The following is a 140875-nucleotide window of genomic DNA, read 5'->3' as shown; positions in this document are numbered from 1 at the left end:
CCATAGAGGTCTATGATGAAAAAGGAAATATCTTCCGTTCAAAACTGGAAAGAAGCTTTCTGAGAAACTGCTCTGTGTTCTCTGAATTCATCTCACAGAGTTACATCTTTCCCTTCAAGAAGCCTTTCGGTAAGGCTGTTCTTCTGGAATTGGCAAAGGGATATTTGGAAGCCCATGGAGGGCTATGGTAAAAAAGGAAATATCTTCCGTTCAAAACTGGAAAGAAGCTTTCTGAGAAAGTGCTCTGTGTTCTCTGAATTCATCTCACAGAGTTACATCTTTCCCTTCAAGAAGCCTTTCGCTAAGGCTGTTATTGTGGAATTGGCAAAGGAACATTTGGAAGACCGTAGAGGGCTATGGTGAAAAAGGAAATATATTCCGTTCAAAACTGGAAAGAAGCATTCTGAGAAACTGCTCTGTGTTCTGTTAATTCATCTCACAGAGTTACATCTTTTCCTTCAAGAAGCCTTTCCTAAGGCTGTTCTTGTGGAAATATCAAAGGGATATTTGGAAGCCCATAGAGGGCTATGGTGAAAAAGGAAATATCTTCCGTTCAAACTGGAAAGAAGCTTTCTGAGAAACTGCTCTGTGTTCTGTTAATTCATCTCACAGAGCTACATCTTTCCCTTCAAGAAGCCTTTCATTAAGGCTGTTCTTGTGAAATTGGCAAAGTGATATTTGGAAGCACATAGAGGGCTATGGTGAAAAAGGAAATATCTTCCGTTCAAAACCGGAAAGAAGCTTTCTGAGAAACTGTTCTGTGTTCTGTTAGTTCATCTCACAGAGTTACATCTTTCCCTTCAAGAAGCCTTTCGGTAAGGCTGTTCTTGTGGAATTAGCAAAGGGATATTTGAAAGCCCTTAGAGGGCTATGGTGAAAAAGGAAATAACTTCCGTTCAAAACCGGAAAGAAGCTTTCTGAGAAAGTGTTCTGTGTTCTGTTAGTTCATCTCACAGAGTTACATCTTTCACTTCAAGAAGCCTTTCGGTAAGTCTCTTCTTGTGGAATTAGCAAAGGGATATTTGGAAGCCCTTAGAGGGCTATGGTGAAAAAGGAAATATCTTCCGTTCAAAACTGGAAAGAAGCTTTCTGAGAAACTGCTCTGTGTTCTCTGAATTCATCTCAAAGAGTTACATCTTTCCCTTCAAGAAGCCTTTCGCTAAGGCTGTTCTTCTGGAACTGGCAAAGGGATATTTGGAAGCCCATAGAGGGCTATGGTGAAAAAGGAAATATCTTCCCTTCAAAACTGGAAAGAAGCTTTCTGAGAAACTGCTCTGTGTTCTGTTAATTCATCTCACAGAGTTACATCTTTCAAGAAGCCTTTCGCTAAGGCTGTTCTCGTGGAATTCGCAAAGGTATATTTGGAAGCCCATAGAGGGCTATGGTGAAAAAGGAAATATCTTCCGTTCAAAACTGGAAAGAAGCTTTCTGAGAAACTGCTCTGTGTTCTCTGAATTCATCTCACAGAGTTACATCTTTCCCTCCAAGAAGCCTTTCGCTAAGGCTGTTCTTGTGGAAATGGCAAAGGGATATTTCGAAGCTCATAGAGGACTATGGTGAAAAAGGAATTATCATCCGTTCAAAACTGAAAGAAGCTTTCTGAGAAACTGCTCTGCGTTCTCTGAATTCATCTCACAGAGTTACATCTTTCCCTTCAAGAAGCCTTTCGGTAAGGCTGTTCTTCTGGAATTGGCAAAGGGATATTTGGAAGCCCATGGAGGGCTATGGTAAAAAAGGAAATATCTTCCGTTCAAAACTGGAAAGAAGCTTTCTGAGAAAGTGCTCTGTGTTCTCTGAATTCATCTCACAGAGTTACATCTTTCCCTTCAAGAAGCCTTTCGCTAAGGCTGTTATTGTGGAATTGGCAAAGGAACATTTGGAAGACCGTAGAGGGCTATGGTGAAAAAGGAAATATATTCCGTTCAAAACTGGAAAGAAGCATTCTGAGAAACTGCTCTGTGTTCTGTTAATTCATCTCACAGAGTTACATCTTTTCCTTCAAGAAGCCTTTCCTAAGGCTGTTCTTGTGGAAATATCAAAGGGATATTTGGAAGCCCATAGAGGGCTATGGTGAAAAAGGAAATATCTTCCGTTCAAACTGGAAAGAAGCTTTCTGAGAAACTGCTCTGTGTTCTGTTAATTCATCTCACAGAGCTACATCTTTCCCTTCAAGAAGCCTTTCATTAAGGCTGTTCTTGTGAAATTGGCAAAGTGATATTTGGAAGCACATAGAGGGCTATGGTGAAAAAGGAAATATCTTCCGTTCAAAACCGGAAAGAAGCTTTCTGAGAAACTGTTCTGTGTTCTGTTAGTTCATCTCACAGAGTTACATCTTTCCCTTCAAGAAGCCTTTCGGTAAGGCTGTTCTTGTGGAATTAGCAAAGGGATATTTGAAAGCCCTTAGAGGGCTATGGTGAAAAAGGAAATAACTTCCGTTCAAAACCGGAAAGAAGCTTTCTGAGAAAGTGTTCTGTGTTCTGTTAGTTCATCTCACAGAGTTACATCTTTCACTTCAAGAAGCCTTTCGGTAAGTCTCTTCTTGTGGAATTAGCAAAGGGATATTTGGAAGCCCTTAGAGGGCTATGGTGAAAAAGGAAATATCTTCCGTTCAAAACTGGAAAGAAGCTTTCTGAGAAACTGCTCTGTGTTCTCTGAATTCATGTCAAAGAGTTACATCTTTCCCTTCAAGAAGCCTTTCGCTAAGGCTGTTCTTCTGGAACTGGCAAAGGGATATTTGGAAGCCCATAGAGGGCTATGGTGAAAAAGGAAATATCTTCCGTTCAAAACTGGAAAGAAGCTTTCTGAGAAACTGCTCTGTGTTCTGTTAATTCATCTCACAGAGTTACATCTTTCAAGAAGCCTTTCGCTAAGGCTGTTCTCGTGGAATTCGCAAAGGTATATTTGGAAGCCCATAGAGGGCTATGGTGAAAAAGGAAATATCTTCCGTTCAAAACTGGAAAGAAGCTTTCTGAGAAACTGCTCTGTGTTCTCTGAATTCATCTCACAGAGTTACATCTTTCCCTCCAAGAAGCCTTTCGCTAAGGCTGTTCTTGTGGAAATGGCAAAGGGATATTTCGAAGCTCATAGAGGACTATGGTGAAAAAGGAAATATCATCCGTTCAAAACTGAAAGAAGCTTTCTGAGAAACTGCTCTGCGTTCTCTGAATTCATCTCACAGAGTTACATCTTTCTGTTCAAGAAGCCCTTCGCTAAGGCTGTTCTTGTGGAATTGGCAAAGGGATATTTGGAAGCCCATAGATGGCTATGGTGAAAAAGGAAATATCTTCCGTTCAAAACTTGAAAGAAGCTTTCTGAGAAACTGCTCTGTGTTCTCTTAATTCATATCACAGAACTACATCTTTCCCTTCAAGAAGCCTTTCGCTAAGGCTGTTCTTGTGGAAATGGCAAAGTGATATTTGGAAGCCCAGAGAGGGCTATGGTGAAAACGGAAATATCTCCCGTTCAAAACTGGAAAGAATCTTTCTGAGAAACTGCTCTGTGCTCTCTGAATTCATCTCACCGAATTACATCTTTCCCTTCAAGAAGCCTTTCGCTAACGCTGTTCTTGTGATATTGGCAAAGGGATATTTGGAAGCCCATAGAGGGCTATCGTGAAAAAGGAAATATCTTCCGTTCAAACTGGAAAGAAGCTTTCTGAGAAACTGCTCTGTGTTCTGTTAATTCATCTTACAGAGCTACATCTTTCCCTTCAAGAAGCCTTTCGCTAAGGCTTTTCTTGTGAAATTGGCAAAGTGATATTTGGAAGCACATAGAGGGCTATGGTGAAAAAGTAAATATCTTCCGTTCAAAACCGGAAAGAAGCTTTCTGAGAAACTGTTCTGTGTTCTGTTAGTTCATCTCACAGAGTTACATCTTTCCCTTCAAGAAGCCTTTCGGTAAGGTTTTTCTTGTGGTATTAGCAAAGGGATATTTGGAAGCCCTTAGAGGGCTATGGTGAAAAAGGAAATACCTTCCGTTCAAAACCGGAAAGAAGCTTTCTGAGAAACTGTTCTGTGTTCTGTTAGTTCATCTCACAGAGTTACATCTTTCCCTTCAAGAAGCCTTTCGGTAAGGCTGTTCTTGTGGAATTAGCAAAGGGATATTTGGAAGCCCTTAGAGGGCTATGGTGAAAAAGGAAATATCTTCCGTTCAAAACCGGAAAGAAGCTTTCTGAGAAACTGCTCTGTGTTCTGTTAATACATCTCACAGAGTTACTTCTTTCAAGAAGCCTTTCGCTAAGGCTGTTATCGTGGAATTCGCAAAGGTATATTTGGAAGCCCATAGAGGGCTATGGTGAAAAAGGAAATATCTTCCGTTCAATACTAGAAAGAAGCTTTCTGAGAAACTGCTCTGTGTTCTCTGAATTCATCTCACAGAGTTACATCTTTCCCTTCAAGAAGCCTTTCGCTAAGGCTGTTCTTCTGGAATTGGCAAAGGGATATTTGGAAGCCCATGGAGGGCTATGGTAAAAAAGGAAATATCTTCCGTTCAAAACTGGAAAGAAGGTTTCTGAGAAACTGCTCTGTGTTCTCTGAATTCATCTCACAGATTTACATCTTTCCCTCCAAGAAGCCTTTCGCTAAGGCTGTCCTTGTGGAATTGGCAAAGGGATATTTGGAAGCCCTTAGAGGGCTATGGTGAAAACGGAAATATCTTCCGTTCAAAACAGGAAAGAAGCTTTCTGAGAAACTGCTCTGTGTTCTGTTAATACATCTCACAGAGTTACTTCTTTCAAGAAGCCTTTCGCTAAGGCTGTTATCGTGGAATTCGCAAAGGTATATTTGGAAGCCCATAGAGGGCTATGGTGAAAAAGGAAATATCTTCCGTTCAATACTAGAAAGAAGCTTTCTGAGAAACTGCTCTGTGTTCTCTGAATTCATCTCACAGAGTTACATCTTTCCCTTCAAGAAGCCTTTCGCTAAGGCTGTTCTTCTGGAATTGGCAAAGGGATATTTGGAAGCCCATGGAGGGCTATGGTAAAAAAGGTAATATCTTCCGTTCAAAACTGGAAAGAAGCTTTCTGAGAAACTGCTCTGTGTTCTGTTAATTCATCTCACAGAGTTACATCTTTCCTTTCAAGAAGCCTTTCGCTAAGGCCGTTATTGTGGAATTGGCAAAGGAATATTTGGAAGACCATAGAGGGCTATGGTGAAAAAGGAAATATATTCCGTTCAAAACTGGAAAGAAGCATTCTGAGAAACTGCTCTGTGTTCTGTTAATTCATCTCTCAGAGTTACATCTTTTGCTTCAAGAAGCCTTTCCTAAGGCTGTTCTTGTGGAAATGGCAAAGGGATATTTCAAAGCCCATAGTAGGCTATGGTGAAAAAGGAAATATCTTCCGTTCAAACTGGAAAGAAGCTTTCTGAGAAACTGCTCTGTGTTCTGTTAATTCATATCACAGAGCTACATCTTTCCCTTCAAGAAGCCTTTCGCTAAGGCTGTTCTTGTGGAATTAGCAAAGGGATATTTGTAAGCCCTTAGAGGGCTATGGTGAAAAAGGAAATACCTTCCGTTCAAAACCGGAAAGAAGCTTTCTGAGAAAGTGTTCTGTGTTCTGTTAGTTCATCTCACAGAGTTACATCTTTCACTTCAAGAAGCCTTTCGGTAAGGCTTTTCTTGTGGAATTAGCAAAGGGATATTTGGATGCCCTTAGAGGGCTATGGTGAAAAAGGAAATATCTTCCGTTCAAAACTGGAATGAAGCTTTCTGAGAAACTGCTCTGTGTTCTGTTAGTTCATCTCACGGAGTTACATCTTGCCCTTCAAGAAGCCTTTCGCCAAGGCTGTTCTTGTGGAATTGGCAAAGGGATATTTGGAAGCCCATAGAGGGCTATGGTGAAAAAGGAAATATCTTCCGTTCAAAACTGGAAAGAAGCTTTCTGAGAAACTGCTCTGTGTTCTGTTAATTCATCTCACAGAGCTACATCTTTCCCTTCAAGAAGCCTTTCGCTACTGCTGTTCTTGTGGAATTGGCAAAGTGATATTTTGAAGCCCATAGAGGGCTATGGTGAAAAAGGAAATATCTTCCGTTCAAAACTGGAAAGAAGCTTTCTGAGAAAATGTTCTGTGTTCTGTTAATTCATCTCACAGAGTTACATCTTTCCCTTCAAGAAGCCTTTCGCTAAGGCTGTTCTTGTGGAATTGGCAAAGGGATATTTGGAAGCCCATAGAGGGCTACGGTGAAAAAGGAAATATCTTCCGTTCAAAACTGGAAAGAAGCTTTCTGAGCAACTGCTCTGTGTTCTGTTAATTCATCTCACAGAGTTACATCTTTCCCTTCAAGAAGCCTTTCGCTAAGGCTGTTCTTGTGGAATTGGCAAAGGGACATTTGGAAGCCCATAGAGGGCTATGGTGAAAAAGGAAATATCTTCCGTTCAAAACTGGAAAGAAGCTTTCTGAGAAACTGCTCTGTGTTCCCTGAATTCATCTCACAGAGTTACATCTTTCCCTTCAAGAAGCCTTTCGCTAAGGCTGTTCTTGTGGAATTGGCAAAGGGATATTTAGAAGCCCATAGAGGGCTATGCTGAAAAAGGAAATATCTTCCGTTCAAAACTGGAAAGAAGCTTTCTGAGAAACTGCTCTGTGTTCTGTTAGTTCATCTCACAGAGTTACATCTTTCCCATCAAGAAGCCTTTCGCTAAGGCTGTTCTTGTGGAATTGGCAAAGGGATATTTGGAAGCCCATAGAGGGCTATGGTGAAAAAGGATATATCTTCCGTTCAAAACTGGAAAGAAGCTTTCTGAGAAACTGCTCTGTGTTCTCTGAATTCATCTCACAGAGTTACATCTTTCCCTTCAAGAAGCCTTTCGCTAAGGCTGTTCTTGTGGAATTGGCAAAGGGATATTTGGAAGCCCATAGAGCGCAATGGAGAAAAAGGAAATATCTTCCGTCCAAAACTGGAAAGAAGCTTTCTGAGAATCTTCTCAGTGTTCTCTGAATGCATCTCACAGAGTTTCATCTTTCCCTTCAAGAAGCCTTTCGCTAAGGCTGTTCTTGTGATATTGGCAAAGGGATATTTTGAAGCCCATGGAGGGCTATGGTGAAAAAGGAAATATCTTCCGTTCAAACTGGAAAGAAGCATTCTGAGAAACTGCTCTGTGTTCTGTTAATTCATCTCACAGAGCTACATCTTTCCCTTCAACAAGCCTTTCGCTAAGGCTTTTCTTGTGAAATTGGCAAAGTGATATTTGGAAGCACATAGAGGGTTATGGTGAAAAAGGAAATATCTTCCGTTCAAAACCGAAAAGAAGCTTTCTGTGAAACTCTTCTGTGTTCTGTTAGTTCATCTCACAGAGTTACATCTTTCCCTTCAAGAAGCCTTTCGGTAAGGCTGTTCTTGTGGAATTGGCAAAGGGATATTTGGAAGCCCTTAGAGGGCTATGGTGAAAAAGGAAATATCTTCCGTTCAAAACAGGAAAGAAGCTTTCTGAGAAATTGCTCTGTGTTCTGTTAATTCATCTCACAGAGTTACATATTTCAAGAAGCCTTTCGCTAAGGCTGTTCTGGTGGAATTCGCAAAGGTATATTTGGAAGCCCATAGAGGGCTATGGTGAAAAAGGAAATATCTTCCGTTCAAAACTACACAGAAGCTTTCTGAGAAACTGCTCTGTGTTCTCTGAATTCATCTCACAGAGTTACATCTTTCCCTTCAAGAAGCCTTTCGCTAAGGCTGTTCTTGTCGAATTGGCAAAGGGATATTTGGAAGCCCCTAGAGGGCTATGGTGAAAAAGGAAATATCTTCCGTTCAAAATTGGAAAGAAGCTTTCTGAGAAACTGCTCTGTTTTCTCTGAATTCATCTCACAGAGTTACATCTTTAACTTCAAGAAGCCTTTCGATAACGCTGTTCTTGTGGAATTGGAAGTGTGATATTTGGAAGCCCATAGAGGGCTATGGTGAAAAAGGAAATATCTTCCGTTCAAAACTGGAAAGTAGCTTTCTGAGAAACTGCTCTGTGTTCTCTGAATTCATCTCACAGAGTTACATCTTTCCATTCAAGAAGCCTTTCGCTAAGGCTGTTCTTGTTGAACTGGCAAAGGGATATTTGGAAGCCCATAGAGGGCTAGGGTGAAAAAGGAAATATCTTCCGTTCAAAATTGGAAAGAAGCTTTCTGAGAAACTGCTCTGTTTTCTCTGAATTCATCTCACAGAGTTACATCTTTCCCTTCAAGAAGCCTTTCGCTAAGGCTGTTCTTGTGGAATTGGCAAAGGGATATTTGGAATCCCTTAGAGGGCTATGGTGAAAAAGGAAATATCTTCCGTTCAAAACTGGAAAGAAGCTTTCTGAGAAACTGCTCTGTGTTCTCTGAATTCATCTCACAGAGTTACATCTTTCCCTTCAAGAAGCCTTTCGCTAAAGATGTTCTTCTGGAACTGGCAAAGGGATATTTGGAAGCCCATAGAGGGCTATGGTGAAAAAGGAAATATCTTCCGTTCAAAACTGGAAAGAAGCTTTCTGAGAAACTGCTCTGTGTTCTGTTAGTTCATCTCACGCAGTTACATCTTGCCCTTCAAGAAGCCTTTCGCCAAGGCTGTTCTTCTGGAAATGGCAAAGGGATATTTGGAAGCCCATAGAGTGCTGTGGTGAAAAAGGAAATATCTTCCGTTCAAAAATGGAAAGAAGCTTTCTGAGAAACTGCTTTGTGTTCTGTTAGTTCATCTCACAGAGATACATCTTTCCGTTCAAGAAGCCTTTCGCTAAGGCTGTTCTTCTGGAATTGGCAAAGGGATATTTGGAAGCCCATAGAGGGCTATGGTGAAAAAGGAAATATCTTCCCTTCAAAACTGGAAAGAAGCTTTCTGAGAAACTGCTCTGTGTTCTGTTAATTCATATCACAAGGTTACATCTTTCCCTTCAAGAAGTCTTTCGCTAAGGCGGTTCTTGTGGAACTGGCAAAGGGATATTTGGAAGCCCATAGAGGGCTATGGTGAAAAAGGAAATATCTTCCGTTCAAAACTGGAAGGAAGCTTTCTGAGAAACTGCTCTGTGTTCTCTGAATTCATCTCACAGAGTTACATCTTTCCCTCCAAGAAGCCTTTCGCTAAGGCTGTTCTTGTGGAAATGGCAAAGGGATATTTCGAAGCTCATAGAGGGCTATGGTGAAAAAGGAAATATCATCCGTTCAAAACTGAAAGAAGCTTTCTGAGAAACTGCTCTGCGTTCTCTGAATTCATCTCACAGAGTTACATCTTTCTGTTCAAGAAGCCCTTCGCTAAGGCTGTTCTTGTGGAATTGGCAAAGGGATATTTGGAAGCCCATAGAGGGCTATGGTGAAAGAGGAAATATCTTCCGTTCAAAACTTGAAAGAAGCTTTCTGAGAAACTGCTCTGTGTTCTGTTAATTCATATCACAGAACTACATCTTTCCCTTCAAGAAGCCTTTCGCTAAGGCTGTTCTTGTGGAAATGGCAAAGTGATATTTGGAAGCCCAGAGAGGGCTATGGTGAAAAAGGAAATATCTCCCGTTCAAAACTGTAAAGAATCTTTCTGAGAAACTGCTCTGTGCTCTCTGAATTCATCTCACGGAGTTACATCTTTCCCTTCAAGAAGCCTTTCGCTAACGCTGTTCTTGTGATATTGGCAAAGGGATATTTGGAAGCCCATAGAGGGCTATGGTGAAAAAGGAAATATCTTCCGTTCAAACTGGAAAGAAGCTTTCTGAGAAACTGCTCTGTGTTCTGTTAATTCATCTTACAGAGCTACATCTTTCCCTTCAAGAAGCCTTTCGCTAAGGCTTTTCTTGTGAAATTGGCAAAGTGATATTTGGAAGCACATAGAGGGCTATGGTGAAAAAGTAAATATCTTCCGTTCAAAACCGGAAAGAAGCTTTCTGAGAAACTGTTCTGTGTTCTGTTAGTTCATCTCACAGAGTTACATCTTTCCCTTCAAGAAGCCTTTCGGTAAGGTTGTTCTTGTGGAATTAGCAAAGGGATATTTGGAAGCCCTTAGAGGGCTATGGTGAAAAAGGAAATACCTTCCGTTCAAAACCGGAAAGAAGCTTTCTGAGAAACTGTTCTGTGTTCTGTTAGTTCATCTCACAGAGTTACATCTTTCCCTTCAAGAAGCCTTTCGGTAAGGCTGTTCTTGTGGAATTAGCAAAGGGATATTTGGAAGCCCTTAGTGGGCTATGGTGAAAAAGGAAATATCTTCCGTTCAAAACTGGAAAGAAGCTTTCTGAGAAACTGCTCTGTGTTCTCTGAATTCATCTCACAGAGTTACATCTTTCCCTTCAAGAAGCCTTTCGCTAAGGCTGTTCTTGTGGAATTGGCAAAGGGATATTTGGAAGCCCTTAGAGGGCTATGGTGAAAAAGGAAATATCTTCCGTTCAAAACAGGAAAGAAGCTTTCTGAGAAACTGCTCTGTGTTCTGTTAATTCATCTCACAGAGTTACATCTTTCAAGAAGCCTTTCGCTGAGGCTGTTCTCGTGGAATTCGCAAAGGTATATTTTTAAGCCCATAGAGGGCTATGGTGAAAAAGGAAATATCTTCCGTTCAAAACTGGAAAGAAGCTTTCTAAGAAACTGCTCTGTGTTCTCTGAATTCATCTCACAGAGTTACATCTTTCCCTTCAAGAAGCCTTTCGCTAAGGCTGTTCTTGTGGAATTAGCAAAGGGATATTTGTAAGCCCTTAGAGGGCTATGGTGAAAAAGGAAATACCTTCCGTTCAAAACCGGAAAGAAGCTTTCTGAGAAAGTGTTCTGTGTTCTGTTAGTTCATCTCACAGAGTTACATCTTTCACTTCAAGAAGCCTTTCGGTAAGGCTTTTCTTGTGGAATTAGCAAAGGGATATTTGGATGCCCTTAGAGTGCTATGGTGAAAAAGGAAATATCTTCCGTTCAAAACTGGAAAGAAGCTTTCTGAGAAACTGCTCTGTGTTCTGTTAGTTCATCTCACGGAGTTACATCTTGCCCTTCAAGAAGCCTTTCGCCAAGGCTGTTCTTGTGGAATTGGCAAAGGGATATTTGGAAGCCCATAGAGGGCTATGGTGAAAAAGGAAATATCTTCCGTTCAAAACTGGAAAGAAGCTTTCTGAGAAACTGCTCTGTGTTCTGTTAATTAATCTCACAGAGCTACATCTTTCCCTTCAAGAAGCCTTTCGCTACTGCTGTTCTTGTGGAATTGGCAAAGTGATATTTTGAAGCCCATAGAGGGCTATGGTGAAAAAGGAAATATCTTCGGTTCAAAACTGGAAAGAAGCTTTCTGAGAAAATGTTATGTGTTCTGTTAATTCATCTCACACAGTTACATCTTTCCCTTCAAGAAGCCTTTCGCTAAGGCTGTTCTTGTGGAATTGGCAAAGGGATATTTGGAAGCCCATAGAGGGCTACGGTGAAAAAGGAAATATCTTCCGTTCAAAACTGGAAAGAAGCTTTCTGCGCAACTGCTCTGTGTTCTGTTAATTCATCTCACAGAGTTACATCTTTCCCTTCAAGAAGCCTTTCGCTAAGGCTGTTCTTGTGGAATTGGCAAAGGGACATTTGGAAGCCCATAGAGGGCTATGGTGAAAAAGGAAATATCTTCCGTTCAAAACTGGAAAGAAGCTTTCTGAGAAACTGCTCTGTGTTCCCTGAATTCATCTCACAGAGTTACATCCTTCCCTTCAAGAAGCCTTTCGCTAAGGCTGTTCTTGTGGAATTGGCAAAGGGATATTTAGAAGCCCATAGAGGGCTATGCTGAAAAAGGAAATATCTTCCGTTCAAAACCGAAAAGAAGCTTTCTGTGAAACTCTTCTGTGTTCTGTTAGTTCATCTCACAGAGTTACATCTTTCCCTTCAAGAAGCTTTTCGGTAAGGCTGTTCTTGTGGAATTGGCAAAGGGATATTTGGAAGCCCTTAGAGGGCTATGGTGAAAAAGGAAATATCTTCCGTTCAAAACAGGAAAGAAGCTTTCTGAGAAATTGCTCTGTGTTCTGTTAATTCATCTCACAGAGTTACATATTTCAAGAAGCCTTTCGCTAAGGCTGTTCTGGTGGAATTCGCAAAGGTATATTTGGAAGCCCATAGAGGGCTATGGTGAAAAAGGAAATATCTTCCGTTCAAAACTACACAGAAGCTTTCTGAGAAACTGCTCTGTGTTCTCTGAATTCATCTCACAGAGTTACATCTTTCCCTTCAAGAAGCCTTTCGCTAAGGCTGTTCTTGTCGAATTGGCAAAGGGATATTTGGAAGCCCCTAGAGGGCTATGGTGAAAAAGGAAATATCTTCCGTTCAAAATTGGAAAGAAGCTTTCTGAGAAACTGCTCTGTTTTCTCTGAATTCATCTCACAGAGTTACATCTTTAACTTCAAGAAGCCTTTCGATAACGCTGTTCTTGTGGAATTGGAAGTGTGATATTTGGAAGCCCATAGAGGGCTATGGTGAAAAAGGAAATATCTTCCGTTCAAAACTGGAAAGTAGCTTTCTGAGAAACTGCTCTGTGTTCTCTGAATTCATCTCACAGAGTTACATCTTTCCATTAAAGAAGCCTTTCGCTAAGGCTGTTCTTGTTGAACTGGCAAAGGGATATTTGGAAGCCCATAGAGGGCTAGGGTGAAAAAGGAAATATCTTCCGTTCAAAATTGGAAAGAAGCTTTCTGAGAAACTGCTCTGTTTTCTCTGAATTCATCTCACAGAGTTACATCTTTCCCTTCAAGAAGCCTTTCGCTAAGGCTGTTCTTCTGGAAATGGCAAAGGGATATTTGGAAGCCCATAGAGTGCTGTGGTGAAAAAGGAAATATCTTCCGTTCAAAAATGGAAAGAAGCTTTCTGAGAAACTGCTTTGTGTTCTGTTAGTTCATCTCACAGAGATACATCTTTCCGTTCAAGAAGCCTTTCGCTAAGGCTGTTCTTCTGGAATTGGCAAAGGGATATTTGGAAGCCCATAGAGGGCTATGGTGAAAAAGGAAATATCTTCCCTTCAAAACTGGAAAGAAGCTTTCTGAGAAACTGCTCTGTGTTCTGTTAATTCATATCACAAGGTTACATCTTTCCCTTCAAGAAGCCTTTCGCTAAGGCGGTTCTTGTGGAACTGGCAAAGGGATATTTGGAAGCCCATAGAGGGCTATGGTGAAAAAGGAAATATCTTCCGTTCAAAACTGGAAGGAAGCTTTCTGAGAAACTGCTCTGTGTTCTCTGAATTCATCTCACAGAGTTACATCTTTCCCTCCAAGAAGCCTTTCGCTAAGGCTGTTCTTGTGGAAATGGCAAAGGGATATTTCGAAGCTCATAGAGGGCTATGGTGAAAAAGGAAATATCATCCGTTCAAAACTGAAAGAAGCTTTCTGAGAAACTGCTCTGCGTTCTCTGAATTCATCTCACAGAGTTACATCTTTCTGTTCAAGAAGCCCTTCGCTAAGGCTGTTCTTGTGGAATTGGCAAAGGGATATTTGGAAGCCCATAGAGGGCTATGGTGAAAGAGGAAATATCTTCCGTTCAAAACTTGAAAGAAGCTTTCTGAGAAACTGCTCTGTGTTCTGTTAATTCATATCACAGAACTACATCTTTCCCTTCAAGAAGCCTTTCGCTAAGGCTGTTCTTGTGGAAATGGCAAAGTGATATTTGGAAGCCCAGAGAGGGCTATGGTGAAAAAGGAAATATCTCCCGTTCAAAACTGTAAAGAATCTTTCTGAGAAACTGCTCTGTGCTCTCTGAATTCATCTCACGGAGTTACATCTTTCCCTTCAAGAAGCCTTTCGCTAACGCTGTTCTTGTGATATTGGCAAAGGGATATTTGGAAGCCCATAGAGGGCTATGGTGAAAAAGGAAATATCTTCCGTTCAAACTGGAAAGAAGCTTTCTGAGAAACTGCTCTGTGTTCTGTTAATTCATCTTACAGAGCTACATCTTTCCCTTCAAGAAGCCTTTCGCTAAGGCTTTTCTTGTGAAATTGGCAAAGTGATATTTGGAAGCACATAGAGGGCTATGGTGAAAAAGTAAATATCTTCCGTTCAAAACCGGAAAGAAGCTTTCTGAGAAACTGTTCTGTGTTCTGTTAGTTCATCTCACAGAGTTACATCTTTCCCTTCAAGAAGCCTTTCGGTAAGGTTGTTCTTGTGGAATTAGCAAAGGGATATTTGGAAGCCCTTAGAGGGCTATGGTGAAAAAGGAAATACCTTCCGTTCAAAACCGGAAAGAAGCTTTCTGAGAAACTGTTCTGTGTTCTGTTAGTTCATCTCACAGAGTTACATCTTTCCCTTCAAGAAGCCTTTCGGTAAGGCTGTTCTTGTGGAATTAGCAAAGGGATATTTGGAAGCCCTTAGTGGGCTATGGTGAAAAAGGAAATATCTTCCGTTCAAAACTGGAAAGAAGCTTTCTGAGAAACTGCTCTGTGTTCTCTGAATTCATCTCACAGAGTTACATCTTTCCCTTCAAGAAGCCTTTCGCTAAGGCTGTTCTTGTGGAATTGGCAAAGGGATATTTGGAAGCCCTTAGAGGGCTATGGTGAAAAAGGAAATATCTTCCGTTCAAAACAGGAAAGAAGCTTTCTGAGAAACTGCTCTGTGTTCTGTTAATTCATCTCACAGAGTTACATCTTTCAAGAAGCCTTTCGCTGAGGCTGTTCTCGTGGAATTCGCAAAGGTATATTTTTAAGCCCATAGAGGGCTATGGTGAAAAAGGAAATATCTTCCGTTCAAAACTGGAAAGAAGCTTTCTAAGAAACTGCTCTGTGTTCTCTGAATTCATCTCACAGAGTTACATCTTTCCCTTCAAGAAGCCTTTCGCTAAGGCTGTTCTTGTGGAATTAGCAAAGGGATATTTGTAAGCCCTTAGAGGGCTATGGTGAAAAAGGAAATACCTTCCGTTCAAAACCGGAAAGAAGCTTTCTGAGAAAGTGTTCTGTGTTCTGTTAGTTCATCTCACAGAGTTACATCTTTCACTTCAAGAAGCCTTTCGGTAAGGCTTTTCTTGTGGAATTAGCAAAGGGATATTTGGATGCCCTTAGAGTGCTATGGTGAAAAAGGAAATATCTTCCGTTCAAAACTGGAAAGAAGCTTTCTGAGAAACTGCTCTGTGTTCTGTTAGTTCATCTCACGGAGTTACATCTTGCCCTTCAAGAAGCCTTTCGCCAAGGCTGTTCTTGTGGAATTGGCAAAGGGATATTTGGAAGCCCATAGAGGGCTATGGTGAAAAAGGAAATATCTTCCGTTCAAAACTGGAAAGAAGCTTTCTGAGAAACTGCTCTGTGTTCTGTTAATTAATCTCACAGAGCTACATCTTTCCCTTCAAGAAGCCTTTCGCTACTGCTGTTCTTGTGGAATTGGCAAAGTGATATTTTGAAGCCCATAGAGGGCTATGGTGAAAAAGGAAATATCTTCGGTTCAAAACTGGAAAGAAGCTTTCTGAGAAAATGTTATGTGTTCTGTTAATTCATCTCACACAGTTACATCTTTCCCTTCAAGAAGCCTTTCGCTAAGGCTGTTCTTGTGGAATTGGCAAAGGGATATTTGGAAGCCCATAGAGGGCTACGGTGAAAAAGGAAATATCTTCCGTTCAAAACTGGAAAGAAGCTTTCTGCGCAACTGCTCTGTGTTCTGTTAATTCATCTCACAGAGTTACATCTTTCCCTTCAAGAAGCCTTTCGCTAAGGCTGTTCTTGTGGAATTGGCAAAGGGACATTTGGAAGCCCATAGAGGGCTATGGTGAAAAAGGAAATATCTTCCGTTCAAAACTGGAAAGAAGCTTTCTGAGAAACTGCTCTGTGTTCCCTGAATTCATCTCACAGAGTTACATCTTTCCCTTCAAGAAGCCTTTCGCTAAGGCTGTTCTTGTGGAATTGGCAAAGGGATATTTAGAAGCCCATAGAGGGCTATGCTGAAAAAGGAAATATCTTCCTTTCAAAACCGAAAAGAAGCTTTCTGTGAAACTCTTCTGTGTTCTGTTAGTTCATCTCACAGAGTTACATCTTTCCCTTCAAGAAGCCTTTCGGTAAGGCTGTTCTTGTGGAATTGGCAAAGGGATATTTGGAAGCCCTTAGAGGGCTATGGTGAAAAAGGAAATATCTTCCGTTCAAAACAGGAAAGAAGCTTTCTGAGAAATTGCTCTGTGTTCTGTTAATTCATCTCACAGAGTTACATATTTCAAGAAGCCTTTCGCTAAGGCTGTTCTGGTGGAATTCGCAAAGGTATATTTGGAAGCCCATAGAGGGCTATGGTGAAAAAGGAAATATCTTCCGTTCAAAACTACACAGAAGCTCTCTGAGAAACTGCTCTGTGTTCTCTGAATTCATCTCACAGAGTTACATCTTTCCCTTCAAGAAGCCTTTCGCTAAGGCTGTTCTTGTCGAATTGGCAAAGGGATATTTGGAAGCCCCTAGAGGGCTATGGTGAAAAAGGAAATATCTTCCGTTCAAAATTGGAAAGAAGCTTTCTGAGAAACTGCTCTGTTTTCTCTGAATTCATCTCACAGAGTTACATCTTTAACTTCAAGAAGCCTTTCGATAACGCTGTTCTTGTGGAATTGGAAGTGTGATATTTGGAAGCCCATAGAGGGCTATGGTGAAAAAGGAAATATCTTCCGTTCAAAACTGGAAAGTAGCTTTCTGAGAAACTGCTCTGTGTTCTCTGAATTCATCTCACAGAGTTACATCTTTCCATTCAAGAAGCCTTTCGCTAAGGCTGTTCTTGTTGAACTGGCAAAGGGATATTTGGAAGCCCATAGAGGGCTAGGGTGAAAAAGGAAATATCTTCCGTTCAAAATTGGAAAGAAGCTTTCTGAGAAACTGCTCTGTTTTCTCTGAATTCATCTCACAGAGTTACATCTTTCCCTTCAAGAAGCCTTTCGCTAAGGCTGTTCTTGTGGAATTGGCAAAGGGATATTTGGAATCCCTTAGAGGGCTATGGTGAAAAAGGAAATATCTTCCGTTCAAAACTGGAAAGAAGCTTTCTGAGAAACTGCTCTGTGTTCTCTGAATTCATCTCACAGAGTTACATCTTTCCCTTCAAGAAGCCTTTCGCTAAAGATGTTCTTCTGGAACTGGCAAAGGGATATTTGGAAGCCCATAGAGGGCTATGGTGAAAAAGGAAATATCTTCCGTTCAAAACTGGAAAGAAGCTTTCTGAGAAACTGCTCTGTGTTCTGTTAGTTCATCTCACGCAGTTACATCTTGCCCTTCAAGAAGCCTTTCGCCAAGGCTGTTCTTCTGGAAATGGCAAAGGGATATTTGGAAGCCCATAGAGTGCTGTGGTGAAAAAGGAAATATCTTCCGTTCAAAAATGGAAAGAAGCTTTCTGAGAAACTGCTTTGTGTTCTGTTAGTTCATCTCACAGAGATACATCTTTCCGTTCAAGAAGCCTTTCGCTAAGGCTGTTCTTCTGGAATTGGCAAAGGGATATTTGGAAGCCCATAGAGGGCTATGGTGAAAAAGGAAATATCTTCCCTTCAAAACTGGAAAGAAGCTTTCTGAGAAACTGCTCTGTGTTCTGTTAATTCATATCACAAGGTTACATCTTTCCCTTCAAGAAGCCTTTCGCTAAGGCGGTTCTTCTGGAACTGGCAAAGGGATATTTGGAAGCCCATAGAGGGCTATGGTGAAAAAGGAAATATCTTCCGTTCAAAACTGGAAGGAAGCTTTCTGAGAAACTGCTCTGTGTTCTCTGAATTCATCTCACAGAGTTACATCTTTCCCTCCAAGAAGCCTTTCGCTAAGGCTGTTCTTGTGGAAATGGCAAAGGGATATTTCGAAGCTCATAGAGGGCTATGGTGAAAAAGGAAATATCATCCGTTCAAAACTGAAAGAAGCTTTCTGAGAAACTGCTCTGCGTTCTCTGAATTCATCTCACAGAGTTACATCTTTCTGTTCAAGAAGCCCTTCGCTAAGGCTGTTCTTGTGGAATTGGCAAAGGGATATTTGGAAGCCCATAGAGGGCTATGGTGAAAAAGGAAATATCTTCCGTTCAAAACTTGAAAGAAGCTTTCTGAGAAACTGCTCTGTGTTCTGTTAATTCATATCACAGAACTACATCTTTCCCTTCAAGAAGCCTTTCGCTAAGGCTGTTCTTGTGGAAATGGCAAAGTGATATTTGGAAGCCCAGAGAGGGCTATGGTGAAAAAGGAAATATCTCCCGTTCAAAACTGTAAAGAATCTTTCTGAGAAACTGCTCTGTGCTCTCTGAATTCATCTCACGGAGTTACATCTTTCCCTTCAAGAAGCCTTTCGCTAACGCTGTTCTTGTGATATTGGCAAAGGGATATTTGGAAGCCCATAGAGGGCTATGGTGAAAAAGGAAATATCTTCCGTTCAAACTGGAAAGAAGCTTTCTGAGAAACTGCTCTGTGTTCTGTTAATTCATCTTACAGAGCTACATCTTTCCCTTCAAGAAGCCTTTCGCTAAGGCTTTTCTTGTGAAATTGGCAAAGTGATATTTGGAAGCACATAGAGGGCTATGGTGAAAAAGTAAATATCTTCCGTTCAAAACCGGAAAGAAGCTTTCTGAGAAACTGTTCTGTGTTCTGTTAGTTCATCTCACAGAGTTACATCTTTCCCTTCAAGAAGCCTTTCGGTAAGGTTGTTCTTGTGGAATTAGCAAAGGGATATTTGGAAGCCCTTAGAGGGCTATGGTGAAAAAGGAAATACCTTCCGTTCAAAACCGGAAAGAAGCTTTCTGAGAAACTGTTCTGTGTTCTGTTAGTTCATCTCACAGAGTTACATCTTTCCCTTCAAGAAGCCTTTCGGTAAGGCTGTTCTTGTGGAATTAGCAAAGGGATATTTGGAAGCCCTTAGTGGGCTATGGTGAAAAAGGAAATATCTTCCGTTCAAAACTGGAAAGAAGCTTTCTGAGAAACTGCTCTGTGTTCTCTGAATTCATCTCACAGAGTTACATCTTTCCCTTCAAGAAGCCTTTCGCTAAGGCTGTTCTTGTGGAATTGGCAAAGGGATATTTGGAAGCCCTTAGAGGGCTATGGTGAAAAAGGAAATATCTTCCGTTCAAAACAGGAAAGAAGCTTTCTGAGAAACTGCTCTGTGTTCTGTTAATTCATCTCACAGAGTTACATCTTTCAAGAAGCCTTTCGCTGAGGCTGTTCTCGTGGAATTCGCAAAGGTATATTTTTAAGCCCATAGAGGGCTATGGTGAAAAAGGAAATATCTTCCGTTCAAAACTGGAAAGAAGCTTTCTAAGAAACTGCTCTGTGTTCTCTGAATTCATCTCACAGAGTTACATCTTTCCCTTCAAGAAGCCTTTCGCTAAGGCTGTTCTTGTGGAATTAGCAAAGGGATATTTGTAAGCCCTTAGAGGGCTATGGTGAAAAAGGAAATACCTTCCGTTCAAAACCGGAAAGAAGCTTTCTGAGAAAGTGTTCTGTGTTCTGTTAGTTCATCTCACAGAGTTACATCTTTCACTTCAAGAAGCCTTTCGGTAAGGCTTTTCTTGTGGAATTAGCAAAGGGATATTTGGATGCCCTTAGAGTGCTATGGTGAAAAAGGAAATATCTTCCGTTCAAAACTGGAAAGAAGCTTTCTGAGAAACTGCTCTGTGTTCTGTTAGTTCATCTCACGGAGTTACATCTTGCCCTTCAAGAAGCCTTTCGCCAAGGCTGTTCTTGTGGAATTGGCAAAGGGATATTTGGAAGCCCATAGAGGGCTATGGTGAAAAAGGAAATATCTTCCGTTCAAAACTGGAAAGAAGCTTTCTGAGAAACTGCTCTGTGTTCTGTTAATTAATCTCACAGAGCTACATCTTTCCCTTCAAGAAGCCTTTCGCTACTGCTGTTCTTGTGGAATTGGCAAAGTGATATTTTGAAGCCCATAGAGGGCTATGGTGAAAAAGGAAATATCTTCCGTTCAAAACTGGAAAGAAGCTTTCTGAGAAAATGTTCTGTGTTCTGTTAGTTCATCTCACAGTGTTTCATCTTTCCCTTCAAGAAGCTTTTCGCTAAGGCTGTTCTTGTGGAACTGGCAAAGGGATATTTGGAAGCCCATAGAGGGCTATGGTGAAAAAGGAATTATCTTCCGTTCAAAACTGGAAAGAAGCTTTCTGAGAAACTGCTCTGTGTTCTGTTAGTTCACCTCACAGAGTTACATCTTTCCCGTCAAGAAGCCTTTCGCTAAGGCTGTTCTTGTTGGACTGGCAAAGGGATATTTGGAAACCCATTGAGTGCTATGGTGAAAAAGGAAATATCTTCCGTTCAAAACTGGAAAGAAGCTTTCTGAGAAACTGCTCTGTGTTCTCTGAATTCATCTCACTGAGTTACATATTTCCTTTCAAGAAGCCTTTCGCTAAGGCTGTTCTTCTGGAACTGGCAAAGGGATATTTGGAAGCCCATAGAGGGCTATGGTGAAAAAGGAAATATCTTCCGTTCAAAACTGGAAAGTAGCTTTCTGAGAAACTGCTCTGTGTTCTCTGTATTCACCTCACAGAGTTACATCTTTCCCTTCAAGAAGCCTTTCGCTAAGGCTGTTCTTCTGGAACTGTCAATGGGATATTTGGAATCCCATAGAAGCCTATGGTGAAAAAGGAAATATCTTCCGTTCAAAACTGGAAAGAAGCTTTCTGAAAAACTGCTCTGTGTTCTGTTAATTCATCTCACAGGGTTACAACTTTTCCTTCAAGAAGCCTTTCCTAAGGCTGTTCTTGTGGAATTGGCAAAGGGATATTTGGAAGCCCATAGAGGGCTATGGTGAAAAAGGAAATATCTTCCATTCAAACTGGAAAGAAGCTTTCTGAGAAACTGCTCTGTGTTCTGTTAATTCATCTCACAGAGCTACATCTTTCCCTTCAAGAAGCCTTTCGCTAAGGCTTTTCTTGTGAAATTGGCAAAGTGATATTTGGAAGCACATAGAGGGCTATGGTGAAAAAGGAAATATCTTCCGTTCAAAACCGGAAAGAAGCTTTCTGAGAAACTGTTCTGTGTTCTGTTAATTCATCTCACAGAGTTACATCTTTCCCTTCAAGAAGCCTTTCGGTAAGGCTGTTCTTGTGGAATTAGCAAAGGGATATTTGGAAGCCCTTAGAGGGCTATGGTGAAAAAGGAAATACCTTCCGTTCAAAACCGGAAAGAAGCTTTCTGAGAAACTGTTCTGTGTTCTGTTAGTTCATCTCACAGAGTTACATCTTTCCCTTCAGGAAGCCTTTCGGTAAGGCTGTTCTTGTGGAATTAGCAAAGGGATATTATGAAGCCCTTAGAGGGCTATGGTGAAAAAGGAAATATCTTCCGTTCAAAACTGGAAAGAAGCTTTCTGAGAAACTGCTCTGTGTACTCTGAATTCATCTCACAGAGTTACATCTTTCCCTTCAAGAAGCCTTTCGCTAAAGATGTTCTTCTGGAACTGGCAAAGGGATATTTGGAAGCCCATAGAGGGCTATGGTGAAAAAGGAAATATCTTCCGTTCAAAACTGGAAAGAAGCTTTTTGAGAAAATGTTCTGTGTTCTGTTAATTCATCTCACAGAGTTACATCTTTCTCTTCAAGAAGCCTTTCGCTAAGGCTGTTCTTGTGGAATTGGCAAAGGGATATTTGGAAGCCCATAGAGGGCTACGGTGAAAAAGGAAATATCTTCCGTTCAAAACTGGAAAGAAGCTTTCTGAGCAACTGCTCTGTGTTCTGTTAATTCATCTCACAGAGTTACATCTTTCAAAAAGCCTTTCGCTAAGGCTGTTCTCGTGCAATTCGCAAAGGTATATTTGGAAGCCCATAGAGGGCTATGGTGAAAAAGGAAATATATTCCGTTCAAAACTGGAAAGAAGCTTTCTGAGAAACTGCTCTGTGTTCTCTGAATTCATCTCACAGAGTTACATCTTTCCCTTCAAGAAGCCTTTCGCTAAGGCTGTTCTTGTGGAATTGGCAAAGGGATATTTGGAAGCCCCTAGAGGGCTATGGTGAAAAAGGAAATATCTTCCGTTCAAAACTAGAAAGAATCTTTCTGAGAACCTGCTCTGTGTTCTCTGAATTCATCTCACAGAGTTACATCTTTCCCTTCAAGAAGCCTTTCGATAACGCTGTTCTTGTGGAATTGGCAGTGTGATATTTGGAAGCCCCTACAGGGCTATGGTGAAAAAGGAAATATCTTCCGTTCAAAACTGGAAAGTAGCTTTCTGAGAAACTGCTCTGTGTTCTCTGAATTCATCTCACAGAGTTACATCTTTCCCTTCAAGAAGCCTTTCGCTAAGGCTGTTCTTGTGGAACTGGCAAAGGGATATTTGGAAGCCCATAGAGGGCTAGGGTGAAAAGGAAATATCTTCCGTTCAAAATTGGAAAGAAGCTTTCTGAGAAACTGCTCTGTTTTCTCTGAATTCATCTCACAGAGTTACATCTTTCCCTTCAAGAAACCTTTCGCTAAGGCTGTTCTTGTGGAATTGGCAAAGGAATATTTGGAAGACCATAGAGGGCTATGGTGAAAAAGGAAATATCTTCCATTCAAACTGGAAAGAAGCTTTCTGAGAAACTGCTCTGTGTTCTGTTAATTCATCTCACAGAGCTACATCTTTCCCTTCAAGAAGCCTTTCGCTAAGGCTTTTCTTGTGAAATTGGCAAAGTGATATTTGGAAGCACATAGAGGGCTATGGTGAAAAAGGAAATATCTTCCGTTCAAAACCGGAAAGAAGCTTTCTGAGAAACTGTTCTGTGTTCTGTTAATTCATCTCACAGAGTTACATCTTTCCCTTCAAGAAGCCTTTCGGTAAGGCTTTTCTTGTGGAATTAGCAAAGGGATATTTGGAAGCCCTTAGAGGGCTATGGTGAAAAAGGAAATACCTTCCGTTCAAAACCGGAAAGAAGCTTTCTGAGAAACTGTTCTGTGTTCTGTTAGTTCATCTCACAGAGTTACATCTTTCCCTTCAGGAAGCCTTTCGGTAAGGCTGTTCTTGTGGAATTAGCAAAGGGATATTATGAAGCCCTTAGAGGGCTATGGTGAAAAAGGAAATATCTTCCGTTCAAAACTGGAAAGAAGCTTTCTGAGAAACTGCTCTGTGTACTCTGAATTCATCTCACAGAGTTACATCTTTCCCTTCAAGAAGCCTTTCGCTAAAGATGTTCTTCTGGAACTGGCAAAGGGATATTTGGAAGCCCATAGAGGGCTATGGTGAAAAAGGAAATATCTTCCGTTCAAAACTGGAAAGAAGCTTTTTGAGAAAATGTTCTGTGTTCTGTTAATTCATCTCACAGAGTTACATCTTTCTCTTCAAGAAGCCTTTCGCTAAGGCTGTTCTTGTGGAATTGGCAAAGGGATATTTGGAAGCCCATAGAGGGCTACGGTGAAAAAGGAAATATCTTCCGTTCAAAACTGGAAAGAAGCTTTCTGAGCAACTGCTCTGTGTTCTGTTAATTCATCTCACAGAGTTACATCTTTCAAAAAGCCTTTCGCTAAGGCTGTTCTCGTGCAATTCGCAAAGGTATATTTGGAAGCCCATAGAGGGCTATGGTGAAAAAGGAAATATCTTCCGTTGAAAACTGGAAAGAAGCTTTCTGAGAAACTGCTCTGTGTTCTCTGAATTCATCTCACAGAGTTACATCTTTCCCTTCAAGAAGCCTTTCGCTAAGGCTGTTCTTGTGGAATTGGCAAAGGGATATTTGGAAGCCCCTAGAGGGCTATGGTGAAAAAGGAAATATCTTCCGTTCAAAACTAGAAAGAAGCTTTCTGAGAACCTGCTCTGTGTTCTCTGAATTCATCTCACAGAGTTACATCTTTCCCTTCAAGAAGCCTTTCGATAACGCTGTTCTTGTGGAATTGGCAGTGTGATATTTGGAAGCCCCTACAGGGCTATGGTGAAAAAGGAAATATCTTCCGTTCAAAACTGGAAAGTAGCTTTCTGAGAAACTGCTCTGTGTTCTCTGAATTCATCTCACAGAGTTACATCTTTCCCTTCAAGAAGCCTTTCGCTAAGGCTGTTCTTGTGGAACTGGCAAAGGGATATTTGGAAGCCCATAGAGGGCTAGGGTGAAAAGGAAATATCTTCCGTTCAAAATTGGAAAGAAGCTTTCTGAGAAACTGCTCTGTTTTCTCTGAATTCATCTCACAGAGTTACATCTTTCCCTTCAAGAAACCTTTCGCTAAGGCTGTTCTTGTGGAATTGGCAAAGGAATATTTGGAAGACCATAGAGGGCTATGGTGAAAAAGGAAATATATTCCGTTCAAAACTGGAAAGAAGCATTCTGAGAAACTGCTCTGTGTTCTGTTAATTCATCTCACAGAGTTACAACTTTTCCTTCAAGAAACCTTTCCTAAGGCTGTTCTTGTGGAATTGGCAAAGGGATATTTGGAAGCCCATAGAGGGCTATGGTGAAAAAGGAAATATCTTCCGTTCAAACTGGAAAGAAGCTTTCTGAGAAACTGCTCTGTGTTCTGTTAATTCATCTCACAGAGCTACATCTTTCCCTTCAAGAAGCCTTTCGCTAAGACTTTTCTTGTGAAATTGGCAAAGTGATATTTGGAAGCACATAGAGGGCTATGGTGAAAAAGGAAATATCTTCCGTTCAAAACCGGAAAGAAGCTTTCTGAGAAACTGTTCTGTGTTCTGTTAGTTCATCTCACAGAGTTACATCTTTCCCTTCAAGAAGCCTTTCGGTAAGGCTGTTCTTGTGGAATTAGCAAAGGGATATTTGGAAGCCCTTAGAGGGCTATGGTGAAAAAGGAAATACCTTCCGTTCAAAACGGGAAAGAAGCTTTCTGAGAAACTGTTCTGTGTTCTGTTAGTTCATCTCACAGAGTTACATCTTTCCCTTCAGGAAGCCTTTCGGTAAGGCTGTTCTTGTGGAATTAGCAAAGGGATATTATGAAGCCCTTAGAGGGCTATGGTGAAAAAGGAAATATCTTCCGTTCAAAACTGGAAAGAAGCTTTCTGAGAAACTGCTCTGTGTACTCTGAATTCATCTCACAGAGTTACATCTTTCCCTTAAAGAAGCCTTTCGCTAAAGATGTTCTTCCGGAACTGGCAAAGGGATATTTGGAAGCCCATAGAGGGCTATGGTGAAAAAGGAAATATCTTCCGTTCAAAACTGGAAAGAAGCTTTCTGAGAAAATGTTCTGTGTTCTGTTAATTCATCTCACAGAGTTACATCTTTCCCTTCAAGAAGCCTTTCGCTAAGGCTGTTCTTGTGGAATTGGCAAAGGGATATTTGGAAGCCCATAGAGGGCTACGGTGAAAAAGGAAATATCTTCCGTTCAAAACTGGAAAGAAGCTTTCTGAGCAACTGCTCTGTGTTCTGTTAATTCATCTCACAGAGTTACATCTTTCCCTTCAAGAAGCCTTTCGCTAAGGCTGTTCTTGTGGAATTGGCAAAGGGACATTTGGAAGCCCATAGAGTGCTATGGTGAAAAAGGAAATATCTTCCGTTCAAAACTGGAAAGAAGCTTTCTGAGAGACTGCTCTGTGTTCTCTGAATTCATCTCACAGAGTTACATCTTTCCCTTCAAGAAGCCTTTCGCTAAGGCTGTTCTTGTGGAATTGGCAATGGGATATTTGGAAGCCCTTAGAGGGCTATGGTGATAGAGGAAATATCTTCCGTTCAAAACAGGAAAGAAGGTTTCTGAGAAACTGCTCTGTGTTCTGTTAATTCATCTCACAGAGTTACATCTTTCAAGAAGCCTTTCGCTAAGGCTGTTCTCGTGGAATTCGCAAAGGTATATTTGGAAGCCCATAGAGGGCTATGGTGAAAAAGGAAATATCTTCCGTTCAAAACTAGAAAGAAGCTTTCTGAGAAACTGCTCTGTGTTCTCTGAATTCATCTCACAGAGTTACATCTTTCCCTTCAAGAAGCCTTTCGCTAAGGCTGTTCTTGTGGAACTGGCAAAGGGATATTTGGAAGCCCATAGAGGGCTAGGGTGAAAAGGAAATATCTTCCGTTCAAAATTGGAAAGAAGCTTTCTGAGAAACTGCTCTGTTTTCTCTGAATTCATCTCACAGAGTTACATCTTTCCCTTCAAGAAGCCTTTCGCTAAGGCTGTTCTTGTGGAATTGGCAAAGGGATATTTGGAAGCCCATAGAGGGCTAGGGTGAAAAAGGAAATATCTTCCGTTCAAAACTGGAAAGAAGCTTTATGAGAAACTGTTCTGTGTTCTCTGAATTCATCTCACAGAGTTACATCTTTCCCTTCAAGAAGCCTTTCGCTAAGGCTGTTCTTGTGGAATTGGCAAAGGGATATTTGGAAGCCCATAGAGGGCTACGCTGAAAAGGAAATATCTTCCGTTCAAAACTGGAAAGAAGCTTTCTGAGAAACTGCTCTGTGTTCTGTTAGTTCATCTCACAGAGTTACATCTTTCCCTTCAAGAAGCCTTTCGCTAAGGCTGTTCTTCTGGAATTGGCAAAGGGATATTTGGAAGCCCATAGACGGCTATGGTGAAAAAGGAAATATCTTCCGTTCAAAACTGGAAAGAAGCTTTCTGAGAAACTGCTCTGTGTTCTGTTAATTCATTTCACAGAGGTACATCTTTCCCATCAAGAAGCCTTTCGCTAAGGCTGTGCTTGTGGAATTGGCAAAGGGATATTTGGAAGCCCATAGAGGGCTATGGTGAAAAAGGAAATATCTTCCGTTCAACACTGGAAAGAAGCTTTCTGAGAAACTGCTCTGTGTTCTGTTAGTTCATCTCACAGAGTTACATCTTTCCCTTCAAGAAGCCTTTCGGTAAGCCTGTTCTTGTGGAATTAGCAAAGGGATATTTGGAAGCCCTTAGAGGGGTATGGTGAAAAAGGAAATACCTTCCGTTCAAAACCGGAAAGAAGCTTTCTGAGAAACTGTTCTGTGTTCTGTTAGTTCATCTCACAGAGTTACATCTTTCCCTTCAAGAAGCCTTTCGCTAAGGCTGTTCTTGTGGAATTGGCAAAGGGATATTTGGAAGCCCATAGAGGGCTATGGTGAAAAAGGAAATATCTTCCGTTCAAAACTGGAAAGAAGCTTTCTGAGAAACTGCTTTGTGTTCTTTTAATTCATCTCACAGAGTTACATCTTTCCCTTCAAGAAGCCTTTCGCTAAGGCTGTTCTTGTGGAATTGGCAAAGGGATATTTGTAAGCCCATAGAGGGCTATGGTGAAAAAGGAAATATCTTCCGTTCAAAATTGGAAAGAAGCTTTCTGAGAAACTGCTCTGTGTACTCTGAATTCATCTCACAGAGTTACATCTTTCCCTTAAAGAAGCCTTTCGCTAAAGATGTTCTTCCGGAACTGGCAAAGGGATATTTGGAAGCCCATAGAGTGCTATGGTGAAAAAGGAAATATCTTCCGTTCAAAACTGGAAAGAAGCTTTCTGAGAAAATGTTCTGTGTTCTGTTAATTCATCTCACAGAGTTACATCTTTCCCTTCAAGAAGCCTTTCGCTAAGGCTGTTCTTGTGGAATTGGCAAAGGGATATTTGGAAGCCCATAGAGGGCAATGGTGAAAAAGGAAATATATGCCGTTCAAAACTAGAAAGAAGCTTTCTGAGAAACTGCTCTGTGTTCTGTTAATTCATCTCACAGAGTTACATCTTTCCCTTCAAGAAGCCTTTCGCTAAGGCTGTTCTTGTGGAATTGGAAAAGGGATATTTGGAAGCCCATAGAGGGCTATGGTGAAAAAGGAAATATCTTACGTTCAAAACTGGAAAGAAGCTTTCTGAGAAACTGCTCTGTGTTCTGTTAATTCATCTCACAGAGTTACATCTTTCCCTTCAAGAAGCCTTTCGCTAAGGCTGTTCTTGTGGAATTGGCAAAGGGACATTTGGAAGCCCATAGAGTGCTATGGTGAAAAAGGAAATATCTTCCGTTCAAAACTGGAAAGAAGCTTTCTGAGAGACTGCTCTGTGTTCTCTGAATTCATCTCACAGAGTTACATCTTTCCCTTCAAGAAGCCTTTCGCTAAGGCTGTTCTTGTGGAATTGGCAATGGGATATTTGGAAGCCCTTAGAGGGCTATGGTGAAAGAGGAAATATCTTCCGTTCAAAACAGGAAAGAAGGTTTCTGAGAAACTGCTCTGTGTTCTGTTAATTCATCTCACAGAGTTACATCTTTCAAGAAGCCTTTCGCTAAGGCTGTTCTCGTGGAATTCGCAAAGGTATATTTGGAAGCCCATAGAGGGCTATGGTGAAAAAGGAAATATCTTCCGTTCAAAACTAGAAAGAAGCTTTCTGAGAAACTGCTCTGTGTTCTCTGAATTCATCTCACAGAGTTACATCTTTCCCTTCAAGAAGCCTTTCGCTAAGGCTGTTCTTGTGGAACTGGCAAAGGGATATTTGGAAGCCCATAGAGGGCTAGGGTGGAAAGGAAATATCTTCCGTTCAAAATTGGAAAGAAGCTTTCTGAGAAACTGCTCTGTTTTCTCTGAATTCATCTCACAGAGTTACATCTTTCCCTTCAAGAAGCCTTTCGCTAAGGCTGTTCTTGTGGAATTGGCAAAGGGATATTTGGAAGCCCATAGAGGGCTAGGGTGAAAAGGGAAATATCTTCCGTTCAATACTGGAAAGAAGCTTTATGAGAAACTGTTCTGTGTTCTCTGAATTCATCTCACAGAGTTACATCTTTCCCTTCAAGAAGCCTTTCGCTAAGGCTGTTCTTGTGGAATTGGCAAAGGGATATTTGGAAGCCCATAGAGGGCTACGCTGAAAAAGGAAATATCTTCCGTTCAAAACTGGAAAGAAGCTTTCTGAGAAACTGCTCTGTGTTCTGTTAGTTCATCTCACAGAGTTACATCTTTCCCTTCAAGAAGCCTTTCTCTAAGGCTGTTCTTCTGGAATTGGCAAAGGGATATTTGGAAGCCCATAGATGGCTATGGTGAAAAAGGAAATATCTTCCGTTCAAAACTGGAAAGAAGCTTTCTGAGAAACTGCTCTGTGTTCTGTTAATTCATTTCACAGAGGTACATCTTTCCCATCAAGAAGCCTTTCGCTAAGGCTGTGCTTGTGGAATTGGCAAAGGGATATTTGGAAGCCCATAGAGGGCTATGGTGAAAAAGGAAATATCTTCCGTTCAACACTGGAAAGAAGCTTTCTGAGAAACTGCTCTGTGTTCTGTTAGTTCATCTCACAGAGTTACATCTTTCCCTTCAAGAAGCCTTTCGGTAAGCCTGTTCTTGTGGAATTAGCAAAGGGATATTTGGAAGCCCTTAGAGGGGTATGGTTAAAAAGGAAATACCTTCCGTTCAAAACCGGAAAGAAGCTTTCTGAGAAACTGTTCTGTGTTCTGTTAGTTCATCTCACAGAGTTACATCTTTCCCTTCAAGAAGCCTTTCGCTAAGGCTGTTCTTGTAGAATTGGCAAAGGGATATTTGGAAGCCCATAGAGGGCTATGGTGAAAAAGGAAATATCTTCCGTTCAAAACTGGAAAGAAGCTTTCTGAGAAACTGCTTTGTGTTCTTTTAATTCATCTCACAGAGTTACATCTTTCCCTTCAAGAAGCCTTTCGCTAAGGCTGTTCTTGTGGAATTGGCAAAGGGATATTTGTAAGCCCATAGAGGGCTATGGTGAAAAAGGAAATATCTTCCGTTCAAAACTGGAAAGAAGCTTTCTGAGAAACTGCTCTGTGTTCTCTGAATTCATCTCACAGAGTTACATCTTTCCCTTCAAGAAGCCTTTCGCTAAGGCTGTTCTTGTGGAATTGGCAAAGGGATATTTGGAAGCCCTTAGAGCGCTATGGTGAAAAAGGAAATATCTTCCGTTCAAAACCGGAAAGAAGCTTTCTGAGAAACTGCTCTGTGTTCTGTTAATTCATCTCACAGATTTACATCTTTCAAGAAGCCTTTCGCCAAGGCTGTAATTGTGGAATTGGCAAAGGGATATTTGGAAGCCCATATAGGGCTATGGTGAAAAAGGAAATATCTTCCGTTCAAAACTGGAAAGAAGCTTTCTCAGAAACTGCTCTGTGTTCTGTTAATTCATCACACAGAGTTACATCTTTCCCTTCAAGAAGCCTTTCGCTAATGCTCTTCTTGTGGAAATGGCAAAGGGATATTTGGAAGCCCATAGAGGGCTATGGTGAAAAAGGAAATATCTTCCGTTCAAAACTGGAAAGAAGCTTTCTGAGAAACTGCTCTGTGTTCTGTTAATTCATCTCACAGAGCTACATCTTTCCCTTCAAGAAGCCTTTCGCTAAGGCTGTTCTTCTGGAACTGGCAAAGGGATATTTGGAAGCGCATAGAGGGCTATGGTGAAAAAGGAAATATCTTCCGTTCAAAACTGGAAAGTAGCTTTCTGAGAAACTGCTCTGTGTTCTCTGAATTCATCTCAGAGAGTTACATCTTTCCCTTCAAGAAGCCTTTCGCTAAGGCTGTTCTTGTGGTACTGGCAAATGGATATTTGGAAGCCCATAGAGGTCTAGGGTGAAAAGGAAATATCTTCCGTTCAAAATTGGAAAGAACCTTTCTGAGAAACTGCTCTGTTTTCTCTGAATTTATCTCACAGAGTTACATCTTTCCCTTCAAGAAGCCTTTCGCTAAGGCTGTTCTTGTGGAACTGGCAAAGGGATATTTGGAAGCCCATAGAGGGCTATGGTGAAAAAGGAAATATCTCCCGTTCAAAATTTGAAAGAAGCTTTCTCAGAAACTGCTCTGTGTTCTGTTAATTCACCTCACAGAGCTACATCTTTCCCTTCAAGAAGCCTTTCGCTAAGGCTGTTCTTGTGGAATTTGCAAAGTGATATTTGGAAACCCATAGTGGGCTATGGTGAAAAAGGAAATATCTTCCGTTCAAAACTGGAAAGAAGCTTTCTAAGAAACTGTTCTGTGTTCTGTTAGTTCATCTCACAGAGTTACAACTTTCCCTTCAAGAAGCCTTTCGCTAAGGCTGTTCTTGTGGAACTGGCAAAGGGATATTTCGAAGCCCAAGGAGGGCTATGGTGAAAAAGGAAATATCTTCCGTTCAAAACTGGAAAGAAGCTTTCTGAGCAACTGCTCTGTGTTCTGTTAATTCATCTCACAGAGTTACATCTTTCCCTTCAAGAAGCCTTTCGCTAAGCTGTTCTTGTGGAATAGGCAAAGGGATATTTGGAAGCCCATAGAGGGCTATGGTGAAAAAGGAAATATCTTCCGTTCAAAACTGGAAAGAAGCTTTCTGAGAAACTGCTCTGTGTTCTCTGAATTCATCTCACAGAGTTACATCTTTCCCTTCAAGAAGCCTTTCGCTAAAGATGTTCTTCTGGAACTGGCAAAGGGATATTTGGAAGCCCATAGAGGGCTATGGTGAAAAAGGAAATACCTTCCGTTCAAAACTGGAAAGAAGCTTTCTGATAAAGTGCTCTGTGTTCTGTTAATTCATCTCACGGAGTTACATCTTGCCCTTCAAGAAGCCTTTCGCCAAGGCTGTTCTTGTGGAAATGGCAAAGGGATATTTGGAAGCCCATAGAGGGCTGTGGTGAAAAAGGAAATATCTTCCGTTCAAAAATGGAAAGAAGCTTTCTCAGAAACTGCTCTGTGTTCTGTTAATTCATCTCACAGAGCTACATCTTTCCTTCAAGAAGCCTTTTGCTACTGCTGTTCTTGTGGAATTGGCAAGGTGATATTTGGAAGCCCATAGAGGGCTATGGTGAAAAAGGAAATATCTTCCGTTCAAAACTGGAAAGAAGCCTTCTGAGAAAATGTTCTTTGTTCTGTTAATTCATCTCACAGAGTTACATCTTTCCCTTCAAGAAGCCTTTCGCTAAGGCTGTTCTTGTGGAATTGGCAAAGGGATATTTGGAATCCCATAGAGGGCTACGGTGAAAAAGGAAATATCTTCCGTTCAAAACTGGAAAGAAGCTTTCTGAGAAACTGCTCTGTGTTCTGTTAATTCATCTCGCAGAGTTACATCTTTCCCTTCAAGAAGCCTTTCGCTAAGCTGTTCTTGTGGAATAGGCAAAGGGATATTTGGAAGCCCATAGAGGGCTATGGTGAAAAAGGAAATATCTTCCGTTCAAAACTGGAAAGAAGCTTTCTGAGAAACTGCTCTGTGTTCTCTGAATTCATCTCACAGAGTTACATCTTTCCCTTCAAGAAGCCTTTCGCTAAAGATGTTCTTCTGGAACTGGCAAAGGGATATTTGGAAGCCCATAGAGGGCTATGGTGAAAAAGGAAATACCTTCCGTTCAAAACTGGAAAGAAGCTTTCTGATAAAGTGCTCTGTGTTCTGTTAATTCATCTCACGGAGTTACATCTTGCCCTTCAAGAAGCCTTTCGCCAAGGCTGTTCTTGTGGAAATGGCAAAGGGATATTTGGAAGCCCATAGAGGGCTGTGGTGAAAAAGGAAATATCTTCCGTTCAAAAATGGAAAGAAGCTTTCTGAGAAACTGCTCTGTGTTCTGTTAATTCATCACACAGAGATACATCTTTCCGTTCAAGAAGCCTTTCGCTAAGGCTGTTTTGTGGAATTGGCAAAGGGATATATGGAAGCCCATAGAGGGCTATGGTGAAAAAGGAAATATCTTCCCTTCAAAACTGGAAAGAAGCTTTCTGAGAAACTGCTCTGTGTTCTCTGAATTCATCTCACAGAGTTACATCTTTCCCTTCAAGAAGCCTTTCGCTAATGCTCTTCTTGTGGAAATGGCAAAGGGATATTTGGAAGCCCATAGAGGGCTATGGTGAAAAAGGAAATATCTTCCGTTCAAAACTGGAAAGAAGCTTTCTGAGAAACTGCTCTGTGTTCTGTTAATTCATCTCACAGAGCTACATCTTTCCCTTCAAGAAGCCTTTCGCTAAGGCTGTTCTTGTGGAAATGGGAAAGTGATATTTGGAAGCCCATAGAGGGCTATGGTGAAAAAGGAAATAGCTTCCGTTCAAAACTGGAAAGAAGCATTCTGAGAAACTGTTCTGTGTTCTGTTAGTTCATCTCACAGTGTTACATCTTTCCCTTCAAGAAGCCTTTCGCTAAGGCTGTTCTTGTGGAACTGGCAAAGGGATATTTGGAAGCCCTTAGAGGGCTATGGTGAAAAAGGAATTATCTTCCGTTCAAAACTGGAAAGAAGCTTTCTGAGAAACTGCTCTGTGTTCTGTTAGTTCACCTCACAGAGTTACATCTTTCCCGTCAAGAAGGCTTTCGCTAAGGCTGTTCTTGTTGGACTGGCAAAGGGATATTTGGAAACCCATTGAGTGCTATGGTGAAAAAGGAAATATCTTCCGTTCAAAACTGGAAAGAAGCTTTCTGAGAAACTGCTCTGTGTTCTCTGAATTCATCTCACAGGGTTACATATTTCCCTTCAAGAAGCCTTTCGCTAAGGCTGTTCTTCTGGAACTGGCAAAGGGATATTTGGAATCCCATAGAGGCCTATGGTGAAAAAGGAAATATCTTACGTTCAAAACTGGAAAGAAGCTTTCTGAAAAACTGCTCTGTGTTCTGTTAATTCATCTCACAGAGCTACATCTTTCCCTTCAAGAAGCCTTTCGCTAAGGCTTTTCTTGTGAAATTGGCAAAGTGATATTTGGAAGCACATAGAGGGCTATGGTGAAAAAGGAAATATCTTCCGTTCAAAACCGGAAAGAAGCTTTCTGAGAAAATGTTCTGTGTTCTGTTAATTCATCTCACAGAGTTACATCTTTCCCTTCAAGAAGCCTTTCGCTAAGGCTGTTCTTGTGGAATTAGCAAAGGGATATTTGGAAGCCCTTAGAGGGCTATGGTGAAAAAGGAAATACCTTCCGTTCAAAACCGGAAAGAAGCTTTCTGAGAAACTGTTCTGTGTTCTGTTAGTTCATCTCACAGAGTTACATCTTTCCCTTCAGGAAGCCTTTCGGTAAGGCTGTTCTTGTGGAATTAGCAAAGGGATATTTGGAAGCCCTTACAGGGTTATGGTGAAAAAGGAAATATCTTCCGTTCAAAACTGGAAAGAAGCTTTCTGAGATACTGCTCTGTGTACTCTGAATTCATCTCACAGAGTTACATCTTTCCCTTCAAGAAGCCCTTCGCTAAAGATGTTCTTCTGGAACTGGCAAAAGGATATTTGGAAGCCCATAGAGGGCTATGGTGAAAAAGGAAATATCTTCCGTTGAAAACTGGAAAGAAGCTTTCTGAGAAACTGCTCTGTGTTCTGTTAGTTCATCTCACGGAGTTACATCTTGCCCTTCAAGAAGCCTTTCGCCAAGGCTGTTCTTCTGGAAATGGCAAAGGGATATTTGGAAGCCCATAGAGGGCTATGGTGAAAAAGGAAATATCTTCCGTTCAAAACTGGAAAGAAGCTCTCTGAGAAACTGCTCTGTGTTCTGTTAATTCATCTCACAGAGCTACATCTTTCCCTTCAAGAAGCCTTTCGCTACTGCTGTTCTTGTGGAATTGGTAAAGTGATATTTGGAAGCCCATAGAGGGCTATGGTGAAAAAGGATATATCTTCCGTTCAAAACTGGAAAGAAGCTTTCTGAGAAAATGTTCTGTGTTCTGTTAATTCATCTCACAGAGTTACATCTTTCCCTTCAAGAAGCCTTTCGCTAAGGCTGTTCTTGTGGAATTGGCAAAGGGATATTTGGAAGCCCATAGAGGGCTACGGTGAAAAAGGAAATATCTTCCGTTCAAAACTGGAAAGAAGCTTTCTGAGAAACTGCTCTGTGTTCTGTTAATTCATCTCACAGAGTTACATCTTTCCCTTCAAGAAGCCTTTCGCTAAGGCTGTTCTTGTGGAATTGGCAAAGGGACATTTGGAAGCCCATAGAGTGCTATGGTGAAAAAGGAAATATCTTCCGTTCAAAACTGGAAAGAAGCTTTCTGAGAAACTGCTCTGTGTTCTCTGAATTCATCTCACAGAGTTACATCTTTCCCTTCAAGAAGCCTTTCGCTAAGGCTGTTCTTGTGGAATTGACAAAGGGATATTTGGAAGCCCTTAGAGGGCTATGGAGAAAGAGGAAATATCTTCCGTTCAAAACAGGAAAGAAGGTTTCTGAGAAACTGCTCTGTGTTCTGTTAATTCATCTCACAGAGTTACATCTTTCAAGAAGCCTTTCGCTAAGGCTGTTCTTGTGGAATTAGCAAAGGGATATTTCGAAGCCCTTAGAGGGCTATTGTGAAAAAGGAAATACCTTCCGTTCAAAACCGGAAAGAAGCTTTCTGAGAAACTGTTCTGTGTTCTGTTAGTTCATCTCACAGAGTTACATCTTTCCCTTCAAGAAGCCTTTCGCTAAGGCTGTTCTTGTGGAATTGGCAAAGGGATATTTGGAAGCCCATAGAGGGCTATGGTGAAAAAGGAAATATCTTCCATTCAAAACTGGAAAGAAGCTTTCTGAGAAACTGCTTTGTGTTCTTTTAATTCATCTCACAGTGTTACATCTTTCCCTTCAAGAAGCCTTTCGCTAAGGCTGTTCTTGTGGAATTGGCAAAGGGATATTTGGAAGCCCATAGAGGGCTATGGTGAAAAAGGAAATATCTTCCGTTCAAAACTGGAAAGAAGCTTTCTGAGAAACTGCTCTGTGTTCTCTGAATTCATCTCACAGAGTTACATCTTTCCCTTCAAGGAGCCTTTCGCTAAGGATGTTCTTGTGGAATTGGCAAAGGGATATTTGGAAGCCCTTAGAGCGCTATGGTGAAAAAGGAAATATCTTCCGTTCAAAACAGGAAAGAAGCTTTCAGAGAAACTGCTCTGTGTTCTGTTAATTCATCTCACAGAGTTACATCTTTCAAGAAGCCTTTCGCTTAGGCTGTTCTCGTGGAATTCGCAAAGGTATATTTGGAAGCCCATAGAGGGCTATGGTGAAAAAGGAAATATCTTCCGTTCAAAACTGGAAAGAAGCTTTCTGAGAAACTGCTCTGTGTTCTCTGAATTCATCTCACAGAGTTACATCTTTCCCTTCAAGAAGCCTTTCGCTAAGGCTGTTCTTGTGGAATTGGCAAAGGGATATTTGGAAGACCCTAGAGGGCTATGGTGAAAAAGGTAATATCTTCCGTTCAAACCTAGAAAGAAGCTTTCTGAGAAACTGCTCCGTGTTCTCTGAATTCATCTCACAGAGTTACATCTTTCCCTTCAAGAAGCCTTTCGCTAAGGCTGTTCTTGTGGAATTGGCAAAGGGATATTTGGAAGCCCATAGAGGGCAATGGAGAAAAAGGAAATATCTTCCGTCCAAAACTGGAAAGAAGCTTTCTGAGAATCTGCTCAGTGTTCTGTGAATTCATCTCACAGAGTTTCATCTTTCCCTTCAAGAAGCCTTTCGCTAAGGCTGTTCTTGTGGAATTGGCAAAGGGATATTTGGAAGCCATAGAGGGCTATGGTGGAAAAGGAAATATCTCCCGTTCAAAACTGGAAAGAAGCTTTCTGAGAAACAGCTCTGTGTTCTCTGAATTCGTCTCACAGAGTTACATCTTTCCCTTGAGGAGCCTTTCGCTAAGGCTGTTCTTGTGGAATTGGCAAAGGGATATTTGGAAGCCCATAGAGGGCTATGCTGAAAAAGGAAATAACTTCCGTTCAAAACTTGAAAGAAGCTTTCTGAGAAACTGCTCTGTGTTCTGTTAGTTCATCTCACGGAGTTACATCTTGCCCTTCAAGAAGCCTTTCGTAAAGGCTGTTCTTGTGGAATTGGCAAAGGGATATTTGGAAGCCCATAGAGGGCTATGGTGAAAAAGGAAATATCTTCCGTTCAAAACTGGAAAGAAGCTTTCTGAGAAACTGCTCTGTGTTCTGTTAATTCATCTCACAGAGCTACATCTTTCCCTTCAAGAAGCCTTTCGCTACTGCTGTTCTTGTGGAATTGGCAAAGTGATATTTGGAAGCCCATACAGGGCTATGGTGAAAAAGGAAATATCTTCCGTTCAAAACTGTAAATAATCCTTCTGAGAAAATGTTCTTTGTTCTGTTAATTCATCTCACAGAGTTACATCTTTCCCTTCAACAAGCCTTTCGCTAAGGCTGTTCTTGTGGAATTGGCAAAGGGATATTTGGAAGCCCATAGAGGGCTATGGTGAAAAAGGAAATATCTTCCGTTCAAAACTGGAAAGAAGCTTTCTGAGCAACTGCTCTGTGTTCTGTTAATTCATCTCACAGAGTTACATCTTTCCCTTCAAGAAGCCTTTCGCTAAGCTGTTCTTGTGGAATTGTCAAAGGGATATTTGGAAGCCCATAGAAGGCTATGGTGAAAAAGGAAATATCTTCCGTTCAAAACTGGAAAGAAGCTTTCTGAGAAACTGCTCTGTGTTCTCTGATTCATCTCACAGAGTTACATCTTTCCCTTCAAGAAGCCTTTCGCTAAGGTTGTTCTTGTGATATTGGCAAAAGGATATTTGGAAGCCCATAGAGGGCTATGGTGAAAAAGGAAATATCTTCCGTTCAACACTGGAAAGAATCTTTCTGAGAAACTGTTCTGTGTTCTGTTAGTTCATCTCACAGAGTTACATCTTTCCCTTCAAGAAGCCTTTCGGTAAGGCTGTTCTTGTGGAATTAGCAAAGGGATATTTGGAAGCCCTTAGAGGGCTATGGTGAAAAAGGAAATAGCTTCCGTTCGAAACCGGAAAGAAGCTTTCTGAGAAACTGTTCTGTGTTCTGTTAGTTCATCTCACAGAGTTACATCTTTCCATTCAAGAAGCCTTTCGGTAAGGCTGTTCTTGTGGAATTAGCAAAGGGATATTTGGAAGCCCTTAGAGGGCTATGGTGAAAAAGGAATATCTTCCGTTCAAAACTGGAAAGAAGCTTTCTGAGAAACTGCTCTGTGTTCTCTGAATTCATCTCACAGAGTTACATCTTTCCCTTCAAGAAACCTTTCGCTAAAGCTGTTCTTCTGGAACTGGCAAAGGGATATTTGGAAGCCCATAGAGGGCTATGGTGAAAAAGTAAGTATCTTCCGTTCAAAACTGGAAAGAAGCTTTCTGAGAAACTGCTCTGTGTTCTCTGAATTCATCTCACAGAGTTACATCTTTCCCATCAAAAAGCCTTTCGCTAAGGCTGTGCTTGTGGAATTGGCAAAGGGATATTTGGAAGCCCATAGAGGGCTATGGTGAAAAAGGAAATATCTTCCGTTCAACACTGGAAAGAAGCTTTCTGAGAAACTGCTCTGTGTTCTGTTAGTTCATCTCACAGAGTTACATCTTTCCCTTCAAGAAGCCTTTCGGTAAGCCTGTTCTTGTGGAATTAGCAAAGGGATATTTGGAAGCCCTTAGAGGGGTATGGTGAAAAAGGAAATACCTTCCGTTCAAAACCGGAAAGAAGCTTTCTGAGAAACTGTTCTGTGTTCTGTTAGTTCATCTCACAGAGTTACATCTTTCCCTTCAAGAAGCCTTTCGCTAAGGCTGTTCTTGTGGAATTGGCAAAGGGATATTTGGAAGCCCATAGAGGGCTATGGTGAAAAAGGAAATATCTTCCGTTCAAAACTGGAAAGAAGCTTTCTGAGAAACTGCTTTGTGTTCTTTTAATTCATCTCACAGAGTTACATCTTTCCCTTCAAGAAGCCTTTCGCTAAGGCTGTTCTTGTGGAATTTGCAAAGGGATATTTGTAAGCCCATAGAGGGCTATGGTGAAAAAGGAAATATCTTCCGTTCAAAACTGGAAAGAAGCTTTCTGAGAAACTGCTCTGTGTTCTCTGAATTCATCTCACAGAGTTACATCTTTCCCTTCAAGAAGCCTTTCGCTAAGGCTGTTCTTGTGGAATTGGCAAAGGGATATTTGGAAGCCCTTAGAGCGCTATGGTGAAAAAGGAAATATCTTCCGTTCAAAACAGGAAAGAAGCTTTCTGAGAAACTGCTCTGTGTTCTGTTAATTCATCTCACAGAGTTACATCTTTCAAGAAGCCTTTCGCCAAGGCTGTTCTTGTGGAATTGGCAAAGGGATATTTGGAAGCCCATATAGGGCTATGGTGAAAAAGGAAATATCTTCCGTTCAAAACTGGAAAGAAGCTTTCTCAGAAACTGCTCTGTGTTCTGTTAATTCATCTCACAGAGCTACATCTTTCCTTCAAGAAGCCTTTCGCTACTGCTCTTCTTGTGGAATTGGCAAGGTGATATTTGGAAGCCCATAGAGGGCTATGGTGAAAAAGGAAATATCTTCCGTTCAAAACTGGAAAGAAGCCTTCTGAGAAAATGTTCTTTGTTCTGTTAATTCATCTCACAGAGTTACATCTTTCCCTTCAAGAAGCCTTTCGCTAAGGCTGTTCTTGTGGAATTGGCAAAGGGATATTTGGAATCCCATAGAGGGCTACGGTGAAAAAGGAAATATCTTCCGTTCAAAACTGGAAAGAAGATTTCTGAGCAACTGCTCTGTGTTCTGTTAATTCATCTCACAGAGTTACATCTTTCCCTTCAAGAAGCCTTTCGCTAAGCTGTTCTTGTGGAATAGGCAAAGGGATATTTGGAAGCCCATAGAGGGCTATGGTGAAAAAGGAAATATCTTCCGTTCAAAACTGGAAAGAAGCTTTCTGAGAAACTGCTCTGTGTTCTCTGAATTCATCTCACAGAGTTACATCTTTCCCTTCAAGAAGCCTTTCGCTAAAGATGTTCTTCTGGAACTGGCAAAGGGATATTTGGAAGCACATAGAGGGCTATGGTGAAAAAGGAAATACCTTCCGTTCAAAACTGGAAAGAAGCTTTCTGATAAAGTGCTCTGTGTTCTGTTAATTCATCTCACGGAGTTACATCTTGCCCTTCAAGAAGTCTTTCGCCAAGGCTGTTCTTGTGGAAATGGCAAAGGGATATTTGGAAGCCCATAGAGGGCTGTGGTGAAAAAGGAAATATCTTCCGTTCAAAAATGGAAAGAAGCTTTCTGAGAAACTGCTCTGTGTTCTGTTAATTCATCTCACAGAGTTACATATTTCCCTTCAAGAAGCCTTTCGCTAAGGCTGTTCTTCTGGAACTGGCAAAGGGATATTTGGAAGCCCATAGAGGGCTATGGTGAAAAAGGAAATATCTTCCGTTCAAAACTGGAAAGTAGCTTTCTGAGAAACTGCTCTGTGTTCTCTGAATTCATCTCAGAGAGTTACATCTTTCCCTTCAAGAAGCCTTTCGCTAAGGCTGTTCTTGTGGTACTGGCAAATGGATATTTGGAAGCCCATAGAGGTCTAGGGTGAAAAGGAAATATCTTCCGTTCAAAATTGGAAAGAAGCTTTCTGAGAAACTGCTCTGTTTTCTCTGAATTTATCTCACAGAGTTACATCTTTCCCTTCAAGAAGCCTTTCGCTAAGGCTGTTCTTGTGGAACTGGCAAAGGGATATTTGGAAGCCCATAGAGGGCTATGGTGAAAAAGGAAATATCTTCCGTTCAAAATTGGAAAGAAGCTTTCTGAGAAACTGCTCTGTGTTCTGTTAATTCACCTCACAGAGCTACATCTTTCCCTTCAAGAAGCCTTTCGCTAAGGCTGTTCTTGTGGAATTTGCAAAGTGATATTTGGAAACCCATAGTGGGCTATGGTGAAAAAGGAAATATCTTCCGTTCAAAACTGGAAAGAAGCTTTCTAAGAAACTGTTCTGTGTTCTGTTAGTTCATCTCACAGAGTTACAACTTTCCCTTCAAGAAGCCTTTCGCTAAGGCTGTTCTTGTGGAACTGGCAAAGGGATATTTCGAAGCCCATGGAGGGCTATGGTGAAAAAGGAAATATCTTCCGCTCAAAACTGGAAAGAAGCTTTCTAAGCAACTGCTCTGTGTTCTGTTAATTCATCTCACAGAGTTACATCTTTCCCTTCAAGAAGCCTTTCGCTAAGCTGTTCTTGTGGAATAGGCAAAGGGATATTTGGAAGCCCATAGAGGGCTATGGTGAAAAAGGAAATATCTTCCGTTCAAAACTGGAAAGAAGCTTTCTGAGAAACTGCTCTGTGTTCTCTGAATTCATCTCACAGAGTTACATCTTTCCCTTCAAGAAGCCTTTCGCTAAAGATGTTCTTCTGGAACTGGCAAAGGGATATTTGGAAGCCCATAGAGGGCTATGGTGAAAAAGGAAATACCTTCCGTTCAAAACTGGAAAGAAGCTTTCTGATAAAGTGCTCTGTGTTCTGTTAATTCATCTCACGGAGTTACATCTTGCCCTTCAAGAAGCCTTTCGCCAAGGCTGTTCTTGTGGAAATGGCAAAGGGATATTTGGAAGCCCATAGAGGGCTGTGGTGAAAAAGGAAATAACTTCCGTTCAAAAATGGAAAGAAGCTTTCTGAGAAACTGCTCTGTGTTCTCTGAATTCATCTCACAGAGTTACATCTTTCTCTTCAAGAAGCCTTTCGCTAATGCTGTTCTTGTGGAATTGGCAAAGGGATATTCGGAAGCCCTTAGAGGGCAATGGAGAAAAAGGAAATATCTTCCGTCCAAAACTGGAAAGAAGCTTTCTGAGAATCTGCTCAGTGTTCTCTGAATTCATCTCACAGAGTTCCATCTTTCCCTTCAAGAAGCCTTTCGCTAAGGCTTTTCTTGTGAAATTGGCAAAGTGATATTTGGAAGCACATAGAGGGCTATGGTGAAAAAGGAAATATCTTCCGTTCAAAACCGGAAAGAAGCTTTCTGAGAAACTGTTCTGTGTTCTGTTAGTTCATCTCACAGAGTTACATCTTTCCCTTCAAGCAGCCTTTCGGTAAGGCTGTTCTTGTGGAATTGGCAAAGGGATATTTGGAAGCCCATAGAGGGCTACGGTGAAAAAGCAAATATCTTCCGTTCAAAACTGGAAAGAAGCTTTCTGAGCAACTGCTCTGTGTTCTGTTCATTGATCTCACAGAGTTACATCTATCCCTTCAAGAAGCCTTTCGCTAAGGCTGTTCTTGTGGAATTGGAAAAGGGATATTTGGAAGCCCATAGAGGGCTATGGTGAAAAAGGAAATATCTTCCGTTCAAAACTGGAAAGAAGCTTTCTGAGAAACTGCTCTGTGTTCTCTGAATTCATCGCACAGAGTTACATCTTTCCCTTCAAGAAGGCTTTCGCTAAGGCTGTTCTTGTGGAATTGGCAAAGGGATATTTGGAAGCCCTTAGAGGGCTATGGTGAAAAAGGAAATATCTTCCGTTCAAAACAGGAAAGAAGCTTTCTGAGAAACTGCTCTGTGTTCTGTTAATTCATCTCACAGAGTTACATCTTTCAAGAAGCCTTTCGCTAAGGCTGTTCTCGTGGAATTCGCAAAGGTATATTTGGAAGCCCATAGAGGGCTATGGTGAAAAAGGAAATATCTTCCGTTCAAAACCGGAAAGAAGCTTTCTGAGAAACTGCTCTGTGTTCTCTGAATTCATCTCAAAGAGTTACATCTTTCCCTTCGAGAAGCCTTTCGCTAAGGCTGTTCTTGTGGAATTGGCAAAGGGATATTTGGAAGCCATAGAGGGCTATGGTGAAAAAGGAAATATCTCCTGTTCAAAACTGGAAAGAAGCTTTCTGAGAATCTGCTCTGTGTTATCTGAATTCATCTCACAGAGTTACATCTTTCCCTTCAAGAAGCCTTTCGATAAGGCTGTTCTTGTGATATTGGCAAAGGGATATTTTGAAGCCCATAGAGGGCTATGGTGAAAAAGGAAATATCTTCCGTTCAAACTGGAAAGAATCTTTCTGAGAAACTGCTCTGTGTTCTGTTAATTCATCTCACAGAGTTACATCTTTTCCTTCAAGAAGCCTTTCGCTAAGGCTTTTCTTGTGAAATTGGCATAGTGATATTTGGAAGCACATAGAGGGCTATGGTGAAAAAGGAAATATCTTCCGTTCAAAACCGGAAAGAAGCTTTCTGAGAAACTGTTCTGTGTTCTGTTAGTTCATCTCACAGAGATACATCTTTCCCTACAAGAAGCCTTTCGGTAAGGCTGTTCTTGTGGAATTGGCAAAGGGATATTTGGAAGCCCATTGAGGGCTACGGTGAAAAAGCAAATATCTTCCGTTCAAAACTGGAAAGAAGCTTTCTGAGCAACTGCTCTGTGATCTGTTAATTCATCTCACAGAGTTACATCTTTCCCTTCAAGAAGCCTTTCGCTAATGCTGTTCTTGTGGAATTGGCAAAGTGATATTTGGAAGCCCATAGAGGGCTACGGTGAAAAAGAAAATATCTTCCGTTCAATGCTGGAAAGAAGCTTTCTGAGAAACTGCTCTGTGTTCTGTTAATTCATCTCACAGAGTTACATCTTGCCCTTCAAGAAGCCTTTCGCCAAGGCTGTTTTTGTGGAATTGGCAAAGGGATATTTGGAAGCCCTTAGAGGGCTATGGTGAAAAAGGAAATATCTTCCGTTCAAAACCGGAAAGAAGCTTTCTGAGAAACTGCTCTGTGTTCTGTTAATTCATCTCACAGAGCTACATCTTTCCCTTCAAGAAGCCTTTCGCTACTGCTGTTCTTGTGGAATTGGCAAAGTGATATTTGGAAGCCCATAGAGGGCTATGGTGAAAAAGGAAATATCTTCCGTTCAAAACTGGAAAGAAGCTTTCTGAGAAAATGTTCTGTGTTCTGTTAAATCATCTCACAGAGTTACATCTTTCCCTTCAAGAAGCCTTTCGCTAAGGCTGTTCTTGTGGAATTGGCAAAGGGATATTTGGAAGCCCATAGAGGGCTACGGTGAAAAAGGAAATATCTTCCGTTCATAACTAGAAAGAATCTTTCTGGGCAACTGCTCTGTGTTCTATTAATTCATCTCACAGAGTTACATCTTTCCCTTCAAGAAGCCTTTCGCTAAGGCTGTTCTTGTGGAATTGGCAAAGGGATATTTGGAAGCCCTTAGAGGGCTATGGTGAAAAAGGAAATATCTTCCGTTCAAAACAGGAAAGAAGCTTTCTGGGAAACTGCTCTGTGTTCTGTTAATTCATCTCACAGAGTTACATCTTTCAAGAAGCCTTTCGCTTAGGCTGTTCTCGTGGAATTCGCAAAGGTATATTTGGAATCCCATAGAGGGCTATGGTGAAAAAGGAAATATCTTCCGTCCAAAACTGGAAAGAAGTTTTCTGAGAAACTTCTCTGTGTTCTCTGAATTCATCTCACAGAGTTACATCTTTCCCTTCAAGAAGCCTTTCGCTAAGGCTGTTCTTGTGGAATTGGCAAAGAGATATTTGGATGCCCTTAGAGGGCTATGGTGAAAAAGGAAATATCTTCCGTTCAAAACTGGAAAGAAGCTTTCTGAGAAACTGCTCTGTGTTCTCTGAATTCATCTCACAGAGTTACATCTTTCCCTTCAAGAAGCCTTTCGCTAAGGCTGTTCTTGTGGAATTGGCAAAGGGATATTTGGAAGCCCTTAGAGGGCTATGGTGAAAAAGGAAATATCTTCCGTTCAAAACAGGAAAGAAGCTTTCTGGGAAACTGCTCTGTGTTCTGTTAATTCATCTCACAGAGTTACATCTTTCAAGAAGCCTTTCGCTAAGGCTGTTCTCGTGGAACTCGCAAAGGTATATTTGGAAGCCCATAGAGGGCTATGGTGAAAAAGGAAATATCTTCCGTTCAAAACTGGAAAGAAGCTTTCTGAGAAACTGCACTGTGTTCTATTAATTCATCTCACAGAGTTACATCTTTCCCTTCAAGAAGCCTTTCGCTAAGGCTGTTCTTGTGGAATTGGCAAAGGGATATTTGGAAGCCCATAGAGGGCTATGGTGAAAAAGGAAATATCTTCCGTTCAAAACTGGAAAGAAGCTTTCTGAGAAACTGCTCTGTGTTCTGTTAGTTCATCTCACAGAGTTACATCTTTCCCTTCAAGAAGCCTTTCGGTAAGGCTGTTCTTGTGGAATTAGCAAAGGGATATTTGGAAGCCCTTAGAGTGTTATGGTGAAAAAGGAAATATCTTCCGTTCAAAACTGGAAAGAAGCTTTCTGAGAAACTGCTCTATGTTCTGTTAATTCATCTCACAGAGTTACATCTTTTCCTTCAAGAAGCCTTTCCTAAGGCTGTTCTTGTGGAATTGGCAAAGGGATATTTGGAAGCCCATAGAGGGCTACGGTGAAAAAGGAAATATCTTCCGTTCAAAACTGGAAAGAAGCTTTCTGAGAAACTGCTCTGTGTTTTGTTAGTTCATCTCACAGAGTTACGTCTTTCCCTTCAAGAAGCCTTTCGCTTAGGCTGTTCTTGTGGAACTGGCAAAGGGATATTTGGAAGCCCATAGAGGGCAATGGAGAAAAAGGAAATATCTTCCGTCCAAAATTGGAAAGAATCTTTCTGAGAATCTGCTCAGTGTTCTCTGAATTCATCTCACAGAGTTACATCTTTCCCTTCAAGAAGCCTTTCTCTAAGGCTGTTCTTATGGAATTGACAAAGGGATATTTGGAAGCCATAGAGGGCTATGGTGAAAAAGGAAATATCTCCCGTTCAAAACTGGAAAGAAGCTTTCTGAGAAACTGCTCTGTGTTCTGTTAGTTCATCTCACGGAGTTACATCTTGCCCTTCAAGAATCCTTTCGCTAAGGCTGTTCTCGTGGAATTCGGAAAGGTATATTTGGAAGCCCATAAAGGGCTATGGTGAAAAAGGAAATATCTTCCGTCCAAAACTAGAGGAAGCTTTCTGAGAAACTGCTCTGTGTTCTCTGAATTCATCTCACAGAGTTACATCTTTCCCTTCAAGAAGCCTTTCGCTAAGGCTGTTCTTGTGGAATTGGCAAAGGGATATTTGGAAGCCCATAGACGGCTACGGTGAAAAAGGAAATATCTTCCGTTCAAAACTTGAAAGAAGCTTTCTGAGCAACTGCTCTGTGTTCTGTTAATTCATCTCACAGAGTTACATCTTTCCCTTCAAGAAGCCTTTCGCTAAGGCTGTTCTTGTGGAATTGCAAAGGGATATTTGGAAGCCCATAGAGGGCTACGGTGAAAAAGGATATATCTTCCGTTCAAATCTGGAAAGAAGCTTTCTGAGAAACTGCTCTGTTTTCTCTGAATTCATCTCACAGAGTTACATCTTTCCCTTCAAGAAGCCTTTCGCTAAGGCTGTTCTTGTGATATTGGCAAAGGGATATTTGGAAGCCCATAGAGGGCTATGGTGAAAAAGGAAATATCTTCCGTTCAAACTGGAAAGAAGCTTTCTGGCAAACTGCTCTGTGTTCTGTTAATTCATCTCACAGAGTTACATCTTTCCCTTCAAGAAGCCTTTCGCTAAGGCTTTTCTTGTGAAATTGGCAAAGTGATATTTGGAAGAACATAGAGGGCTATGGTGAAAAAGGAAATATCTTCCGTTCAAAACAGGAAAGAAGCTTTCTGAGAAACTGTTCTGTGTTCTGTTAGTTCATCTCACAGAGTTACATCTTTCCCTTCAAGAAGCCTTTCGGTAAGGCTGTTCTTGTGGAATTAGCAAAGGGATATTTGGAAGCCCTTAGAGGGCTATGGTGAAAAAGGAAATACCTTCCGTTCAAAACCGGAAAGAAGCTTTCTGAGAAACTGTTCTGTGTTCTGTTAGTTCATCTCACAGAGCTACATCTTTCCCTTCAAGAAGCCTTTCGGTAAGGCTGTTCTTGTGGAATTAGCAAAGGGATATTTGGAAGCCCTTAGGGGGCTATGGTGAAAAAGGAAATATCTTCCGTTCAAAACTGGAAAGAAACTTTCTGAGAAACTGCTCTGTGTTGTCTGAATTCATCTCACAGAGTTACATCTTTCCCTTCAAGAATCCTTTCGCTAAGGCTGTTCTTGTGGAATTGGCAAAGGGATATTTGGAAGCCCATAGAGGGCTATGGTGAAAAAGGTAATATCTTCCGTTCAAAACTGGAAAGAAGCATTCTCAGAAACTGCTCTGTGTTCTGTTAATTCATCTCACAGAGTTACATCTTTTCCTTCAAGAAGCCTTTCCTAAGGCTGTTCTTGTGGAATTGGCAAAGGGATATTTGGAAGCCCATAGAGGGCTATGCTGAAAAAGGAAATATCTTCCGTTCAAAACTAGAAAGAAGCTTTCTGGGCAACTGCTCTGTGTTCTATTAATTCATCTCACAGAGTTACATCTTTCTCTTGAATAAGCCTTTCGCTAAAGCTGTTCTTGTGGAATTGGCAAAGGGATATTTGGAAGCCCATTTAGGGCTATGGTGAAAAAGGAAATATCTTCCGTTCAAAACTGGAAAGAAGCTTTATGAGAAACTGCTCTGTGTTCTCTGAATTCATCTCACAGAGATACATCTTTCCCTTCAAGAAGCCTTTCGCTAAGGCTGTTCTTGTGGAATTGGCAAAGGGATATTTGGAAGCCCTTAGAGGGCTATGGTGAAAAAGGAAATATCTTCCGTTCAAAACAGGAAAGAAGCTTTCTGAGAAACTGCTCTGTATTCTGTTAATTCATCTCACAGAGTTACATCTTTCAAGAAGCCTTTCGCTAAGGCTGTTATTTTGGAATTGGCAAAGGAATATTTGGAAGCCCATAGAGGGCTATGGTGAAAAAGGAAATATATTCCGTTCAAAACTGGAAAGAAGCATTCTGAGAAACTGCTCTGTGTTCTGTTAATTCATCTCACAGAGTTACATCTTTTCCTTCAAGAAGCCTTTCCTAAGGCTGTTCTTGTGGAATTGGCAAAGGGATATTTGGAAGCCCATAGAGGGCTATGGTGAAAAAGGAAATATCTTCCGTTTAAAAAAGGAAAGAAGCTTTCTGAGAAACTACTCTGTGCTTTGTTAGTTCATCTCACACAGTTACGTCTTTCCCTTCAAGAAGCCTTTCGCTTAGGCTGTTCTTGTGGAATTAGCAAAGGGATATTTGGAATCCCTTAGAGGGCTGTGGTGAAAAAGGAAATATCTTCCGTTCAAAACTGGAAAGAAACTTTCTGAGAAACTGCTCTGTGTTCTATTAATTCATCTCACAGAGTTACATCTTTCAAGAAGCCTTTCGCTAAGGCTGTTCTCGTGGAATTCGCAAAGGTATATTTGGAAGCCCTTAGAGGGCTATGGTGAAAAAGGAAATATCTTCCGTTCAAAACTGGAAAGAAGCTTTCTGAGAAACTGCTCTGTGTTCTGTTAGTTCATCTCACGGAGTTACATCTTGCCCTTCAAGAAGCCTTTCGCCAAGGCTGTTCTTGTGGAATTGGCAAAGGGATATTTGGAAGCCCATGGAGGGCTATGGTGAAAAAGGAAATATCTTCCGTTCAAAACTGGAAAGAAGCTTTCTGAGAAACTGCTCTGTGTTCTGTTAATTCATCTCACAGAGCTACATCTTTCCCTTCAAGAAGCCTTTCGCTACTGCTGTTCTTGTGGAATTGGCAAAGTGATATTTGGAAGCCCATAGAGGGCTATGGTGAAAAAGGAAATATCTTCCGTTCAAAACTGGAAAGAAGCTTTCTGAGAAAATGTTCTGTGTTCTGTTAATTCATCTCACAGAGTTACATCTTTCCCTTCAAGAAGCCTTTCGCTAAGGCTGTTCTTGTGGAATTGGCAAAGGGATATTTGGAAGCCCATACAGGGCTACGGTGAAAAAGGAAATATCTTCCGTTCAAAACTGGAAAGAAGCTTTCTGAGCAACTGCTCTGTGTTCTGTTAATTCATCTCACAGAGTTACATCTTTCCCTTCAAGAAGCCTTTCGCTAAGGCTGTTCTTGTGGAATTGGCAAAGGGACATTTGGAAGCCCATAGAGGGCTATGGTGAAAAAGGAAATATCTTCCGTTCAAAACTGGAAAGAAGCTTTCTGACAAACTGCTCTGTGTTCTCTGAATTCATCTCACAGAGTTACATCTTTCCCTTCAAGAAGCCTTTCGCTAAGGCTGTTCTTGTGGAATTGGCAAAGGGATATTTGGAAGCCCTTAGAGGGCTATGGTGAAAAAGGAAATATCTTCCGTTCAAAACAGGAAAGAAGCTTTCTGAGAAACTGCTCTGTATTCTGTTAATTCATCTCACAGAGTTACATCTTTCAAGAAGCCTTTCGCTAAGGCTGTTATTTTGGAATTGGCAAAGGAATATTTGGAAGCCCATAGAGGGCTATGGTGAAAAAGGAAATATATTCCGTTCAAAACTGGAAAGAAGCATTCTGAGAAACTGCTCTGTGTTCTGTTAATTCATCTCACAGAGTTACATCTTTTCCTTCAAGAAGCCTTTCCTAAGGCTGTTCTCGTGGAATTCGCAAAGGTATATTTGGAAGCCCTTAGAGGGCTATGGTGAAAAAGGAAATATCTTCCGTTCAAAACTGGAAAGAAGCATTCTGAGAAACTGCTCTGTGTTCTATTAATTCATCTCACAGAGTTACATCTTTCAAGAAGCCTTTCGCTAAGGCTGTTCTCGTGGAATTCGCAAAGGTATATTTGGAAGCCCTTAGAGGGCTATGGTGAAAAAGGAAATATCTTCCGTTCAAAACTGGAAAGAAGCTTTCTGAGAAACTGCTCTGTGTTCTGTTAGTTCATCTCACGGAGTTACATCTTGCCCTTCAAGAAGCCTTTCGCCAAGGCTGTTCTTGTGGAATTGGCAAAGGGATATTTGGAAGCCCATGGAGGGCTATGGTGAAAAAGGAAATATCTTCCGTTCAACACTGGAAAGAAGCTTTCTGAGAAACTGCTCTGTGTTCTGTTAGTTCATCTCACAGAGTTACATCTTTCCCTTCAAGAAGCCTTTCGGTAAGCCTGTTCTTGTGGAATTAGCAAAGGGATATTTGGAAGCCCTTAGAGGGGTATGGTGAAAAAGGAAATACCTTCCGTTCAAAACCGGAAAGAAGCTTTCTGAGAAACTGTTCTGTGTTCTGTTAGTTCATCTCACAGAGTTACATCTTTCCCTTCAAGAAGCCTTTCGCTAAGGCTGTTCTTGTGGAATTGGCAAAGGGATATTTGGAAGCCCATAGAGGGCTATGGTGAAAAAGGAAATATCTTCCGTTCAAAACTGGAAAGAAGCTTTCTGAGAAACTGCTTTGTGTTCTTTTAATTCATCTCACAGAGTTACATCTTTCCCTTCAAGAAGCCTTTCGCTAAGGCTGTTCTTGTGGAATTTGCAAAGGGATATTTGTAAGCCCATAGAGGGCTATGGTGAAAAAGGAAATATCTTCCGTTCAAAACTGGAAAGAAGCTTTCTGAGAAACTGCTCTGTGTTCTCTGAATTCATCTCACAGAGTTACATCTTTCCCTTCAAGAAGCCTTTCGCTAAGGCTGTTCTTGTGGAATTGGCAAAGGGATATTTGGAAGCCCTTAGAGCGCTATGGTGAAAAAGGAAATATCTTCCGTTCAAAACAGGAAAGAAGCTTTCTGAGAAACTGCTCTGTGTTCTGTTAATTCATCTCACAGAGTTACATCTTTCAAGAAGCCTTTCGCCAAGGCTGTTCTTGTGGAATTGGCAAAGGGATATTTGGAAGCCCATATAGGGCTATGGTGAAAAAGGAAATATCTTCCGTTCAAAACTGGAAAGAAGCTTTCTCAGAAACTGCTCTGTGTTCTGTTAATTCATCTCACAGAGCTACATCTTTCCTTCAAGAAGCCTTTCGCTACTGCTGTTCTTGTGGAATTGGCAAGGTGATATTTGGAAGCCCATAGAGGGCTATGGTGAAAAAGGAAATATCTTCCGTTCAAAACTGGAAAGAAGCCTTCTGAGAAACTGCTCTGTGTTCTCTGAATTCATCTCACAGAGTTACATCTTTCCCTTCAAGAAGCCTTTCGCTAAAGATGTTCTTCTGGAACTGGCAAAGGGATATTTGGAAGCCCATAGAGGGCTATGGTGAAAAAGGAAATACCTTCCGTTCAAAACTGGAAAGAAGCTTTCTGATAAAGTGCTCTGTGTTCTGTTAATTCATCTCACGGAATTACATCTTGCCCTTCAAGAAGTATTTCGCCAAGGCTGTTCTTGTGGAAATGGCAAAGGGATATTTGGAAGCCCATAGAGGGCTGTGGTGAAAAAGGAAATATCTTCCGTTCAAAAATGGAAAGAAGCTTTCTGAGAAACTGCTCTGTGTTCTGTTAATTCATCTCACAGAGTTACATATTTCCCTTCAAGAAGCCTTTCGCTAAGGCTGTTCTTCTGGAACTGGCAAAGGGATATTTGGAAGCCCATAGAGGGCTATGGTGAAAAAGGAAATATCTTCCGTTCAAAACTGGAAAGTAGCTTTCTGAGAAACTGCTCTGTGTTCTCTGAATTCATCTCAGAGAGTTACATCTTTCCCTTCAAGAAGCCTTTCGCTAAGGCTGTTCTTGTGGTACTGGCAAATGGATATTTGGAAGCCCATAGAGGTCTAGGGTGAAAAGGAAATATCTTCCGTTCAAAATTGGAAAGAAGCTTTCTGAGAAACTGCTCTGTTTTCTCTGAATTTATCTCACAGAGTTACATCTTTCCCTTCAAGAAGCCTTTCGCTAAGGCTGTTCTTGTGGAACTGGCAAAGGGATATTTGGAAGCCCATAGAGGGCTATGGTGAAAAAGGAAATATCTTCCGTTCAAAATTGGAAAGAAGCTTTCTGAGAAACTGCTCTGTGTTCTGTTAATTCACCTCACAGAGCTACATCTTTCCCTTCAAGAAGCCTTTCGCTAAGGCTGTTCTTGTGGAATTTGCAAAGTGATATTTGGAAACCCATAGTGGGCTATGGTGAAAAAGGAAATATCTTCCGTTCAAAACTGGAAAGAAGCTTTCTAAGAAACTGTTCTGTGTTCTGTTAGTTCATCTCACAGAGTTACAACTTTCCCTTCAAGAAGCCTTTCGCTAAGGCTGTTCTTGTGGAACTGGCAAAGGGATATTTCGAAGCCCATGGAGGGCTATGGTGAAAAAGGAAATATCTTCCGCTCAAAACTGGAAAGAAGCTTTCTGAGCAACTGCTCTGTGTTCTGTTAATTCATCTCACAGAGTTACATCTTTCCCTTCAAGAAGCCTTTCGCTAAGCTGTTCTTGTGGAATAGGCAAAGGGATATTTGGAAGCCCATAGAGGGCTATGGTGAAAAAGGAAATACCTTCCGTTCAAAACTGGAAAGAAGCTTTCTGATAAAGTGCTCTGTGTTCTGTTAATTCATCTCACGGAGTTACATCTTGCCCTTCAAGAAGCCTTTCGCCAAGGCTGTTCTTGTGGAAATGGCAAAGGGATATTTGGAAGCCCATAGAGGGCTGTGGTGAAAAAGGAAATAACTTCCGTTCAAAAATGGAAAGAAGCTTTCTGAGAAACTGCTCTGTGTTCTCTGAATTCATCTCACAGAGTTACATCTTTCTCTTCAAGAAGCCTTTCGCTAATGCTGTTCTTGTGGAATTGGCAAAGGGATATTCGGAAGCCCTTAGAGGGCAATGGAGAAAAAGGAAATATCTTCCGTCCAAAACTGGAAAGAAGCTTTCTGAGAATCTGCTCAGTGTTCTCTGAATTCATCTCACAGAGTTCCATCTTTCCCTTCAAGAAGCCTTTCGCTAAGGCTTTTCTTGTGAAATTGGCAAAGTGATATTTGGAAGCACATAGAGGGCTATGGTGAAAAAGGAAATATCTTCCGTTCAAAACCGGAAAGAAGCTTTCTGAGAAACTGTTCTGTGTTCTGTTAGTTCATCTCACAGAGTTACATCTTTCCCTTCAAGCAGCCTTTCGGTAAGGCTGTTCTTGTGGAATTGGCAAAGGGATATTTGGAAGCCCATAGAGGGCTACGGTGAAAAAGCAAATATCTTCCGTTCAAAACTGGAAAGAAGCTTTCTGAGCAACTGCTCTGTGTTCTGTTCATTGATCTCACAGAGTTACATCTATCCCTTCAAGAAGCCTTTCGCTAAGGCTGTTCTTGTGGAATTGGAAAAGGGATATTTGGAAGCCCATAGAGGGCTATGGTGAAAAAGGAAATATCTTCCGTTCAAAACTGGAAAGAAGCTTTCTGAGAAACTGCTCTGTGTTCTCTGAATTCATCGCACAGAGTTACATCTTTCCCTTCAAGAATCCTTTCGCTAAGGCTGTTCTTGTGGAATTGGCAAAGGGATATTTGGAAGCCCTTAGAGGGCTATGGTGAAAAAGGAAATATCTTCCGTTCAAAACAGGAAAGAAGCTTTCTGAGAAACTGCTCTGTGTTCTGTTAATTCATCTCACAGAGTTACATCTTTCAAGAAGCCTTTCGCTAAGGCTGTTCTCGTGGAATTCGCAAAGGTATATTTGGAAGCCCATAGAGGGCTATGGTGAAAAAGGAAATATCTTCCGTTCAAAACCGGAAAGAAGCTTTCTGAGAAACTGCTCTGTGTTCTCTGAATTCATCTCAAAGAGTTACATCTTTCCCTTCGAGAAGCCTTTCGCTAAGGCTGTTCTTGTGGAATTGGCAAAGGGATATTTGGAAGCCATAGAGGGCTATGGTGAAAAAGGAAATATCTCCTGTTCAAAACTGGAAAGAAGCTTTCTGAGAATCTGCTCTGTGTTATCTGAATTCATCTCACAGAGTTACATCTTTCCCTTCAAGAAGCCTTTCGATAAGGCTGTTCTTGTGATATTGGCAAAGGGATATTTTGAAGCCCATAGAGGGCTATGGTGAAAAAGGAAATATCTTCCGTTCAAACTGGAAAGAATCTTTCTGAGAAACTGCTCTGTGTTCTGTTAATTCATCTCACAGAGTTACATCTTTTCCTTCAAGAAGCCTTTCGCTAAGGCTTTTCTTGTGAAATTGGCAAAGTGATATTTGGAAGCACATAGAGGGCTATGGTGAAAAAGGAAATATCTTCCGTTCAAAACCGGAAAGAAGCTTTCTGAGAAACTGTTCTGTGTTCTGTTAGTTCATCTCACAGAGATACATCTTTCCCTACAAGAAGCCTTTCGGTAAGGCTGTTCTTGTGGAATTGGCAAAGGGATATTTGGAAGCCCATTGAGGGCTACGGTGAAAAAGCAAATATCTTCCGTTCAAAACTGGAAAGAAGCTTTCTGAGCAACTGCTCTGTGTTCTGTTAATTCATCTCACAGAGTTACATCTTTCCCTTCAAGAAGCCTTTCGCTAATGCTGTTCTTGTGGAATTGGCAAAGTGATATTTGGAAGCCCATAGAGGGCTACGGTGAAAAAGAAAATATCTTCCGTTCAAAGCTGGAAAGAAGCTTTCTGAGAAACTGCTCTGTGTTCTGTTAATTCATCTCACAGAGTTACATCTTGCCCTTCAAGAAGCCTTTCGCCAAGGCTGTTTTTGTGGAATTGGCAAAGGGATATTTGGAAGCCCTTAGAGGGCTATGGTGAAAAAGGAAATATCTTCCGTTCAAAACCGGAAAGAAGCTTTCTGAGAAACTGCTCTGTGTTCTGTTAATTCATCTCACAGAGCTACATCTTTCCCTTCAAGAAGCCTTTCGCTACTGCTGTTCTTGTGGAATTGGCAAAGTGATATTTGGAAGCCCATAGAGGGCTATGGTGAAAAAGGAAATATCTTCCGTTCAAAACTGGAAAGAAGCTTTCTGAGAAAATGTTCTGTGTTCTGTTAAATCATCTCACAGAGTTACATCTTTCCCTTCAAGAAGCCTTTCGCTAAGGCTGTTCTTGTGGAATTGGCAAAGGGATATTTGGAAGCCCATAGAGGGCTACGGTGAAAAAGGAAATATCTTCCGTTCATAACTAGAAAGAATCTTTCTGGGCAACTGCTCTGTGTTCTATTAATTCATCTGACAGAGTTACATCTTTCCCTTCAAGAAGCCTTTCGCTTAGGCTGTTCTTGTGGAATTGGCAAAGGGATATTTGGAAGCCCTTAGAGGGCTATGGTGAAAAAGGAAATATCTTCCGTTCAAAACAGGAAAGAAGCTTTCTGGGAAACTGCTCTGTGTTCTGTTAATTCATCTCACAGAGTTACATCTTTCAAGAAGCCTTTCGCTTAGGCTGTTCTCGTGGAATTCGCAAAGGTATATTTGGAATCCCATAGAGGGCTATGGTGAAAAAGGAAATATCTTCCGTCCAAAACTGGAAAGAAGTTTTCTGAGAAACTTCTCTGTGTTCTCTGAATTCATCTCACAGAGTTACATCTTTCCCTTCAAGAAGCCTTTCGCTAAGGCTGTTCTTGTGGAATTGGCAAAGAGATATTTGGATGCCCTTAGAGGGCTATGGTGAAAAAGGAAATATCTTCCGTTCAAAACTGGAAAGAAGCTTTCTGAGAAACTGCTCTGTGTTCTCTGAATTCATCTCACAGAGTTACATCTTTCCCTTCAAGAAGCCTTTCGCTAAGGCTGTTCTTGTGGAATTGGCAAAGGGATATTTGGAAGCCCTTAGAGGGCTATGGTGAAAAAGGAAATATCTTCCGTTCAAAACAGGAAAGAAGCTTTCTGGGAAACTGCTCTGTGTTCTGTTAATGCATCTCACAGAGTTACATCTTTCAAGAAGCCTTTCGCTAAGGCTGTTCTCGTGGAACTCGCAAAGGTATATTTGGAAGCCCATAGAGGGCTATGGTGAAAAAGGAAATATCTTCCGTTCAAAACTGGAAAGAAGCTTTCTGAGAAACTGCACTGTGTTCTATTAATTCATCTCACAGAGTTACATCTTTCCCTTCAAGAAGCCTTTCGCTAAGGCTGTTCTTGTGGAATTGGCAAAGGGATATTTGGAAGCCCATAGAGGGCTATGGTGAAAAAGGAAATATCTTCCGTTCAAAACTGGAAAGAAGCTTTCTGAGAAACTGCTCTGTGTTCTGTTAGTTCATCTCACAGAGTTACATCTTTCCCTTCAAGAAGCCTTTCGGTAAGGCTGTTCTTGTGGAATTAGCAAAGGGATATTTGGAAGCCCTTAGAGTGTTATGGTGAAAAAGGAAATATCTTCCGTTCAAAACTGGAAAGAAGCTTTCTGAGAAACTGCTCTATGTTCTGTTAATTCATCTCACAGAGTTACATCTTTTCCTTCAAGAAGCCTTTCCTAAGGCTGTTCTTGTGGAATTGGCAAAGGGATATTTGGAAGCCCATAGAGGGCAATGGAGAAAAAGGAAATATCTTCCGTCCAAAATTGGAAAGAATCTTTCTGAGAATCTGCTCAGTGTTCTCTGAATTCATCTCACAGAGTTACATCTTTCCCTTCAAGAAGCCTTTCGCTAAGGCTGTTCTTATGGAATTGACAAAGGGATATTTGGAAGCCATAGAGGGCTATGGTGAAAAAGGAAATATCTCCCGTTCAAAACTGGAAAGAAGCTTTCTGAGAAACTGCTCTGTGTTCTGTTAGTTCATCTCACGGAGTTACATCTTGCCCTTCAAGAATCCTTTCGCTAAGGCTGTTCTCGTGGAATTCGGAAAGGTATATTTGGAAGCCCATAAAGGGCTATGGTGAAAAAGGAAATATCTTCCGTCCAAAACTAGAGGAAGCTTTCTGAGAAACTGCTCTGTGTTCTCTGAATTCATCTCACAGAGTTACATCTTTCCCTTCAAGAAGCCTTTCGCTAAGGCTGTTCTTGTGGAATTGGCAAAGGGATATTTGGAAGCCCATAGACGGCTACGGTGAAAAAGGAAATATCTTCCGTTCAAAACTTGAAAGAAGCTTTCTGAGCAACTGCTCTGTGTTCTGTTAATTCATCTCACAGAGTTACATCTTTCCCTTCAAGAAGCCTTTCGCTAAGGCTGTTCTTGTGGAATTGCAAAGGGATATTTGGAAGCCCATAGAGGGCTACGGTGAAAAAGGATATATCTTCCGTTCAAATCTGGAAAGAAGCTTTCTGAGAAACTGCTCTGTTTTCTCTGAATTCATCTCACAGAGTTACATCTTTCCCTTCAAGAAGCCTTTCGCTAAGGCTGTTCTTGTGATATTGGCAAAGGGATATTTGGAAGCCCATAGAGGGCTATGGTGAAAAAGGAAATATCTTCCGTTCAAACTGGAAAGAAGCTTTCTGGCAAACTGCTCTGTGTTCTGTTAATTCATCTCACAGAGTTACATCTTTCCCTTCAAGAAGCCTTTCGCTAAGGCTTTTCTTGTGAAATTGGCAAAGTGATATTTGGAAGAACATAGAGGGCTATGGTGAAAAAGGAAATATCTTCCGTTCAAAACAGGAAAGAAGCTTTCTGAGAAACTGTTCTGTGTTCTGTTAGTTCATCTCACAGAGTTACATCTTTCCCTTCAAGAAGCCTTTCGGTAAGGCTGTTCTTGTGGAATTAGCAAAGGGATATTTGGAAGCCCTTAGAGGGCTATGGTGAAAAAGGAAATACCTTCCGTTCAAAACCGGAAAGAAGCTTTCTGAGAAACTGTTCTGTGTTCTGTTAGTTCATCTCACAGAGCTACATCTTTCCCTTCAAGAAGCCTTTCGGTAAGGCTGTTCTTGTGGAATTAGCAAAGGGATATTTGGAAGCCCTTAGGGGGCTATGGTGAAAAAGGAAATATCTTCCGTTCAAAACTGGAAAGAAACTTTCTGAGAAACTGCTCTGTGTTGTCTGAATTCATCTCACAGAGTTACATCTTTCCCTTCAAGAATCCTTTCGCTAAGGCTGTTCTTGTGGAATTGGCAAAGGGATATTTGGAAGCCCATAGAGGGCTATGGTGAAAAAGGTAATATCTTCCGTTCAAAACTGGAAAGAAGCATTCTCAGAAACTGCTCTGTGTTCTGTTAATTCATCTCACAGAGTTACATCTTTTCCTTCAAGAAGCCTTTCCTAAGGCTGTTCTTGTGGAATTGGCAAAGGGATATTTGGAAGCCCATAGAGGGCTATGCTGAAAAAGGAAATATCTTCCGTTCAAAACTAGAAAGAAGCTTTCTGGGCAACTGCTCTGTGTTCTATTAATTCATCTCACAGAGTTACATCTTTCTCTTGAATAAGCCTTTCGCTAAAGCTGTTCTTGTGGAATTGGCAAAGGGATATTTGGAAGCCCATTTAGGGCTATGGTGAAAAAGGAAATATCTTCCGTTCAAAACTGGAAAGAAGCTTTATGAGAAACTGCTCTGTGTTCTCTGAATTCATCTCACAGAGATACATCTTTCCCTTCAAGAAGCCTTTCGCTAAGGCTGTTCTTGTGGAATTGGCAAAGGGATATTTGGAAGCCCTTAGAGGGCTATGGTGAAAAAGGAAATATCTTCCGTTCAAAACAGGAAAGAAGCTTTCTGAGAAACTGCTCTGTATTCTGTTAATTCATCTCACAGAGTTACATCTTTCAAGAAGCCTTTCGCTAAGGCTGTTATTTTGGAATTGGCAAAGGAATATTTGGAAGCCCATAGAGGGCTATGGTGAAAAAGGAAATATATTCCGTTCAAAACTGGAAAGAAGCATTCTGAGAAACTGCTCTGTGTTCTGTTAATTCATCTCACAGAGTTACATCTTTTCCTTCAAGAAGCCTTTCCTAAGGCTGTTCTTGTGGAATTGGCAAAGGGATATTTGGAAGCCCATAGAGGGCTATGGTGAAAAAGGAAATATCTTCCGTTTAAAAAAGGAAAGAAGCTTTCTGAGAAACTACTCTGTGCTTTGTTAGTTCATCTCACACAGTTACGTCTTTCCCTTCAAGAAGCCTTTCGCTTAGGCTGTTCTTGTGGAATTAGCAAAGGGATATTTGGAATCCCTTAGAGGGCTATGGTGAAAAAGGAACTATCTTCCGTTCAAAACTGGAAAGAAACTTTCTGAGAAACTGCTCTGTGTTCTATTAATTCATCTCACAGAGTTACATCTTTCAAGAAGCCTTTCGCTAAGGCTGTTCTCGTGGAATTCGCAAAGGTATATTTGGAAGCCCTTAGAGGGCTATGGTGAAAAAGGAAATATCTTCCGTTCAAAACTGGAAAGAAGCTTTCTGAGAAACTGCTCTGTGTTCTGTTAGTTCATCTCACGGAGTTACATCTTGCCCTTCAAGAAGCCTTTCGCCAAGGCTGTTCTTGTGGAATTGGCAAAGGGATATTTGGAAGCCCATGGAGGGCTATGGTGAAAAAGGAAATATCTTCCGTTCAAAACTGGAAAGAAGCTTTCTGAGAAACTGCTCTGTGTTCTGTTAATTCATCTCACAGAGCTACATCTTTCCCTTCAAGAAGCCTTTCGCTACTGCTGTTCTTGTGGAATTGGCAAAGTGATATTTGGAAGCCCATAGAGGGCTATGGTGAAAAAGGAAATATCTTCCGTTCAAAACTGGAAAGAAGCTTTCTGAGAAAATGTTCTGTGTTCTGTTAATTCATCTCACAGAGTTACATCTTTCCCTTCAAGAAGCCTTTCGCTAAGGCTGTTCTTGTGGAATTGGCAAAGGGATATTTGGAAGCCCATACAGGGCTACGGTGAAAAAGGAAATATCTTCCGTTCAAAACTGGAAAGAAGCTTTCTGAGCAACTGCTCTGTGTTCTGTTAATTCATCTCACAGAGTTACATCTTTCCCTTCAAGAAGCCTTTCGCTAAGGCTGTTCTTGTGGAATTGGCAAAGGGACATTTGGAAGCCCATAGAGGGCTATGGTGAAAAAGGAAATATCTTCCGTTCAAAACTGGAAAGAAGCTTTCTGAGAAACTGCTCTGTGTTCTCTGAATTCATCTCACAGAGTTACATCTTTCCCTTCAAGAAGCCTTTCGCTAAGGCTGTTCTTGTGGAATTGGCAAAGGGATATTTGGAAGCCCTTAGAGGGCTATGGTGAAAAAGGAAATATCTTCCGTTCAAAACAGGAAAGAAGCTTTCTGAGAAACTGCTCTGTATTCTGTTAATTCATCTCACAGAGTTACATCTTTCAAGAAGCCTTTCGCTAAGGCTGTTATTTTGGAATTGGCAAAGGAATATTTGGAAGCCCATAGAGGGCTATGGTGAAAAAGGAAATATATTCCGTTCAAAACTGGAAAGAAGCATTCTGAGAAACTGCTCTGTGTTCTGTTAATTCATCTCACAGAGTTACATCTTTTCCTTCAAGAAGCCTTTCCTAAGGCTGTTCTTGTGGAATTGGCAAAGGGATATTTGGAAGCCCATAGAGGGCTATGGTGAAAAAGGAAATATCTTCCGTTTAAAAAAGGAAAGAAGCTTTCTGAGAAACTACTCTGTGCTTTGTTAGTTCATCTCACACACTTACGTCTTTCCCTTCAAGAAGCCTTTCGCTTAGGCTGTTCTTGTGGAATTAGCAAAGGGATATTTGGAAGCCCTTAGAGGGCTATGGTGAAAAAGGAAATATCTTCCGTTCAAAACTGGAAAGAAACTTTCTGAGAAACTGCTCTGTGTTCTATTAATTCATCTCACAGAGTTCCATCTTTCAAGAAGCCTTTCGCTAAGGCTGTTCTCGTGGAATTCGCAAAGGTATATTTGGAAGCCCTTAGAGGGCTATGGTGAAAAAGGAAATATCTTCCGTTCAAAACTGGAAAGAAGCTTTCTGAGAAACTGCTCTGTGTTCTGTTAGTTCATCTCACGGAGTTACATCTTGCCCTTCAAGAAGCCTTTCGCCAAGGCTGTTCTTGTGGAATTGGCAAAGGGATATTTGGAAGCCCATGGAGGGCTATGGTGAAAAAGGATATATCTTCCGTTCAAAACTGGAAAGAAGCTTTCTGAGAAACTGCTCTGTGTTCTGTTAATTCATCTCACAGAGCTACATCTTTCCCTTCAAGAAGCCTTTCGCTACTGCTGTTCTTGTGGAATTGGCAAAGTGATATTTGGAAGCCCATAGAGGGCTATGGTGAAAAAGGAAATATCTTCCGTTCAAAACTGGAAAGAAGCTTTCTGAGAAAATGTTCTGTGTTCTGTTAATTCATCTCACAGAGTTACATCTTTCCCTTCAAGAAGCCTTTCGCTAAGGCTGTTCTTGTGGAATTGGCAAAGGGATATTTGGGAGCCCATACAGGGCTACGGTGAAAAAGGAAATATCTTCCGTTCAAAACTGGAAAGAAGCTTTCTGAGCAACTGCTCCGTGTTCTGTTAATTCATCTCACAGAGTTACATCTTTCCCTTCAAGAAGCCTTTCGGTAAGGCTGTTCTTGCGGAATTGGCAAAGGGACATTTGGAAGCCCATAGAGGGCTATGGTGAAAAAGGAAATATCTTCCGTTCAAAACTGGAAAGAAGCTTTCTGAGCAACTGCTCTGTGTTCTCTGAAATCATCGCACAGAGTTACATCTTTCCCTTCAAGAAGCCTTTCGCTAAGGCTGTTCTTGTGGAATTGGCAAAGGGATATTTGGAAGCCCATAGAGGGCTATGCTGAAAAAGGAAATATCTTCCGTTCAAAACTGGAAAGAAGCTTTCTGAGAAACTGCTCTGTGTTCTGTTAGTTCATCTCACAGAGTTACATCTTTCCCTTCAAGAAGCCTTTCGCTAAGGCTGTTCTTGTGGAATTGGCAAAGGGATATTTGGAAGCCATAGAGGGCTATGGTGAAAAAGGAAATATCTCCCGTTCAAAACTGGAAAGAAGCTTTCTGAGAAACTGCTCTGTGTTCTCTGAATTCACCTCACAGAGTTACATCTTTCCCTTCAAGAAGCCTTTCGCTAAGGCTGTTCTTGTGGAATTGGCAAAGGGATATTTGGAAGCCCATAGAGGGCTATGGTGAAAAAGGAAATATCTTCCGTTCAAAACCGGAAAGAAGCTTTCTGAGAAACGGCTCTGTGTTCTCTGAATTCATCTCACAGAGTTACATCTTTCAAGAAGCCTTTCGCTAAGGCTGTTCTCGTGGAATTCGCAAAGGTATATTTGGAAGCCCTTAGAGGGCTATGGTGAAAAAGGAAATATCTTCCGTTCAAAACTGGAAAGAAGCTTTCTGAGAAACTGCTCTGTGTTCTGTTAGTTCATCTCACGGAGTTACATCTTGCCCTTCAAGAAGCCTTTCGCCAAGGCTGTTCTTGTGGAATTGGCAAAGGGATATTTGGAAGCCCATGGAGGGCTATGGTGAAAAAGGAAATATATTCCGTTCAAAACTGGAAAGAAGCTTTCTGAGAAACTGCTCTGTGTTATGTTAATTCATCTCACAGAGCTACATCTTTCCCTTCAAGAAGCCTTTCGCTACTGCTGTTCTTGTGGAATTGGCAAAGTGATATTTGGAAGCCCATAGAGGGCTATGGTGAAAAAGGAAATATCTTCCGTTCAAAACTGGAAAGAAGCTTTCTGAGAAAATGTTCTGTGTTCTGTTAATTCATCTCACAGAGTTACATCTTTCCCTTCAAGAAGCCTTTCGCTAAGGCTGTTCTTGTGGAATTGGCAAAGGGATATTTGGAAGCCCATAGAGGGCTACGGTGAAAAAGGAAATATCTTCCGTTCAAAACTGGAAAGAAGCTTTCTGAGCAACTGCTCTGTGTTCTGTTAATTCATCTCACAGAGTTACATCTTTCCCTTCAAGAAGCCTTTCGCTAAGGCTGTTCTTGTGGAATTGGCAAAGGGACATTTGGAAGCCCATAGAGGGCTATGGTGAAAAAGGAAATATCTTCCGTTCAAAACTGGAAAGAAGCTTTCTGAGAAACTGCTCTGTGTTCTCTGAATTCATCTCACAGAGTTACATCTTTCCCTTCAAGAAGCCTTTCGCTAAGGCTGTTCTTGTGGAATTGGCAAAGGGATATTTGGAAGCCCATAGAGGGCTATGCTGAAAAAGGAAATATCTTCCGTTCAAAACTGGAAAGAAGCTTTCTGAGAAACTGCTCTGTGTTCTGTTAGTTCATCTCACAGAGTTACATCTTTCCCTTCAAGAAGCCTTTCGCTAAGGCTGTTCTTGTGGAATTGGCAAAGGGATATTTGGAAGCCCATAGAGGGCTATGGTGAAAAAGGATATATCTTCCGTTCAAAACTGGAAAGAAGTTTTCTGAGAAACTGCTCTGTGTTCTGTTAGTTCATCTCACGGAGTTACATCTTGCCCTTCAAGAAGCCTTTCGCTAAGGCTGTTCTTGTGGAATTGGCAAAGGGATATTTGGAAGCCCATGGAGGGCTATGGTGAAAAAGGAAATATCTTCCGTTCAAAACTGGAAAGAAGCTTTCTGAGAAACTGCTCTGTGTTCTGTTAATTCATCTCACAGAGCTACATCTTTCCCTTCAAGAAGCCTTTCGCTACTGCTGTTCTTGTGGAATTGGCAAAGTGATATTTGGAAGCCCATAGAGGGCTATGGTGAAAAAGGAAATATCTTCCTTTCAAAACTGGAAAGAAGCTTTCTGAGAAAATGTTCTGTGTTCTGTTAATTCATCTCACAGAGTTACATCTTTCCCTTCTAGAAGCCTTTCGCTAAGGCTGTTCTTGTGGAATTGGCAAAGGGATATTTGGAAGCCCATAGAGGGCTACGGTGAAAAAGGAAATATCTTCCGTTCAAAACTGGAAAGAAGCTTTCTGAGCAACTGCTCTGTGTTCTGTTAATTCATCTCACAGAGTTACATCTTTCCCTTCAAGAAGCCTTTCGCTAAGGCTGTTCTTGTGGAATTGGCAAAGGGACATTTGGAAGCCCATAGAGGGCTATGGTGAAAAAGGAAATATCTTCCGTTCAAAACTGGAAAGAAGCTTTCTGAGAAACTGCTCTGTGTTCTCTGAATTCATCTCACAGAGTTACATCTTTCCCTTCAAGAAGCCTTTCGCTAAGGCTGTTCTTGTGGAATTGGCAAAGGGATATTTGGAAGCCCATAGAGGGCTATGCTGAAAAAGGAAATATCTTCCGTTCAAAACTGGAAAGAAGCTTTCTGAGAAACTGCTCTGTGTTCTGTTAGTTCATCTCACAGAGTTACATCTTTCCCTTCAAGAAGCCTTTCGCTAAGGCTGTTCTTGTGGAATTGGCAAAGGGATATTTGGAAGACCATAGAGGGCTATGGTGAAAAACGAAATATCTTCCGTTCAAAACTGGAAAGAAGCTTTCTGAGAAACTGCTCTGTGTTCTGTTAATTCATCTCGCAGAGTTACATCTTTCCCTTCAAGAAGCCTTTCGCTAAGGCTGTTATTGTGGAATTGGCAAAGGAATATTTGGAAGCCCATAGAGGGCTATGGTGAAAAAGGAAATATATTCCGTTCAAAACTGGAAAGAAGCATTCTGAGAAACTGCTCTGTGTTCTGTTAATTCATCTCACAGAGTTACATCTTTTCCTTCAAGAAGCCTTTCCTAAGGCTGTTCTTGTGGAATTGGCAAAGGGATATTTTGAAGCCCATAGAGGGCTGTGGTGAAAAAGGAAATATCTTCCGTTCAAACTGGAAAGAAGCTTTGTGAGAAACTGCTCTGTGTTCTGTTAATTCATCTCACAGAGCTGTATCTTTCCCTTCAAGAAGCCTTTCGCTAAGGCTGTTATTGTGGAATTGGCAAAGTGATATTTGGAAGCACATAGAGGACTATGGTGAAAAAGGAAATATCTTCCGTTCAAAACCGGAAAGAAGCCTTCTGAGAAACTGTTCTGTGTTCTGTTAGTTCATCTCACAGAGTTACATCTTTCCCTTCAAGAAGCCTTTCGGTAAGGCTCTTCTTGTGGAATTAGCAAAGGGATATTTGTAAGCCCTCAGAGAGCTATGGTGAAAAAGGAAATACCTTCCGTTCAAAACCGGAAAGAAGCTTTCTGAGAAACTGTTCTGTGTTCTGTTAGTTCATCTCACAGAGTTACATCTTTCACTTCAAGAAGCCTTTCGGTAAGGCTGTTCTTGTGGAATTGGCAAAGGGATATTTGGAAGCCATAGAGGGCTATGGTGAAAAAGGAAATATCTCCCGTTCAAAACTGGAAAGAAGCTTTCTGAGAAACTGCTCTGTGTTATCTGAATTCATCTCACAGAGTTACATCTTTCCCTTCAAGAAGCCTTTCGATAAGGCTGTTCTTGTGATATTGGCAAAGGGATATTTTGAAGCCCATAGAGGGCTATGGTGAAAAAGGAAATATCTTCCGTTCAAACTGGAAAGAATCTTTCTGAGAAACTGCTCTGTGTTCTGTTAATTCATCTCACAGAGTTACATCTTTTCCTTCAAGAAGCCTTTCGCTAAGGCTTTTCTTGTGAAATTGGCAAAGTGATATTTGGAAGCACATAGAGGGCTATGGTGAAAAAGGAAATATCTTCCGTTCAAAACCGGAAAGAAGCTTTCTGAGAAACTGTTCTGTGTTCTGTTAGTTCATCTCACAGAGTTACATCTTTCCCTACAAGAAGCCTTTCGGTAAGGCTGTTCTTGTGGAATTGGCAAAGGGATATTTGGAAGCCCATTGAGGGCTACGGTGAAAAAGCAAATATCTTCCGTTCAAAACTGGAAAGAAGCTTTCTGAGCAACTGCTCTGTGTTCTGTTAATTCATCTCACAGAGTTACATCTTTCCCTTCAAGAAGCCTTTCGCTAAGGCTGTTCTTGTGGAATTGGCAAAGTGATATTTGGAAGCCCATAGAGGGCTACGGTGAAAAAGAAAATATCTTCCGTTCAAAGCTGGAAAGAAGCTTTCTGAGAAACTGCTCTGTGTTCTGTTAATTCATCTCACAGAGTTACATCTTGCCCTTCAAGAAGCCTTTCGCCAAGGCTGTTCTTGTGGAATTGGCAAAGGGATATTTGGAAGCCCTTAGAGGGCTATGGTGAAAAAGGAAATATCTTCCGTTCAAAACCGGAAAGAAGCTTTCTGAGAAACTGCTCTGTGTTCTGTTAATTCATCTCACAGAGCTACATCTTTCCCTTCAAGAAGCCTTTCGCTACTGCTGTTCTTGTGGAATTGGCAAAGTGATATTTGGAAGCCCATAGAGGGCTATGGTGAAAAAGGAAATATCTTCCGTTCAAAACTGGAAAGAAGCTTTCTGAGAAAATGTTCTGTGTTCTGTTAATTCATCTCACAGAGTTACATCTTTCCCTTCAAGAAGCCTTTCGCTAAGGCTGTTCTTGTGGAATTGGCAAAGGGATATTTGGAAGCCCATAGAGGGCTACGGTGAAAAAGGAAATATCTTCCGTTCATAACTAGGAAGAAGCTTTCTGAGAAACTGTTCTGTGTTCTGTTAGTTCATCTCACAGAGTTACATCTTTCACTTCAAGAAGCCTTTCGGTAAGGCTGTTCTTGTGGAATTGGCAAAGGGATATTTGGAAGCCATAGAGGGCTATGGTGAAAAAGGAAATATCTTCCGTTCAAAACTGGAAAGAAGCTTTCTGAGAAACTGCTCTGTGTTCTCTGAATTCATCTCACAGAGTTACATCTTTCCCTTCAAGAAGCCTTTCGCTAAGGCTGTTCTTGTGGAATTGGCAAAGGGATATTTGGAAGTCCTTAGAGGGCTATGGTGAAAAAGGAAATATCTTCCGTTCAAAACAGGAAAGAAGCTTTCTGGGAAACTGCTCTGTGTTCTGTTAATTCATGTCACAGAGTTACATCTTTCAAGAAACCTTTCGCTTAGGCTGTTCTCGTGGAATTCGCAAAGGTATATTTGGAAGCCCATAGAGGGCTATGGTGAAAAAGGAAATATCTTCCGTCCAAAACTGGAAAGAAGTTTTCTGAGAAACTGCTCTGTGTTCTCTGAATTCATCTCACAGAGTTACATCTTTCAGTTCAAGAAGCCTTTCGCTAAGGCTGTTCTTGTGGAATTGGCAAAGGGATATTTGGAAGCCCATAGAGGGCTATGGTGAAAAAGGATATATCTTCCGTTCAAAACTGGAAAGAAGCTTTCTGAGAAACTGCTCTGTGTTCTCTGAATTCATCTCACAGAGTTACATCTTTCCCTTCAAGTAGCCTTTCGCTAAGGCTGTTATTGTGGAATTGGCAAAGGAATATTTGGAAGCCCATAGAGGGCTATGGTGAAAAAGGAAATATATTCCGTTCAAAACTGGAAAGAAGCATTCTGAGAAACTGCTCTGTGTTCTGTTAATTCATCTCACAGAGTTACATCATTTCCTTCACGAAGCCTTTCCTAAGGCTGTTCTTGTGGAATTGCAAAGGGATATTTTGAAGCCCATAGAGGGCTATGGTGAAAAAGGAAATATCTTCCGTTCAAACTGGAAAGAAGATTTCTGAGAAACTGCTCTGTGTTCTGTTAATTCATCTCACAGAGCTACATCTTTCCCTTCAAGAAGCCTTTCGCTAAGGCTGTTCTTGTGGAATTGGCAAAGTGATATTTGGAAGCCCATAGAGGGCTACGGTGAAAAAGAAAATATCTTCCGTTCAAAGCTGGAAAGAAGCTTTCTGAGAAACTGCTCTGTGTTCTGTTAATTCATCTCACAGAGTTACATCTTGCCCTTCAAGAAGCCTTTCGCCAAGGCTGTTCTTGTGGAATTGGCAAAGGGATATTTGGAAGCCCTTAGAGGGCTATGGTGAAAAAGGAAATATCTTCCGTTCAAAACCGGAAAGAAGCTTTCTGAGAAACTGCTCTGTGTTCTGTTACTTCATCTCACAGAGCTACATCTTTCCCTTCAAGAAGCCTTTCGCTACTGCTGTTCTTGTGGAATGGGCAAAGTGATATTTGGAAGCCCATAGAGGGCTATGGTGAAAAAGGAAATATCTTCCGTTCAAAACTGGAAAGAAGCTTTCTGAGAAAATGTTCTGTGTTCTGTTAATTCATCTCACAGAGTTACATCTTTCCCTTCAAGAAGCCTTTCGCTAAGGCTGTTCTTGTGGAATTGGCAAAGGGATATTTGGAAGCCCATAGAGGGCTACGGTGAAAAAGGAAATATCTTCCGTTGATAACTAGGAAGAATCTTTCTGCGCATCTGCTCTGTGTTCTATTAATTCATCTCACAGAGTTACATCTTTCCCTTCAAGAAGCCTTTCGCTAAGGCTGTTCTTGTGGAATTGGCAAAGGGACATTTGGATGCCCATAGAGGGCTATGGTGAAAAAGGAAATATCTTCCGTTCAAAACTGGAAAGAAGCTTTCTGAGAAACTGCTCTGTGTTCTCTGAATTCATCTCACAGAGTTACATCTTTCCCTTCAAGAAGCCTTTCGCTAAGGCTTTTCTTGTGGAATTGGCAAAGGGATATTTGGAAGCCCTTAGAGGGCTATGGTGAAAAAGGAAATATCTTCCGTTCAAAACAGGAAAGTAGCTTTCTGAGAAACTGCTCTGTGTTCTGTTAATTCATCTCACAGAGTTACATCTTTCAAGAAGCCTTTCGCTTAGGCTATTCTCGTGGAATTCGCAAAGGTATATTTGGAAGCCCATAGAGGGCTATGGTGAAAAAGGAAATATCTTCCGTCCAAAACTGGAAAGAAGCTTTCTGAGAAACTGCTCTGTGTTCTCTGAATTCATCTCACAGAGTTACATCTTTCCCTTCAAGAAGCCTTTCGCTAAGGCTTTTCTTGTGAAATTGGCAAAGTGATATTTGGAAGCACATAGAGGGCTATGGTGAAAAAGGAAATATCTTCCGTTCAAAACCGGAAAGAAGCTTTCTGAGAAACTGCTCTGTGTTCTGTTAGTTCATCTCACAGAGATACATCTTTCCCTTCAAGAAGCCTTTCGCTAAGGCTGTTCTTGTGTAATTGGCAAAGGGATATTTGGAAGCCCATAGAGGGCTATGGTGAAAAAGGAAATACCTTCCGTTCAAAACCGGAAAGAAGGTTTCTGAGAAACTGTTCTGTGTTCTGTTAGTTCATCTCACAGAGTTACATCTTTCACTACAAGAAGCCTTTCGGTAAGGCTGTTTTTATGGAATTAGCAAAGGGATATTTGGAAGCCCTTAGAGGGCTATGGTGAAAAAGGAAATATCTTCCGTTCAAAACTGGAAAGAAGCTTTTTGAGAAACTGCTCTGTGTTCTGTTAGTTCATCTCACGGAGTTACATCTTGCCCTTCAAGAAGCCTTTCGCCAAGGCTGTTCTTGTGGAATTGGCAAAGGGATATTTGGAAGCCCATGGAGGGCTATGGTGAAAAAGGAAATATCTTCCGTTCAAAACTGGAAAGAATCTTTCTGAGAAACTGCTCTGTGTTCTGTTCATTCATCTCACAGAGCTACATCTTTCCCTTCAAGAAGCCTTTCGCTACTGCTGTTCTTGTGGAATTGGCAAAGCGATATTTGGAAGCCCATAGAGGGCTATGTTGAAAAAGGAAGTATCTTCCGTTCAAACTGGAAAGAAGCTTTCTGAGAAACTGCTCTGTGTTCTGTTAATTCATCTCACAGAGCTAAATCTTTCCCTTCAAGAAGCCTTTCGCTAAGGCTTTTCTTGTGAAATTGGCAAAGTGATATTTGGAAGCACATAGAGGGCTATGGTGAAAAAGGAAATATCTTCCGTTCAAAACCGGAAAGAAGCTTTCTGAGAAACTCCTCTGTGTTCTGTTAGTTCATCTCACAGAGTTACATCTTTCCCTTCAAGAAGCCTTTCGGTAAGGCTGTTCTTGCGGAATTAGCAAAGGGATATTTGCAAGCCCTTAGAGGGCTATGGTGAAAAAGGAAATACCTTCCGTTCAAAACCGGAGAGAAACTTTCTGAGAAACTGTTCTGTGTTCTGTTAGTTCATCTCACAGAGTTACATCTTTCACTTCAAGAAGCCTTTCGTTAAGGCTGTTCTTGTGGAATTAGCAAAGGGATATTTGGAAGCCCTTAGAGGGCTATGGTGAAAAAGGAAATATCTTCCGTTCAAAACTGGAAAGAAGCTTTCTGAGAAACTGCTCTGTGTTCTGTTAGTTCATCTCACAGAGATACATCTTTCCCTTCAAGAAGCCTTTCGCTAAGGCTGTTCTTGTGTAATTGGCAAAGGGATATTTGGAAGCCCATAGAGGGCTATGGTGAAAAAGGAAATACCTTCCGTTCAAAACCGGAAAGAAGCTTTCTGAGAAACTGTTCTGTGTTCTGTTAGTTCATCTCACAGAGTTACATCTTTCACTTCAAGAAGCCTTTCGGTAAGGCTGTTCTTGTGGAATTAGCCAAGGGATATTTGGAAGCCCATAGAGGGCTATGGTGAAAAAGGAAATATCTTCCGTTCAAAACTGGAAAGAAGCTTTCTGAGAAACTGCTCTGTGTTCTGTTAGTTCATCTCACGGAGTTACATCTTGCCCTTCAAGAAGCCTTTCAGCAAGGCTGTTCTTGTGGAATTGGCAAAGGGATATTTGGAAGCCCATGGAGGGCTATGGTGAAAAAGGAAATATCTTCCGTTCAAAACTGGAAAGAAGCTTTCTGAGAAACTGCTCTGTGTTCTGTTAATTCATCTCACAGAGCTACATCTTTCCCTTCAAGAAGCCTTTCGCTACTGCTGTTCTTGTGGAATTGGCAAAGCGATATTTGGAAGCCCATAGAGGGCTATGGTGAAAAAGGAAATATCTTCCGTTCAAACTGGAAAGAAGCTTTCTGAGAAACTGCTCTGTGTTCTTTTAATTCATCTCACAGAGCTACATCTTTCCCTTCAAGAAGCCTTTCGCTAAGGCTTTTCTTGTGAAATTGGCAAAGTGATATTTAAGCACATAGAGGGCTATGGTGAAAAAGGAAATACCTTCCGTTCAAAACCGGAAAGAAGCTTTCTGAGAAACTGCTCTGTGTTCTGCTAGTTCATCTCACAGAGATACATCTTTCCCTTCAAGAAGCCTTTCGCTAAGGCTGTTCTTGTGTAATTGGCAAAGGGATATTTGGAAGCCCATAGAGGGCTATGGTGAAAAAGGAAATACCTTCCGTTCAAAACCGGAAAGAAGCTTTCTGAGAAACTGTTCTGTGTTCTGTTAGTTCATCTCACAGAGTTACATCTTTCACTTCAAGAAGCCTTTCGCTAAGGCTGTTCTTGTGGAATTAGCAAAGGGATATTTGGAAGCCCTTAGAGGGCTATGGTGAAAAAGGAAATATCTTCCGTTCAAAACTGGAAAGAAGCTTTCTGAGAAACTGCTCTGTGTTCTGTTAGTTCATCTCACGGAGTTACATCTTGCCCTTCAAGAAGCCTTTCGCCAAGGCTGTTCTTGTGGAATTGGCAAAGGGATATTTGGAAGCCCATGGAGGGCTATGGTGAAAAAGGAAATATCTTCCGTTCAAAACTGGAAAGAAGCTTTCTGAGAAACTGCTCTGTGTTCTGTTAATTCATCTCACAGAGCTACATCTTTCCCTTCAAGAAGCCTTTCGCTACTGCTGTTCTTGTGGAATTGGCAAAGCGATATTTGGAAGCCCATAGAGGGCTATGGTGAAAAAGGAAATATCTTCCGTTCAAAACTGGAAAGAAGCTTTCTGAGAAAATGTTCTGTGTTCTGTTAATTCATCTCACAGAGTTACCTCTTTCCCTTCAAGAAGCCTTTCGCTAAGGCTGTTCTTGTGGAATTGGCAAAGGGATATTTGGAAGCCCATAGAGGGCTACGGTGAAAAAGGAAATATCTTCCGTTCAAAACTGGAAAGAAGCTTTCTGAGCAACTGCTTTGTGTTCTGTTAATTCATCTCACAGAGTTACATCTTTCCCTTCAAGAAGCCTTTCGCTAAGGCTGTTCTTGTGGAATTGGCAAAGGGACATTTGGAAGCCCATAGAGGGCTATGGTGAAAAAGGAAATATCTTCCGTTCAAAACTGGAAAGAAGCTTTCTGAGAAACTGCTCTGTGTTCTGTTAGTTCATCTCACAGAGTTACATCTTTCCCTTCAAGAAGCCTTTCGCTAAGGCTGTTCTTGTGGAATTGGCAAAGGGATATTTGGAAGCCCTTAGAGGGCTATGGTGAAAAAGGATATATCTTCCGTTCAAATCTGGAAAGAAGCTTTCTGAGAAACTGCTCTGTGTTCTCTGAATTCATCTCACAGAGTTACATCTTTCCCTTCAAGAAGCCTTTCGCTAAGGCTTTTCTTGTGAAATTGGCAAAGTGATATTTGGAAGCACATAGAGGGCTATGGTGAAAAAGGAAATATCTTCCGTTCAAAACCGGAAAGAAGCTTTCTGAGAAACTGTTCTGTGTTCTGTTAGTTCATCTCACAGAGTTACATCTTTCCCTTCAAGAAGCCTTTCGGTAAGGCTGTTCTTGTGGAATTGGCAAAGGGATATTTGGAAGCCCATAGAGGGCTACGGTGAAAAAGCAAATATCTTCCGTTCAAAACTGGAAAGAAGCTTTCTGAGCAACTGCTCTGTGTTCTGTTCATTCATCTCACAGAGTTACATCTATCCCTTCAAGAAGCCTTTCGCTAAGGCTGTTCTTGTGGAATTGGAAAAGGGATATTTGGAAGCCCATAGAGGGCTATGGTGAGAAAGGAAATATCTTTCGTTCAAAACTGGAAAGAAGTTTTCTGAGAAACTGCTCTGTGTTCTCTGAATTCATCTCACAGAGTTTCATCTTTCCCTTCAAGAAGCCTTTCGCTAAGGCTGTTCTTGTGGAATTGGCAAAGGCATATTTGGAAGCCCTTAAAGGGCTATGGTGAAAAAGGAAATATCTTCCGTTCAAAACAGGAAAGAAGCTTTCTGAGAAACTGCTCTGAGTTCTGTTAATTCATCTCACAGAGTTACATCTTTCAAGAAGCCTTTCACTAAGGCTGTTCTCGTGGAATTCGCAAAGGTATATTTGGAAGCCCATAGAGGGCTATGGTGAAAAAGGAAATATCTTCCGTTCAAAACTGGAAAGAAGCTTTCTGAGAAACTGCTCTGTGTTCTATTAATTCATCTCACAGAGTTACATCTTTCCCTTCAAGAAGCCTTTCGCTAAGGCTGTTCTTGTGGAATTGGCAAAGGGATATTTGGAAGCCCATAGAGGGCTATGGTGAAAAAGGAAATATCTTCCGTTCAAAACTGGAAAGAAGCTTTCTGAGAAACTGCTCTGTGTTCTGTTAATTCATCTCACAGAGTTACATCTTTCCCTTCAAGAAGCCTTTCGCTAAGGCTGTTCTTGTGGAATTGGCAAAGGGATATTTTGAAGCCCATAGAGGGCTATGGTGAAAAAGGAAATATCTTCCGTTCAAACTGGAAAGAAGCTTTCTGAGAAACTGCTCTGTGTTCTGTTAATTCATCTCACAGAGCTACATCTTTCCCTTCAAGAAGCCTTTTGCTAAGGCTTTTCTTGTGAAATTGGCAAAGTCATATTTGGAAGCACATAGAGGGCTATGGTGAAAAAGGAAATATCTTCCGTTCAAAACCGGAAAGAAGCTTTCTGAGAAACTCCTCTGTGTTCTGTTAGTTCATCTCACAGAGTTACATCTTTCCGTTCAAGAAGCCTTTCGGTAAGGCTGTTCTTGTGGAATTAGCAAAGGGATATTTGCAAGCCCTTAGAGGGCTATGGTGAAAAAGGAAATATCTTCCGTTCAAAACTGGAAAAAAGCTTTCTGAGAAACTGCTCTGTGTTCTCTGAATTCATCTCACAGAGTTACATCTTTCCCTTCAAGAAGCCTTTCGCTAAGGCTGTTCTTGTGGAATTGGCAAAGGGATATTTGGAAGCCCATAGAGGGCTATGCTGAAAAAGGAAATAACTTCCGTTCAAAACTGGAAAGAAGCTTTCTGAGAAACTGCTCTGTGTTCTGTTAGGTCATCTCACGGAGTTACATCTTGCCCTTCAAGAAGCCTTTCGCCAAGGCTGTTCTTGTGGAATTGTCAAAGGGATATTTGGAAGACCATAGAGGGCTATGGTGAAAAAGGAAATATCTTCCGTTCAAAACTGGAAAGAAGCTTTCTGAGAAACTGCTCTGTGTTCTGTTAATTCATCTCACAGAGCTACATCTTTCCCTTCAAGAAGCCTTTCGCTACTGCTGTTCTTGTGGAATTGGGAAAGGGATATTTGGAAGCCCTTAGAGGGCTATGGTGAAAAAGGAAATATCTTCCCTTCAAAAATGGAAAGAAGCTTTCTGAGAAACTGCTCTGTGTTCTGTTAATTCATCTCACAGAGATACATCTTTCCCTTCAAGAAGCCTTTCGCTAAGGCTGTTCCTGTGGAATTGGCAAAGGGATATTTGGAAGCCCATAGAGGGCTATGGTGAAAAAGGAAATATCTTCCGTTCAAAACTGGAAAGAAGCTTTCTGAGAAACTGCTCTGTGTTCTCTGAATTCATCTCAAAGAGTTACATCTTTCCCTTCAAGAAGCCTTTCGCTAAGGCTGTTCTTGTGGAATTGGCAAAGGGATATTTGGAAGCCCATAGAGGGCTATGCTGAAAAAGGAAATATCTTCCGTTCAAAACTGGAAAGAAGCTTTCTGAGAAACTGCTCTGTGTTCTGTTAGTTCATCTCACAGAGTTACATCTTTCCCTTCAAGAAGCCTTTCGCTAAGGCTGTTCTTCTGGAATTGGCAAAGGGATATTTGGAAGCCCATAGATGGCTATGGTGAAAAAGGAAATATCTTCCGTTCAAAACTGGAAAGAAGCTTTCTGAGAAACTGCTCTGTGTTCTGTTAATTCATCTCACAGAGTTACATCTTTCCCATCAAGAAGCCTTTCACTAAGGCTGTTCTTGTGGAATTGGCAAAGGGATATTTGGAAGCCCATAGAGGGCTATGGTGAAAAAGGAAATATCTTCCGTTCAAAACTGGAAAGAAGCTTTCTGAGAAACTGCTCTGTGTTCTCTGAATTCATATCACAGAGTTACATCTTTCCCTTCAAGAAACCTTTCGCTAAGGCTGTTCTTGTGGAATTGGCAAAGGGATATTTGGAAGCCCATGGAGGGCTATGGTGAAAAAGGAAATATCTTCCGTTCAAAACTGGAAAGAAGCTTTCTGAGAAACTGCTCTGTGTTCTGTTAATTCATTTCACAGAGTTACATCTTTCCCTTCAAGAAGCCTTTCACTAAGGCTGTTATTGTGGAATTGGCAAAGGAATATTTGGAAGACCATAGAGGGCTATGGTGAAAAAGGAAATATATTCCGTTCAAAACTGGAAAGAAGCATTCTGAGAAACGGCTCTGTGCTCTGTTAATTCATCTCACAGAGTTACAACTTTTCCTTCAAGAAGCCTTTCCTAAGGCTGTTCTTGTGGAATTGGCAAAGGGATATTTGGAAGCCCCAGAGGGCTATGGTGAAAAAGGAAATATCTTCCGTTCAAACTGGAAAGAAGCTTTCTGAGAAACTGCTCTGTGTTCTGTTAATTCATCTCACAGAGCTACATCTTTCCCTTCAAGAAGCCTTTCGCTAAGGCTTTTCTTGTGAAATTGGCAAAGTGATATTTGGAAGCACATAGAGGGCTATGGTTAAAAAGGAAATATCTTCCGTTCAAAACCGGAAAGAAGCTTTCTGAGAAACTGTTCTGTGTTCTGTTAGTTCATCTCACAGAGTTACATCTTTCCCTTCAAGAAGCCTTTCGGTAAGGCTGTTCTTGTGGAATTAGCAAAGGGATATTTGGAAGCCCTTTGAGGGCTATGGTGAAAAAGGAAATACCTTCCGTTCAAAACCGGAAAGAAGCTTTATGAGAAACTGTTCTGAGTTCTGTTAGTTCATCTCACAGAGTTACATCTTTCCCTTCAGGAAGCCTTTCGGTAAGGCTGTTCTTGTGGAATTAGCAAAGGGATATTTGGAAGCCTTTAGAGGGTTATTGTGAAAAAGGAAATATCTTCCGTTCAAAACTGGAAAGAAACTTTCTGAGAAACTGCTCTGTGTACTCTGAATTCATATCACAGAGTTACATCTTTCCCTTCAAGAAGCCTTTCGCTAAAGATGTTCTTCTGGAACTGGCAAAGGGATATTTGGAAGCCCATAGAGGGCTATGGTGAATAAGGAAATATCTTCCGTTCAAAACTGGAAAGAAGCTTTCTGAGAAACTGCTCTGTGTTCTGTTAATTCATCTCACAGAGCTACATCTTTCCCTTCAAGAAGCCTTTCGCTACTGCTGTTCTTGTGGAATTGGCAAAGCGATATTTGGAAGCCCATAGAGGGCTATGGTGAAAAAGGAAATATCTTCCGTTCAAACTGGAAAGAAGCTTTCTGAGAAACTGCTCTGTGTTCTGTTAATTCATCTCACAGAGCTACATCTTTCCCTTCAGGAAGCCTTTCGCTAAGGCTTTTCTTGTGAAATTGGCAAAGTGATATTTGGAAGCACATAGAGGGCTATGGTGAAAAAGGAAATATCTTCCGTTCAAAACCGGAAAGAAGCTTTCTGAGAAACTCCTCTGTGTTCTGTTAGTTCATCTCACAGAGTTACATCTTTCCCTTCAAGAAGCCTTTCGGTAAGACTGTTCTTGCGGAATTAGCAAAGGGATATTTGCAAGCCCTTAGAGGGCTATGGTGAAAAAGGAAATACCTTCCGTTCAAAACCGGAAAGAAACTTTCTGAGAAATTGTTCTGTGTTCTGTTAGTTCATCTCACAGAGTTACATCTTTCACTTCAAGAAGCCTTTCGTTAAGGCTGTTCTTGTGGAATTAGCAAAGGGATATTTGGAAGCCCTTAGAGGGCTATGGTGAAAAAGGAAATATCTTCCGTTCAAAACTGGAAAGAAGCTTTCTGAGAAACTGCTCTGTGTTCTGTTAGTTCATCTCACAGAGATATATCTTTCCCTTCAAGAAGCCTTTCGCTAAGGCTGTTCTTGTGTAATTGGCAAAGGGATATTTGGAAGCCCATAGAGGGCTATGGTGAAAAAGGAAATACCTTCCGTTCAAAACCGGAAAGAAGCTTTCTGAGAAACTGTTCTGTGTTCTGTTAGTTCATCTCACAGAGTTACATCTTTCACTTCAAGAAGCCTTTCGGTAAGGCTGTTCTTGTGGAATTAGCAAAGGGATATTTGGAAGCCCTTAGAGGGCTATGGTGAAAAAGGAAATATCTTCCGTTCAAAACTGGAAAGAAGCTTTCTGAGAAACTGCTCTGTGTTCTGTTAGTTCATCTCACGGAGTTACACCTTGCCCTTCAAGAAGCCTTTCGCCAAGGCTGTTCTTGTGGAATTGGCAAAGGGATATTTGGAAGCCCATGGAGGGCTATGGTGAAAAAGGAAATATCTTCCGTTCAAAACTGGAAAGAAGCTTTCTGAGAAACTGCTCTGTGTTCTCTGAATTCATCTCACAGAGCTACATCTTTCCCTTCAAGAAGCCTTTCGCTACTGCTGTTCTTGTGGAATTGGCAAAGCGATATTTGGAAGCCCATAGAGGGCTATGGTGAAAAAGGAAATATCTTCCGTTCAAAACTGGAAAGAAGCTTTCTGAGAAACTGCTCTGTGTTCTATTAATTCATCTCACAGAGTTACATCTTTCCCTTCAAGAAGCCTTTCGCTAAGGCTGTTCTTGTGGAATTGGCAAAGGGATATTTGGAAGCCCATAGAGGGCTATGGTGAAAAAGGAAATATCTTCCGTTCAAAACTGGAAAGAAGCTTTCTGAGAAACTGCTCCGAGTTCTGTTAATTCATCTCACAGAGTTACATCTTTCCCTTCAAGAAGCCTTTCGCTAAGGCTGTTCTTGTGTAATTGGCAAAGGGATATTTTGAAGCCCATAGAGGGCTATGGTGAAAAAGGAAATATCTTCCGTTCAAACTGCAAAGAAGCTTTCTGAGAAACTGCTCTGTGTTCTGTTAATTCATCTCACAGAGCAACATCTTTCCCTTCAAGAAGCCTTTTGCTAAGGCTTTTCTTGTAAAATTGGCAAAGTCATATTTGGAAGCACATAGAGGGCTATGGTGAAAAAGGAAATATCTTCCGTTCAAAACCGGAAAGAAGCTTTCTGAGAAACTCCTCTGTGTTCTGTTAGTTCATCTCAGAGAGTTACATCTTTCCGTTCAAGAAGCCTTTCGGTAAGGCTGTTCTTGTGGAATTAGCAAAGGGATATTTGCAAGCCCTTAGAGGGCTATGGTGAAAAAGGAAATATCTTCCGTTCAAAACTGGAAAAAAGCTTTCTGAGAAACTGCTCTGTGTTCTCTGAATTCATCTCACAGAGTTACATCTTTCCCTTCAAGAAGCCTTTCGCTAAGGCTGTTCTTGTGGAATTGGCAAAGGGATATTTGGAAGCCCATAGAGGGCTATGCTGAAAAAGGAAATAACTTCCGTTCAAAACTGGAAAGAAGCTTTTTGAGAAACTGCTCTGTGTTCTGTTAGGTCATCTCACGGAGTTACATCTTGCCCTTCAAGAAGCCTTTCGCCAAGGCTGTTCTTGTGGAATTGGCAAAGGGATATTTGGAAGACCATAGAGGGCTATGGTGAAAAAGGAAATATCTTCCGTTCAAAACTGGAAAGAAGCTTTCTGAGAAACTGCTCTGTGTTCTGTTAATTCATCTCACAGAGCTACATCTTTGCCTTCAAGAAGCCTTTCGCTACTGCTGTTCTTGTGGAATTGGGAAAGGGATATTTGGAAGCCCTTAGAGGGCTATGGTGAAAAAGGAAATATCTTCCCTTCAAAACTGGAAAGAAGCTTTCTGAGAAACTGCTCTGTGTTCTGTTAATTCATCTCACAGAGATACATCTTTCCCTTCAAGAAGCCTTTCGCTAAGGCTGTTCCTGTGGAATTGGCAAAGGGATATTTGGAAGCCCATAGAGGGCTATGGTGAAAAAGGATATATCTTCCGTTCAAAACTGGAAAGAAGCTTTCTGAGAAACTGCTCTGTGTTCTCTGAATTCATCTCAAAGAGTTACATCTTTCCCTTCAAGAAGCCTTTCGCTAAGGCTGTTCTTGTGGAATTGGCAAAGGGATATTTGGAAGCCCATAGAGGGCTATGCTGAAAAAGGAAATATCTTCCGTTCAAAACTGGAAAGAAGCTTTCTGAGCAACTGCTCTGTGTTCTGTTAATTCATCTCACGGAGTTACATCTTTCCCTTCAAGAAGCCTTTCGCTAAGCTGTTCTTGTGGAATTGGCAAAGGGATATTTGGAAGCCCATAGAGGGCTATGGTGAAAAAGGAAATATCTTCCGTTCAAAACTGGAAAGAAGCTTTCTGAGAAACTGCTCTGTGTTCTCTGAATTCATCTCACAGAGTTACATCCTTCCCTTCAAGAAGCCTTTCGCTAAGGCTGTTCTTGTGATATTGGCAAAGGGATATTTTGAAGCCCATAGAGGGCTATGGTGAAAAAGGGAATATCTTCCGTTGAAACTGGAAAGAAGCTTTCTAAGAAACTGCCCTGTGTTCTGTTAATTCATCTCACAGAGCTACATCTTTCCCTTCAAGAAGCCTTTCGCTAAGGCTTTTCTTGTGAAATTGGCAAAGTGATATTTGGAAGCACATAGAGGGCTATGGTGAAAAAGGAAATATCTTCCGTTCAAAACCGGAAAGAAGCTTTCTGAGAAACTGTTCTGTGTTCTGTTAGTTCATCTCACAGAGTTACATCTTTCCCTTCTAGAAGCCTTTCGGTAAGGCTGTTCTTGTGGAATTAGCAAAGGGATATTTGGAAGCCCTTAGAGGGCTATGGTGAAAAAGGAAATACCTTCCGTTCGAAACCGGAAAGAAGCTTTCTGAGAAACTGTTCTGTGTTCTGTTAGTTCATCTCACAGAGTTTCATCTTTCCATTCAAGAAGCCTTTCGGTAAGGCTGTTCTTGTGGAATTAGCAAAGGGATATTTGGAAGCCTTTAGAGGGCTATGGTGAAAAAGGAATATCTTCCGTTCAAAAGTGGAAAGAAGCTTTCTGAGAAACTGCTCTGTGTTCTCTGAATTCATCTCACAGAGTTACATCTTTCCCTTCAAGAAGCCTTTCGCTAAGGCTGTTCTTGTGGAATTGGCAAAGGGATATTTGGAAGCCCATAGAGGGCTATGCTGAAAAAGGAAATAACTTCCGTTCAAAACTGGAAAGAAGCTTTCTGAGAAACTGCTCTGTATTCTGTTAGTTCATCTCACGGAGTTACATCTTGCCCTTCAAGAAGCCTTTCGCCAAGGCTGTTTTTGTGGAAATGGCAAAGGGATATTTAGAAGCCCATAGAGGGCTATGGTGAAAAAGGAAATATCTTCGTTCACAACTGAAAAGAAGCTTTCTGAGAAACTGCTCTGTGTTCTGTTAATTCATCTTACAGAGCTACATCTTTCCCATAAAGAAGCTTTTCGCTACTGCTGTTCTTGTGGAATTGGCAAAGTGATAATTGGAAGCCCATAGAGGGCTACGGTGAAAAAGGAAATATCTTCCGTTCAAAACTGGAAAGAAGCTTTCTGAGAAAATGTTCTGTGTTCTCTGAATTCATCTCAAAGAGTTACATCTTTCCCTTCAAGAAGCCTTTCGCTAAGGCTGTTCTTGTGGAATTGGCAAAGGGATATTTGGAAGCCCATAGAGGGCAATGGAGAAAAAGGAAATATCTTCCGTCCAAAACTGGAAAGAAGCTTTATGAGAATCTGCTCAGTGTTCTGTGAATTCATCTCACAGAGTTTCATCTTTCCCTTCAAAAAGCCTTTCGCTAAGGCTGTTCTTGTGGAATTGGCAAAGGGATATTTGGAAGCCATAGAGGGCTATGGTGAAAAAGGAAATATCTCCCGTTCAAAACTGGAAAGAAGCTTTCTGAGAAACTGCTCTGTGTTCTGTTAGTTCATCTAACGGAGTTACATCTTTCCCTTCAAGAAGCCTTTCGCCAAGGCTGTTCTTGTGGAATTGGCAAAGGGATATTTGGAAGCCCATAGAGGGCTATGGTGAAAAAGGAAATATCTTCCGTTCAAAACTGGAAAGAAGCTTTCTGAGAAACTGCTCTGTGTTCTGTTAATTCATCTCACAGAGCTACATCTTTCCCTTCAAGAAGCCTTTCGCTACTGCTGTTCTTGTGGAATTGGCAAAGTGATATTTGGAAGCCCATAGAGGGCTATGGTAAAAAAGGAAATATCTTCCGTTCAAAACTGGAAAGAAGCCTTCTGAGAAAATGTTCTTTGTTCTGTTAATTCATCTCACAGAGTTACATCTTTCCCTTCAAGAAGCCTTTCGCTAAGGCTGTTCTTGTGGAATTGGCAAGGGGATATTTGGAAGCCCATAGAGGGCTACGGTGAAAAAGGAAATATCTTCCGTTCAAAACTGGAAAGAAGCTTTCTGAGCAACTGCTCTGTGTTCTGTTAATTCATCTCACGGAGTTACATCTTTCCCTTCAAGAAGCCTTTCGCTAAGCTGTTCTTGTGGAATTGGCAAAGGGATATTTCGAAGCCGATAGAGGGCTATGGTGAAAAAGGAAATATCTTCCGTTCAAAACTGGAAAGAAGCTTTCTGAGAAACTGCTCTGTGTTCTCTGAATTCATCTCACAGAGTTACATCCTTCCCTTCAAGAAGCCTTTCGCTAAGGCTGTTCTTGTGATATTGGCAAAGGGATATTTTGAAGCCCATAGAGGGCTATGGTGAAAAAGGGAATATCTTCCGTTGAAACTGGAAAGAAGCTTTCTAAGAAACTGCTCTGTGTTCTGTTAATTCATCTCACAGAGCTACATCTTTCCCTTCAAGAAGCCTTTCGCTAAGGCTTTTCTTGTGAAATTGGCAAAGTGATATTTGGAAGCACATAGAGGGCTATGGTGAAAAAGGAAATATCTTCCGTTCAAAACCGGAAAGAAGCTTTCTGAGAAACTGTTCTGTGTTCTGTTAGTTCATCTCACAGAGTTACATCTTTCCCTTCAAGAAGCCTTTCGGTAAGGCTGTTCTTGTGGAATTAGCAAAGGGATATTTGGAAGCCCTTAGAGGGCTATGGTGAAAAAGGAAATACCTTCCGTTCGAAACCGGAAAGAAGCTTTCTGAGAAACTGTTCTGTGTTCTGTTAGTTCATCTCACAGAGTTACATCTTTCCATTCAAGAAGCCTTTCGGTAAGGCTGTTCTTGTGGAATTAGCAAAGGGATATTTGGAAGCCTTTAGAGGGCTATGGTGAAAAAGGAATATCTTCCGTTCAAAAGTGGAAAGAAGCTTTCTGAGAAACTGCTCTGTGTTCTCTGAATTCATCTCACAGAGTTACATCTTTCCCTTCAAGAAGCCTTTCGCTAAGGCTGTTCTTGTGGAATTGGCAAAGGGATATTTGGAAGCCCATAGAGGGCTATGCTGAAAAAGGAAATAACTTCCGTTCAAAACTGGAAAGAAGCTTTCTGAGAAACTGCTCTGTATTCTGTTAGTTCATCTCACGGAGTTACATCTTGCCCTTCAAGAAGCCTTTCGCCAAGGCTGTTTTTGTGGAAATGGCAAAGGGATATTTAGAAGCCCATAGAGGGCTATGGTGAAAAAGGAAATATCTTCGTTCACAACTGAAAAGAAGCTTTCTGAGAAACTGCTCTGTGTTCTGTTAATTCATCTTACAGAGCTACATCTTTCCCATAAAGAAGCTTTTCGCTACTGCTGTTCTTGTGGAATTGGCAAAGTGATAATTGGAAGCCCATAGAGGGCTACGGTGAAAAAGGAAATATCTTCCGTTCAAAACTGGAAAGAAGCTTTCTGAGAAAATGTTCTGTGTTCTCTGAATTCATCTCAAAGAGTTACATCTTTCCCTTCAAGAAGCCTTTCGCTAAGGCTGTTCTTGTGGAATTGGCAAAGGGATATTTGGAAGCCCATAGAGGGCAATGGAGAAAAAGGAAATATCTTCCGTCCAAAACTGGAAAGAAGCTTTATGAGAATCTGCTCAGTGTTCTGTGAATTCATCTCACAGAGTTTCATCTTTCCCTTCAAAAAGCCTTTCGCTAAGGCTGTTCTTGTGGAATTGGCAAAGGGATATTTGGAAGCCATAGAGGGCTATGGTGAAAAAGGAAATATCTCCCGTTCAAAACTGGAAAGAAGCTTTCTGAGAAACTGCTCTGTGTTCTGTTAGTTCATCTAACGGAGTTACATCTTTCCCTTCAAGAAGCCTTTCGCCAAGGCTGTTCTTGTGGAATTGGCAAAGGGATATTTGGAAGCCCATAGAGGGCTATGGTGAAAAAGGAAATATCTTCCGTTCAAAACTGGAAAGAAGCTTTCTGAGAAACTGCTCTGTGTTCTGTTAATTCATCTCACAGAGCTACATCTTTCCCTTCAAGAAGCCTTTCGCTACTGCTGTTCTTGTGGAATTGGCAAAGTGATATTTGGAAGCCCATAGAGGGCTATGGTAAAAAAGGAAATATCTTCCGTTCAAAACTGGAAAGAAGCCTTCTGAGAAAATGTTCTTTGTTCTGTTAATTCATCTCACAGAGTTACATCTTTCCCTTCAAGAAGCCTTTCGCTAAGGCTGTTCTTGTGGAATTGGCAAAGGGATATTTGGAAGCCCATAGAGGGCTACGGTGAAAAAGGAAATATCTTCCGTTCAAAACTGGAAAGAAGCTTTCTGAGCAACTGCTCTGTGTTCTGTTAATTCATCTCACAGAGTTACATCTTTCCCTTCAAGAAGCCTTTCGCTAAGGCTGTTCTTGTGGAATTGGCAAAGGGACATTTGGAAGCCCCTAGAGGGCTATGGTGAAAAAGGAAATATCTTCCGTTCAAAACTAGAAAGAAGCTTTCTGAGAACCTGCTCTGTGTTCTCTGAATTCATCTCACAGAGTTACATCTTTCCCTTCAAGAAGCCTTTCGATAACGCTGTTCTTGTGGAATTGGCAGTGTGATATTTGGAAGCCCATAGAGGGCTATGGTGAAAAAGGAAATATCTTCCGTTCAAAACTGGAAAGTAGCTTTCTGAGAAACTGCTCTGTGTTCTCTGAATTCATCTCACAGAGTTACATCTTTCCCTTCAAGAAGCCTTTCGCTAAGGCTGTTCTTGTGGAACTGGCAAAGGGATATTTGGAAGCCCTTAGAGGGCTAGGGTGAAAAGGAAATATCTTCCGTTCAAAATTGGAAAGAAGCTTTCTGAGAAACTGCTCTGTTTTCTCTGAATTCATCTCACAGAGTTACATCTTTCCCTTCAAGAAGCCTTTCGCTAAGGCTGTTCTTGTGGAATTGGCAAAGGGATATTTGGAAGCCCATAGAGGGCTACGCTGAAAAAGGAAATATCTTCCGTTCAAAACTGGAAAGAATCTTTCTGAGAAACTGCTCTGTGTTCTGTTAGTTCATCTTACAGAGTTACATCTTTCCCTTCAAGCAGCCTTTCGCTAAGGCTGTTCTTCTGGAATTGGCAAAGGGATATTTGGAAGCCCATAGATGGTTATGGTGAAAAAGGAAATATCTTCCGTTCAAAACTGGAAAGAAGCTTTCTGAGAAACTGCTCTGTGTTCTCTGAATTCATCTCACAGAGTTACATCTTTCCCTTCAAGAAGCCTTTCGCTAAGGCTGTTCTTGTGGAATTGGCAAAGGGATATTTGGAAGCCCCTAGAGGGCTATGGTGAAAAAGGTAATATCGTCCGTTGAAACCTAGAAAGAAGCTTTCTGAGAAACTGCTCTGTGTTCTCTGAATTCATCTCACAGAGTTACATCTTTCCCTTCAAGAAGCCTTTCGATAACGCTGTTCTTGTGGAATTGGCAGAGTGATATTTGGAAGCCCATAGAGGGCTATGGTGAAAAAGGAATATCTTCTGTTCAAAACTGGAAAGTAGCTTTCTGAGAAACTGCTCTGTGTTCTCTGAATTCATCTCACAGAGTTACATCTTACCCTTCAAGAAGCCTTTCGCTAAGGCTGTTTTTGTGGAATTGGAAAAGGGATATTTGGAAGCCCATAGAGGGCTACGCTGAAAAAGGAAATATCTTCCGTTCAAAACTGGAAAGAAGCTTTCTGAGAAACTGCTCTGTGTTCTCTTAGTTCATCTCACAGAGTTACATCTTTCCCTTCAAGAAGCCTTTCGCTAAGGCTGTTCTTCTGGAATTGGCAAAGGGATATTTGGTAGCCCATAGATGGCTATGGCGAAAAAGGAAATATCTTCCGTTCAAAACTGGAAAGAAGCTTTCTGAGAATCTGCTCTGTGTTCTGTTAATTCATCTCACAGAGTTACATCTTTCCCATCAAGAAGCCTTTCGCTAAGGCTGTGCTTGTGGAATTGGCAAAGGGATATTTGGAAGCCCATAGAGGGCTATGTTGAAAAAGGAAATATCTTCCGTTCAAAACTGGAAAGAAGCTTTCTGAGAAACTGCTCTGTGTTCTCTGAATTCATCTCACAGAGTTACATCTTTACCTTCAAGAAGCCTTTCGCTAAGGCTGTTCTTGTGGAATTGGCAAAGGGATATTTGGAAGCCCATAGAGGGCAATGGAGAAAAAGGAAATATCTTCCGTCCAAAACTGGAAAGAAACTTTCTGAGAATCTGCTCAGTGTTCTGTGAATTCATCTCACAGAGTTTCATCTTTCCCTTCAAGAAGCCTTTCGCTAAGGCTGTTCTTGTGGAATTGGCAAAGGGATATTTGGAAGCCATAGAGGGCTATGGTGAAAAAGGAAATATCTCCCGTTCAAAACTGGAAAGAAGCTTTCTGAGAAACTGCTCTGTGTTCTCTGAATTCATCTCACAGAGTTACATCTTTCCCTTGAGAAGCCTTTCGCCAAGGCTGTTCTTGTGGAATTCGCAAAGGGATATTTGGAAGCCCATAGAGGGCTATGCTGAAAAAGGAAATAACTTCCGTTCAAAACTGGAAAGAAGCTTTCTGAGAAACTGCTCTGTGTTCTGTTACTTCATATAACGGAGTTACATCTTTCCCTTCAAGAAGCCTTTCGCCAAGGCTGTTCTTGTGGAATTGGCAAAGGGATATTTGGAAGCCCATAGAGGGCTATGGTGAAAAAGGAAATATCTTCCGTTCAAAACTGGAAAGAAGCTTTCTGAGAAACTGCTCTGTGTTCTGTTAATTCATCTCACAGAGCTACATCTTTCCCTTCAAGAAGCCTTTCGCTACTGCTGTTCTTGTGGAATTGGCAAAGTGATATTTGGAAGCCCATAGAGGGCTATGGTGAAAAAGGAAATATCTTCCGTTCAAAACTGGAAAGAAGCCTTCTGAGAAAATGTTCTTTGTTCTGTTAATTCATCTCACAGAGTTACATCCTTCCCTTCAAGAAGCCTTTCGCTAAGGCTGTTCTTGTGATATTGGCAAAGGGATATTTTGAAGCCCATAGAGGGCTATGGTGAAAAAGGGAATATCTTCCGTTGAAACTGGAAAGAAGCTTTCTAAGAAACTGCCCTGTGTTCTGTTAATTCATCTCACAGAGCTACATCTTTCCCTTCAAGAAGCCTTTCGCTAAGGCTTTTCTTGTGAAATTGGCAAAGTGATATTTGGAAGCACATAGAGGGCTATGGTGAAAAAGGAAATATCTTCCGTTCAAAACCGGAAAGAAGCTTTCTGAGAAACTGTTCTGTGTTCTGTTAGTTCATCTCACAGAGTTACATCTTTCCCTTCTAGAAGCCTTTCGGTAAGGCTGTTCTTGTGGAATTAGCAAAGGGATATTTGGAAGCCCTTAGAGGGCTATGGTGAAAAAGGAAATACCTTCCGTTCGAAACCGGAAAGAAGCTTTCTGAGAAACTGTTCTGTGTTCTGTTAGTTCATCTCACAGAGTTTCATCTTTCCATTCAAGAAGCCTTTCGGTAAGGCTGTTCTTGTGGAATTAGCAAAGGGATATTTGGAAGCCTTTAGAGGGCTATGGTGAAAAAGGAATATCTTCCGTTCAAAAGTGGAAAGAAGCTTTCTGAGAAACTGCTCTGTGTTCTCTGAATTCATCTCACAGAGTTACATCTTTCCCTTCAAGAAGCCTTTCGCTAAGGCTGTTCTTGTGGAATTGGCAAAGGGATATTTGCAAGCCCATAGAGGGCTATGCTGAAAAAGGAAATAACTTCCGTTCAAAACTGGAAAGAAGCTTTCTGAGAAACTGCTCTGTATTCTGTTAGTTCATCTCACGGAGTTACATCTTGCCCTTCAAGAAGCCTTTCGCCAAGGCTGTTTTTGTGGAAATGGCAAAGGGATATTTAGAAGCCCATAGAGGGCTATGGTGAAAAAGGAAATATCTTCGTTCACAACTGAAAAGAAGCTTTCTGAGAAACTGCTCTGTGTTCTGTTAATTCATCTTACAGAGCTACATCTTTCCCATAAAGAAGCTTTTCGCTACTGCTGTTCTTGTGGAATTGGCAAAGTGATAATTGGAAGCCCATAGAGGGCTACGGTGAAAAAGGAAATATCTTCCGTTCAAAACTGGAAAGAAGCTTTCTGTGAAAATGTTCTGTGTTCTCTGAATTCATCTCAAAGAGTTACATCTTTCCCTTCAAGAAGCCTTTCGCTAAGGCTGTTCTTGTGGAATTGGCAAAGGGATATTTGGAAGCCCATAGAGGGCAATGGAGAAAAAGGAAATATCTTCCGTCCAAAACTGGAAAGAAGCTTTATGAGAATCTGCTCAGTGTTCTGTGAATTCATCTCACAGAGTTTCATCTTTCCCTTCAAAAAGCCTTTCGCTAAGGCTGTTCTTGTGGAATTGGCAAAGGGATATTTGGAAGCCATAGAGGGCTATGGTGAAAAAGGAAATATCTCCCGTTCAAAACTGGAAAGAAGCTTTCTGAGAAACTGCTCTGTGTTCTGTTAGTTCATCTAACGGAGTTACATCTTTCCCTTCAAGAAGCCTTTCGCCAAGGCTGTTCTTGTGGAATTGGCAAAGGGATATTTGGAAGCCCATAGAGGGCTATGGTGAAAAAGGAAATATCTTCCGTTCAAAACTGGAAAGAAGCTTTCTGAGAAACTGCTCTGTGTTCTGTTAATTCATCTCACAGAGCTACATCTTTCCCTTCAAGAAGCCTTTCGCTACTGCTGTTCTTGTGGAATTGGCAAAGTGATATTTGGAAGCCCATAGAGGGCTATGGTAAAAAAGGAAATATCTTCCGTTCAAAACTGGAAAGAAGCCTTCTGAGAAAATGTTCTTTGTTCTGTTAATTCATCTCACAGAGTTACATCTTTCCCTTCAAGAAGCCTTTCGCTAAGGCTGTTCTTGTGGAATTGGCAAGGGGATATTTGGAAGCCCATAGAGGGCTACGGTGAAAAAGGAAATATCTTCCGTTCAAAACTGGAAAGAAGCTTTCTGAGCAACTGCTCTGTGTTCTGTTAATTCATCTCACGGAGTTACATCTTTCCCTTCAAGAAGCCTTTCGCTAAGCTGTTCTTGTGGAATTGGCAAAGGGATATTTCGAAGCCGATAGAGGGCTATGGTGAAAAAGGAAATATCTTCCGTTCAAAACTGGAAAGAAGCTTTCTGAGAAACTGCTCTGTGTTCTCTGAATTCATCTCACAGAGTTACATCCTTCCCTTCAAGAAGCCTTTCGCTAAGGCTGTTCTTGTGATATTGGCAAAGGGATATTTTGAAGCCCATAGAGGGCTATGGTGAAAAAGGGAATATCTTCCGTTGAAACTGGAAAGAAGCTTTCTAAGAAACTGCTCTGTGTTCTGTTAATTCATCTCACAGAGCTACATCTTTCCCTTCAAGAAGCCTTTCGCTAAGGCTTTTCTTGTGAAATTGGCAAAGTGATATTTGGAAGCACATAGAGGGCTATGGTGAAAAAGGAAATATCTTCCGTTCAAAACCGGAAAGAAGCTTTCTGAGAAACTGTTCTGTGTTCTGTTAGTTCATCTCACAGAGTTACATCTTTCCCTTCAAGAAGCCTTTCGGTAAGGCTGTTCTTGTGGAATTAGCAAAGGGATATTTGGAAGCCCTTAGAGGGCTATGGTGAAAAAGGAAATACCTTCCGTTCGAAACCGGAAAGAAGCTTTCTGAGAAACTGTTCTGTGTTCTGTTAGTTCATCTCACAGAGTTACATCTTTCCATTCAAGAAGCCTTTCGGTAAGGCTGTTCTTGTGGAATTAGCAAAGGGATATTTGGAAGCCTTTAGAGGGCTATGGTGAAAAAGGAATATCTTCCGTTCAAAAGTGGAAAGAAGCTTTCTGAGAAACTGCTCTGTGTTCTCTGAATTCATCTCACAGAGTTACATCTTTCCCTTCAAGAAGCCTTTCGCTAAGGCTGTTCTTGTGGAATTGGCAAAGGGATATTTGGAAGCCCATAGAGGGCTATGCTGAAAAATGAAATAACTTCCGTTCAAAACTGGAAAGAAGCTTTCTGAGAAACTGCTCTGTATTCTGTTAGTTCATCTCACGGAGTTACATCTTGCCCTTCAAGAAGCCTTTCGCCAAAGCTGTTTTTGTGGAAATGGCAAAGGGATATTTAGAAGCCCATAGAGGGCTATGGTGAAAAAGGAAATATCTTCGTTCACAACTGAAAAGAAGCTTTCTGAGAAACTGCTCTGTGTTCTGTTAATTCATCTTACAGAGCTACATCTTTCCCATAAAGAAGCTTTTCGCTACTGCTGTTCTTGTGGAATTGGCAAAGTGATAATTGGAAGCCCATAGAGGGCTACGGTGAAAAAGGAAATATCTTCCGTTCAAAACTGGAAAGAAGCTTTCTGAGAAAATGTTCTGTGTTCTCTGAATTCATCTCAAAGAGTTACATCTTTCCCTTCAAGAAGCCTTTCGCTAAGGCTGTTCTTGTGGAATTGGCAAAGGGATATTTGGAAGCCCATAGAGGGCAATGGAGAAAAAGGAAATATCTTCCGTCCAAAACTGGAAAGAAGCTTTATGAGAATCTGCTCAGTGTTCTGTGAATTCATCTCACAGAGTTTCATCTTTCCCTTCAAAAAGCCTTTCGCTAAGGCTGTTCTTGTGGAATTGGCAAAGGGATATTTGGAAGCCATAGAGGGCTATGGTGAAAAAGGAAATATCTCCCGTTCAAAACTGGAAAGAAGCTTTCTGAGAAACTGCTCTGTGTTCTGTTAGTTCATCTAACGGAGTTACATCTTTCCCTTCAAGAAGCCTTTCGCCAAGGCTGTTCTTGTGGAATTGGCAAAGGGATATTTGGAAGCCCATAGAGGGCTATGGTGAAAAAGGAAATATCTTCCGTTCAAAACTGGAAAGAAGCTTTCTGAGAAACTGCTCTGTGTTCTGTTAATTCATCTCACAGAGCTACATCTTTCCCTTCAAGAAGCCTTTCGCTACTGCTGTTCTTGTGGAATTGGCAAAGTGATATTTGGAAGCCCATAGAGGGCTATGGTAAAAAAGGAAATATCTTCCGTTCAAAACTGGAAAGAAGCCTTCTGAGAAAATGTTCTTTGTTCTGTTAATTCATCTCACAGAGTTACATCTTTCCCTTCAAGAAGCCTTTCGCTAAGGCTGTTCTTGTGGAATTGGCAAAGGGATATTTGGAAGCCCATAGAGGGCTACGGTGAAAAAGGAAATATCTTCCGTTCAAAACTGGAAAGAAGCTTTCTGAGAAACTGCTCTGTGTTCTGTTAATTCATCTCACAGAGTTACATCTTTCCCTTCAAGAAGCCTTTCGCTAAGGCTGTTCTTGTGGAATTGGCAAAGGGACATTTGGAAGCCCCTAGAGGGCTATGGTGAAAAAGGAAATATCTTCCGTTCAAAACTAGAAAGAAGCTTTCTGAGAACCTGCTCTGTGTTCTCTGAATTCATCTCACAGAGTTACATCTTTCCCTTCAAGAAGCCTTTCGATAACGCTGTTCTTGTGGAATTGGCAGTGTGATATTTGGAAGCCCATAGAGGGCTATGGTGAAAAAGGAAATATCTTCCGTTCAAAACTGGAAAGTAGCTTTCTGAGAAACTGCTCTGTGTTCTCTGAATTCATCTCACAGAGTTACATCTTTCCCTTCAAGAAGCCTTTCGCTAAGGCTGTTCTTGTGGAACTGGCAAAGGGATATTTGGAAGCCCTTAGAGGGCTAGGGTGAAAAGGAAATATCTTCCGTTCAAAATTGGAAAGAAGCTTTCTGAGAAACTGCTCTGTTTTCTCTGAATTCATCTCACAGAGTTACATCTTTCCCTTCAAGAAGCCTTTCGCTAAGGCTGTTCTTGTGGAATTGGCAAAGGGATATTTGGAAGCCCATAGAGGGCTACGCTGAAAAAGGAAATATCTTCCGTTCAAAACTGGAAAGAATCTTTCTGAGAAACTGCTCTGTGTTCTGTTAGTTCATCTTACAGAGTTACATCTTTCCCTTCAAGCAGCCTTTCGCTAAGGCTGTTCTTCTGGAATTGGCAAAGGGATATTTGGAAGCCCATAGATGGTTATGGTGAAAAAGGAAATATCTTCCGTTCAAAACTGGAAAGAAGCTTTCTGAGAAACTGCTCTGTGTTCTCTGAATTCATCTCACAGAGTTACATCTTTCCCTTCAAGAAGCCTTTCGCTAAGGCTGTTCTTGTGGAATTGGCAAAGGGATATTTGGAAGCCCCTAGAGGGCTATGGTGAAAAAGGTAATATCGTCCGTTGAAACCTAGAAAGAAGCTTTCTGAGAAACTGCTCTGTGTTCTCTGAATTCATCTCACAGAGTTACATCTTTCCCTTCAAGAAGCCTTTCGATAACGCTGTTCTTGTGGAATTGGCAGAGTGATATTTGGAAGCCCATAGAGGGCTATGGTGAAAAAGGAATATCTTCTGTTCAAAACTGGAAAGTAGCTTTCTGAGAAACTGCTCTGTGTTCTCTGAATTCATCTCACAGAGTTACATCTTACCCTTCAAGAAGCCTTTCGCTAAGGCTGTTTTTGTGGAATTGGAAAAGGGATATTTGGAAGCCCATAGAGGGCTACGCTGAAAAAGGAAATATCTTCCGTTCAAAACTGGAAAGAAGCTTTCTGAGAAACTGCTCTGTGTTCTCTTAGTTCATCTCACAGAGTTACATCTTTCCCTTCAAGAAGCCTTTCGCTAAGGCTGTTCTTCTGGAATTGGCAAAGGGATATTTGGTAGCCCATAGATGGCTATGGCGAAAAAGGAAATATCTTCCGTTCAAAACTGGAAAGAAGCTTTCTGAGAATCTGCTCTGTGTTCTGTTAATTCATCTCACAGAGTTACATCTTTCCCATCAAGAAGCCTTTCGCTAAGGCTGTGCTTGTGGAATTGGCAAAGGGATATTTGGAAGCCCATAGAGGGCTATGTTGAAAAAGGAAATATCTTCCGTTCAAAACTGGAAAGAAGCTTTCTGAGAAACTGCTCTGTGTTCTTTGAATTCATCTCACAGAGTTACATCTTTACCTTCAAGAAGCCTTTCGCTAAGGCTGTTCTTGTGGAATTGGCAAAGGGATATTTGGAAGCCCATAGAGGGCAATGGAGAAAAAGGAAATATCTTCCGTCCAAAACTGGAAAGAAACTTTCTGAGAATCTGCTCAGTGTTCTGTGAATTCATCTCACAGAGTTTCATCTTTCCCTTCAAGAAGCCTTTCGCTAAGGCTGTTCTTGTGGAATTGGCAAAGGGATATTTGGAAGCCATAGAGGGCTATGGTGAAAAAGGAAATATCTCCCGTTCAAAACTGGAAAGAAGCTTTCTGAGAAACTGCTCTGTGTTCTCTGAATTCATCTCACAGAGTTACATCTTTCCCTTGAGAAGCCTTTCGCCAAGGCTGTTCTTGTGGAATTCGCAAAGGGATATTTGGAAGCCCATAGAGGGCTATGCTGAAAAAGGAAATAACTTCCGTTCAAAACTGGAAAGAAGCTTTCTGAGAAACTGCTCTGTGTTCTGTTACTTCATATAACGGAGTTACATCTTTCCCTTCAAGAAGCCTTTCGCCAAGGCTGTTCTTGTGGAATTGGCAAAGGGATATTTGGAAGCCCATAGAGGGCTATGGTGAAAAAGGAAATATCTTCCGTTCAAAACTGGAAAGAAGCTTTCTGAGAAACTGCTCTGTGTTCTGTTAATTCATCTCACAGAGCTACATCTTTCCCTTCAAGAAGCCTTTCGCTACTGCTGTTCTTGTGGAATTGGCAAAGTGATATTTGGAAGCCCATAGAGGGCTATGGTGAAAAAGGAAATATCTTCCGTTCAAAACTGGAAAGAAGCCTTCTGAGAAAATGTTCTTTGTTCTGTTAATTCATCTCACAGAGTTACATCATTCCCTTCAAGAAGCCTTTCGTTAAGTCTGTTCTTGTGGAATTGGCAAAGGGATATTTGGAAGCCCATAGAGGGCTACGGTGAAAAAGGAAATATCTTCCGTTCAAAACTGGAAAGAAGCTTTCTGAGCAACTGCTCTGTGTTCTGTTAATTCATCTCACGGAGTTACATCTTTCCCTTCAAGAAGCCTTTCGCTAAGCTGTTCTTGTGGAATTGGCAAAGGGATATTTGGAAGCCCATAGAGGGCTATGGTGAAAAAGGAAATATCTTCCGTTCAAAACTGGAAAGAAGCTTTCTGAGAAACTGCTCTGTGTTCTCTGAATTCATCTCACAGAGTTACATCTTTCCCTTCAAGAAGCCTTTCGCTAAGGCTGTTCTTGTGATATTGGCAAAGGGATATTTTGAAGCCCATAGAGGGCTATGGTGAAAAAGGGAATATCTTCCGTTCAAACTGGAAAGAAGCTTTCTAAGAAACTGCTCTGTGTTCTGTTAATTCATCTCACAGAGCTACATCTTTCCCTTCAAGAAGCCTTTCGCTAAGGCTTTTCTTGTGAAATTGGCAAAGTGATATTTGGAAGCACATAGAGGGCTATGGTGAAAAAGGTAATATCTTCCGTTCAAAACCGGAAAGAAGCTTTCTGAGAAACTGTTCTGTGTTCTGTTAGTTCATCTCACAGAGTTACATCTGTCCCTTCAAGAAGCCTTTCGGTAAGGCTGTTCTTGTGGAATTAGCAAAGGGATATTTGGAAGCCCTTAGAGGGCTATGGTGAAAAAGGAATATCTTCCGTTCAAAAGTGGAAAGAAGCTTTCTGAGAAACTGCTCTGTGTTCTCTGAATTCATCTCACAGAGTTACATCTTTCCCTTCAAGAAGCCTTTCGCTAAAGCTGTTCTTCTGGAACTGGCAAAGGGATATTTGGAAGCCCATAGAGGGCTATGGTGAAAAAGGAAGTATCTTCCGTTCAAAACTGAAAAGAAGCTTTCTGAGAAACTGCTCTGTGTTCTCTGAATTCATCTCACAGAGTTACATCTTTCCCTTCAAGAAGCCTTTCGCTAAGGCTGTTCTTGTGGAATTGGCAAAGGGATATTTGGAAGCCCATAGAGGGCTATGGTGAAAAAGGAAATATCTTCCGTTCAAAACTGGAAAGAAGCTTTCTGAGAAACTGCTCTGTGTTTCGTTAGTTCATCTCACAGAGTTACGTCTTTCCCTTCAAGAAGCCTTTCGCTTAGGCTGTTCTTGTTGAAATGGCAAAGGGATATTTGGAAGCCCATAGAGGGCAATGGAGAAAAAGGAAATATCTTCCGTCCAAAACTGGAAAGAATCTTTCTGAGAATCTGCTCAGTGTTCTCTGAATTCATCTCACAGAGTTACATCTTTCCCTTCAAGAAGCCTTTCGCTAAGGCTGTTCTTGTGGAATTGGCAAAGCGATATTTGGAAGCCATAGAGGGCTATGGTGAAAAAGGAAAAATCTCCCGTTCAAAACTGGAAAGAAGCTTTCTGAGAAACTGCTCTGTGTTCTCTGAATTCATCTCACAGAGTTACATCTTTCCCTTCAAGAAGCCTTTCGCTAAGGCTGTTCTTGTGGAATTGGCAAAGGGATATTTGGAAGCCCATAGAGGGCTATGCTGAAAAAGGAAATAACTTCCGTTCAAAACTGGAAAGAAGCTTTCTGAGAAACTGCTCTGTGTTCTGTTAGTTCATCTCACGGAGTTACATCTTGCCCTTTAAGAAGCCTTTCGCCAAGGCTGTTCTGATGGAATTGGCAAAGGGATATTTGGAAGCCCATAGAGGGCTATGGTGAAAAAGGAAATATCTTCCGTTCAAAACTGGAAAGAAGCTTTCTGAGAAAATATTCTGTGTTCTCTGAATTCATCTCAAAGAGTTACATCTTTCCCTTCAAGAAGCCTTTCGCTAAGGCTGTTCTTGTGGAATTGGCAAAGGGATATTTGGAAGCCCATAGAGGGCAATGGAGAAAAAGGAAATATCTTCCGTCCAAAACTGGAAAGAAGCTTTATGAGAATCTGCTCAGTGTTCTGTGAATTCATCTCACAGAGTTTCATCTTTCCCTTCCAAAAGCCTTTCGCTAAGGCTGTTCTTGTGGAATTGGCAAAGGGATATTTGGAAGCCATAGAGGGCTATGGTGAAAAAGGAAATATCTCCCGTTCAAAACTGGAAAGAAGCTTTCTGAGAAACTGCTCTGTGTTCTGTTAGTTCATCTAACGGAGTTACATCTTTCCCTTCAAGAAGCCTTTCGCCAAGGCTGTTCTTGTGGAATTGGCAAAGGGATATTTGGAAGCCCATAGAGGGCTATGGTGAAAAAGGAAATATCTTCCGTTCAAAACTGGAAAGAAGCTTTCTGAGAAACTGCTCTGTGTTCTGTTAATTCATCTCACAGAGCTACATCTTTCCCTTCAAGAAGCCTTTCGCTACTGCTGTTCTTGTGGAATTGGCAAAGTGATATTTGGAAGCCCATAGAGGGCTATGGTAAAAAAGGAAATATCTTCCGTTCAAAACTGGAAAGAAGCCTTCTGAGAAAATGTTCTTTGTTCTGTTAATTCATCTCACAGAGTTACATCTTTCCCTTCAAGAAGCCTTTCGCTAAGGCTGTTCTTGTGGAATTGGCAAGGGGATATTTGGAAGCCCATAGAGGGCTACGGTGAAAAAGGAAATATCTTCCGTTCAAAACTGGAAAGAAGCTTTCTGAGCAACTGCTCTGTGTTCTGTTAATTCATCTCACGGAGTTACATCTTTCCCTTCAAGAAGCCTTTCGCTAAGCTGTTCTTGTGGAATTGGCAAAGGGATATTTGGAAGCCCATAGAGGGCTATGGTGAAAAAGGAAATATCTTCCGTTCAAAACTGGAAAGAAGCTTTCTGAGAAACTGCTCTGTATTCTCTGAATTCATCTCACAGAGTTACATCCTTCCCTTCAAGAAGCCTTTCGCTAAGGCTGTTCTTGTGATATTGGCAAAGGGATATTTTGAAGCCCATAGAGGGCTATGGTGAAAAAGGGAATATCTTCCGTTGAAACTGGAAAGAAGCTTTCTAAGAAACTGCTCTGTGTTCTGTTAATTCATCTCACAGAGCTACATCTTTCCCTTCAAGAAGCCTTTCGCTAAGGCTTTTCTTGTGAAATTGGCAAAGTGATATTTGGAAGCACATAGAGGGCTATGGTGAAAAAGGAAATATCTTCCGTTCAAAACCGGAAAGAAGCTTTCTGAGAAACTGTTCTGTGTTCTGTTAGTTCATCTCACAGAGTTACATCTTTCCCTTCAAGAAGCCTTTCGGTAAGGCTGTTCTTGTGGAATTAGCAAAGGGATATTTGGAAGCCCTTAGAGGGCTATGGTGAAAAAGGAAATACCTTCCGTTCGAAACCGGAAAGAAGCTTTCTGAGAAACTGTTCTGTGTTCTGTTAGTTCATCTCACAGAGTTACATCTTTCCATTCAAGAAGCCTTTCGGTAAGGCTGTTCTTGTGGAATTAGCAAAGGGATATTTGGAAGCCTTTAGAGGGCTATGGTGAAAAAGGAATATCTTCCGTTCAAAAGTGGAAAGAAGCTTTCTGAGAAACTGCTCTGTGTTCTCTGAATTCATCTCACAGAGTTACATCTTTCCCTTCAAGAAGCCTTTCGCTAAGGCTGTTCTTGTGGAATTGGCAAAGGGATATTTGGAAGCCCATAGAGGGCTATGCTGAAAAAGGAAATAACTTCCGTTCAAAACTGGAAAGAAGCTTTCTGAGAAACTGCTCTGTATTCTGTTAGTTCATCTCACGGAGTTACATCTTGCCCTTCAAGAAGCCTTTCGCCAAGGCTGTTTTTGTGGAAATGGCAAAGGGATATTTAGAAGCCCATAGAGGGCTATGGTGAAAAAGGAAATATCTTCGTTCACAACTGAAAAGAAGCTTTCTGAGAAACTGCTCTGTGTTCTGTTAATTCATCTTACAGAGCTACATCTTTCCCATAAAGAAGCTTTTCGCTACTGCTGTTCTTGTGGAATTGGCAAAGTGATAATTGGAAGCCCATAGAGGGCTACGGTGAAAAAGGAAATATCTTCCGTTCAAAACTGGAAAGAAGCTTTCTGAGAAAATGTTCTGTGTTCTCTGAATTCATCTCAAAGAGTTACATCTTTCCCTTCAAGAAGCCTTTCGCTAAGGCTGTTCTTGTGGAATTGGCAAAGGGATATTTGGAAGCCCATAGAGGGCAATGGAGAAAAAGGAAATATCTTCCGTCCAAAACTGGAAAGAAGCTTTATGAGAATCTGCTCAGTGTTCTGTGAATTCATCTCACAGAGTTTCATCTTTCCCTTCAAAAAGCCTTTCGCTAAGGCTGTTCTTGTGGAATTGGCAAAGGGATATTTGGAAGCCATAGAGGGCTATGGTGAAAAAGGAAATATCTCCCGTTCAAAACTGGAAAGAAGCTTTCTGAGAAACTGCTCTGTGTTCTGTTAGTTCATCTAACGGAGTTACATCTTTCCCTTCAAGAAGCCTTTCGCCAAGGCTGTTCTTGTGGAATTGGCAAAGGGATATTTGGAAGCCCATAGAGGGCTATGGTGAAAAAGGAAATATCTTCCGTTCAAAACTGGAAAGAAGCTTTCTGAGAAACTGCTCTGTGTTCTGTTAATTCATCTCACAGAGCTACATCTTTCCCTTCAAGAAGCCTTTCGCTACTGCTGTTCTTGTGGAATTGGCAAAGTGATATTTGGAAGCCCATAGAGGGCTATGGTAAAAAAGGAAATATCTTCCGTTCAAAACTGGAAAGAAGCCTTCTGAGAAAATGTTCTTTGTTCTGTTAATTCATCTCACAGAGTTACATCTTTCCCTTCAAGAAGCCTTTCGCTAAGGCTGTTCTTGTGGAATTGGCAAAGGGATATTTGGAAGCCCATAGAGGGCTACGGTGAAAAAGGAAATATCTTCCGTTCAAAACTGGAAAGAAGCTTTCTGAGCAACTGCTCTGTGTTCTGTTAATTCATCTCACAGAGTTACATCTTTCCCTTCAAGAAGCCTTTCACTAAGGCTGTTCTTGTGGAATTGGCAAAGGGACATTTGGAAGCCCCTAGAGGGCTATGGTGAAAAAGGAAATATCTTCCGTTCAAAACTAGAAAGAAGCTTTCTGAGAACCTGCTCTGTGTTCTCTGAATTCATCTCACAGAGTTACATCTTTCCCTTCAAGAAGCCTTTCGATAACGCTGTTCTTGTGGAATTGGCAGTGTGATATTTGGAAGCCCACAGAGGGCTATGGTGAAAAAGGAAATATCTTCCGTTCAAAACTGGAAAGTAGCTTTCTGAGAAACTGCTCTGTGTTCTCTGAATTCATCTCACAGAGTTACATCTTTCCCTTCAAGAAGCCTTTCGCTAAGGCTGTTCTTGTGGAACTGGCAAAGGGATATTTGGAAGCCCTTAGAGGGCTAGGGTGAAAAGGAAATATCTTCCGTTCAAAATTGGAAAGAAGCTTTCTGAGAAACTGCTCTGTTTTCTCTGAATTCATCTCACAGAGTTACATCTTTCCCTTCAAGAAGCCTTTCGCTAAGGCTGTTCTTGTGGAATTGGCAAAGGGATATTTGGAAGCCCATAGAGGGCTACGCTGAAAAAGGAAATATCTTCCGTTCAAAACTGGAAAGAATCTTTCTGAGAAACTGCTCTGTGTTCTGTTAGTTCATCTTACAGAGTTACATCTTTCCCTTCAAGCAGCCTTTCGCTAAGGCTGTTCTTCTGGAATTGGCAAAAGGATATTTGGAAGCCCATAGATGGTTATGGTGAAAAAGGAAATATCTTCCGTTCAAAACTGGAAAGAAGCTTTCTGAGAAACTGCTCTGTGTTCTCTGAATTCATCTCACAGAGTTACATCTTTCCTTTCAAGAAGCCTTTCGCTAAGGCTGTTCTTGTGGAATTGGCAAAGGGATATTTGGAAGCCCCTAGAGGGCTATGGTGAAAAAGGTAATATCGTCCGTTGAAACCTAGAAAGAAGCTTTCTGAGAAACTGCTCTGTGTTCTCTGAATTCATCTCACAGAGTTACATCTTTCCCTTCAAGAAGCCTTTCGATAACGCTGTTCTTGTGGAATTGGCAGAGTGATATTTGGAAGCCCATAGAGGGCTATGGTGAAAAAGGAATATCTTCCGTTCAAAACTGGAAAGTAGCTTTCTGAGAAACTGCTCTGTGTTCTCTGAATTCATCTCACAGAGTTACATCTTACCCTTCAAGAAGCCTTTCGCTAAGGCTGTTTTTGTGGAATTGGAAAAGGGATATTAGGAAGCCCATAGAGGGCTACGCTGAAAAAGGAAATATCTTCCGTTCAAAACTGGAAAGAAGCTTTCTGAGAAACTGCTCTGTGTTCTCTTAGTTCATCTCACAGAGTTACATCTTTCCCTTCAAGAAGCCTTTCGCTAAGGCTGTTCTTCTGGAATTGGCAAAGGGATATTTGGTAGCCCATAGATGGCTATGGCGAAAAAGGAAATATCTTCCGTTCAAAACTGGAAAGAAGCTTTCTGAGAATCTGCTCTGTGTTCTGTTAATTCATCTCACAGAGTTACATCTTTCCCATCAAGAAGCCTTTCGCTAAGGCTGTGCTTGTGGAATTGGCAAAGGGATATTTGGAAGCCCATAGAGGGCTATGTTGAAAAAGGAAATATCTTCCGTTCAAAACTGGAAAGAAGCTTTCTGAGAAACTGCTCTGTGTTCTCTGAACTCATCTCACAGAGTTACATCTTTACCTTCAAGAAGCCTTTCGCTAAGGCTGTTCTTGTGGAATTGGCAAAGGGATATTTGGAAGCCCATAGAGGGCAATGGAGAAAAAGGAAATATCTTCCGTCCAAAACTGGAAAGAAACTTTCTGAGAATCTGCTCAGTGTTCTGTGAATTCATCTCACAGAGTTTCATCTTTCCCTTCAAGAAGCCTTTCGCTAAGGCTGTTCTTGTGGAATTGGCAAAGGGATATTTGGAAGCCATAGAGGGCTATGGTGAAAAAGGAAATATCTCCCGTTCAAAACTGGAAAGAAGCTTTCTGAGAAACTGCTCTGTGTTCTCTGAATTCATCTCACAGAGTTACATCTTTCCCTTGAGAAGCCTTTCGCCAAGGCTGTTCTTGTGGAATTCGCAAAGGGATATTTGGAAGCCCATAGAGGGCTATGCTGAAAAAGGAAATAACTTCCGTTCAAAACTGGAAAGAAGCTTTCTGAGAAACTGCTCTGTGTTCTGTTACTTCATATAACGGAGTTACATCTTTCCCTTCAAGAAGCCTTTCGCCAAGGCTGTTCTTGTGGAATTGGCAAAGGGATATTTGGAAGCCCATAGAGGGCTATGGTGAAAAAGGAAATATCTTCCGTTCAAAACTGGAAAGAAGCTTTCTGAGAAACTGCTCTGTGTTCTGTTAATTCATCTCACAGAGCTACATCTTTCCCTTCAAGAAGCCTTTCGCTACTGCTGTTCTTGTGGAATTGGCAAAGTGATATTTGGAAGCCCATAGAGGGCTATGGTGAAAAAGGAAATATCTTCCGTTCAAAACTGGAAAGAGGCCTTCTGAGAAAATGTTCTTTGTTCTGTTAATTCATCTCACAGAGTTACATCATTCCCTTCAAGAAGCCTTTCGCTAAGTCTGTTCTTGTGGAATTGGCAAAGGGATATTTGGAAGCCCATAGAGGGCTATGGTGAAAAAGGGAATATCTTCCGTTCAAACTGGAAAGAAGCTTTCTAAGAAACTGCTCTGTGTTCTGTTAATTCATCTCACAGAGCTACATCTTTCCCTTCAAGAAGCCTTTCGCTAAGGCTTTTCTTGTGAAATTGGCAAAGTGATATTTGAAGCACATAGAGGGCTATGGTGACAAAGGTAATATCTTCCGTTCAAAACCGGAAAGAAGCTTTCTGAGAAACTGTTCTGTGTTCTGTTAGTTCATCTCACAGAGTTACATCTGTCCCTTCAAGAAGCCTTTCGGTAAGGCTGTTCTTGTGGAATTAGCAAAGGGATATTTGGAAGCCCTTAGAGGGCTATGGTGAAAAAGGAATATCTTCCGTTCAAAAGTGGAAAGAAGCTTTCTGAGAAACTGCTCTGTGTTCTCTGAATTCATCTCACAGAGTTACATCTTTCCCTTCAAGAAGCCTTTCGCTAAAGCTGTTCTTCTGGAACTGGCAAAGGGATATTTGGAAGCCCATAGAGGGCTATGGTGAAAAAGGAAGTATCTTCCGTTCAAAACTGAAAAGAAGCTTTCTGAGAAACTGCTCTGTGTTCTCTGAATTCATCTCACAGAGTTACATCTTTCCCTTCAAGAAGCCTTTCGCTAAGGCTGTTCTTGTGGAATTGGCAAGGGGATATTTGGAAGCCCATAGAGGGCTACGGTGAAAAAGGAAATATCTTCCGTTCAAAACTGGAAAGAAGCTTTCTGAGCAACTGCTCTGTGTTCTGTTAATTCATCTCACGGAGTTACATCTTTCCCTTCAAGAAGCGTTTCGCTAAGCTGTTCTTGTGGAATTGGCAAAGGGATATTTGGAAGCCCATAGAGGGCTATGGTGAAAAAGGAAATATCTTCCGTTCAAAACTGGAAAGAAGCTTTCTGAGAAACTGCTCTGTGTTCTCTGAATTCATCTCACAGAGTTACATCCTTCCCTTCAAGAAGCCTTTCGCTAAGGCTGTTCTTGTGATATTGGCAAAGGGATATTTTGAAGCCCATAGAGGGCTATGGTGAAAAAGGGAATATCTTCCGTTGAAACTGGAAAGAAGCTTTCTAAGAAACTGCTCTGTGTTCTGTTAATTCATCTCACAGAGCTACATCTTTCCCTTCAAGAAGCCTTTCGCTAAGGCTTTTCTTGTGAAATTGGCAAAGTGATATTTGGAAGCACATAGAGGGCTATGGTGAAAAAGGAAATATCTTCCGTTCAAAACCGGAAAGAAGCTTTCTGAGAAACTGTTCTGTGTTCTGTTAGTTCATCTCACAGAGTTACATCTTTCCCTTCAAGAAGCCTTTCGGTAAGGCTGTTCTTGTGGAATTAGCAAAGGGATATTTGGAAGCCCTTAGAGGGCTATGGTGAAAAAGGAAATACCTTCCGTTCGAAACCGGAAAGAAGCTTTCTGAGAAACTGTTCTGTGTTCTGTTAGTTCATCTCACAGAGTTACATCTTTCCATTCAAGAAGCCTTTCGGTAAGGCTGTTCTTGTGGAATTAGCAAAGGGATATTTGGAAGCCTTTAGAGGGCTATGGTGAAAAAGGAATATCTTCCGTTCAAAAGTGGAAAGAAGCTTTCTGAGAAACTGCTCTGTGTTCTCTGAATTCATCTCACAGAGTTACATCTTTCCCTTCAAGAAGCCTTTCGCTAAGGCTGTTCTTGTGGAATTGGCAAAGGGATATTTGGAAGCCCATAGAGGGCTATGCTGAAAAAGGAAATAACTTCCGTTCAAAACTGGAAAGAAGCTTTCTGAGAAACTGCTCTGTATTCTGTTAGTTCATCTCACGGAGTTACATCTTGCCCTTCAAGAAGCCTTTCGCCAAGGCTGTTTTTGTGGAAATGGCAAAGGGATATTTAGAAGCCCATAGAGGGCTATGGTGAAAAAGGAAATATCTTCGTTCACAACTGAAAAGAAGCTTTCTGAGAAACTGCTCTGTGTTCTGTTAATTCATCTTACAGAGCTACATCTTTCCCATAAAGAAGCTTTTCGCTACTGCTGTTCTTGTGGAATTGGCAAAGTGATAATTGGAAGCCCATAGAGGGCTACGGTGAAAAAGGAAATATCTTCCGTTCAAAACTGGAAAGAAGCTTTCTGAGAAAATGTTCTGTGTTCTCTGAATTCATCTCAAAGAGTTACATCTTTCCCTTCAAGAAGCCTTTCGCTAAGGCTGTTCTTGTGGAATTGGCAAAGGGATATTTGGAAGCCCATAGAGGGCAATGGAGAAAAAGGAAATATCTTCCGTCCAAAACTGGAAAGAAGCTTTATGAGAATCTGCTCAGTGTTCTGTGAATTCATCTCACAGAGTTTCATCTTTCCCTTCAAAAAGCCTTTCGCTAAGGCTGTTCTTGTGGAATTGGCAAAGGGATATTTGGAAGCCATAGAGGGCTATGGTGAAAAAGGAAATATCTCCCGTTCAAAACTGGAAAGAAGCTTTCTGAGAAACTGCTCTGTGTTCTGTTAGTTCATCTAACGGAGTTACATCTTTCCCTTCAAGAAGCCTTTCGCCAAGGCTGTTCTTGTGGAATTGGCAAAGGGATATTTGGAAGCCCATAGAGGGCTATGGTGAAAAAGGAAATATCTTCCGTTCAAAACTGGAAAGAAGCTTTCTGAGAAACTGCTCTGTGTTCTGTTAATTCATCTCACAGAGCTACATCTTTCCCTTCAAGAAGCCTTTCGCTACTGCTGTTCTTGTGGAATTGGCAAAGTGATATTTGGAAGCCCATAGAGGGCTATGGTAAAAAAGGAAATATCTTCCGTTCAAAACTGGAAAGAAGCCTTCTGAGAAAATGTTCTTTGTTCTGTTAATTCATCTCACAGAGTTACATCTTTCCCTTCAAGAAGCCTTTCGCTAAGGCTGTTCTTGTGGAATTGGCAAAGGGATATTTGGAAGCCCATAGAGGGCTACGGTGAAAAAGGAAATATCTTCCGTTCAAAACTGGAAAGAAGCTTTCTGAGCAACTGCTCTGTGTTCTGTTAATTCATCTCACAGAGTTACATCTTTCCCTTCAAGAAGCCTTTCGCTAAGGCTGTTCTTGTGGAATTGGCAAAGGGACATTTGGAAGCCCCTAGAGGGCTATGGTGAAAAAGGAAATATCTTCCGTTCAAAACTAGAAAGAAGCTTTCTGAGAACCTGCTCTGTGTTCTCTGAATTCATCTCACAGAGTTACATCTTTCCCTTCAAGAAGCCTTTCGATAACGCTGTTCTTCTGGAATTGGCAGTGTGATATTTGGAAGCCCATAGAGGGCTATGGTGAAAAAGGAAATATCTTCCGTTCAAAACTGGAAAGTAGCTTTCTGAGAAACTGCTCTGTGTTCTCTGAATTCATCTCACAGAGTTACATCTTTCCCTTCAAGAAGCCTTTCGCTAAGGCTGTTCTTGTGGAACTGGCAAAGGGATATTTGGAAGCCCTTAGAGGGCTAGGGTGAAAAGGAAATATCTTCCGTTCAAAATTGGAAAGAAGCTTTCTGAGAAACTGCTCTGTTTTCTCTGAATTCATCTCACAGAGTTACATCTTTCCCTTCAAGCAGCCTTTCGCTAAGGCTGTTCTTCTGGAATTGGCAAAGGGATATTTGGAAGCCCATAGATGGTTATGGTGAAAAAGGAAATATCTTCCGTTCAAAACTGGAAAGAAGCTTTCTGAGAAACTGCTCTGTGTTCTCTGAATTCATCTCACAGAGTTACATCTTTCCCTTCAAGAAGCCTTTCGCTAAGGCTGTTCTTGTGGAATTGGCAAAGGGATATTTGGAAGCCCCTAGAGGGCTATGGTGAAAAAGGTAATATCGTCCGTTGAAACCTAGAAAGAAGCTTTCTGAGAAACTGCTCTGTGTTCTCTGAATTCATCTCACAGAGTTACATCTTTCCCTTCAAGAAGCCTTTCGATAACGCTGTTCTTGTGGAATTGGCAGAGTGATATTTGGAAGCCCATAGAGGGCTATGGTGAAAAAGGAATATCTTCCGTTCAAAACTGGAAAGTAGCTTTCTGAGAAACTGCTCTGTGTTCTCTGAATTCATCTCACAGAGTTACATCTTACCCTTCAAGAAGCCTTTCGCTAAGGCTGTTTTTGTGGAATTGGAAAAGGGATATTTGGAAGCCCATAGAGGGCTACGCTGAAAAAGGAAATATCTTCCGTTCAAAACTGGAAAGAAGCTTTCTGAGAAACTGCTCTGTGTTCTCTTAGTTCATCTCACAGAGTTACATCTTTCCCTTCAAGAAGCCTTTCGCTAAGGCTGTTCTTCTGGAATTGGCAAAGGGATATTTGGTAGCCCATAGATGGCTATGGCGAAAAAGGAAATATCTTCCGTTCAAAACTGGAAAGAAGCTTTCTGAGAATCTGCTCTGTGTTCTGTTAATTCATCTCACAGAGTTACATCTTTCCCATCAAGAAGCCTTTCGCTAAGGCTGTGCTTGTGGAATTGGCAAAGGGATATTTGGAAGCCCATAGAGGGCTATGTTGAAAAAGGAAATATCTTCCGTTCAAAACTGGAAAGAAGCTTTCTGAGAAACTGCTCTGTGTTCTCTGAACTCATCTCACAGAGTTACATCTTTACCTTCAAGAAGCCTTTCGCTAAGGCTGTTCTTGTGGAATTGGCAAAGGGATATTTGGAAGCCCATAGAGGGCAATGGAGAAAAAGGAAATATCTTCCGTCCAAAACTGGAAAGAAACTTTCTGAGAATCTGCTCAGTGTTCTGTGAATTCATCTCACAGAGTTTCATCTTTCCCTTCAAGAAGCCTTTCGCTAAGGCTGTTCTTGTGGAATTGGCAAAGGGATATTTGGAAGCCATAGAGGGCTATGGTGAAAAAGGAAATATCTCCCGTTCAAAACTGGAAAGAAGCTTTCTGAGAAACTGCTCTGTGTTCTCTGAATTCATCTCACAGAGTTACATCTTTCCCTTGAGAAGCCTTTCGCCAAGGCTGTTCTTGTGGAATTCGCAAAGGGATATTTGGAAGCCCATAGAGGGCTATGCTGAAAAAGGAAATAACTTCCGTTCAAAACTGGAAAGAAGCTTTCTGAGAAACTGCTCTGTGTTCTGTTACTTCATATAACGGAGTTACATCTTTCCCTTCAAGAAGCCTTTCGCCAAGGCTGTTCTTGTGGAATTGGCAAAGGGATATTTGGAAGCCCATAGAGGGCTATGGTGAAAAAGGAAATATCTTCCGTTCAAAACTGGAAAGAAGCTTTCTGAGAAACTGCTCTGTGTTCTGTTAATTCATCTCACAGAGCTACATCTTTCCCTTCAAGAAGCCTTTCGCTACTGCTGTTCTTGTGGAATTGGCAAAGTGATATTTGGAAGCCCATAGAGGGCTATGGTGAAAAAGGAAATATCTTCCGTTCAAAACTGGAAAGAAGCCTTCTGAGAAAATGTTCTTTGTTCTGTTAATTCATCTCACAGAGTTACATCATTCCCTTCAAGAAGCCTTTCGCTAAGTCTGTTCTTGTGGAATTGGCAAAGGGATATTTGGAAGCCCATAGAGGGCTACGGTGAAAAAGGAAATATCTTCCGTTCAAAACTGGAAAGAAGCTTTCTGAGCAACTGCTCTGTGTTCTGTTAATTCATCTCACGGAGTTACATCTTTCCCTTCAAGAAGCCTTTCGCTAAGCTGTTCTTGTGGAATTGGCAAAGGGATATTTGGAAGCCCATAGAGGGCTTTGGTGAAAAAGGAAATATCTTCCGTTCAAAACTGGAAAGAAGCTTTCTGAGAAACTGCTCTGTGTTCTCTGAATTCATCTCACAGAGTTACATCTTTCCCTTCAAGAAGCCTTTCGCTAAGGCTGTTCTTGTGATATTGGCAAAGGGATATTTTGAAGCCCATAGAGGGCTATGGTGAAAAAGGGAATATCTTCCGTTCAAACTGGAAAGAAGCTTTCTAAGAAACTGCTCTGTGTTCTGTTAATTCATCTCACAGAGCTACATCTTTCCCTTCAAGAAGCCTTTCGCTAAGGCTTTTCTTGTGAAATTGGCAAAGTGATATTTGGAAGCACATAGAGGGCTATGGTGAAAAAGGTAATATCTTCCGTTCAAAACCGGAAAGAAGCTTTCTGAGAAACTGTTCTGTGTTCTGTTAGTTCATCTCACAGAGTTACATCTGTCCCTTCAAGAAGCCTTTCGGTAAGGCTGTTCTTGTGGAATTAGCAAAGGGATATTTGGAAGCCCTTAGAGGGCTATGGTGAAAAAGGAATATCTTCCGTTCAAAAGTGGAAAGAAGCTTTCTGAGAAACTGCTCTGTGTTCTCTGAATTCATCTCACAGAGTTACATCTTTCCCTTCAAGAAGCCTTTCGCTAAAGCTGTTCTTCTGGAACTGGCAAAGGGATATTTGGAAGCCCATAGAGGGCTATGGTGAAAAAGGAAGTATCTTCCGTTCAAAACTGAAAAGAAGCTTTCTGAGAAACTGCTCTGTGTTCTCTGAATTCATCTCACAGAGTTACATCTTTCCCTTCAAGAAGCCTTTCGCTAAGGCTGTTCTTGTGGAATTGGCAAAGGGATATTTGGAAGCCCATAGAGGGCTATGGTGAAAAAGGAAATATCTTCCGTTCAAAACTGGAAAGAAGCTTTCTGAGAAACTGCTCTGTGTTTCGTTAGTTCATCTCACAGAGTTACGTCTTTCCCTTCAAGAAGCCTTTCGCTTAGGCTGTTCTTGTTGAAATGGCAAAGGGATATTTGGAAGCCCATAGAGGGCAATGGAGAAAAAGGAAATATCTTCCGTCCAAAACTGGAAAGAATCTTTCTGAGAATCTGCTCAGTGTTCTCTGAATTCATCTCACAGAATTACATCTTTCCCTTCAAGAAGCCTTTCGCTAAGGCTGTTCTTGTGGAATTGGCAAAGCGATATTTGGAAGCCATAGAGGGCTATGGTGAAAAAGGAAAAATCTCCCGTTCAAAACTGGAAAGAAGCTTTCTGAGAAACTGCTCTGTGTTCTCTGAATTCATCTCACAGAGTTACATCTTTCCCTTCAAGAAGCCTTTCGCTAAGGCTGTTCTTGTGGAATTGGCAAAGGGATATTTGGAAGCCCATAGAGGGCTATGATGAAAAAGGAAATAACTTCCGTTCAAAACTGGAAAGAAGCTTTCTGAGAAACTGCTCTGTGTTCTGTTAGTTCATCTAACGGAGTTACATCTTGCCCTTTAAGAAGCCTTTCGCCAAGGCTGTTCTGATGGAATTGGCAAAGGGATATTTGGAAGCCCATAGAGGGCTATGGTGAAAAAGGAAATATCTTCCGTTCAAAACTGGAAAGAAGCTTTCTGAGAAACTGCTCTGTTTTCTGTTAATTCATCTCACAGAGCTACATCTTTCCCTTCAAGAAGCCTTTCGCTACTGCTGTTCTTGTGGAATTGGCAAAGTGATATTTCGAAGCCCATAGAGGGCTATGGTGAAAAAGGAAATATCTTCCGTTCAAAACTGGAAAGAAGCCTTCTGAGAAAATGTTCTTTGTTCTGTTAATTCATCTCACAGAGTTACATCTTTCCCTTCAAGAAGCCTTTCGCTAAGGCTGTTCTTGTGGAATTGGCAAGGGGATATTTGGAAGCCCATAGAGGGCTACGGTGAAAAAGGAAATATCTTCCGTTCAAAACTGGAAAGAAGCTTTGTGAGCAACTGCTCTGTGTTCTGTTAATTCATCTCACGGAGTTACATCTTTCCCTTCAAGAAGCCTTTCGCTAAGCTGTTCTTGTGGAATTGGCAAAGGGATATTTGGAAGCCCATAGAGGGCTATGGTGAAAAAGGAAATATCTTCCGTTCAAAACTGGAAAGAAGCTTTCTGAGAAACTGCTCTGTGTTCTCTGAATTCATCTCACAGAGTTACATCCTTCCCTTCAAGAAGCCTTTCGCTAAGGCTGTTCTTGTGATATTGGCAAAGGGATATTTTGAAGCCCATAGAGGGCTATGGTGAAAAAGGGAATATCTTCCGTTGAAACTGGAAAGAAGCTTTCTAAGAAACTGCTCTGTGTTCTGTTAATTCATCTCACAGAGCTACATCTTTCCCTTCAAGAAGCCTTTCGCTAAGGCTTTTCTTGTGAAATTGGCAAAGTGATATTTGGAAGCACATAGAGGGCTATGGTGAAAAAGGAAATATCTTCCGTTCAAAACCGGAAAGAAGCTTTCTGAGAAACTGTTCTGTGTTCTGTTAGTTCATCTCACAGAGTTACATCTTTCCCTTCAAGAAGCCTTTCGGTAAGGCTGTTCTTGTGGAATTAGCAAAGGGATATTTGGAAGCCCTTAGAGGGCTATGGTGAAAAAGGAAATACCTTCCGTTCGAAACCGGAAAGAAGCTTTCTGAGAAACTGTTCTGTGTTCTGTTAGTTCATCTCACAGAGTTACATCTTTCCATTCAAGAAGCCTTTCGGTAAGGCTGTTCTTGTGGAATTAGCAAAGGGATATTTGGAAGCCTTTAGAGGGCTATGGTGAAAAAGGAATATCTTCCGTTCAAAAGTGGAAAGAAGCTTTCTGAGAAACTGCTCTGTGTTCTCTGAATTCATCTCACAGAGTTACATCTTTCCCTTCAAGAAGCCTTTCGCTAAGGCTGTTCTTGTGGAATTGGCAAAGGGATATTTGGAAGCCCATAGAGGGCTATGCTGAAAAAGGAAATAACTTCCGTTCAAAACTGGAAAGAAGCTTTCTGAGAAACTGCTCTGTATTCTGTTAGTTCATCTCACGGAGTTACATCTTGCCCTTCAAGAAGCCTTTCGCCAAGGCTGTTTTTGTGGAAATGGCAAAGGGATATTTAGAAGCCCATAGAGGGCTATGGTGAAAAAGGAAATATCTTCGTTCACAACTGAAAAGAAGCTTTCTGAGAAACTGCTCTGTGTTCTGTTAATTCATCTTACAGAGTTACATCTTTCCCATAAAGAAGCTTTTCGCTACTGCTGTTCTTGTGGAATTGGCAAAGTGATAATTGGAAGCCCATAGAGGGCTACGGTGAAAAAGGAAATATCTTCCGTTCAAAACTGGAAAGAAGCTTTCTGAGAAAATGTTCTGTGTTCTCTGAATTCATCTCAAAGAGTTACATCTTTCCCTTCAAGAAGCCTTTCGCTAAGGCTGTTCTTGTGGAATTGGCAAAGGGATATTTGGAAGCCCATAGAGGGCAATGGAGAAAAAGGAAATATCTTCCGTCCAAAACTGGAAAGAAGCTTTATGAGAATCTGCTCAGTGTTCTGTGAATTCATCTCACAGAGTTTCATCTTTCCCTTCAAAAAGCCTTTCGCTAAGGCTGTTCTTGTGGAATTGGCAAAGGGATATTTGGAAGCCATAGAGGGCTATGGTGAAAAAGGAAATATCTCCCGTTCAAAACTGGAAAGAAGCTTTCTGAGAAACTGCTCTGTGTTCTGTTAGTTCATCTAACGGAGTTACATCTTTCCCTTCAAGAAGCCTTTCGCCAAGGCTGTTCTTGTGGAATTGGCAAAGGGATATTTGGAAGCCCATAGAGGGCTATGGTGAAAAAGGAAATATCTTCCGTTCAAAACTGGAAAGAAGCTTTCTGAGAAACTGCTCTGTGTTCTGTTAATTCATCTCACAGAGCTACATCTTTCCCTTCAAGAAGCCTTTCGCTACTGCTGTTCTTGTGGAATTGGCAAAGTGATATTTGGAAGCCCATAGAGGGCTATGGTAAAAAAGGAAATATCTTCCGTTCAAAACTGGAAAGAAGCCTTCTGAGAAAATGTTCTTTGTTCTGTTAATTCATCTCACAGAGTTACATCTTTCCCTTCAAGAAGCCTTTCGCTAAGGCTGTTCTTGTGGAATTGGCAAAGGGATATTTGGAAGCCCATAGAGGGCTACGGTGAAAAAGGAAATATCTTCCGTTCAAAACTGGAAAGAAGCTTTCTGAGCAACTGCTCTGTGTTCTGTTAATTCATCTCACAGAGTTACATCTTTCCCTTCAAGAAGCCTTTCGCTAAGGCTGTTCTTGTGGAATTGGCAAAGGGACATTTGGAAGCCCCTAGAGGGCTATGGTGAAAAAGGAAATATCTTCCGTTCAAAACTAGAAAGAAGCTTTCTGAGAACCTGCTCTGTGTTCTCTGAATTCATCTCACAGAGTTACATCTTTCCCTTCAAGAAGCCTTTCGATAACGCTGTTCTTGTGGAATTGGCAGTGTGATATTTGGAAGCCCATAGAGGGCTATGGTGAAAAAGGAAATATCTTCCGTTCAAAACTGGAAAGTAGCTTTCTGAGAAACTGCTCTGTGTTCTCTGAATTCATCTCACAGAGTTACATCTTTCCCTTCAAGAAGCCTTTCGCTAAGGCTGTTCTTGTGGAACTGGCAAAGGGATATTTGGAAGCCCTTAGAGGGCTAGGGTGAAAAGGAAATATCTTCCGTTCAAAATTGGAAAGAAGCTTTCTGAGAAACTGCTCTGTTTTCTCTGAATTCATCTCACAGAGTTACATCTTTCCCTTCAAGAAGCCTTTCGCTAAGGCTGTTCTTGTGGAATTGGCAAAGGGATATTTGGAAGCCCATAGAGGGCTACGCTGAAAAAGGAAATATCTTCCGTTCAAAACTGGAAAGAATCTTTCTGAGAAACTGCTCTGTGTTCTGTTAGTTCATCTTACAGAGTTACATCTTTCCCTTCAAGCAGCCTTTCGCTAAGGCTGTTCTTCTGGAATTGGCAAAGGGATATTTGGAAGCCCATAGATGGTTATGGTGAAAAAGGAAATATCTTCCGTTCAAAACTGGAAAGAAGCTTTCTGAGAAACTGCTCTGTGTTCTCTGAATTCATCTCACAGAGTTACATCTTTCCCTTCAAGAAGCCTTTCGCTAAGGCTGTTCTTGTGGAATTGGCAAAGGGATATTTGGAAGCCCCTAGAGGGCTATGGTGAAAAAGGTAATATCGTCCGTTGAAACCTAGAAAGAAGCTTTCTGAGAAACTGCTCTGTGTTCTCTGAATTCATCTCACAGAGTTACATCTTTCCCTTCAAGAAGCCTTTCGATAACGCTGTTCTTGTGGAATTGGCAGAGTGATATTTGGAAGCCCATAGAGGGCTATGGTGAAAAAGGAATATCTTCCGTTCAAAACTGGAAAGTAGCTTTCTGAGAAACTGCTCTGTGTTCTCTGAATTCATCTCACAGAGTTACATCTTACCCTTCAAGAAGCCTTTCTCTAAGGCTGTTTTTGTGGAATTGGAAAAGGGATATTTGGAAGCCCATAGAGGGCTACGCTGAAAAAGGAAATATCTTCCGTTCAAAACTGGAAAGAAGCTTTCTGAGAAACTGCTCTGTGTTCTCTTAGTTCATCTCACAGAGTTACATCTTTCCCTTCAAGAAGCCTTTCGCTAAGGCTGTTCTTCTGGAATTGGCAAAGGGATATTTGGTAGCCCATAGATGGCTATGGCGAAAAAGGAAATATCTTCCGTTCAAAACTGGAAAGAAGCTTTCTGAGAATCTGCTCTGTGTTCTGTTAATTCATCTCACAGAGTTACATCTTTCCCATCAAGAAGCCTTTCGCTAAGGCTGTGCTTGTGGAATTGGCAAAGGGATATTTGGAAGCCCATAGAGGGCTATGTTGAAAAAGGAAATATCTTCCGTTCAAAACTGGAAAGAAGCTTTCTGAGAAACTGCTCTGTGTTCTCTGAACTCATCTCACAGAGTTACATCTTTACCTTCAAGAAGCCTTTCGCTAAGGCTGTTCTTGTGGAATTGGCAAAGGGATATTTGGAAGCCCATAGAGGGCAATGGAGAAAAAGGAAATATCTTCCGTCCAAAACTGGAAAGAAACTTTCTGAGAATCTGCTCAGTGTTCTGTGAATTCATCTCACAGAGTTTCATCTTTCCCTTCAAGAAGCCTTTCGCTAAGGCTGTTCTTGTGGAATTGGCAAAGGGATATTTGGAAGCCATAGAGGGCTATGGTGAAAAAGGAAATATCTCCCGTTCAAAACTGGAAAGAAGCTTTCTGAGAAACTGCTCTGTGTTCTCTGAATTCATCTCACAGAGTTACATCTTTCCCTTGAGAAGCCTTTCGCCAAGGCTGTTCTTGTGGAATTCGCAAAGGGATATTTGGAAGCCCATAGAGGGCTATGCTGAAAAAGGAAATAACTTCCGTTCAAAACTGGAAAGAAGCTTTCTGAGAAACTGCTCTGTGTTCTGTTACTTCATATAACGGAGTTACATCTTTCCCTTCAAGAAGCCTTTCGCCAAGGCTGTTCTTGTGGAATTGGCAAAGGGATATTTGGAAGCCCATAGAGGGCTATGGTGAAAAAGGAAATATCTTCCGTTCAAAACTGGAAAGAAGCTTTCTGAGAAACTGCTCTGTGTTCTGTTAATTCATCTCACAGAGCTACATCTTTCCCTTCAAGAAGCCTTTCGCTACTGCTGTTCTTGTGGAATTGGCAAAGTGATATTTGGAAGCCCATAGAGGGCTATGGTGAAAAAGGAAATATCTTCCGTTCAAAACTGGAAAGAAGCCTTCTGAGAAAATGTTCTTTGTTCTGTTAATTCATCTCACAGAGTTACATCATTCCCTTCAAGAAGCCTTTCGCTAAGTCTGTTCTTGTGGAATTGGCAAAGGGATATTTGGAAGCCCATAGAGGGCTATGGTGAAAAAGGGAATATCTTCCGTTCAAACTGGAAAGAAGCTTTCTAAGAAACTGCTCTGTGTTCTGTTAATTCATCTCACAGAGCTACATCTTTCCCTTCAAGAAGCCTTTCGCTAAGGCTTTTCTTGTGAAATTGGCAAAGTGATATTTGGAAGCACATAGAGGGCTATGGTGAAAAAGGTAATATCTTCCGTTCAAAACCGGAAAGAAGCTTTCTGAGAAACTGTTCTGTGTTCTGTTAGTTCATCTCACAGAGTTACATCTGTCCCTTCAAGAAGCCTTTCGGTAAGGCTGTTCTTGTGGAATTAGCAAAGGGATATTTGGAAGCCCTTAGAGGGCTATGGTGAAAAAGGAATATCTTCCGTTCAAAAGTGGAAAGAAGCTTTCTGAGAAACTGCTCTGTGTTCTCTGAATTCATCTCACAGAGTTACATCTTTCCCTTCAAGAAGCCGTTCGCTAAAGCTGTTCTTCTGGAACTGGCAAAGGGATATTTGGAAGCCCATAGAGGGCTATGGTGAAAAAGGAAGTATCTTCCGTTCAAAACTGAAAAGAAGCTTTCTGAGAAACTGCTCTGTGTTCTCTGAATTCATCTCACAGAGTTACATCTTTCCCTTCAAGAAGCCTTTCGCTAAGGCTGTTCTTGTGGAATTGGCAAAGGGATATTTGGAAGCCCATAGAGGGCTATGGTGAAAAAGGAAATATCTTCCGTTCAAAACTGGAAAGAAGCTTTCTGAGAAACTGCTCTGTGTTTCGTTAGTTCATCTCACAGAGTTACGTCTTTCCCTTCAAGAAGCCTTTCGCTTAGGCTGTTCTTGTTGAAATGGCAAAGGGATATTTGGAAGCCCATAGAGGGCAATGGAGAAAAAGGAAATATCTTCCGTCCAAAACTGGAAAGAATCTTTCTGAGAATCTGCTCAGTGTTCTCTGAATTCATCTCACAGAGTTACATCTTTCCCTTCAAGAAGCCTTTCGCTAAGGCTGTTCTTGTGGAATTGGCAAAGCGATATTTGGAAGCCATAGAGGGCTATGGTGAAAAAGGAAAAATCTCCCGTTCAAAACTGGAAAGAAGCTTTCTGAGAAACTGCTCTGTGTTCTCTGAATTCATCTCACAGAGTTACATCTTTCCCTTCAAGAAGCCTTTCGCTAAGGCTGTTCTTGTGGAATTGGCAAAGGGATATTTGGAAGCCCATAGAGGGCTATGCTGAAAAAGGAAATAACTTCCGTTCAAAACTGGAAAGAAGCTTTCTGAGAAACTGCTCTGTGTTCTGTTAGTTCATCTCACGGAGTTACATCTTGCCCTTTAAGAAGCCTTTCGCCAAGGCTGTTCTGATGGAATTGGCAAAGGGATATTTGGAAGCCCATAGAGGGCTATGCTGAAAAAGGAAATATCTTCCGTTCAAAACTGGAAAGAAGCTTTCTGAGAAACTGCTCTGTTTTCTGTTAATTCATCTCACAGAGCTACATCTTTCCCTTCAAGAAGCCTTTCGCTACTGCTGTTCTTGTGGAATTGGCAAAGTGATATTTCGAAGCCCATAGAGGGCTATGGTGAAAAAGGAAATATCTTCCGTTCAAAACTGGAAAGAAGCCTTCTGAGAAAATGTTCTTTGTTCTGTTAATTCATCTCACAGAGTTACATCTTTCCCTTCAAGAAGCCTTTCGCTAAGGCTGTTCTTGTGGAATTGGCAAGGGGATATTTGGAAGCCCATAGAGGGCTACGGTGAAAAAGGAAATATCTTCCGTTCAAAACTGGAAAGAAGCTTTGTGAGCAACTGCTCTGTGTTCTGTTAATTCATCTCACGGAGTTACATCTTTCCCTTCAAGAAGCCTTTCGCTAAGCTGTTCTTGTGGAATTGGCAAAGGGATATTTGGAAGCCCATAGAGGGCTATGGTGAAAAAGGAAATATCTTCCGTTCAAAACTGGAAAGAAGCTTTCTGAGAAACTGCTCTGTGTTCTCTGAATTCATCTCACAGAGTTACATCCTTCCCTTCAAGAAGCCTTTCGCTAAGGCTGTTCTTGTGATATTGGCAAAGGGATATTTTGAAGCCCATAGAGGGCTATGGTGAAAAAGGGAATATCTTCCGTTGAAACTGGAAAGAAGCTTTCTAAGAAACTGCTCTGTGTTCTGTTAATTCATCTCACAGAGCTACATCTTTCCCTTCAAGAAGCCTTTCGCTAAGGCTTTTCTTGTGAAATTGGCAAAGTGATATTTGGAAGCACATAGAGGGCTATGGTGAAAAAGGAAATATCTTCCGTTCAAAACCGGAAAGAAGCTTTCTGAGAAACTGTTCTGTGTTCTGTTAGTTCATCTCACAGAGTTACATCTTTCCCTTCAAGAAGCCTTTCGGTAAGGCTGTTCTTGTGGAATTAGCAAAGGGATATTTGGAAGCCCTTAGAGGGCTATGGTGAAAAAGGAAATACCTTCCGTTCGAAACCGGAAAGAAGCTTTCTGAGAAACTGTTCTGTGTTCTGTTAGTTCATCTCACAGAGTTACATCTTTCCATTCAAGAAGCCTTTCGGTAAGGCTGTTCTTGTGGAATTAGCAAAGGGATATTTGGAAGCCTTTAGAGGGCTATGGTGAAAAAGGAATATCTTCCGTTCAAAAGTGGAAAGAAGCTTTCTGAGAAACTGCTCTGTGTTCTCTGAATTCATCTCACAGAGTTACATCTTTCCCTTCAAGAAGCCTTTCGCTAAGGCTGTTCTTGTGGAATTGGCAAAGGGATATTTGGAAGCCCATAGAGGGCTATGCTGAAAAAGGAAATAACTTCCGTTCAAAACTGGAAAGAAACTTTCTGAGAAACTGCTCTGTATTCTGTTAGTTCATCTCACGGAGTTACATCTTGCCCTTCAAGAAGCCTTTCGCCAAGGCTGTTTTTGTGGAAATGGCAAAGGGATATTTAGAAGCCCATAGAGGGCTATGGTGAAAAAGGAAATATCTTCGTTCACAACTGAAAAGAAGCTTTCTGAGAAACTGCTCTGTGTTCTGTTAATTCATCTTACAGAGCTACATCTTTCCCATAAAGAAGCTTTTCGCTACTGCTGTTCTTGTGGAATTGGCAAAGTGATAATTGGAAGCCCATAGAGGGCTACGGTGAAAAAGGAAATATCTTCCGTTCAAAACTGGAAAGAAGCTTTCTGAGAAAATGTTCTGTGTTCTCTGAATTCATCTCAAAGAGTTACATCTTTCCCTTCAAGAAGCCTTTCGCTAAGGCTGTTCTTGTGGAATTGGCAAAGGGATATTTGGAAGCCCATAGAGGGCAATGGAGAAAAAGGAAATATCTTCCGTCCAAAACTGGAAAGAAGCTTTATGAGAATCTGCTCAGTGTTCTGTGAATTCATCTCACAGAGTTTCATCTTTCCCTTCAAAAAGCCTTTCGCTAAGGCTGTTCTTGTGGAATTGGCAAAGGGATATTTGGAAGCCATAGAGGGCTATGGTGAAAAAGGAAATATCTCCCGTTCAAAACTGGAAAGAAGCTTTCTGAGAAACTGCTCTGTGTTCTGTTAGTTCATCTAACGGAGTTACATCTTTCCCTTCAAGAAGCCTTTCGCCAAGGCTGTTCTTGTGGAATTGGCAAAGGGATATTTGGAAGCCCATAGAGGGCTATGGTGAAAAAGGAAATATCTTCCGTTCAAAACTGGAAAGAAGCTTTCTGAGAAACTGCTCTGTGTTCTGTTAATTCATCTCACAGAGCTACATCTTTCCCTTCAAGAAGCCTTTCGCTACTGCTGTTCTTGTGGAATTGGCAAAGTGATATTTGGAAGCCCATAGAGGGCTATGGTAAAAAAGGAAATATCTTCCGTTCAAAACTGGAAAGAAGCCTTCTGAGAAAATGTTCTTTGTTCTGTTAATTCATCTCACAGAGTTACATCTTTCCCTTCAAGAAGCCTTTCGCTAAGGCTGTTCTTGTGGAATTGGCAAAGGGATATTTGGAAGCCCATAGAGGGCTACGGTGAAAAAGGAAATATCTTCCGTTCAAAACTGGAAAGAAGCTTTCTGAGCAACTGCTCTGTGTTCTGTTAATTCATCTCACAGAGTTACATCTTTCCCTTCAAGAAGCCTTTCGCTAAGGCTGTTCTTGTGGAATTGGCAAAGGGACATTTGGAAGCCCCTAGAGGGCTATGGTGAAAAAGGAAATATCTTCCGTTCAAAACTAGAAAGAAGCTTTCTGAGAACCTGCTCTGTGTTCTCTGAATTCATCTCACAGAGTTACATCTTTCCCTTCAAGAAGCCTTTCGATAACGCTGTTCTTGTGGAATTGGCAGTGTGATATTTGGAAGCCCATAGAGGGCTATGGTGAAAAAGGAAATATCTTCCGTTCAAAACTGGAAAGTAGCTTTCTGAGAAACTGCTCTGTGTTCTCTGAATTCATCTCACAGAGTTACATCTTTCCCTTCAAGAAGCCTTTCGCTAAGGCTGTTCTTGTGGAACTGGCAAAGGGATATTTGGAAGCCCTTAGAGGGCTAGGGTGAAAAGGAAATATCTTCCGTTCAAAATTGGAAAGAAGCTTTCTGAGAAACTGCTCTGTTTTCTCTGAATTCATCTCACAGAGTTACATCTTTCCCTTCAAGAAGCCTTTCGCTAAGGCTGTTCTTGTGGAATTGGCAAAGGGATATTTGGAAGCCCATAGAGGGCTACGCTGAAAAAGGAAATATCTTCCGTTCAAAACTGGAAAGAATCTTTCTGAGAAACTGCTCTGTGTTCTGTTAGTTCATCTTACAGAGTTACATCTTTCCCTTCAAGCAGCCTTTCGCTAAGGCTGTTCTTCTGGAATTGGCAAAGGGATATTTGGAAGCCCATAGATGGTTATGGTGAAAAAGGAAATATCTTCCGTTCAAAACTGGAAAGAAGCTTTCTGAGAAACTGCTCTGTGTTCTCTGAATTCATCTCACAGAGTTACATCTTTCCCTTCAAGAAGCCTTTCGCTAAGGCTGTTCTTGTGGAATTGGCAAAGGGATATTTGGAAGCCCCTAGAGGGCTATGGTGAAAAAGGTAATATCGTCCGTTGAAACCTAGAAAGAAGCTTTCTGAGAAACTGCTCTGTGTTCTCTGAATTCATCTCACAGAGTTACATCTTTCCCTTCAAGAAGCCTTTCGATAACGCTGTTCTTGTGGAATTGGCAGAGTGATATTTGGAAGCCCATAGAGGGCTATGGTGAAAAAGGAATATCTTCCGTTCAAAACTGGAAAGTAGCTTTCTGAGAAACTGCTCTGTGTTCTCTGAATTCATCTCACAGAGTTACATCTTACCCTTCAAGAAGCCTTTCTCTAAGGCTGTTTTTGTGGAATTGGAAAAGGGATATTTGGAAGCCCATAGAGGGCTACGCTGAAAAAGGAAATATCTTCCGTTCAAAACTGGAAAGAAGCTTTCTGAGAAACTGCTCTGTGTTCTCTTAGTTCATCTCACAGAGTTACATCTTTCCCTTCAAGAAGCCTTTCGCTAAGGCTGTTCTTCTGGAATTGGCAAAGGGATATTTGGTAGCCCATAGATGGCTATGGCGAAAAAGGAAATATCTTCCGTTCAAAACTGGAAAGAAGCTTTCTGAGAATCTGCTCTGTGTTCTGTTAATTCATCTCACAGAGTTACATCTTTCCCATCAAGAAGCCTTTCGCTAAGGCTGTGCTTGTGGAATTGGCAAAGGGATATTTGGAAGCCCATAGAGGGCTATGTTGAAAAAGGAAATATCTTCCGTTCAAAACTGGAAAGAAGCTTTCTGAGAAACTGCTCTGTGTTCTCTGAACTCATCTCACAGAGTTACATCTTTACCTTCAAGAAGCCTTTCGCTAAGGCTGTTCTTGTGGAATTGGCAAAGGGATATTTGGAAGCCCATAGAGGGCAATGGAGAAAAAGGAAATATCTTCCGTCCAAAACTGGAAAGAAACTTTCTGAGAATCTGCTCAGTGTTCTGTGAATTCATCTCACAGAGTTTCATCTTTCCCTTCAAGAAGCCTTTCGCTAAGGCTGTTCTTGTGGAATTGGCAAAGGGATATTTGGAAGCCATAGAGGGCTATGGTGAAAAAGGAAATATCTCCCGTTCAAAACTGGAAAGAAGCTTTCTGAGAAACTGCTCTGTGTTCTCTGAATTCATCTCACAGAGTTACATCTTTCCCTTGAGAAGCCTTTCGCCAAGGCTGTTCTTGTGGAATTCGCAAAGGGATATTTGGAAGCCCATAGAGGGCTATGCTGAAAAAGGAAATAACTTCCGTTCAAAACTGGAAAGAAGCTTTCTGAGAAACTGCTCTGTGTTCTGTTACTTCATATAACGGAGTTACATCTTTCCCTTCAAGAAGCCTTTCGCCAAGGCTGTTCTTGTGGAATTGGCAAAGGGATATTTGGAAGCCCATAGAGGGCTATGGTGAAAAAGGAAATATCTTCCGTTCAAAACTGGAAAGAAGCTTTCTGAGAAACTGCTCTGTGTTCTGTTAATTCATCTCACAGAGCTACATCTTTCCCTTCAAGAAGCCTTTCGCTACTGCTGTTCTTGTGGAATTGGCAAAGTGATATTTGGAAGCCCATAGAGGGCTATGGTGAAAAAGGAAATATCTTCCGTTCAAAACTGGAAAGAAGCCTTCTGAGAAAATGTTCTTTGTTCTGTTAATTCATCTCACAGAGTTACATCATTCCCTTCAAGAAGCCTTTCGCTAAGTCTGTTCTTGTGGAATTGGCAAAGGGATATTTGGAAGCCCATAGAGGGCTATGGTGAAAAAGGGAATATCTTCCGTTCAAACTGGAAAGAAGCTTTCTAAGAAACTGCTCTGTGTTCTGTTAATTCATCTCACAGAGCTACATCTTTCCCTTCAAGAAGCCTTTCGCTAAGGCTTTTCTTGTGAAATTGGCAAAGTGATATTTGGAAGCACATAGAGGGCTATGGTGAAAAAGGTAATATCTTCCGTTCAAAACCGGAAAGAAGCTTTCTGAGAAACTGTTCTGTGTTCTGTTAGTTCATCTCACAGAGTTACATCTGTCCCTTCAAGAAGCCTTTCGGTAAGGCTGTTCTTGTGGAATTAGCAAAGGGATATTTGGAAGCCCTTAGAGGGCTATGGTGAAAAAGGAATATCTTCCGTTCAAAAGTGGAAAGAAGCTTTCTGAGAAACTGCTCTGTGTTCTCTGAATTCATCTCACAGAGTTACATCTTTCCCTTCAAGAAGCCGTTCGCTAAAGCTGTTCTTCTGGAACTGGCAAAGGGATATTTGGAAGCCCATAGAGGGCTATGGTGAAAAAGGAAGTATCTTCCGTTCAAAACTGAAAAGAAGCTTTCTGAGAAACTGCTCTGTGTTCTCTGAATTCATCTCACAGAGTTACATCTTTCCCTTCAAGAAGCCTTTCGCTAAGGCTGTTCTTGTGGAATTGGCAAAGGGATATTTGGAAGCCCATAGAGGGCTATGGTGAAAAAGGAAATATCTTCCGTTCAAAACTGGAAAGAAGCTTTCTGAGAAACTGCTCTGTGTTTCGTTAGTTCATCTCACAGAGTTACGTCTTTCCCTTCAAGAAGCCTTTCGCTTAGGCTGTTCTTGTTGAAATGGCAAAGGGATATTTGGAAGCCCATAGAGGGCAATGGAGAAAAAGGAAATATCTTCCGTCCAAAACTGGAAAGAATCTTTCTGAGAATCTGCTCAGTGTTCTCTGAATTCATCTCACAGAGTTACATCTTTCCCTTCAAGAAGCCTTTCGCTAAGGCTGTTCTTGTGGAATTGGCAAAGCGATATTTGGAAGCCATAGAGGGCTATGGTGAAAAAGGAAAAATCTCCCGTTCAAAACTGGAAAGAAGCTTTCTGAGAAACTGCTCTGTGTTCTCTGAATTCATCTCACAGAGTTACATCTTTCCCTTCAAGAAGCCTTTCGCTAAGGCTGTTCTTGTGGAATTGGCAAAGGGATATTTGGAAGCCCATAGAGGGCTATGCTGAAAAAGGAAATAACTTCCGTTCAAAACTGGAAAGAAGCTTTCTGAGAAACTGCTCTGTGTTCTGTTAGTTCATCTCACGGAGTTACATCTTGCCCTTTAAGAAGCCTTTCGCCAAGGCTGTTCTGATGGAATTGGCAAAGGGATATTTGGAAGCCCATAGAGGGCTATGCTGAAAAAGGAAATAACTTCCGTTCAAAACTGGAAAGAAGCTTTCTGAGAAACTGCTCTGTTTTCTGTTAATTCATCTCACAGAGCTACATCTTTCCCTTCAAGAAGCCTTTCGCTACTGCTGTTCTTGTGGAATTGGCAAAGTGATATTTCGAAGCCCATAGAGGGCTATGGTGAAAAAGGAAATATCTTCCGTTCAAAACTGGAAAGAAGCCTTCTGAGAAAATGTTCTTTGTTCTGTTAATTCATCTCACAGAGTTACATCTTTCCCTTCAAGAAGCCTTTCGCTAAGGCTGTTCTTGTGGAATTGGCAAGGGGATATTTGGAAGCCCATAGAGGGCTACGGTGAAAAAGGAAATATCTTCCGTTCAAAACTGGAAAGAAGCTTTCTGAGCAACTGCTCTGTGTTCTGTTAATTCATCTCACGGAGTTACATCTTTCCCTTCAAGAAGCCTTTCGCTAAGCTGTTCTTGTGGAATTGGCAAAGGGATATTTGGAAGCCCATAGAGGGCTATGGTGAAAAAGGAAATATCTTCCGTTCAAAACTGGAAAGAAGCTTTCTGAGAAACTGCTCTGTGTTCTCTGAATTCATCTCACAGAGTTACATCCTTCCCTTCAAGAAGCCTTTCGCTAAGGCTGTTCTTGTGATATTGGCAAAGGGATATTTTGAAGCCCATAGAGGGCTATGGTGAAAAAGGGAATATCTTCCGTTGAAACTGGAAAGAAGCTTTCTAAGAAACTGCTCTGTGTTCTGTTAATTCATCTCACAGAGCTACATCTTTCCCTTCAAGAAGCCTTTCGCTAAGGCTTTTCTTGTGAAATTGGCAAAGTGATATTTGGAAGCACATAGAGGGCTATGGTGAAAAAGGAAATATCTTCCGTTCAAAACCGGAAAGAAGCTTTCTGAGAAACTGTTCTGTGTTCTGTTAGTTCATCTCACAGAGTTACATCTTTCCCTTCAAGAAGCCTTTCGGTAAGGCTGTTCTTGTGGAATTAGCAAAGGGATATTTGGAAGCCTTTAGAGGGCTATGGTGAAAAAGGAATATCTTCCGTTCAAAAGTGGAAAGAAGCTTTCTGAGAAACTGCTCTGTGTTCTCTGAATTCATCTCACAGAGTTACATCTTTCCCTTCAAGAAGCCTTTCGCTAAGGCTGTTCTTGTGGAATTGGCAAAGGGATATTTGGAAGCCCATAGAGGGCTATGCTGAAAAAGGAAATAACTTCCGTTCAAAACTGGAAAGAAGCTTTCTGAGAAACTGCTCTGTATTCTGTTAGTTCATCTCACGGAGTTACATCTTGCCCTTCAAGAAGCCTTTCGCCAAGGCTGTTTTTGTGGAAATGGCAAAGGGATATTTAGAAGCCCATAGAGGGCTATGGTGAAAAAGGAAATATCTTCGTTCACAACTGAAAAGAAGCTTTCTGAGAAACTGCTCTGTGTTCTGTTAATTCATCTTACAGAGCTACATCTTTCCCATAAAGAAGCTTTTCGCTACTGCTGTTCTTGTGGAATTGGCAAAGTGATAATTGGAAGCCCATAGAGGGCTACGGTGAAAAAGGAAATATCTTCCGTTCAAAACTGGAAAGAAGCTTTCTGAGAAAATGTTCTGTGTTCTCTGAATTCATCTCAAAGAGTTACATCTTTCCCTTCAAGAAGCCTTTCGCTAAGGCTGTTCTTGTGGAATTGGCAAAGGGATATTTGGAAGCCCTTAGAGGGCTATGGTGAAAAAGGAAATATCTTCCGTTCAAAACTGGAAAGAAGCTTTCTGAGAAACTGCTCTGTGTTCTCTGAATTCATCTCATAGAGTTACATCTTTCCCTTCAAGAAGCCTTTCGCTAAGGCTGTTCTTGTGGAATTGGCAAAGGGATGTTTGGAAGCCCTTTGAGGGCTATGGTGAAAAAGGAAATATCTTCCGTTCAAAACTGGAAAGAAGCTTTCTGAGAAACTGCTCTGTGTTCTCTGAATTCATCTCATAGAGTTACATCTTTCCCTTCAAGAAGCCTTTCGCTAAGGCTGTTCTTGTGGAAATGGCAAAGGGATATTTAGAAGCCCATAGAGGGCTATGGTGAAAAAGGAAATATCTTCGTTCACAACTGAAAAGAAGCTTTCTGAGAAACTGCTCTGTGTTCTGTTAATTCATCTTACAGAGCTACATCTTTCCCATAAAGAAGCTTTTCGCTACTGCTGTTCTTGTGGAATTGGCAAAGGGATATTTGGAAGCCCATAAAGGGCTACGGTGAAAAAGCAAATATCTTCCGTTCAAAACTGGAAAGAAGCTTTCTGAGAATCTGCTCTGTGTTCTGTTAATTCATCTCACAGAGTTACATCTTTCCCTTCAAGAAGCCTTTCGCTAAGGCTGTTCTTGTGGAATTGGCAAAGGGATATTTGGAAGCCCTTAGAGGGCTATGGTGAAAAAGGAAATATCTTCCGTTCAAAACTGGAAAGAAGCTTTCTGAGAAACTGCTCTGTGTTCTCTGAATTCATCTCATAGAGTTACATCTTTCCCTTCAAGAAGCCTTTCGCTAAGGCTGTTCTTGTGGAATTGGCAAAGGGATGTTTGGAAGCCCTTAGAGGGCTATGGTGAAAAAGGAAATACCTTCCGTTCAAAACAAGAAAGAAGCTTTCTGAGAAACTGCTCTGTGTTCTGTTAAATCATCTCACAGATTTACATCTTTCAAGAAGCCTTTCGCTAAGGCTGTTCTCGTGGAATTCGCAAAGGTATATTTGGAAGCCCATAGAGGGCTATGGTGAAAAAGGAAATATCTTCCGTTCAAAACTGGAAAGAAGCTTTCTGAGAAACTGCTCTGTGTTCCCTGAATTCATCTCACAGAGTTACATCTTTCCCTTCAAGAAGCCTTTCGCTAAGGCTTTTCTTGTGGAATTGGCAGAGTGATATTTGGAAGCCCATAGAGGGCTGTGGTGAAAAAGGAAATATCTTCCGTTCAAAACTGGAAAGTAGCTTTCTGAGAAACTGCTCTGTTTTCTCTGAATTCATCTCACAGAGTTACATCTTTCCCTTCAAGAAGCCTTTCGCTAAGGCTGTTCTTGTGGAATTGGCAAAGGGATATTTGGAAGCCCTTAGAGGGCTATGGTGAAAAAGGAAATATCTTTCGTTCAAAACTGGAAAGGAGCTTTCTGAGAAAATGTTCTGTGTTCTGTTAATTCATCTCACAGAGTTACATCTTTCCCTTCAAGAAGCCTTTCGCTAAAGCTGTTCTTCTGGAACTGGCAAAGGGATATTTGGAAGCCCATAGAGGGCTATGGTGAAAAAGGAAATATCTTCCGTTCAAAACTGGAAAGAAACTTTCTGAGAATCTGCTCTGTGTTGTCTGAATTCATCTCACAGAGTTACATCTTTCCCTTGAAGAATCCTTTCGCTAAGGCTGTTCTTGTGGAATTGGCAAAGGGATATTTGGAAGCCCATAGAGGGCTATGGTGAAAAAGGAAATATCTTCCGTTCAAAACTGGAAAGAAGCTTTCTGAGAAACTGCTCTGTGTTCTGTTAATTCATCTCACAGAGTTACATCTTTTCCTTCAAGAAGCCTTTCCTAAGGCTGTTCTTGTGGAATTGGCAAAGGGATATTTGGAAGCCCATAGAGGGCTATGGTGAAAAAGGAAATATCTTCCGTTCAAAACTGGAAAGAAGCTTTCTGAGAAACTGCTCTGTGTTTTGTTAGTTCATCTCACAGAGTTACGTCTTTCCCTTCAAGAAGTCTTTCGCTTAGGCTGTTCTTGTTGAACTGGCAAAGGGATATTTGGAAGCCCATAGAGGGCAATGGAGAAAAAGGAAATATCTTCCGTCCAAAACAGGAAAGAATCTTTCTGAGAATCTGCTCAGTGTTCTCTGAATTCATCTCACAGAGTTACATCTTTCCCTTCAAGAAGCCTTTCGCTAAGGCTGTTCTTGTGGAATTGGCAAAGGGATATTTTGAAGTCATAGAGGGCTATGGTGAAAAAGGAAATATCTCCCGTTCAAAACTGGAAAGAAGCTTTCTGAGAAACTGCTCTGTGTTCTCTGAATTCATCTCACAGAGTTACATCTTTCCCTTCAAGAAGCCTTTCGCTAAGGCTGTTCTTGTGGAATTGGCAAAGGGATATTTGGAAGCCCATAGAGGGCTATGCTGAAAAAGGAAATAACTTCCGTTCAAAACTGGAAAGAAGCTTTCTGAGAAACTGCTCTGTGTTCTGTTAGTTCATCTCACGGAGTTACATCTTGCCCTTTAAGAAGCCTTTCGCCAAGGCTGTTCTTATGGAATTGGCAAAGGGATATTTGGAAGCCCATAGAGGGCTATGCTGAAAAAGGAAATATCTTCCGTTCAAAACTAGAAAGAAGATTTCTGGACAACTGCTCTGTGTTCTATTAATTCATCTCACAGAGTTACATCTTTCCCTTCAAGAATCCTTTCGCTAAGGCTGTTCTTGTGGAATTGGCAAAGGGATATTTGGAAGCCCATAGAGGGCTATGGTGAAAAAGGAAATATCTTCCGTTCAAAACTGGAAAGAAGCTTTCTGAGAAACTGCTCTGTGTTCTCTGAATTCATCTCACAGAGTTACATCTTTCCCTTCAAGAAGCCTTTCGCTAAGGCTGTTCTTGTGGAATTGGCAAAGGGATATTTGGAAGCCCTTAGAGGGCTATGGTGAAAAAGGAAATATCTTCCGTTCAAAACAGGAAAGAAGCTTTCTGAGAAACTGCTCTGTGTTCTGTTAATTCATCTCACAGAGTTACATCTTTCAAGAAGCCTTTCGCTAAGGCTGTTCTCGTGGAATTCGCAAAGGTATATTTGGAAGCCCATAGAGGGCTATGGTGAAAAAGGAAATATCTTCCGTCCAAAACTGGAAGGAATCTTTCTGAGAAACTGCTCTGTGTTCTCTGAATTCATCTCACAGAGTTACATCTTTCCCTTCAAGAAGCCTTTCGCTAAGGCTGTTCTTGTGGAATTGGCAAAGGGATATTTGGAAGCCCATGGAGGGCTATGGTGAAAAAGGAAATATCTTCCGTTCAAAACTGGAAAGAAGCTTTCTGAGAAACTGCTCTGTGTTCTGTTAATTCATCTCACAGAGTTACATCTTTCCCTTCAAGAAGCCTTTCGCTAAGTCTGTTATTGTGGAATTGGCAAAGGAATATTTGGAAGCCCATAGAGGGCTATGGTGAAAAAGGAAATATATTCCGTTCAAAACTGGAAAGAAGCATTCTGAGAAACTGCTCTGTGTTCTGTTAATTCATCTCACAGAGTTACATCTTTTCCTTCAAGAAGCCTTTCCTGAGGCTGTTCTTGTGGAATTGGCAAAGGGATATTTTGAAGCCCATAGAGGGCTGTGGTGAAAAAGGAAATATCTTCCGTTCAAACTGGAAAGAAGCTTTGTGAGAAACTGCTCTGTGTTCTGTTAATTCATCTCACAGAGCTACATCTTTCCCTTCAAGAAGCCTTTCGCTAAGGCTTTTCTTGTGAAATTGGCAAAGTGATATTTGGAAGCACATAGAGGGCTATGGTGAAAAAGGAAATATCTTCCGTTCAAAACCGGAAAGAAGCCTTCTGAGAAACTGTTCTGTGTTCTGTTAGTTGATGTCACAGAGTTACATCTTTCACTTCAAGAAGCCTTTCGGTAAGGCTGTTCTTGTGGAATTAGCAAAGGGATATTTGGAAGCCCTTAGAGGGCTATGGTGAAAAAGGAAATATCTTCCGTTCAAAACTGGAAAGAAGCTTTCTGAGAAACTGCTCTGTGTTCTGTTAGTTCATCTCACGGAGTTACATCTTGCCCTTCAAGAAGCCTTTCGCCAAGGCTGTTCTTGTGGAATTGGCAAAGGGATATGTGGAAGCCCATAGAGGGCTATGGTGAAAAAGGAAATATCTTCCGTTTAAAACTGGAAAGAAGCTTTCTGAGAAACTGCTCTGTGTTCTGTTAATTCATCTCACAGAGCTACATCTTTCCCTTCAAGAAGCCTTTCGCTAAGGCTGTTCTTGTGGAATTGGCAAAGGGATATTTGGAAGCCATAGAGGGCTATGGTGAAAAAGGAAATATCTCCCGTTCAAAACTGGAAAGAAGCTTTCTGAGAAACTGCTCTGTGTTATCTGAATTCATCTCACAGAGTTACATCTTTCCCTTCAAGAAGCCTTTCGCTAAGGCTGTTCTTGTGATATTGGCAAAGGGATATTTTGAAGCCCATAGAGGGCTATGGTGAAAAAGGAAATATCTTCCGTTCAAACTGGAAAGAAGCTTTCTGAGAAACTGCTCTGTGTTCTGTTAATTCATCTCACAGAGCTACATCTTTCCCTTCAAGAAGCCTTTCGCTAAGGCTTTTCTTGTGAAATTGGCAAAGTGATATTTGGAAGCACATAGAGGGCTATGGTGAAAAAGGAAATATCTTCCGTTCAAAACCGGAAAGAAGCTTTCTGAGAAACTGTTCTGTCTTCTGTTAGTTCATCTCACAGAGTTACATGTTTCCCTTCAAGAAGCCTTTCGGTAAGGCTGTTCTTGTGGAATTGGCAAAGGGATATTTGGAAGCCCATTGAGGGCTACGGTGAAAAAGCAAATATCTTCCGTTCAAAACTGGAAAGAAGCTTTCTGAGCAACTGCTCTGTGTTCTGTTAATTCATCTCACAGAGTTACATCTTTCCCTTCAAGAAGCCTTTCGCTAAGGCTGTTCTTGTGGAATTGGCAAAGGGATATTTGGAAGCCCTTAGAGGGCTTTGCTGAAAAAGGAAATAACTTCCGTTCAAAACTGGAAAGAAGCTTTCTGAGAAACTGCTCTGTGTTCTGTTAGTTCATCTCACGGAGTTACATCTTGCCCTTCAAGAAGCCTTTCGCCAAGGCTGTTCTTGTGGAATTGGCAAAGGGATATTTGGAAGCCCTTAGAGGGCTATGGTGAAAAAGGAAATATCTTCCGTTCAAAACTGGAAAGAGGCTTTCTGAGAAACTGCTCTGTGTTCTGTTAATTCATCTCACAGAGCTACATCTTTCCCTTCAAGAAGCCTTTCGCTACAGCTGTTCTTGTGGAATTGGCAAGGTGATATTTGGAAGCCCATAGAGGGCTATGGTGAAAAAGGAAATATCTTCCGTTCAAAACTGGAAAGAAGCTTTCTGAGAAACTGCTCTGTGTTCTCTGAATTCATCTCACAGAGTTACATCTTTCCCTTCAAGAAGCCTTTCGCTAAGGCTGTTCTTGTGGAATTGGCAAAGGCATATTTGGAGGCCCATAGAGGGCTACGGTGAAAAAGGAAATATCTTCCGTTCAAAACAGGAAAGAAGCTTTCTGAGAAACTGCTCTGTGTTCTATTAATTCATCTCACAGAGTTACATCTTTCAAGAAGCCTTTCGCTAAGGCTGTTCTCGTGGAATTCGCAAAGGTATATTTGGAAGCCCATAGAGGGCTATGGTGAAAAAGGAAATATCTTCCGTCCAAAACTGGAAAGAAGCTTTCTGAGAAATTGCTCTGTGTTTTCTGAATTCATCTCACAGAGTTACATCTTTCCCTTCAAGAAGCCTTTCGCTAAGGCTGTTCTTGTGGAATTGGCAAAGGGATATTTAGAAGCCCATGGAGGGCTATGGTGAAAAAGGAAATATCTTCCGTTCAAAACTGGAAAGAAGCTTAATGAGAAACTGCTCTGTGTTCTCTTAATTCATCTCACAGAGTTACATCTTTCCCTACAAGAAGCCTTTCGCTAAGGCTGTTATTGTGGAATTGGCAAAGGAATATTTGGAAGCCCATAGAGGGCTATGGTGAAAAAGGAAATATATTCCGTTCAACACTGGAAAGAAGCATTCTGAGAAACTGCTCTGTGTTCTGTTAATTCATCTCACAGAGTTACATCTTTTCCTTCAAGAAGCCTTTCCTAAGGCTGTTCTTGTGGAATTGGCAAAGGGATATTTTCAAGCCCATAGAGGGCTATGGTGAAAAAGGAAATATCTTCCGTTCAAACTGGAAAGAAGCTTTCTGAGAAACTGCTCTGTGTTCTGTTAATTCATCTCACAGAGTTACATCTTTCCCTTCAAGAAGCCTTTCGCTAAGGCTTTTCTTGTGAAATTGGCAAAGTGATATTTGGAAGCACATAGAGGGCTATGGTGAAAAAGGAAATATCTTCCGTTCAAAACCGGAAAGAAGCTTTCTGAGAAACTGTTCTGTGTTCTGTTAGTTCATCTCACAGAGTAACATCTTTCCCTTCAAGAAGCCTTTCGGTAAGGCTGTTCTTGTGGAATTAGCAAAGGGATATTTGGAAGCCCTTAGAGGGCTATGGTGAAAAAGGAAATATCTTCCGTTCAAAACTGGAAAGAAGCTTTCTGAGAAACTGCTCTGTGTTCTGTTAGTTCATCTCACGGAGTTACATCTTGCCCTTCAAGAGGCCTTTCGCCAAGGCTGTTCTTGTGGAATTGGCAAAGGGATATTTGGAAGCCCATGGAGGGCTACGGTGAAAAAGGAAATATCTTCCGTTCAAAACTGGAAAGAAGCTTTCTGAGCAACTGCTCCGTGTTCTGTTAATTCCTCTCACAGAGTTACATCTTTCCCTTCAAGAAGCCTTTCGCTAAGGCTGTTCTTGTGGAATTGGCAAAGGGACATTTGGAAGCCCATAGAGGGCTATGGTGAAAAAGGAAATATCTTCCGTCCAAAACTGGAAAGAAGCTTTCTGAGAATCTGCTCAGTGTTCTCTGAATTCATCTCACAGAGTTACATCTTTAACTTCAAGAAGCCTTTCGCTAAGGCTGTTCTTGTGGAATTGGCAAAGGGATATTTGGAAGCCCAAAGAGGGCTATGGTGAAAAAGGAAATATCTTCCGTTCAAAACTGGAAAAAAGCTTTCTGAGAAACTGCTCTGTGTTCTCTGAATTCATCTCACAGAGTTACATCTTTCCATTCAAGAAGCCTTTCGCTAAGGCTGTTCTTGTGGAATTGGCAAAGGGATATTTGGAAGCCCTTAGAGGGCTATGGTGAAAAAGGAAATAACTTCCGTTCAAAACTGGAAAGAAGCTTTCTGAGAAACTGCTCTGTGTTCTGTTAGTTCATCACACGGAGTTACATCTTGTCCTTCAAGAAGCCTTTCGCCAAGGCTGTTCTTTTGGAATTGCAAAGGGATATTTGGAAGCCCATAGAGGGCTATGGTGAAAAAGGAAATATCTTCCGTTCAAAACTGGAAAGAAGCTTTCTGAGAAACTGCTCTGTATTCTGTTAATTCATCTCACAGAGCTACATCTTTCCCTTCAAGAAGCTTTTCGCTACTGCTGTTCTTGTGGAATTGGCAAAGTGATATTTGGAAGCCCATAGAGGGCTATGGTGAAAAAGGAAATATCTTCCGTTCAAAACTGGAAAAAAGCTTTCTGAGACACTGCTCTGTGTTCTCTGAATTCATCTCACAGAGTTACATCTTTCCCTTCAAGAAGCCTTTCGCTAAGGCTGTTCTTGTGGAATTGGCAAAGGGATATTTGGAAGCCCATAGAGGGCTATGGTGAAAAAGGAAATATCTTCCGTTCAAAACTGGAAAGAAGCCTTCTGAGAAAATGTTCTTTGTTCTGTTAATTCATCTCACAGAGTTACATCTTTCCCTTCAAGAAGCCTTTCGCTAAGGCTGTTCTTGTGGAATTGGCAAAGGGATATTTGGAAGCCCATAGAGGGCTATGGTGAAAAAGGAAATATCTTCCGTTCAAAACTGGAAAGAAGCCTTCTGAGAAAATGTTCTTTGTTCTGTTAATTCATCTCACAGAGTTACATCTTTCCCTTCAAGAAGCCTTTCGCTAAGGCTGTTCTTGTGGAATTGGCAAAGGGATATTTGGAAGCCCATAGAGGGCTACGGTGAAAAAGGAAATATCTTCCGTTCAAAACTGGAAAGAAGCTTTCTGAGCAACTGCTCTGTGTTCTGTTAATTCATCTCACGGAGTTACATCTTTCCCTTCAAGAAGCCTTTCGCTAAGCTGTTCTTGTGGAATTGGCAAAGGGATATTTGGAAGCCCATAGAGGGCTATGTTGAAAAAGGAAATATCTTCCGTTCAAAACTGGAAAGAAGATTTCTGAGAAACTGCTCTGTGTTCTCTGAATTCATCTCACAGAGTTACATCTTTCCCTTCAAGAAGCCTTTCGCTAAGGCTGTTCTTGTGATATTGGCAAAGGGATATTTTGAAGCCCATAGAGGGCTATGGTGAAAAAGGGAATATCTTCCGTTCAAACTGGAAAGAAGCTTTCTAAGAAACTGCTCTGTGTTCTGTTAATTCATCTCACAGAGCTACATCTTTCCCTTCAAGAAGCCTTTCGCTAAGGCTTTTCTTGTGAAATTGGCAAAGTGATATTTGGAAGCACATAGAGGGCTATGGTGAAAAAGGAAATATCTTCCGTTCAAAACCGGAAAGAAGCCTTCTGAGAAACTGTTCTGTGTTCTGTTAGTTCATCTCACAGAGTTACATCTTTCCCTTCAAGAAGCCTTTCGGTAAGGTTGTTCTTGTGGAATTAGCAAAGGGATATTTGTAAGCCCTTAGAGGGCTATGGTGAAAAAGGAAATACCTTCCGTTCAAAACCGGAAAGAAGCTTTCTGAGAAACTGTTCTGTGTTCTGTTAGTTGATGTCACAGAGTTACATCTTTCACTTCAAGAAGCCTTTCGGTAAGGCTGTTCTTGTGGAATTAGCAAAGGGATATTTGGAAGCCCTTAGAGGGCTATGGTGAAAAAGGAAATATCTTCCGTTCAAAACTGGAAAGAATCTTTCTGAGAAACTGCTCTGTGTTCTGTTAGTTCATCTCACGGAGTTACATCTTGCCCTTCAAGAAGCCTTTCGCCAAGGCTGTTCTTGTGGAATTGGCAAAGGGATATGTGGAAGCCCATAGAGGGCTATGGTGAAAAAGGAAATATCTTCTGTTTAAAACTGGAAAGAAGCTTTCTGAGAAACTGCTCTGTGTTCTGTTAATTCATCTCACAGAGCTACATCTTTCCCTTCAAGAAGCCTTTCGCTAAGGCTGTTCTTGTGGAATTGGCAAAGGGATATTTGGAAGCCATAGAGGGCTATGGTGAAAAAGGAAATATCTCCCGTTCAAAACTGGAAAGAAGCTTTCTGAGAAACTGCTCTGTGTTATCTGAATTCATCTCACAGAGTTACATCTTTCCCTTCAAGAAGCCTTTCGCTAAGGCTGTTCTTGTGATATTGGCAAAGGGATATTTTGAAGCCCATAGAGGGCTATGGTGAAAAAGGAAATATCTTCCGTTCAAACTGGAAAGAAGCTTTCTGAGAAACTGCTCTGTGTTCTGTTAATTCATCTCACAGAGCTACATCTTTCCCTTCAAGAAGCCTTTCGCTAAGGCTTTTCTTGTGAAATTGGCAAAGTGATATTTGGAAGCACATAGAGGGCTATGGTGAAAAAGGAAATATCTTCCGTTCAAAACCGGAAAGAAGCTTTCTGAGAAACTGTTCTGTCTTCTGTTAGTTCATCTCACAGAGTTACATGTTTCCCTTCAAGAAGCCTTTCGGTAAGGCTGTTCTTGTGGAATTGGCAAAGGGATATTTGGAAGCCCATTGAGGGCTACGGTGAAAAAGCAAATATCTTCCGTTCAAAACTGGAAAGAAGCTTTCTGAGCAACTGCTCTGTGTTCTGTTAATTCATCTCACAGAGTTACATCTTTCCCTTCAAGAAGCCTTTCGCTAAGGCTGTTCTTGTGGAATTGGCAAAGGGATACTTGGAAGCCCTTAGAGGGCTTTGCTGAAAAAGGAAATAACTTCCGTTCAAAACTGGAAAGAAGCTTTCTGAGAAACTGCTCTGTGTTCTGTTAATTCATCTCACAGAGTTACATCTTTCAAGAAGCCTTTCGCTAAGGCTGTTCTCGTGATATTGGCAAAGAGATATTTTGAAGCCCATAGAGGGCTATGGTGAAAAAGGAAATATCTTCCGTTCAAACTGGAAAGAAGCTTTCTGAGAAACTGCTCTGTGTTCTGTTAATTCATCTCACAGAGCTACATCTTTCCCTTCAAGAAGCCTTTCGCTAAGGCTTTTCTTGTGAAATTGGCAAAGTGATATTTGGAAGCACATAGAGGGCTATGGTGAAAAAGGATATATCTTCCGTTCAAAACCGGAAAGAAGCTTTCTGAGAAACTGTGCTGTGTTCTGTTAGTTCATCTCACAGAGTTACATCTTTCCCTTCAAGAAGCCTTTCGGTAAGGCTGTTCTTGTGGAATTGGCAAGGGATATTTGGAATCCCATAGAGGGCTACGGTGAAAAAGCAAATATCTTCCGTTCAAAACTGGAAAGAATCTTTCTGAGCAACTGCTCTGTGTTCTGTTAATTCATCTCACAGAGTTACATGTTTCCCTTCAAGAAGCCTTTTGCTAAGGCTGTTCTTGTGGAATTTTAAAAGGGATATTTGGAAGCCCATAGAGGGCTGTGGTGAAAAAGGAAATATCTTCCGTTCAAAACTGGAAAAAAGCTTTCTGAGAAACTGCTCTGTGTTCTCTGAATTCATCTCACAGAGTTACATCTTTCCCTTCAGGAAGCCTTTCGCTAAGGCTGTTCTTGTGGAATTGGCAAAGGGATATTTGGAAGCCCTTAGAGGGCTATGGTGAAAAAGGAAATAACTTCCGTTCAAAACTGGAAAGAAGCTTTCTGAGAAACTGCTCTGTGTTCTGTTAGTTCATCACACGGAGTTACATCTTGTCCTTCAAGAGGCCTTTCGCCAAGGCTGTTCTTTTGGAATTGCAAAGGGATATTTGGAAGCCCATAGAGGGCTATGGTGAAAAAGGAAATATCTTCCGTTCAAAACTGGAAAGAAGCTTTCTGAGAAACTGCTCTGTATTCTGTTAATTCATCTCACAGAGCTACATCTTTCCCTTCAAGAAGCCTTTCGCTACTGCTGTTCTTGTGGAATTGGCAAAGTGATATTTGGAAGCCCATAGAGGGCTATGGTGAAAAAGGAAATATCTTCCGTTCAAAACTGGAAAGAAGCTTTCTGAGAAAATGTTCTGTGTTCTGTTAATTCATCTCACAGAGTTACATCTTTCCCTTCAAGAAGCCTTTCCCTAAGGCTGTTCTTGTGTAATTGGCAAAGGGATATTTGGAAGCCCATAGAGGGCTACGGTGAAAAAGGAAATATCTTCCGTTCAAAACTAGAAAGAACCTTTCTGGGCAACTGCTCTGTGTTCTATTAATTCATCTCACAGAGTTACATCTTTCCCTTCAAGAAGCCTTTCGGTAAGGCTGTTCTTGTGGAATTGGCGAAGGGATATTTGGAAGCCCCTAGAGGGCTACGGTGAAAAAGCAAATATCTTCCGTTCAAAACTGGAAAGAAGCTTTCTGAGCAAGTGCTCTGTGTTTGTTAATTCATCTCACAGAGTTACTTCTTTCCCTTCAAGAAGCCTTTTGCTAAGGCTGTTCTTGTGGAATTGGAAAAGGGATATTTGGAAGCCCATAGAGGGCTATGGTGAAAAAGGAAATATCTTCCGTTCAAAACTGGAAAAAAGCTTTCTGAGACACTGCTCTGTGTTCTCTGAATTCATCTCACAGAGTTACATCTTTCCCTTCAAGAAGCCTTTCGCTAAGGCTGTTTTTGTGGAATTGGTAAAGGGATATTTGGAAGCCCTTAGAGGGCTATGCTGAAAAAGGAAATAACTTCCGTTCAAAACTGGAAAGAAGCTTTCTGAGAAACTGCTCTGTGTTCTGTTAGTTCATCTCACGGAGTTACATCTTGCCCTTCAAGAAGCCTTTCGCCAAGGCTGTTCTTGTGGAATTGGCAAAGGGATATTTGGAAGCCCATAGAGGGCTATGGTGAAAAAGGAAATATCTTCCGTTCAAAACTGGAAAGAAGCCTTCTGAGAAAATGTTCTTTGTTCTGTTAATTCATCTCACAGAGTTACATCTTTCCCTTCAAGAAGCCTTTCGCTAAGGCTGTTCTTGTGGAATTGGCAAAGGGATATTTGGAAGCCCATAGAGGGCTATGGTGAAAAAGGAAATATCTTCCGTTCAAAACTGGAAAGAAGCCTTCTGAGAAAATGTTCTTTGTTCTGTTAATTCATCTCACAGAGTTACATCTTTCCCTTCAAGAAGCCTTTCGCTAAGGCTGTTCTTGTGGAATTGGCAAAGGGATATTTGGAAGCCCATAGAGGGCTACGGTGAAAAAGGAAATATCTTCCGTTCAAAACTGGAAAGAAGCTTTCTGAGAAACTGCTCTGTGTTCTGTTAATTCATCTCACGGAGTTACATCTTTCCCTTCAAGAAGCCTTTCGCTAAGCTGTTCTTGTGGAATTGGCAAAGGGATATTTGGAAGCCCATAGAGGGCTATGGTGAAAAAGGAAATATCTTCCGTTCAAAACTGGAAAGAAGCTTTCTGAGAAACTGCTCTGTGTTCTCTGAATTCATCTCACAGAGTTACATCTTTCCCTTCAAGAAGCCTTTCGCTAAGGCTGTTCTTGTGATATTGGCAAAGGGATATTTTGAAGCCCATAGAGGGCTATGGTGAAAAAGGGAATATCTTCCGTTCAAACTGGAAAGAAGCTTTCTAAGAAACTGCTCTGTGTTCTGTTAATTCATCTCACAGAGCTACATCTTTCCCTTCAAGAAGCCTTTCGCTAAGGCTTTTCTTGTGAAATTGGCAAAGTGATATTTGGAAGCACATAGAGGGCTATGGTGAAAAAGGAAATATCTTCCGTTCAAAACCGGAAAGAAGCTTTCTGAGAAACTGTTCTGTGTTCTGTTAGTTCATCTCACAGAGTTACATCTTTCCCTTCAAGAAGCCTTTCGGTAAGGCTGTTCTTGTGGAATTAGCAAAGGGATATTTGGAAGCCCTTAGAGGGCTATGGTGAAAAAGGATTATCTTCCGTTCAAAAGTGGAAAGAATCTTTCTGAGAAACTGCTCTGTGTTCTGTTAATTCATCTTACAGAGCTACATCTTTCCCATATAGAAGCTTTTCGCTACTGCTGTTCTTGTGGAATTGGCAAAGTGATAATTGGAAGCCCATAGAGGGCTATGGTGAAAAAGGAAATATCTTCCGTTCAAAACTGGAAAGAAGCTTTCTGAGAAACTGCTCGGTGTTCCCTGAATTCATCTCACAGAGTTACATCTTTCCCTTCAAGAAGCCTTTCGCTAAGGCTTTTCTTGTGGAATTGGCAGAGTGATATTTGGAAGCCCATAGAGGGCTGTGGTAAAAAAGGAAATATCTTCCGTTCAAAACTGGAAAGAAGCTTTCTGAGAAAATGTTCTGTGTTCTCTGAATTCATCTCACAGAGTTACATCTTTCCCTTCAAGAAGCCTTTCGCTAAGGCTGTTCTTGTGGAATTGGCAAAGGGATATTTGGAAGCCCATAAAGGGCTACGGTGAAAAAGCAAATATCTTCCGTTCAAAACTGGAAAGAAGCTTTCTGAGCAACTGCTCTGTGTTCTGTTAATTCATCTCACAGAGTTACATCTTTCCCTTCAAGAAGCCTTTCGCTAAGGCTGTTCTTGTGGAATTGGCAAAGGGATATTTGGAAGCCCTTAGAGGGCTATGGTGCAAAAGGAAATATCTTCCGTTCAAAACTGGAAAGAAGCTTTCTGAGAAACTGCTCTGTGTTCTCTGAATTCATCTCACAGAGTTACATCTTTCCCTTCAAGAAGCCTTTCGCTAAGGCTGTTCTTGTGGAATTGGCAAAGGGATGTTTGGAAGCCCTTAGAGGGCTATGGTGAAAAAGGAAATACCTTCCGTTCAAAACAAGAAAGAAGCTTTTTGAGAAACTGCTCTGTGTTCTGTTAATTCATCTCACAGATTTACATCTTTCAAGAAGCCTTTCGCTAAGTCTGTTCTCGTGGAATTCGCAAAGGTATATTTGGAAGCCCATAGAGGGCTATGGTGAAAAAGGAAATATCTTCCGTTCAAAACTGGAAAGAAGCTTTCTGAGAAACTGCTCTGGGTTCCCTGAATTCATCTCACAGAGTTACATCTTTCCCTTCAAGAAGCCTTTCGCTAAGGCTTTTCTTGTGGAATTGGCAGAGTGATATTTGGAAGCCCATAGAGGGCTGTGGTGAAAAAGGAAATATCTTCCGTTCAAAACTGGAAAGTAGCTTTCTGAGAAACTGCTTTGTGTTCTCTGAATTCATCTCACAGAGTTACATCTTTCCCTTCAAGAAGACTTTCGCTAAGGCTGTTCTTGTGGAAATGGCAAAGGGATATTTGGAAGCCCATAGACGGTTAGGGTGAAAAGGAAATATCTTCCGTTCAAAATTGGAAAGAATCTTTCTGAGAAACTGCTCTGTTTTCTCTGAATTCATCTCACAGAGTTACATCTTTCCCTTCAAGAAGCCTTTCGCTAAGGCTGTTCTTGTGGAATTGGCAAAGGGATATTTGGAAGCCCATAGAGGGCTACGGTGAAAAAGGAAATATCTTCCGTTCAAAACTGGAAAGAAGCTTTCTGAGAAACTGCTCTGTGTTCTGTTAATTCATCTCACAGAGTTACATCTTTCCCTTCAAGAAGCCTTTCGCTAAGGCTGTTCTTGTGGAATTGGCAAAGGGATATTTGGAAGCCCATAGAGGGCTACGGTGAAAAAGGAAATATCTTCCGTTCAAAACTGGAAAGAAGCTTTCTGAGCAACTGCTCTGTGTTCTGTTAATTCATCTCACAAAGTTACATCTTTTCCTTCAAGAAGCCTTTCGCTAAGGCTGTTCTTGTGGAATTAGCAAAGGGATATTTGGAAGCCCTTAGAGGGCTATGGTGAAAAAGGAAATATCTTCCGTTCAAAACTGGAAAGAAGCTTTCTGAGAAACTGCTCTGTGTTCTCTGAATTCATCTCACAGAGTTACATCTTTCCCTTCAAGAAGCCTTTCGCTAAAGCTGTTCTTCTGGAACTGGCAAAGGGATATTTGGAAGCCCATAGAGGGCTATGGTGAAAAAGGAAATATCTTCCGTTCAAAACTGGAAAGGAACTTTCAGAGAAACTGCTCTGTGTTGTCTGAATTCATCTCACAGAGTTACATCTTTCCCTTCAAGAATCCTTTCGCTAAGGCTGTTCTTGTGGAATTGGCAAAGGGATATTTGGAAGCCCATAGAGGGCTATGGTGAAAAAGGAAATATCTTCCGTTCAAAACTGGAAAGAAGCATTCTGAGAAACTGCTCTGTGTTCTGTTAATTCATCTCACAGAGTAACATCTTTTCCTTCAAGAAGCCTTTCCTAAGGCTGTTCTTGTGGAATTGGCAAAGGGATATTTGGAAGCCCATAGAGGGCTATGGTGAAAAAGGAAATATCTTCCGTTCAAAACTGGAAAGAAGCTTTCGGAGAAACTGCTCTGTGTTTCGTTAGTTCATCTCACAGAGTTACGTCTTTCCCTTCAAGAAGCCTTTCGCTTAGGCTGTTCTTGTTGAAATGGCAAAGGGATATTTGGAAGCCCATAGAGGGCAATGGAGAAAAAGGAAATATCTTCCGTCCAAAACTGGAAAGAATCTTTCTGAGAATCTGCTCAGTGTTCTCTGAATTCATCTCACAGAGTTACATCTTTCCCTTCAAGAAGCCTTTCGCTAAGGCTGTTCTTGTGGAATTGGCAAAGCGATATTTGGAAGCCATAGAGGGCTATGGTGAAAAAGGAAAAATCTCCCGTTCAAAACTGGAAAGAAGCTTTCTGAGAAACTGCTCTGTGTTCTATTAATTCATCTCACAGAGTTACATCTTTCAAGAAGCCTTTCGCTAAGGCTGTTCTCGTGGAATTCGCAAAGGTATATTTGGAAGCCCATAGAGGGCTATGGTGAAAAAGGAAATATCTTCCGTCCAAAACTGGAAAGAAGCTTTCTGAGAAATTGCTCTGTGTTCTCTGAATTCATCTCACAGAGTTACATCTTTCCCTTCAAGAAGCCTTTCGCTAAGGCTGTTCTTGTGGAATTGGCAAAGGGATATTTAGAAGCCCATGGAGGGCTATGGTTAAAAAGGAAATATCTTCCGTTTAAAACTGGAAAGAAGCTTTCTGAGAAACTGCTCTGTGTTCTCTTAATTCATCTCACAGAGTTACATCTTTCCCTACAAGAAGCCTTTCGCTAAGGCTGTTATTGTGCAATTGGCAAAGGAATATTTGGAAGCCCATAGAGGGCTATGGTGAAAAAGGAAATATATTCCGTTCAACACTGGAAAGAAGCATTCTGAGAAACTGCTCTGTGTTCTGTTAATTCATCTCACAGAGTTACATCTTTTCCTTCAAGAAGCCTTTCCTAAGGCTGTTCTTGTGGAATTGGCAAAGGGATATTTTCAAGCCCATAGAGGGCTATGGTGAAAAAGGAAATATCTTCCGTTCAAACTGGAAAGAAGCTTTCTGAGAAAGTGCTCTGTGTTCTGTTAATTCATCTCACAGAGTTACATCTTTCCCTTCAAGAAGCCTTTCGCTAAGGCTTTTCTTGTGAAATTGGCAAAGTGATATTTGGAAGCACATAGAGGGCTATGGTGAAAAAGGAAATATCTTCCGTTCAAAACCGGAAAGAAGCTTTCTGAGAAACTGTTCTGTGTTCTGTTAGTTCATCTCACAGAGTTACATCTTTCCCTTCAAGAAGCCTTTCGGTAAGGCTGTTCTTGTGGAATTAGCAAAGGGATATTTGGAAGCCCTTAGAGGGCTATGGTGAAAAAGGAAATATCTTCCGTTCAAAACTGGAAAGAAGCTTTCTGAGAAACTGCTCTGTGTTCTGTTAGTTCATCTCACGGAGTTACATCTTGCCCTTCAAGAAGCCTTTCGCCAAGGCTGTTCTTGTGGAATTGGCAAAGGGATATTTGGAAGCCCATGGAGGGCTATGGTGAAAAAGGAAATATCTTCCGTTCAAAACTGGAGAGAAGCTTTCTGAGAAACTGCTCTGTGTTCTGTTAATTCATCTCACAGAGCTACATCTTTCCATTCAAGAAGCCGTTCGCTACTGCTGTTCTTGTGGAATTGGCAAAGTGATATTTGGAAGCCCATAGAGGGCTATGGTGAAAAAGGAAATATCTTCCGTTCAAAACTGGAAAGAAGCTTTCTGAGAAAATGTTCTGTGTTCTGTTAATTCATCTCACAGAGTTACATCTTTCCCTTCAAGAAGCCTTTCGCTAAGGCTGTTCTTGTGGAATTGGCAAAGGGATATTTGGAAGCACATAGAGGGCTACGGTGAAAAAGGAAATATCTTCCGTTCAAAACTGGAAAGAAGCTTTCTGAGCAACTGCTCCGTGTTCTGTTAATTCATCTCACAGAGTTACATCTTTCCCTTCAAGAAGCCTTTCGCTAAGGCTGTTCTTGTGGAATTGGCAAAGGGATATTTGGAAGCCCTTAGAGGGCTATGGTGAAAAAGGAAATATCTTCCGTTCAAAACTGGAAAGAAGCTTTCTGAGAAACTGCTCTGTGTTCTCTGAATTCATCTCACAGAGTTACATCTTTCCCTTCAAGAAGCCTTTCGCTAAGGCTGTTCTTGTGATATTGGCAAAGGGATATTTTGAAGCCCATAGAGGGCTACGGTGAAAAAGGAAATATCTTCCGTTCAAACTGGAAAGAAGCTTTCTGAGAAACTGCTCTGTGTTCTGTTAATTCATCTCACAGAGCTACATCTTTCCCTTCAAGAAGACTTTCGCTAAGGCTTTTCTTGTGAAATTGGCAAAGTGATATTTGGAAGTACATAGAGGGCTATGGTGAAAAAGGAAATATCTTCCGTTCAAAACCGGAAAGAAGCTTTCTGAGGAACTGTTCTGTGTTCTGTTAGTTCATCTCACAGAGTTACATCTTTCCCTTCAAGAAGCCTTTGGGTAAGGCTGTTCTTGTGGAATTAGCAAAGGCATATTTGGAAGCCCTTAGAGGGCTATGGTGAAAAAGGAAATACCTTCCGTTTAAAACCGGAAAGAAGCTTTCTGAGAAACTCTTCAGTGTTCTGTTAGTTCATCTCACAGAGTTACATCTTTCCCTTCAAGAAGCCTTTCGCCAAAGCTGTTCTTCTGGAACTGGCAAAGGGATATTTGGAAGCCCATAGAGGGCTATGGTGAAAAAGGAAGTATCTTCCGTTCAAAACTGGAAAGAAGCTTTCTGAGAAACTGCTCTGTGTTCTCTGAATTCATCTCACAGAGTTACATCTTTCCCTTGAAGAAGCCTTTCGCTAAGGCTGTTCTTGTGGAATTGGCAAAGGGATATTTGGAAGCCCATAGAGGGCTATTCTGAAAAAGGAAATAACTTCCGTTCAAAACTGGAAAGAAGCTTTCTGAGAAACTGCTCTGTGTTCTGTTAGTTCATCTCACGGAGTTACATCTTTTCCTTCAAGAAGCCTTTCGCCAAGGCTGTTCTTGTGGAAATGGCAAAGCGATATTTGGAATCCCATAGAGGGCTATGGTGAAAAAGGAAATATCTTCCGTTCAAAACTGGAAAGAAGCTTTCTGAGAAACTGCTCTGTGTTCTGTTAATTCATCTCACAGAGCTACATCTTTCCCTTGAAGAAGCCTTTCGCTAAGGCTTTTCTTGTGAAATTGGCAAAGTGATGTTTGGAAGCACATAGAGGGCTATGGTGAAAAAGGAAATATCTTCCGTTCAAAACCGGAAAGAAGCTTTCTGAGAAACTGTTCTGTGTTCTGTTAGTTCATCTCACAGAGTTACATCTTTCCCTTCAAGAAGCCTTTCGGTAAGTCTGTTCTTGTGGAATTAGCAAAGGTATATTTGTAAGCCCTTAGAGGGCTATTGTGAAAAAGGAAATACCTTCCGTTCAAAACCGGAAAGAAGCTTCCTGAGAAACAGTTCTGTGTTCTGTTAGTTCATCTCACAGAGTTACATCTTTCACTTCAAGAAGCCTTTCGGTAAGGCTGTCTTGTGCAATTAGCAAAGGGATATTTGGAAGCCCTTAGAGGGCTATGGTGAAAAAGGAAATATCTTCCTTTCAAAACTGGAAAGAAGCTTTCTGAGAAACTGCTCTGTGTTCTCTGAATTCATCTCACAGAGTTACATCTTTCCCTTCAAGAAGCCTTTCGCTAAGGCTGTTCTTGTGGAATTGGCAAAGGGATATTTGGAAGCCCATAGAGGGCTACGGTGAAAAAGGAAATATCTTCCGTTCAAAACTAGAAAGAAGCTTTCTGAGCAACTGCTC

This window comes from Chlorocebus sabaeus, chromosome 6, assembly GCF_047675955.1.
Source record: "Chlorocebus sabaeus isolate Y175 chromosome 6, mChlSab1.0.hap1, whole genome shotgun sequence".
Classification (NCBI taxonomy): Eukaryota; Metazoa; Chordata; class Mammalia; order Primates; family Cercopithecidae; genus Chlorocebus; species Chlorocebus sabaeus.
The sequence above is the reverse complement of the archived record's forward strand: the minus strand, read 5'-3'. Positions refer to the sequence as shown.